Source organism: Colossoma macropomum, unplaced genomic scaffold (assembly GCF_904425465.1).
Source record: "Colossoma macropomum unplaced genomic scaffold, Colossoma_macropomum, whole genome shotgun sequence".
NCBI lineage: Eukaryota > Metazoa > Chordata > Actinopteri > Characiformes > Serrasalmidae > Colossoma > Colossoma macropomum.
Window position 1 is genome coordinate 1,454,499 of NW_023494807.1, and position 143,993 is coordinate 1,598,491.

General features: G+C 39.8%; 3 protein-coding genes across 4 annotated transcripts; 2 read left to right on the forward strand and 1 right to left on the reverse strand.

The window, feature by feature from the left end:
• Window positions 1-1,832: 1,832 nt before the first annotated feature.
• On the forward strand, window positions 1,833-36,243 carry trpa1a (transient receptor potential cation channel, subfamily A, member 1a). The gene is made up of 28 exons (XM_036556829.1): window positions 1,833-1,946; window positions 2,750-2,831; window positions 3,907-4,057; window positions 5,257-5,432; window positions 7,942-8,049; window positions 9,469-9,577; window positions 10,169-10,314; window positions 10,520-10,656; window positions 10,765-10,813; window positions 11,718-11,817; window positions 14,678-14,778; window positions 15,411-15,580; window positions 17,894-18,058; window positions 19,576-19,690; window positions 20,923-21,089; window positions 23,132-23,222; window positions 23,308-23,367; window positions 23,611-23,712; window positions 24,335-24,405; window positions 25,153-25,306; window positions 25,975-26,064; window positions 28,682-28,851; window positions 30,284-30,413; window positions 30,525-30,707; window positions 32,373-32,441; window positions 32,545-32,649; window positions 34,803-34,909; window positions 36,054-36,243. The coding sequence occupies exons 2-28, from the start codon at window positions 2,769-2,771 to the stop codon at window positions 36,241-36,243; spliced, it is 3,279 nt and encodes a 1,092-aa protein (XP_036412722.1). The 5' UTR covers window positions 1,833-1,946; window positions 2,750-2,768.
• A 1,547-nt stretch (window positions 36,244-37,790) lies between these two features.
• On the reverse strand, window positions 37,791-64,823 carry dnajb6a (DnaJ heat shock protein family (Hsp40) member B6a). Of its 2 annotated transcripts, XM_036556373.1 has the most exons (10): window positions 64,685-64,823; window positions 49,491-49,592; window positions 48,631-48,740; window positions 47,180-47,239; window positions 46,794-46,901; window positions 46,343-46,489; window positions 45,039-45,267; window positions 42,345-42,415; window positions 39,936-40,061; window positions 37,791-38,067 (listed from the first exon to the last, which is right to left on the reverse strand). In XM_036556373.1, exons 2-10 carry the CDS (start codon window positions 49,553-49,555, stop codon window positions 38,000-38,002), a joined length of 984 nt encoding a protein of 327 aa, XP_036412266.1. In that variant the 5' UTR covers window positions 49,556-49,592; window positions 64,685-64,823; the 3' UTR covers window positions 37,791-37,999. The 2 variants fall into 2 exon arrangements, with proteins under 2 accessions (XP_036412266.1, XP_036412267.1); XM_036556374.1 differs by lacking the exons at window positions 37,791-38,067; window positions 39,936-40,061 and having other exon boundaries at window positions 41,610-42,415.
• A 60,579-nt stretch (window positions 64,824-125,402) lies between these two features.
• Window positions 125,403-136,525, forward strand: shhb (sonic hedgehog signaling molecule b). The gene is given in 4 exon segments (XM_036556293.1): window positions 125,403-125,702; window positions 128,822-129,083; window positions 135,776-135,903; window positions 135,905-136,525. Coding segments are annotated over 4 exon segments (1,311 nt in total).
• Window positions 136,526-143,993: the final 7,468 nt, after the last annotated feature.

Here is a 143,993-nt window from a genome sequence, read left to right on the forward strand (position 1 = left end):
GTGTGCCATGTACGCTACATGGCCAAAAATATGTGGACACCCCTACTAATTATTGTGTTCAGGTGTTTCAGCCGCACACGTTGCTAACAGGTGTAAATCAAGCACATGCTCATGCATAGATTTCCATAGATGATATTGGCAGTAGAGTGGTTCACCTTGAAGAGTGACTTCAGTGACTTTAAATGAGGCATTGACATTTCTGACCTGCTAGATCTGCCCCTGTCAACTGTAAGTGCTATTATTGTGAAATGGAAGCATCCAGGAGCAACAACAGCTCAGCCACGAAGCAGTGGACTTGCTGGAGCATGTATCACATAAAAATTGCCTGTCTTCACTGGAGTTTTAAACTGCCTCACATCAGCACAAGAACTGTGTGTTGGAACCTTCATGAAATGGGTTTTCATGGCCGAGCAGCTTCACACAAGGCTAAGATCACTATGCGCAACGCCAAGTGTCAGCTAGAGTGGCGTAACCACCACTGGACTCTGGAATAGTGGAAACAGTGGAAATCTGGCAGTCTGATGGATGAATATCGGTTTGGCGGACGGCGGGAGAAATATTTACCAGAATGGCAACAGTAAAGTTGGAGTAAAGCTGGAGGAGGGATAATAGGCTGGGGCTGTTTTTCAGGGTTTGGGCCCAACTTTGTGTCAGCAGTTTGGGGAAGAGCCTTTCCTGTTCCAGCATAACTGAGCCCCTGTGCACAAAGCCAGCTCCACAAAGACATTGAGTTTTTTGTGGAGGAAGTCCAGTGGTCTGCACAGAGCCCTGACCTCAACCCCACTGAACGCCTTTGGGATGAACTGGAATGCTGATTGTGAGCCAGGCTCTCTCGTCCAACATCAGTGTCCAGCCTCACAAATTTGTGGCTGAATAAGTAAAGATTCCCACAGACACACTCCAAAATCTTGTACAAAGCCTGTTCAGAAGAGTGGACGCTGTTATAGCCGTAAAAAGGGGCCAAATCCACATTAATGCCAATGGTTTTGGAATGGGATTTTGTACAAACTGATATAGGTGTGAAGGCCAGATGTCCAGATACTTTTGGCCATGTAGTGTATCAACTACACGTCGTACCACATGACATAATTAATCAATTCAGATCTACCATCTACAGTGATATTATGCAATGAATATTTATCTGCTATGCAATGGGAGCAATGACTAAAGGCACATCGGTCACTGAATAGACTGATGAATATGAAAGTAAATCATATTTTAAGGCCTTCACGGTCAACACTTCTCAATCTAACTGAACACCTGTGGGAGATTTCGGACCGACGAGTTGGACAGCGCTCTCCTAAACCATCGCCAAGAGACCAGCTGAGGGAGTCTTGTAGAATCAATGCTAATGTTGAAGCAGTTCTGTTATGTTGGCCTCAAAGACACTACAGAGTGACCAGACTTTCTGAAACCAGGGCAACAGGATCAACCCAGATCCAAAAAACCATAAATCAGGAAAATAGAGGATCACACACGGAAAATGATTTCCTCTAGTTTGCTACAGGAAGCCATCCCACCACCCTAATGAATTGCAGTGATGATAGAAAGCAGCTTAGATGAGAATAAAATCCCATGACTGATTTCACACTTCTCAGCAGTGATGTTTCGCTTATTCAATTAGCCACGAGAAAAATATGGCTAAAGCAAATACAATACAATTAAAGCAAATCACGAGTTTCCACAATTGTATTACTTCGTACATAAAATCTCATAAAACGACAGCTCATGATTCTCGACTTTCAATCCCGCCTGTTTCTTTTCAATTTTTCAGTCTTTTTTGTTTTCCCTGCTGGACTGTAAGTCCCATTAAGACTCAGACAGCGCACCCGGCCTTTTTCACTGACACACACAGTAATCTGATATTCAGGGCACTCTATATAAACCCTGTTCGCCGATAATGAGCCGCTCACAGGCTAACCGTACAGAATAGCACAGCTAACCAGGTAAGAGCTGAGTTTCACCTGCTTTTCTCCTTTTCTGTGTTTTAATATTTCACACTAATGTTAAAACCTGTTTATATTTCTCTTTTGTTATTATTGTTTGCTATCCGGTGTTGACCAGAGGAGGATGGGTTCCTCATTTGAGTCTTTGAATTTACAAAATTTGTGCAAAATTGTGAAATATTTGTTTACTGCTATTTCAAAATTCATGCCTTTGAGATTGTTTGTGGTCATTACAGTGTGAAATTCAAAATACTGAACTCTTCTTACTGATTATTAGTTATTGACTCCTTTCGTAGTAGAATCAGGTGTCAGTTTACCACGGTTTAAACTTGAGTTCATCTTTTTTATTGCAAAAAAATATATTTTGGCAGCTTAAAGCATTTTTAAAGTTGGCAATTTGTCTAATATTTCTGATTATGACATGGTTTTAAGGATATTATAAGAGTCAACCTTCTTCTCCTTCTAAATAAAGATCTTGTTACACTGGCAGAAAATTTGATTTGGTTGTATTTAATGTTTCTTGTTTACATATTACATACGTATTTAATTGGTTTCAAGAAATAACATAAAACAAAAAGTAACATTATCTACAAGTACAGTAAGATCATATCTAGATAAGATCAAAATCTTGTATCTCCAACATGGTAACAAAAATAGAAAAAAATATGGAAAAATATTCTTAACTTTCAATGGAAATACATGGTTTTTTCGGATCAGCACAGTGTAAGTAGCTGCTGGCATGAAATTGAAAAAAAAATGACTCTCTGCTGGTACGTGTGTGTTTGTGTGTTGAACGTTTGCAGTAGGTGAAAAGCACATGAGATGCCGTGGCACAGCTCGATGGACGTGGACAGAAGCAGCCAGATGCTGACAGAAGTGTTTGAGGTTCATATTTTATTCATTAAACCAAGTTAATACATTTTGTTTATTTTTGTACAGATATTGTATATTCGACGGTTATTTTATATTGATTTCACACTTTTATCTGTACAATATCTGTTCAAAAACAAACAAAATGTATTAACTCAGTTTTTAAACACTGTGTCCACTCACTGTCCACTCTATTAGACACTCCTACCTTGTCAATCCACCTCATCTGCTGCTGCACAGTTTGTGTTGGTCATCCTCTAGTCCTTCACCAGTGGTCACAGGACGCTGCTGGCTGGATATTTTTGGTTGGTGGACTATTCTCAGTCCAGCAGTGACACTGAGCTGCTTAAAAACTGCAGCAGCACTGCTGTGTCTGATCCACTCAGACCAGCACAACACACACTAACACACCACCACCACGTCAGTGTTACTGCAGCGCTGAGAATGCTCCACCACCCAAATAGTACCTGCTCTGTGAGGGTCCATGGGGGTCCTGACCACTGAAGAACAGGGTAAAAGGGGGCTAACAAAGTATGCAGAGAAACAGATGGACTACAGTCTGTAACTGTAGAACTACAAAGTGCACCTATATAGTAAGTGGAGCTGATAAAATGGACAATGAGCGTAGAAAGAAGGAGGTGGTCATGATGTTATGCCTGATCGGTGTATATGGCCATATACCAGATTTCCATATGGAGCTTCTGCTACTGTTTAGGTCTGCAGTGTACTTTTATTTTATCATAACTAATTATTAAAACTAAAGAAGCAAACCTTGGACACCAAACATGTCTTTAGTGATTCATTACATTAGGCATAAAGAGAAAACTGACCACATTTCACTTCTGACTGTCGTTTTAAGTAAATGGAGCTGAGTAAATGTGAGCTTCCACCCACCTGGTCTATTCCTCAGCTTAATCTGGTCCTGCTACTCTGTGCACTTCACTCTACTATTAAAACACTTAAACTTCTTTTCAAACATAGATATTGTCACTGTCCAAAGAAAAACATGTACTTCTCTATTTAGTGAGATATAAAAGCTCCAGCTCTCCTGTTCTGTGTGCTCCGTGTTTGCTGTTGTGCTGTTCTGCAGTGGGCTCTGGACGGGAACACTGTAGCTCTGGAGAAACACCCAAAGCAGCTGGCCGTGCGAGATGATTCAGGTGCCAGTCCTCTGCACTACGCTGCGTCCAGGGGCCACCTCCGCGCCATCAAACTCATCGTGCAGGTCGCTGGACTGCAGGGTGAGAGATGATGAGGTTTGGCTGACAAATTGTGCATGAAAACAGATGAGCTACAGTCTGTAACTCTACAGCTATAGTGGATATTTTCACTGAGGTGCCAGTTTATTAGGTACTCTTACCCTTATTGGCCATTTTATTGGAATCTACAATAAAGGTGTACTTTGTAGATTTACAGTTAATGACTGTAGCTCCTCTGTTGCTGGATAGTTTATGAGCCCCACTCGACTCTGTCCATCGATGGAAAGGGACCACAATCAGACATTGTGTTGTACAGCAGTGGTAGTGCTTGTGTTGTTATGGTGTAGCTGGAGTTTTAACCCACGTCAGCTATCATTTAAAAGTATTCAGCCAAGAGCGTCTCTGACACTCACCACTGATGAAGGGCTGGGGGCTCTAAACTGTACAGTATATAGAGTATATCGCTGTTGTTGGAACAAACCTTCTCCTGTGAAGTTAAGATTTTGGAGTTAAAAGGTTTCGTTCCAACAGCAGTGATATTCCAAATATATTGTCTTTGTTGGAACAAAACCTTGCATCTCCTCTTTTTACATAATTTGAACACCAGCTGTGTTTTACTTTATGTCACACGTTCATGACAAATGGAAAACTTCTTGTTACATTAACTCAAGAAAGTTTTTCTTTTACCTGTAAAGTGGCTTTTGGGGATACAAGGTTTTGTTCTGACATTGACAATTTAGCGGATAATCTACATGTCCAAAAGTATTCAGACATCCCTTCTGAATGTATTAATGTTAATCTCCAAAGAAAAGCATTGAAAGTAGAATAGGACACTCTGAAACAGCAGCACTAAGCATAAGGCTACCATGCCCCATGCCAGACATCAGCTAAGAGGGGTAGAAAGCACCCCAGCATTGGGCTGCAGAGCAGAGGCTCTGTGTTTTCTAGACACATAGAGTACATTGGATATATTGTGTGTTATAAAAATTGGTGGTGTGATTTTCTGATGTCATTTTATCTTATTGGTTTTTAACTGTCTCATTTAATGTCTTATATATTGTAAATGGATGTGATGGATATAGGCAAGTCTGGATTATTAAGCTCTGAATGAGTTTAAGAATGAACAGAATTAGCACACTTTTCTGAGAATATCTGTTGCTCTAGATTTACCTTTTAACACATTAAGGATAAAATGAGCAAAAACCCCATTATATCAATCACACCTGTATGTTTGTGTGTAGAGCTGAATGCAGTGGATGAAGAAGGAAACACTCCGCTGCACTGGGCAGTACAGAAGGACCAGCGAGGAAGCTGTTCGACCCTCCTCGGTCTGGGCGCTGACCCCAACATCCTCAACAAAAGCCTCCTGTCACCTCTGCATCTGGCTGTTAGCCTCAGACACAATGGCCTGGTGGAGGTAAGTCACTTTCTTACAAAAAAAAACAAAGAAACAAGATCATGTTAGCATTCTGTTGAAGCATTTTCCAACCCTGGGCCTGGAGTTTCTCCCAGGAACTAGTATTGTGTAAGAGCCCGATGAAGTGCAGCAACTTGCCGTGGCATCGATTTCACAAGCGGACGGAAGACGTCTGGAGGGATAGCCACCCACAGCTCTGTGGTATTTGTATGTAGTTCCAGGATCCCGGGTGTGTCTCCACCACATCCCATCAGTGCTCGATTGGGCTCATGTTGGGCGAACGTGCAGGCCACATCATTCGTCGGAATTCTCCAGAATGCTCCTCGGAACAATTCTGGACAATTCCTGGGCCCGATGGCACAGTGCATTATCCTGCTGGAATATCCCATCATTGTGGGGGTACATGAAGTCCATGAAGGGCTGCAAATGGTCACCAAGCGGTAAAACGTAGCAGTTACCTGTCAATGACGTGTTCAGGCGGACCAGTGGACCTAGCCTACGCCATGAGAACACACCCCACATCAGTATGGAACCACCCCCAGTCTGCACAGTGCCTTGTTGACAAATGGGGTCCATGGTTTAATAGGGTCTGCGCCACACATGAACCCTACCACAAGGAACCAAGGAACATTTGGTACCATGACTCATCAGACCACGCCTCATGTTGCCAGTCCTCTAGGGTCCAGTTAGCAACCTCATGAGCCCAGGTGAGGCGCTGTATCTGGTGTCGTGGTGATATGCATGTGGGGCGTCCTACATTGAATGTTGATGTGATTTGATGTGAGTCGCTTGTCTGTTCACACAGACAATTCTAACCAGACACCACCGGTCATGATCATTAAGCACCTGTGGGTGGCCACTGCGCTGTCCACTGTGGGGAGTAATGTCTTCTATGATGTGTTCCTGGTACCCAAGTGACACTGTGGATCGAGGAACGTTAAATGCCCGCACAACTTCAGAAATGGAATGTCCCATCCGTCTGGTTCACGTCGCCTTGCCATGACATTGCTGGCCAGTGCAACCTCAATCGTAAGATAACACCTCACAACCTATACAGGTGTGGGCGTTCCCAAGCCATCCCCTGAGGTAATGCCATAATCAATTTACATACTGCTGTCCCATTACTTTTGGCACGTACCTTTGCAAAAACAACTTGAGCAGAAGTAAAAAATTAATTAGGTCAAAAGTTCTACTGACTACCAATAAAAGTGCAGTAGAACTTCCTAGTACATCCAGCATCTATCTGCCAAGAAAGTGAATTTTGTTAGGTACTATTCTTCTCTTTGGGTCTACAGCATGCAGGTATGAGCAGCGGCAAAGCCGTCCAAGAGCTAAACCAACAGAACAGAAAAAAAATTAACCCCCTCATAATGAATTAGGAACCTAAGGTTAAAACTGCAAATTCATCATTTTAAACGTATCTACATGGAACCTGCAACTGAGTGAAGTTTCCACTGTGTACCAGTCCATTTCAGATGAGCTCTAGCCCAGAGAAGTTGGCAGCGTTTCTGAATGTTGTAGACATATGACCTCCGCTGTGCATAGTACAGTATGTACTTGCATTTGTGGATGCTGCGAAACAAAGCATGCCGGATTGTAATGCAGTCTGATGAATCAAAGGTCCCAGGCATTCATTTGTGGTTTTTGGCCTTGCTCTTAATGCGCAGAGATCTTTCTGGACTCCCTGAATACTTTGATAATACAGGGTGATTCAAAAAGATTTCAAAATGTTTTATTTCACTTGTAAGTGAGCATAAAGTTTATTATGTAATTGTATAAGTGCTCAATATGACCTCCTCCTCCAGCTGTACGGACAACATCAACACCATAGTCAAATTCATCCCATACTTGATTGAGTATGTCGGGTGTCGCTGCACTCACGACTCTTTCAGTGCAATTTCCGACGAAAAATCACGCTGCACAGTTTTGACTGATTCACTCTCATTGAAGAACACGAAACGCTTTCTGCTCAGGGGTCTCCATCTCCTCTCAGACTGAAGGGAGCCATCTTCCAGTGACAGTCAGAAACTCTATGACCCCCTCTTTCAATTGGATTGTGATTGGTTCCTAGGAGCCTTACGGTTTTAAAAATATGGCACTTTGAAATTGGATGAATCTTTTTGAATCACTGTAGATAATACAGGTATATTTAGTTATTTCATATAAAAGCCTTGCAGTCACATATTGAGGGATGTTATTTGCAAACTGTTGGATTTTTGCTGATGCATTTTTTGGCAAACATTTCTAATCCTATATTGCTCCTGTCTCAACTTTTTTGAAATGTCATGCAGGCATCAATTTTACAATGAGTGTATATTTACAAAAACAATGCAGCTGATAAGAGCATTAAATATCTTGTCTTTGTACTGTTTTGTGTAACTGCAGGTCAAGGTGGATTTAAAAAAAACACTACTTTCTGTTGTTTATTTGCATTTAATTTTTGTTGCAACATTTTGGGCTTGTTTACCAATAAAGTGAAAACTTGTACTGTCCATTTTGTTTTGCACAGGAGCTGCTCTTTCACAGCCTGACCGATGCTAACCTGGAGGGGGATCTGGGGAACACGCCTTTAATCCTGGCTGCTTCCCTGGACAACCATGAGGCGCTGTGTGCACTGGTAAACAAGCTTACAGATTCAGTTCCTATAATCCACTTACTGGCCACTTTATTAGAAACCCTTTACCTTATACTCCCAGTTTTTTGGAAATATGTATCTTTTAGGTCCCCTAGATAGATGTACAATTACAGACTATGGCACATCTGTTGCAACATATTTTGTCAGTTTCTACTTGTTTAACAATGCGCTGCCATACAGTTCCCAGCATGCATTGCAACATAAAGTGCACTCTGACTCTCCTACCCCAACAACAGTCTTTGGGACAGCAGTTACACCTCAATTCCACACAGTTCCACACCAGTCATATCACCACCACACGCTGCATTTCAGCTGCAGTTCAACCAATATAAACACTCAACGTTCGCTCGGAAACTGAGCCCAAGAATTATTGAACTTGCAGCAAAGAAAAGATGCCAGGTGTCCAGTTCAAACAAATAAGTAGGTTTAAAAGGCTGAGATCCTGTTTCTGACCACAGGACTACTGTTGACCAGGTATTATTTGGATGGTGGACCACAGATGTGTTGCTGTGGTTTTTACCCTCATCAGTGTCACTGCTAGGTTGTGAGTGATCCACCACTCAAAAATATCCAGGCAGGGGTGGCTCTGTGTTCGGAAACTGACCACTGCTGAAGGGCCAGGTGATGGTTAAGACAAATTACGCATTAACAAATGGGCTACAGTCTCTAACTGCACACCAGCAACAAGTGACCAAGTGGGTGGTCTTTGAATAGCACTGATGTCTTGAATAAGAGGAACCTTGAACTTCAGAAGCCGTATATATTCTATAGATGATTCCACTGAATAACATGCATCATATTATCCACTACCAGTCTAGAACAGCATTCTTCACTTCCTGTCCTGTCCAGGAGGTCACTGCACTGCTTTTAGCTGCAGTGCACCAGCGAGCTGGAACTCAACTTAAACTTTTAGTGTCTGACCACTCCACTCAGTCTGCACCTGTTTTGCTTGGTTTTTCTTCACTTTTAATTTTATTTTATTATTATTCTTTTTTTTTCATTTATTTTTTTTTATTGCCAATTTGTCTTACTCTGTCTATTTTTTATTTCATTAATGGTGTGTTCTGTCTTTATTTGATCTGTCATTTATTAAGCTACTATACTATTGTAATTGTAATAGTTTATTGATTTTTATTACTTTTTAGCACTTGTAAGGTTTTTTTTACTATCCAACTTCTCAGTCCCTGATTTCTGTATTGGCTCTAAAGGTTGGTTGATTTATCTCAGTAGTTTTCCTTTTCCGTCACACCTGGTTCCACTCATGAAGGCTGGATAAAGATCTGATGAGCTGAATCAGGTGCACTGAAGCTCCAAGATAACGTGGCCCTCGAGCAGAGGAAGTGAAGGACACTTGGGTTTGGTGAAATCAGCAGGGTATTGAATCTCTCATCTGCTCTCCAGTACAGGAATGGAGCAAAATTGTGCCGGCAAAACAAGCTGGGTCACTTTGCTCTTCACGCAGCTGCCTTCGCTGGAGCTAAGAAATCCATGGAAGCCATTCTTCAAAAAGGTCAGGTTGCATTACATATTTGCTCATTTTTTTCTAACTAAAGGTTTAAAAGTATTTAGATTCACTCTGGAACAGCTGCACATGAGCTTTAGGTTACCATACATAATGCCAAATGACGGGTGGAGCTGTTGTTCCCCAGAATTGGAAATACTGTTGTGATGAAGCTTCATTGATTAAGTGGAATCATGAAGTTCCATTTAACACTTTGGGAATAGTAGTAGTGATAAAGATCCACTAAACACCTTTGGGATGTGGTAGAGTGATAAAGCACTGCTTAACATCTTTGGGATGAACTAAAGTTACCATTAAATACCTTCAGGATGTGTTGGAGTTTGTGATCAGTTGAGGTAATGTAGATATATAGACAGAGTTGGAGTGATGACAGTTGAAAACCTTTGGGATTAGTTGCAGTGATGAAGCTCCACTGAACACCTATGGGATATATAGGTGTGATGAAACACTATTAAACATATATGGAGTGGAGAAGCACCCCTGAACACCTTTAGGATGAGCAGGTGTCTGGATGCTTTTGGACATATTGTGTATCATCACATTATATCTTCTCCACTGTGGCTTCTGTCCTGCATATAGGAGAGGAGGCTGGCATGTCCATTGAAGCCCACATAAACTTTTTGGACAGGTCCATCAGCAGCCCTCTTCACCTGGCTGTACGTGGGGGAAACCTTGAAGTCATTGAACTCTGCATTGCTTATGGAGCCAAAATTGACCAGCAGCAGGTATTCAATTCATAAACGATTTACATTTCTACAGCCCATTCTACGCTGGAGCCTTCAGGTATGTCTGACATGTTTTCCAGAGTTAAATTACTAGGATTAACCATAACTGTGAAAACGTGGTGGATATAATAACATAATTGTTGTAATAAAATGTGATGTTTTATTATGGAACCATAGTAATTATTTCCTTTCCCCGAATCCACAGTGTGATAAATCCACTGCGCTCCATTTTGCCTGCACTCAGGGAGCTATTGAGGCGGTTAAGGTCATGCTCAATGCCTACGACAGAGTGTGTGACATCATCAACATCACTGATGGAGCCTGCCAAACACCACTTCACAAGTATTTATGAAGAGTCACAAATTCTGTACTCATTAGTTTTATCTCCTGCTTAAGAGATACAAACAATTGCTAAATGTATTTCATCTTACTCCAATTTTCCTTTGGCAGGGCAGCTATTTTTGACCACTATGAGCTGGCGGAGTATCTTATCTCACAGGTAATAGCTCCTGATTGATGGTCGAGGCATGCAGTGGATAATTTTTTGCAAGTGAAATTAGAAATATTTCAAACTATACTTACATTAAGTACAGTGTGCAAATAATTTTACAATTAAAGCTCAAGGAACCTTTCTAAATAGGTTCATTTTGCCGTTATATACAATAAACAACTGAAAAAGTGTTTTAAGAATAACTTTCCACTGTCCACCAAATGGCCAAAGTATTTAACCCCAAAAAGGCAGTCCTAATCTTTGGTAACGCTTACATAAGCACTGCCCTAACCATTCGCAAAAGTGGTGTGGCCAGTCTTCCTCTGTTTGTGTTGGAGAAAATCAGTGAGTGAAAGCAAACCACCAAGCGATAGCTCATCTACAACGCATAACTGAGTTATCGAGCTAGATCTTCTGTCCATCCGTTATCTGTTCATTTGGTCGTCCATCAGTTTGTTTAGTCAGGCATTTTAATAATTGTTTATTCCTGAGACTTTAAAGTGTAGGTTAAAAACAAGGTTATTTACTTAGATTTGGCAAAAGAACTAATTTACAAATTTTCCGCCTATCCCAAATAAGTCTGCCAAAATTTTTACTAGGTTACGTTTCCTTCTTTAGTTTTACACTGGAGCTGAATGCCACACTAGTTAGCATCATGCACACAAATGCCTTTAATTATTAGTCACTTTAGCCTTGTAGCTCCAGTGAGAACTTGTAGAAGCAAACTTTTGAACACCAAACATGTCTTGGCTGATCAGCTTTTGGGGTGAGTGGAAAATTGGGTACATTTGATTTTTGGCTGCCTCAGTCTTTCAAGAGTCATTTGTTTTCCTAGCAAATCAACAGCAACTGGCTAATATATCTACCTGATATATCTCTACTTGCTAGGCTATGTTCATTTGGCTTGTTTCAGGGTGCAGACATTGACTTCATTGACTGTAAAGGCCATTCACCTCTGCTGCTGGCTACCAGCTGTGGAGCCTGGAGAACAGTTAACCTGCTTCTGTCGCACGGTAATCCTGAAGAAACCTTGTTTCAGTTTCATAAGCAGAAATAAATTTCTGGGTGGAGTGAAAAAGTGGGCTTATAAAGTGAAAAAGTTTGTAGATGCAATTTCCAAGCACTTCATGTCCTGCAGTGTCAAAGGGCCTGTTTATTACCGAATTACGCTATATGATACCGTGCCACCAGTGTGCTAGTTACAGTGAATTTTCTTATGCTCACTGTAAAGATAACAGTTAATGTTCTAGTAACACAATACAAAAACTTTTAATTATAATTTCTCATTTGATCGCTAATATAGCCAACTAAACTCACGTCAGCCTAAACCGAGCAGCTACTCAAGCTAGACTAAAACATGCTGATTCTGATTTATCTAGCAATGATGCGAGTGGTCCAAAAAAAAAAGTACAAGCATAATTTGTTAATCACTCTCAATAAGTCAAAGTCACACACAAAGTCACTGGATAACTGTAGCACTGCATCAGGGTTGGGGCAGCTGCTGAAAAATTAATAGTTAGCCACTTTGTAGCTACTTTTCCAAAAGTTGTAGCTGCTACAATTTAGCTACTTTTCTAGAAAGAGTAGTGGCTACTTTTTAGCTACTTTTTGAAAAGCAGTGCGCTACATTTTAGCTACTTTCAGAATGTTTTCAGAATTGATTGTCAGATTGTTTGTGAATCTCCACCTGACACACCAAACAAGCCCAACTGATAGTCTGAACAAGACACTGCATTTAATCATGTGCCAGAAAGAAAAGCTGCAAATATACAAAAAGATCAGCAGAACTAGATGTTAAGGTAAAATAACATAATCCTGCTTCACTGTACAATCGTTATAACACAGTTCTAACACAGTTTTCACAATAAATGGTCTTAAACGCTGGAGTTAACGCATAACTGCTAATTCACCAACCTTTAACGTTGAAGACGGACGCGCAGACTGCTGGTCACCATAGCAACACAGATAACGAAAAGGCAAAGAGAGAGATTTAAGACGAACATCGATAATTTGGAGACGAATGGACTTATTTGCATTTATAATCACGCCAGCTGGTTCTCTCATACATTTAATCTGCAACAACTCGCAAAGCTGAAGTTGCTTCTCGTTCAGATTGTCCTGTTCCACCTTAAATGATGCAGCAGAACAATCTGGCGCCTCCGGCACCATTTAAGGTGGAACGGGACGATTCGAACGAGAAGCTGGTGAATGAGAAGCGACTTCAGCCTCGCGAGTTGTTGCAGATTAAACGTATGAGGAAACCAGCTGAAAAAGCAGAGCAAAGTAAAAATTTGCATTGTTTTAATTTCATTTTTAGTCTATACTAGAACATCAGCACATACTGAAACATACTTACAGCCATGATAACATAAAATGTTGTGGCGCCCAAGGTGGTTTCATTTTTGTTGAAAGGACAAAATGGCTCTTCTTAACATTTCGGTTGCGACCCCTGAGCTAAGCCTACTAGTAAGGGGTGATCAACGTGTGACCGTTTGCTCCAGCTGTCCACGTCGCCACCAGCCTAGTTAATGACCGTGTTCTATGGATAGGATTTTGCACGGATCTCCTGAAGGCTGTAGCGAAATTGTAGTGAAAATTATCACTATAGCTACACAGAAATTTGTAGGCACTACATCTACTGGCTACATTTCATAAAACTGTAGTGGCTACAGCTATTAGCTACAAAAGTTTGTAGTTAACTACAAAAAGTATCGCTGCACAGCATCTCATGCAGAGCGGGTAGTTCAGCCTATGGCGAAACCACAGCTGTTCTTTGTGTAGTCTCATTGCTGTTTCCACAACTGAATCTCAAAAAGAAAACTACAGAGGATCTCAGTGTCCTCATGCTGGTTATAGACAGCTGATAATAAACTGAAGGCTTAGTGAATAGCAGCAGTTGCTAAGTAGTGATGGTAAAACTTTCTATGAATGTCACCTTTGTAAGCATCTATAAACACATTTATAACATGTTATAGTGTATTCATTAGGCATTATAAACATGGTTATAAATATTTATAAAAAAGAATTACACTGAATTACACTTTATAGCCATGTTTATTATACATTATGAATTGTTAATATAATGCATTATAAATAGTGTTATTAACATGTTATAATGTCAGTGCCAAAGAAGTCAGTCCCAGCTTGGAGAGCGTAAAGACAAATACCAAGCTAACGGTGGTGAACATTACCTTTCCCACATTGGGTAAAACACTGATGGCAGCTCTAGTTTAAACTCTGACATTTGAAGCCTGTAATGTGCTTTACTGTGAATGTTTTAGTGTTTCAGTAAATCCTTCAGTAAATACTTCAACTTGAAGCCTCACTCTGAACACTGGAGGAGGCTTTAGTACAGTACGCTTCACTTTACTTAGAGCGGACAAATACGACTTATGAGCTCTCATAATTTGTTATGATCAGTACTTATAATGTATTATGTTAACAATTCATAATGCATAATAAACATGGCTATAACATATAATGCATTTTTATAAATATTTATAGCTATGTTTATAATGTCTTATGAATGCATTATAACATGTTATGAATGTGTTTATAGAAGCTTTCAAAGGTGACATTCATAGAAAGTGTTACCGTAGTGATTAGAGCGCTGAAAACACAGGGCAGAGAGCGTAATGATTCTGATTGGCCATATTACAGTGCTCATAGAAAACAAATCAGATTTCATTCTCTTAAAAAAATGTGGCATAATAAATATTCTCCGTATTTGATCCGGTAGGCCTGTGTTCGGCGTGGCCTACCTGCGGCTACGCCCCTGTCCTGTTTTAACACAAAGTTCTTTGCAGATTCACTGAAAATGGTGGAATCCAGTAAAAAAAAATGTTTGCTCATGTTTTCATTGTTTTGTTTCAGGTGCTGACCTGAAAGTAAAAGACAAAGTTGGCTGTAACTTCTTGCATCTGGCCATCTTGCAGCCTAGAGGTTTGAAGAACCTGCCCTCAGAAGTGCTGCAGGTGACATACACACCTTTTCTCTGACCTCCTTCATACACTGTATAACAGATACATTCAGTTTATATTTATGGTAAATTATGAGTGCAATTTCTTCTGTTTTTTACAGCAAAATCTCATTTTCAAAAAATAATGATATTTTACTGCCATCTAGTGGTCACTTATGGCACTATCACTATCACTGCACAGTATATAGTTTGTTGATCACTATTGCTGTATTGGCCTTTGCAGTATTATGTTGCAAATATACGGTGGATGTTTTGATGAACAGACTTTCATTCAATCCAACAAGAATGAAATAATGTTAGTCAAAATAATGCAGGCCAGTCTAACCATGCTACATTACAGATTCTCCAATGGTGCAAGGCACATGGCAATTGCAATATATGGCAGTATAATCTTAATATTAAAGTTTTTTCCAAATTGTCCAGCCCTACTTCATATTATCCTGTAACCCCTTACATCCCAGGCTTAATACATACTAAGGCTTATTATGCAGTAACTACAGGGACTTTAATGCAAACTGGTATGTAATAAAACTGTGTTCCTGTTGGCGGGTTCATGGCATTTTAAGGGGTTAACTGAAAACCACACGGAGGGACAGTACATTTCTCTTTCGTGTGATTTCTCCACAGCATGAGAGTGTAAGAGAGCTACTGAATGATGAAGACTCGGAGGGCTGCACTCCTCTACACTACGCCTGCAGGCTTGGAATACCTGACTCAGTGAAGAACATGCTCGGACTGGAGGTTTCGCTGGACCAGAAGTCCAAGCAGAAGAAATCTGCCCTACACTTTGCAGCTGAGTGAGTATAATGAGAAATAAGCTCCAAAATAAAGCTCGAAAATTCGATTAGAACCTTCAAACCTATTAAAATCAGAACTAGTCTTAACAGTTTGGCCCAAATTCTTTGTAATGAGAGTATTTACCTCTATATATAATCTCAGATAACCAGTAGCAGTGGCTCATGTTTAAACAGCTGGCTTAAAGCAAGGGGACAGCCAGTGATAAATTACATATTATATTCCAAATACAGTTGATGAGGCAAGACATGCAGAAATTGGTGTCCGAAGTTTTGCACTGGAGCTATCAGACTAATGTAACTAACAAGTAATGGAAGCTTCTTAGTGGGTCATCCTTATGTTTTCCAGGTCATTTTGGGAATAGCCCTATATTTACAGGGCCCTATAGTCTCATACATACATCATCTAAACCGCTTATCCTTCTGGGTCGTGGTGGGGTGCTGGAGCCTATCCCAGCTGTCATTGGGCAGAAGGCAGGATACACCCTGGACAGGTCGCCAGTCTATCGCAGGGCAGACATACACAGTCACACTCACACCTAGGGGCAATTCAGCATACCAATCAGCCTGACTGCATGTCTTTGGACTGTGGAAGGAAACCGGAGTACCCGGAGGAAACCCACGCAGACACGGGGAGAACATGCAAACTCCACACAGAAAGGACCCTGGCCGGGAATCGAACCCAGGCCATTCTTGCTGTAAGGCGACAGCGCTACCCACTGCGCCACCGTATAGTATAATAGTATTATGTTTACATATTGCCTTGATCATAATTCCTCAACCATTCCTCTAATGTATTTACAAACATACATATTTTGATGTTAGATGTTCAGTAAATAGAATCTGAATTTGTGTTAATGTACATGCTGCTTCCAAATAGGTTGCCCTACACTCTGATGGAACATTTCAGTGAACAAAACTGAGAATCAACTCATTGATGGGCAGCATTTAAATGTTTTTAGTCATTATTTTATTTGAACACCGCAATATTAACCCCCTAAAATCCCAAGCTTGTTCCATACTAAGGCTTATTATTCAGTAACTACAGGGACTTCAATGTGAAATCGTTGAGCTATTCTTTGGTTTTAGAAGTGTGTAATAAAACCCTGAATTTAAGGGGTTAACAACATCGCAAAACATTACTAAAGTGGGCATTTGCTCTAACAATGGACTCTGTGAGCATATCCTCAGTGACTACATCTCCCCTCCACTTCAGTGCTATTTTTAACATGCAAACTTGCCCCTCACCATTTCTTCTTATGCCACCTCAAGTTTGTTACCTGATTCCGCTAATTTGCTAGTTGGGCTACACATCTGTAAAAAAGAAGGGCAGTTAGGTTTTACGTATTCTACACTCTCATTCTTAAAAAATGGTTTGAATTAGTTTGCTTTGCTAGCTAATTAGCTCCCTGGCGCTAGCCTAACTGAAGCAAGGTGTGTTCCTATTCCAACATCGGTTTGTCGTTGTTCCCTCTATGATCTTTGATGAAGCCTTTATGTTAACCAGTACCAACCCTTTCATAGGTTCCTTTCATATATCATATTGAGGTACGGTGCATCATCCCTGCTGAAAAAAAACAGCACAGACCAGCATGAATTCCCTGCCAGTCTGAGCTGGTCTGATGCTGGTTTAGCTGGTCACTCAGCATGGTCATACCTGTTAACCAGCATGCCAGCATCCAAAACACAACATATGCAGGTTTTGCTGGTGGTCTATGCTGGGATATAAAGAGCTGAACAAAGAACCCTGAGAACACAGATAACTGCATCACACAGTTACCTCACACCATGTCAAGTAATGGGCGGCACTGTGGTGCAGTGGGTAGCGCTGTCGCCTCACAGCAAGAATGGCCTGGGTTCGATTCACGGCCGGGTGACCAGGGTCATTTCTGTGTGGAGTTTGCCTGTTCTCCCCGTGTCTGCGTGGGTTTCCTCCGGGTACTCCGGTTTCCTCCCACAGCCCAAAAACATGCAGTCAGGCCAATTGGACGTGCTAAATTGCCCCTAGGTGTGATTGTGTGTGTGTGATTGTGTATGTCTGTCTGTCTGGAGACCTGTCCAGGGTGTATCCTGCCTTCTGCCCAATGACAGCTGGGATAGGCTCCAGCACCCCACCGTGACCCAGAAGGGTAAGTGGTTTAGATGATGGATGTCAAGTAATGTTGTAGAATTGCTTGTGTGGTTTTTGACAGTGTATGCTGTGCTGTAGCAGCAGCCATCTTAAAGCCTGAAAATTCTACTTAAAATTCAACATTTGAATTAAAGGTGAATTTTTGCCCTTGTTATTGCTCTAATGCACCTCTGTTGGCGCTGTAGGTACGGCAGGATCAACACGTGCCATCGGCTGCTGGAGACTATGACCGACACGAGGCTGCTGAACGAGGGAGATGAGAAGGGAATGACTCCGTTACACTTGGCCTCTCGCTGCGGACACGTCAAGGTGGTGGAGCTGCTCCTCCGCAAAGGGGCTCTGTTTCACAGGTGGGCTATTCTCACAAGACGGGGCAAATACTGAGACCCAACCTAAAAAACTGAACTAACTAAAATTTAATGCGTATTATTATTATTTTTTTTTTACCTAGATACACCTAAAACAATGCCTGGTTGAATAATAAATCTTTTTTGCAAACTTTTCTGTTTGAATTGTGTATGTTGTCAAAGTATTCTCAGCTAAATATTAAAATAACTATATATATATATATATTACTAAATGTAGTGTTTTGCAATTTTATCTCATTACTGCAACACATTGTATTTATGACGAATAGTTTACACAAAAAAGAGAAAGATTTCAGTAATGAAAAATGAATAATTTAACCCTTTGCTGTACCATATAGAGCTCCCTCTGATCTGGTAAATTAGATGAATATTGTTTATCTATATGATGATTGGGACACTCAAAAATGTATGGATATGGTTTGTGGAAGTTTTCCTGAGAATGTCTTCATCAAAACCAATCCATGTTGTGTTCTGGATGCCGTTATGCTGGTCAACCAGCATGACCATGCTGGGTGACCAACTAAACCAGCACCAGAGCAGCATAAACCAGTTTCGACCAGCATGGAATGTTTTTTTTTTTCAGCAGGATTGTAGCTCCATTTTTTGCTGGTGTTGAATCTCGAGTTATAGCCCATCTCTTAATGCATAGTTCATGTTAGCCATTCAGTAGTTACCATTCAGGGTTACAAAGGGTAGTGGTTGAAATCTTCCCTCTGAAATTGGACCCTCAAATAAAAAGAGCATCACTTCATTAACAGCTACCAGCGCTGCTCTGTAGGCGACCCTGCCAGTCTGCAGTGACAGCAGAGGAGGGTAAAGTTCAGCTCCTCACTGCTGGGCTTTAGTTACATTTAGGGAATCATATGCCTTCAAAGAGGGGGGCAATTATTTATTACCACCCACCCCTAATTCTTCAGTGATATGAAGCTGAAGTCAGATATTCTCCAGCTTCTCATTCGAATTTTCCCGTTTCATTTAAGGTGGAACAGGGAATTTAGCTAGCTAGCTACCGAGACATCAGCTACAACTAGTGATTTGTTAAGCTTGTATAAAGAAAAGGACCATAATACACTGAAACGACATTGAGCTAAGATAATACGATGGTTATCGTAATTTTTTAACAGAGGAAATTCTCACATTTGTGGGTTTCTTTGGTCACTCGCAGAGCCATCAGGCCGGTTTCTCTTTTTTTTCTCATATCTCTCTGTTTGGAGTCTCTAAAAACCTTAAAAATACTTCGCCCTACCCCTCCATCTCAACAAAAATCAGGACACCCTACCCCTAGACGTGAACCCGCAAAATGGAGGGATAGGGCTAAGTGGTAGGGGCGAGGGGTGAAATGGGATTGGGCCTAAGAGTCTGAATTAACTCCTTTAACCATCTGCATATGGGGCCACACTTCAGTTCCTCACACTCTTAACTACAAAACGTGCACAAGTTTCAGAATAATTACCGAATATTGCGCTTTAAATGTCGTATGTTTTAAATCTCATCTGCAGTGACTATAAAGGATGGTCGTGTTTGCACCATGCTGCAGCTGAGGGGTACACCCAGACCATGGAGACTTTACTCATATCCAACATCAAACTGCTGGACAAAACTGATGGAGATGGGGTACGCTTCGGCTTCACTTCCATTCCAGTGATGTGAAATGAAGTACAGGTTAAACGTTTGGACCCACCTGCATGTTTGTTTTTCATAGTCTAAAAGACATTTTGACTTATTTTGGCTCATTCTTGTTTCTGTCACATAACTTCAATGCTACAAATGTCAGACTCTCTTCATTTATCAAATTTACAGTCAAAATAGCCATTAAATACAAGTTATTCATTTCTCAGCATCAGTAAAAAGAGCAGAAATATATTGGAAATTACCCAGAGGCATAAAAAAAAATAAAATTTAACCTTTTCTTTTTTTTATTACCTCTATTACAGCTTCCATTTTTTAAAAGAGTGTTGCTTTCCACAGTTTTCAAAGAAATCTCCAGGGATATTTTTCCACACCTTCGAAGTTCAGTCTTAGAAGTTGGTTGTATTTTCTGCTTCTCACAATCCAGTTAAACCCAATTACACATTTAGAAACATCAGTCCATATATTCATACTCATATGTGCTGTTTCATGTATTTTAGTGAAAATGATCTTCTATAGGTCAACTTTCTTTTTTAGTAATAGCTTCTAGACAGCTACACATCCTTTCAGATCCACAGCGCTGAGTCGTCTTCTCACAGTGGAAGGATGGACAGAAACACCTGTGGATGTTTTCAGATCTGATCAGCTTGATTTTCTCCTCTCTCTCAAAGATGAAAGCTTTAGGTGCTGTTTATCTGATGGGGCAGTTGTGGTGTCTACCAGGTCTTGCATGGTTGCTAGGAGCCACATTTCCTCTGTCGCTTTTAAACATTTTTGATCTCCGGATTTAGAAACTCCTGTTTTTGACTTTTGCAAGTGGAGTATTTCATATCTCCTCAGAAATATCTCCTAAAAAATTAATTAGTTGTTCTTATTGGCCATTTTCCCGGAAATTAAATAAACAGAGGTCTCTGGCCTGCACAGTAGTACATTTAATTAAAGAAAGTCTGTGAGCATACATGCATGTATAACAATGTTATATGGCAATTGAATGTCAAGATAATTCCCAATTATTTTAATCCTAAGCCTAAAGCCTTTGCCTGCCCACATGCCCACACACACACACACACACATATATACACACATATATACATATATATATATATATATATATATGTGTGTGTGTGTGTGTGTGTGTGTGTGTGTGTGTACATGCACCAGTATATTATATGTATATTATATGTTCCTGAATCTGATGGTGGGATGTTTCCCTGCAGAACACGGCGCTGCACCTCGCCGCACGGGCGGGTCACGTGGCGGCCGTACGCCTGCTGCTGTGCAGGGGGGCTCAGATCATCCTGAACAAGGGAGACGCCTCCTTCATGCATGAGGCCGTCCAGAACGGGAGGAAAGAGGTCACCATTGCTGTGATCGACAGCGACAGGTCAGTGTTGATGGAGCTGCTTGTGTATTTGGATTATGGCTGCAAATGATACTTTCTATAATCGATTACTGTGTTCACTAATATTTGATAAGTAATTGAATAATTGAACCAGTATGCCTTCTGAAGTTTCCTCTCATTTAGCCGCTGCCATCAAAGCCCCAACTGTGAAAGGAATGAAGCTGTATCGCCCGCTATGCTTACTGTAGCGCATTTCTGTGTGCTGGAATGACTAATTATATTGTAATTGATTTTTGATGTGAATATTATAGACCATTTTAGAGCTTTTGTGTTTACGTAAGCAACTCATTCATTGACTTAAAGTCTTACATAATAGATGATGCAGAGGTGGCCAAGCTGTGTCAAAGAGGATCGCAGCAGGGCATATGCAGGTCTACGTTTGTGGTGTCAAATGGTGTCCTACAATTTTAAAGCCATGAAAAAGAGCCCGAAATTAGTATGTCTGAATATTTTTGTTAAATTAAATAAACTAACATTAAATTAACCATCAAACAACTTCAATACTTTCCTTTTTAGAATTTATATTTTAGTGATTTTTGTCACCATACCAGTGACTTCTGATGCCCGTTTTTCAATTCATTTTGTAAAAATTTATTCCAATTATTGTCTAAAATAATATCAGATTATTTTAAACGTAGAATTTTATTTTAATGACAAATATTTTAATACATTTTTACAGAAACATAAAATGCCAAGTATTTTTGAATTACATTTTGTATGGATATCTCCAAGGAAGAAAGCCTATCTCTGAAAAATCCATGGTTAGTGAAATTTATTCAGATAATTTTGGCTAAAATGTTTGCGCCTTAGATTGCCTTAGTAGTATCACTGATAATTAAATAATTTTAAACCTGAAATAGCAAAATGAAGGCAATATTGGGCCATGCCCCCCCCTCTTCCCTATCCCTCAGCACAATGCTAACCAATGCATGTATCTGTTAACTGACATAACAGAATTAGCTAACTATGCTCAATCTGGGTGCAGCAGAGCATCACCTGGAGCAGTGGGAGGTTAAGTTCCTTGCCCATCTATATATACCAGGTATACTCAGCCAGTTATGGGATTTAAACCAGCAACTTTCCGATTGATAGCTTACTTCTCCTACCACTAGGCTACCAGCCACATGTTGGATTAGCGGCAATTATAAAAGATGCTATAAAAGAAAAAAAGGAAATAAAAAAGTGAAAAAAAAACTGCAATACTTGTGATTTTCTACATACGATGTCAGTGAAAGTAAAGTGGGAGTGGACTTCATTTTAGAGGAGCTCAGACTGCAGTAATTTCGACAGTGGTGTTGCAGCTTTACTGATGTTGCTACATGTTTGCCACTGTGACAGTAGATTGAACCATGCCACATTTTCCTAAAAGTATCCCGAGAAAGAGTGACTCATGCTTTAAAAGCTTACAAAGAATAGATACATTTGTGAACCTCGTTCTGTTTAGTGTTTTCTGAGCTCTAATTCACCTGAGCCTTTGAACGTCTGAGAGTTCACTGTTGATGTGAAGCAATGATGTCACTGAACTGCGCAGTGCAGCATTATTCTTCACTCACTGGCTAGTTAAGCCTTATAGTAGAACAGTCTGCCAGTAAGCTGTAGCTGTAAACTGTAGTGAAAACCACCAGGGCTGTTGAATCCAGTTTTAAAAGCAAGGCACTCAAAATATGTGTATATGACCCAGATACGAAGTCTGGGTGGGTGTAGGGGAAATCAGCAAGTCAAGGAAAAGGAAATGGAGGCAGGACTAGAAATTACCGGTATAAAGGGTTAATGAGGTTTAGGACAGGAACTCATGACACAATAAAGTGGTTGTTTAACTACACCAGACACCAAGACATGACAATGCAACAGAAAATGATAGAAGAACCAAAAGAAAAACAAAAGAAGAATAGTGTTCCATCCCTCCAGTACAGTTCCTGAGATTTGTAGAATCTATGCCAAGTCACGTTGAAGCTTTTCCAGTTTATTAAGGCACAATAAGTTGATTTTTCCTTCAATTTTCACATCTGTATTCATTCTTGCAGGTGTGAGGAGGCCATTACAACATTCAAACTGAACTCAGCCAAACGCTGTATTGTCATGGACATGATAGAATTTCTTCCAGAATCTTTCAAGGTGAGTCATAACCCTAGTGTATGGTGCTGTAACTGGTCATAACCGACCACTGACTGACCGGTAAAGTTATGTGATCTTCTTACAGCATCTTCTGGACACCTGCATCAAAGAGTCTGAGGAAGATGTGAACTCTTGCAACTACTATGTATGTTTTGTTTCACATTATGAAATGGATGGTTCTTGTTCTAAAATCTTGGATGAGCCAAGTTCTAAGCTTTTGTGAAATACTCACGTAATTGTTATTGCACTTCACACTGTGCCTAACAGCATCTGTAAATCACTGTAACGTACGGCCTACAGTGGCTTTCTGCTGGACTACATGTTTGTGTCGTAAAACAAACGTCACCTAAATTACCTAAAACTGTCCCTTGCTCTGTTTAATGGACAGGTGGAGTATAATTTCCAGTGGCTTCAACAGCCGGAGCACTACGCCAAGAAGACAGAGAACTCAGAGAAGGATGACAACTACAAACCTCTGGCTGCTCTCAATGTTAGTATGTTAAGTGGAAAGTCCAGCCTAAAACTAGCACTGAATGGTATTTGTCTTATTATGTAGTACTTTGTAGCACAACATTGCATCTCTCAGCTTCGTCTGATATTTATTTATTTGTTAGTATTTATGATACTAAATCATTTTGTGCTCATAGTCATCAATATACTCTCACTACAATGCCCAGCATGTACTTCACACTGCTAGCATAGCTAATGATGCAGTGCCTAATAAATACTAGGGTAGTACCTCCTGTAAAAAAGGGTTCATCTCAGCATCTTTAGCCAGGGAACATAACAGTACCATAATCATACATACATACATACATCATCTAAACCGCTTATCCTTCTGGGTTGCGGTGGGGTGCTGGAGCCTATCCCAGCTGTCATTGGGCAGAAGGCAGGATAACTGTACCCTAATCCACTGAAATTTTATTTTCTAAGTTGTTTTGACTCCACACACCCCGTCTCGTCTCCAGGCCTTTTATTTTATTGCGTTCTAAAACATTAGGTTATAAAAAGGTACATATTTTTAATTTTCAAAACTTATTTAAGGTACATTTCAAACCATTTCTACAGTAGGAGGCTCAGCTAAATTCTTTCATGTTCGTCCCCTTTCATAGGCTATGGTGCAATTCAATCGCGTCGAGTTGCTGACCCATCCGGTATGCAAGAAATTCTTGGAAATGAAGTGGTGAGTGTAAAAATCATTAAATGTATAGTTTGTAAAACTGAATTCAGTTTTACCCCAACCAAGACCATGTTTGGTGTCTGGTGTTGTAGCTCCAGCTCTGCCTTTTAGTCTTTTTCGGGCTCTTTTCAACATGACAATGGCTGCGTCATCAGAGAGTGCAGGTGCTAGACTGGCCTTCCTGCCGTCCAGAACTATCTGTTATTGAAATGTGTGTCTTATTATAAATATAAATGTAAACATGTGCACAGCTGAAGACCTAAATAACAGAAGAATGGCAAAAAAAGAATGCTTTCAAAACCCGATCGGTTTGTCATCAGACCCAAAATGATTAATAAGTCCCGTAAAGAGGAAAGGTGATGTAACACAGTGGTAACGTGCTCCCGTCCCAACGTCTTCGGAAGCATCTAATTTGGAATGAGTGTATATTTACAAAAACAATGAAATTTATAAGGTAAAACATAAAATATTGTGTTTTTGTGTCAATTTATACAGGTCAATACAGAATTTACTAATCACTGTTTTTTGTTTTTATCATCTCACACAGACCCTACTCTTTTGGAGTTGGGGTCGTAGGTAACATTCATACTTACTGAATCATTAAGTAATTTTGCAAAATTGGTTGAGCACCCCTTTAAACATGGAAGCTACCACTGTTTTAGATATACAGTGTACTTTTTTTCCATTCTTAGCTTGTTTTTAAACTAGAACCACTTACTAAAACGTCATCGCTCCTCTGCTGTCATACAGGAATGCGTATGGTGTGAAAGCTCACCTGCTCAATATGACAGTGTATGCACTGGGGGTTTTCCCCCTCACCTACCTGATCGTGAACCTGCGGCCCAAACTGAGAGTGGAGAGGAACGTGACAACTGTCAGCATGGTCACCAAATCTCTCGACAAGGTACTGCACATACTGTCGTTTGTTCATTTACAGTGGAATATATATAAATAAATTAAATTATTAATATGCTAGTCTCAAATCATTCGAATGAATCTGAAAATAACTGAGAAAGCTATGAATTCTGAATTCAGATCCATTAGCCTACTGTGTTTGCACACAGAGGAATTAGACCTTCGCATTTGAACCCATCCGTGCAGTGACACCCACATACATGCACACTAGTGAACACACACACACTAGGGGGCAGTGAGCACACTTGCACGGAGTGGTGGGCAGCCCTATCCACAGCACCCGGGGAGCAACTGGGGGTTAGATGCCTTGCTCAAGGGCACTTCAGTCACATACTGTCAGCTCAGGGGATCGAACCGGCGACCTTCCGGTCACCAGGCTGGTTATCTAGAATGTTCATATTTTAAAAGAGATGATCAAATCAAAGGCAGATAACTTTATTATTTATCATTTAGGACACATATTTGTTGTTCCCACACTACTTTTTGTTGACTAAAAAATATTTAACCTATACTATAAAGTTAATATTGTATACAAAACATTATTTTGACAAGTGATTTCGTCTTGCAGTGTCCTTTCTGACACCAAAGCAGGGTCTGATATCATTATCAAAATCACTCTAATGCAGAATTTGCCATTTTCTGCCTTCTTTTTCACAGCAATGCTATTTCATCACCACCTGTATGTTTCTGGTCCTTGCGATGAATATGTATGCAGTTGGCAAAGAGGTTGTGCAAATGTTCCAGCAGGTATGTTTAAGTTTCGTGTTCTTTTCTCCATATAAGCTGGTGATGGGCATTTCAGTCAAACCTGATATCTGAATTTGTAAAGTTATATTTAAATAATATATGGATAAAAAAGAGTAGGATTTTTAAGGCCAGAGCATCCAGCTATGTCTGTACTACATTACATTTAAATGCAGTTGCTAACGAGCATTTTTCAGCACCAAGTTCAGTTTTTCAAAACTCTTCACACCCCTTTTAGTCCAATAGTTCCTAACATGAGCCGATGCTTTACAACAGGGGTGTCAAACCCACTGAAAGGGCCATATTAAAAAATCTTAAGAAATCAGTGGGCCAGACAATGTTTTTATTTCCTGTTTAAATAACATTTTGCTATTAGCTGAACTGGCTATTGTTTATTCAAAATACAGGAAAATGTCAACAGCAACACATCAAACCTTGAAATATCACGTAGCAGTACAGTCCTTTTACAAAGTATTACATACATACATACATACATCATCTAAACCGCTTATCCTTCTGGGTCGCGGTGGGGTGCTGGAGCCTATCCCAGCTGTCATTGGGCGGAAGGCAGGATACACCCTGGACAGGTCGCCAGTCCATCGCAGGGCATACAAAGTATTAATGCTTGAAATAGTAAAAATGTCCCCAGGAGCTCGGCCTTTTAAACTTACCTATTTGCTTGATTTAACTTTGATTTAGACACCTGGCATCTTTTCTTTACCGCAAGTTCATTAATTCTTGTGATTCGTTTCTGAGCTGCTGAACTAAATGTTTATGTTGGATGAACTGCAGCTGAAACGCTTCTAGTGTGTTAAATGATATGACTGGTGTGGTAGAATTGAGGTATAACCGGTTTCCCAGAGGCTGTTGTGTTTGGGCGAGTGCACATTACATTGCAGTGCATGCTGGGGGTTGTAGTGCAGGGCACTGTGAAACAGGATATTAATAAAAGACTATTAAAACAAACAATTTGGTGGGCCTGATAGGCCTTGTGTTTGACATATGGGCTCCAGAGCTACAAAAACATCTCAAAATACATTCATTCCATCAAAACATGAACACTAACAGGAATGCTTTATCAGTCAGAGCACTGTCACCTTAGAAACACTAACAACTGTTGGCATTTTTGTTTTCTAGATACAACACAGCTTTAAAAAAATACCTCACATAATGTTAAGAAGTTGTCATAGAATAAAAATATGTGAATTTTGATGAAAATGTTTATAAATCCAGGGGGACGAATTAGAGAACTTTGGAAATAGTGGTCACTGAATGAATTTTGTGTTCAAGCAAGGTAAAAACTGTTCATGGTTTGTTCCAAACAGAGTGGTGTTGCACTAAGTGTGTGAAGAGTTTTAAAAAAGAGGCCTCAGTAGTGAGAAATCGTTACTAGCAGTCATAAAAAACTCCAACTCCAAAAAAAAGTCCAAATACAAATCCATACAAGGTGACATGACTTAGACTGTAGATTGGCTGCCTTTCTCAGAGTAAAAGTCAAGCCAAAGTCTAAGACAAACATACAAATCGCTGCTGTTGGAACAAAACCTCGTATCTCCAAAATGGTAACTTTACAGGAGAAGGAAAAAACAGCTTTACTTTTAATGTAAGTCAATGGAACCAGACGTCTTTCCAAGTCATTTTGGGCCGTTTCTTTTGGCCCATTCATCATGAAATTTACACACAACATAAAGGACAACGGACATTTTCACATTATGTCAAAAACTGAAAAATGAATAAAAAGGAGATACGAGGTTTTCTTCCGACAGCAGCGAAATGTTTAGATGTTTTAAAATCATGTTGTTCAAAAGTATCACCAGAGATGTTTGTTAACAATATAAGTATCTGTAGATCAGTTATAGGGGACCATCCAAATAAAGTGTAAAACGAAGTTTGTTATTGGTGCTTTTCTGCGATGCTTCTCTTCTTGTGTGTGAGGTTGTCTTTAGCCGCTGCAGCAGTCGATTTCTTTATAAATCAAAACAAAAACTCGTAGGGTGTAAAGTTCAGACATCTCACACGGGTCTTCAATGTGAGAACATATAAAGTTGAAGAGAAGCTAATTAGTGCATCAAAAATCCTAATTGGTGATTTTTTTTTAAAACTTTCACCATTGTTTGAATGTTCTGACTCATCCCTGATACAAGCAGAACAAAACATGATCTCTCATACTTCACCTGCGGTCAGGCAATGTTAGTTAGGCTGAAATGTGTAAATCCAATCAAACAGTGGTGGATCAATCATATAGATGTGTCTTCAAAGGCCTTAAAGTTCAGCCAAAAATCAAACACGTTTTTTCCCTTATCACACGTACAGTCAGTCAGCCAAGACATTGGAGGCTTGTAGCCTCCAGTTTGTCACTGCATACTGAATCATCACGCTGTTATCTATAAAAATGGAGAAAAGTGCGGCACAGAACTGGATTGAAATGAATCCTCCGTTTTTTCCTTGCTTTTATCAGCATGTCGTTCAGGTTGTATTACTTGTGAACTACATTAGCCTCGTAGCCCCAGTACACAGCTAAAAAACCAAACGTCAGACACCAAACATGTCTGATTACATTTTAATGGAGAATTTATGTTACGTTCTTGGGCTGATCTGTCTTTAATGCTTTCTCTGGCAGCGTCTGAAGTATCTGCAGGACGTGTCCAATCTGATGGACTGGGCAGCTGCGATTTGCTCTCTGCTGTTCGTCCTCCCTCTGCTGCTGGACGTGAAGAGCTCGTGGCACTGGCAGGCTGGAGCTCTGGCTGCTCTCGTCTCCTGGTTCAACCTCCTGCTCTACCTGCAGCGGTTACAGCTTTAGTTACATGCAGATTAGCATTACATACAGATTAAAGTGAGAGTGTGTGAAATACCCCTTGGCATAAGGGGGGTCCCATGCAGGCTGGCCACTCCGGCGCTGGTTGGCTGCTAACTCACTCGCCATAGTGGCGCTTGCGTTGATGCTGACTTCAATGGCAAAAACATGTTTGGTGTAGCAGTTCTTCTTCTGGAAATGCTCTTGTCTAGTTCGGTAATGCGCTCGTCCTCACATTAACGAAGACTTTACACAGCTTTTTCGTCTCTGGTTTAAGAAATGAGTAGCAATTCACTGTTTTCATCAGTCTCTTGGGAAACTGAGCATGTTTTCAGACTTACAGATCTGCTGCAGCACACTGTGAAGTTTTTCAGAGGCGATCCAGTGCATAGTTACAGTTGCTTGGCTATGAGGAACCAACTGGGTGAACCAGTCTGCTACAGCGCCACCCTGAGGCAGAGCAGTGCTGCAGCTCTAGTTAGTTAAGAACACCAAAGACAGAAGCTGATTGTGGGACGAATCAGCTAAACACTGAGCTTTCAGTGATTTGTATTGGAGCGTCTGTTTTTCCTCCTGAAAGACAGCATAACATCATAATAAATGTTTGGAGACCCCCTAGAATTTTGATTAGATTAGATTAGATTAGATTAGATAATCCTTTATTAATCCCACAACGGGGAAATTTGCGGTGTTACAGCAGCACAGAAGACAGAGCAGCAGGAAATAGGAGATCCAAGAGGTTTATTAGGAGGTCCCGGACCCCCCAGCACCCCTTGCATTTCACACCTCGGATATAACAGAATGAGAGAAATGACAGAAGATAATCATTCAAGATATCTTTCTGAAGTTCTTTCGTTTTTTTTTTAGTTTTGCACGCCAAAGTGATCACACACTTACCTCAAACCATTTGGAGTTGTTAAGTAAGCTTAAGTGATGTATTTAGTGGAAAGTTGTGTACATTCGAACTTTCACTGAATTATCGCATCAAATCAAAAAACCTTTAAAATTTCAGCAAATTTCACAATTTCTGCACGGTTTATTGGTTGAGATGTAAAGTCGTTCAGAGCGGATTGATAAGAAATGCACTGAAGTGAAACCAGAGGTCGCAGTGTCTACAGTGTCTGCAGTGTCTGCAGTGTTTACACTGTAAATGTAGCCATTTTATGTCTCAGGCATCAGGCAGCGCATTTATTATAACCGTTCAATATCATAACTTCAGGTTTTGGAAGCATTAAACACTTTAAACATGTATTTCTTATCACCGCTGATGTGAAATATTCTGACTCAGTAAGTTTCTCGAGAATACAGCATTTCACATCAAACCACTCTGCATGACTTTGTTTACATCTCAACCATCTACTTATGCAAAAATATTGTAAAAAATCATCAGAATCCCCCTTTTTCAGATTGTCTTTGTTCCTCCAGGTTTGAAAGGTTTGGAATATACGTGGTGATGTTCCGGGAGATTTGCAGGACGTTGCTGAGCATCATTGTGTTGTTTATCTATCTGATCCTGGCGTTCGCCTTGGCTTTCTACGCCCTCATGATTGAACAGGTGTGTTTGTGCATGACAAAGGAATTACATCCTCTCAACACAGAGCCCAGATGATTCTGCTGGATCGTTTACTAGTGACGTATAGTTTGTGATGTCATTGTTCTTCTCCAGAGGCATTTTGGTAGGTTGTTCCTGTCGCTGATGCAGACCTTTGTCATGATGGTGGGAGAGATCAACTACCAGGATAACTTCCTGAAGCCCTACATGAACGCTAACCTTCCTTTTCCTGTGCTGACGTACGGAATCTTTGTGTTTTTTGTCCTGCTTGTGCCAATTCTGCTGATGAACCTGCTGGTAAGCCACAGGCCTTCACAACTACTTTGCTATTCCAGGCTTATTATTCTGTTTTGGCTTATTAACATGCGCAAAACGAAATAGATCAGATCGCAATTTCGATCCCTGGTGATGCCACAGCCATCCGTGGCCGGGAGTCCAAGACAGCATAACTGGCCTCGCTCTCTCTGGGTTCCTCCTATCACTGTGAGCAATGCTGGCCAGTGCTAGCTGGCTAGTGTTAACTGATATTTGGCGTGTCACAGAGAAAGCATGCGCTAGCCTTCACCCGCTAAGCTTTGCAGCATTGCATGATGATGGGAGAAGGAGCTAGCGGGTGGAACTGGACATGACTAAACTGGGGAGAAGTTTGGGTAAAAGAAATAAAGTGATTTTAAAGAGCATTTTGAAGTAACTGATAGTCAAAAGAACAGATTTTCCTGTTAGTCTGGAATATCTTACCTACATCTGACAGGTTTTTACCAACGTCGACGATTAACGTGAACTGGAAATTCTAACACAGGAGTTCTTATCTTGGGGCCAAGACCCCTTTGGGGGTCATAACACCGTTCGAGGGAGTTCGAAAGAGAGGTGCTATGAGCCTTCTCAAAAACAGAGAAAATAATTTTGATGAGCGCATGCAAGCCCCGCTGAATAGCTCCACCTACAGGCCATGAAAGACAGGCAAATGACATTTCTGATGGAGAGTCTTGACTGACCGCTAAACTTGAAGCCTTTTTCCAAGCGCTAGTCTTTGAGGTTTGTGGTGAAGTGCTGTGGAAAGCAGGCCGAGTGAGTGAACTTACTATTTGACTATTGGGCTTCTGTAATGTGCATAATAGTGCTTTGGGGGGCCCTTTAAAGCTTTGGCTTTAAAGGGGGGGGCACCAAAAAGGTTAAGAACCCGTCATAACGACAAACTGTCACATTTCTTAGAGAAACATGATGCTTAACATCAAAGAACTTACATCAAAGAATAATTTTGTCTTTTAAATGATATATGACGATCATACAAAATATGATCAGGGACTGAGCTTGGATCATCTGCAGAATTATCGTGATAAACAATATTATCGTGATCCAAATTCAGCTACAAAGTAGCATGTGAGTCTTATTTTATAGTTTGCATATAATATTACTATAATATTAATATTACTTCTAATATTACCTAATAATTAGATTGAAAACTATATTCTGCATGCAGCACTGTAAACATCCAGTGGTTTGTTTGGTTGGATACCAGCATTTTTACCAGACTGAAAATCTGTTATTATAGTCTTTCCATATGGTGTTATTGCAAATTTTGCAACCCTGTAGTTAATTAGTTAATGTTCTGTTTGTATAGCCTATAATGAAGTGCAGTCTATTTTATTCATATTTTACACTATTATTCACTTTTGAAGTCACTGTAGATAAAATTGATTGGAATAGTAAAATCGAGGCAAACGCCTTAAAATCATAGCACATGAAAGATATTAAATCTCAGCAATATTAAGACTCAGATTGGATCAGATGGCTGAGAAAATTGATTTTTGAGATCCAAAGTAACCACTATGAATTATTTGATAACTACTACAAAACTAACGAGTTTTGAAGAGAACTGAAGTGTGGGTCACATATGGGCCCTATCAGTGTAAATGCTTACACAGCCTTAATAACTGAACTTCTTGGAATGGTTTATTACAGATCGGTCTGGCTGTTGGTGATATTGCAGAAGTGCAGACCAATGCTTGCTTAAAGCAGATTGGAATGCAGGCAAGTATCTTCCTGTTCTGTAGATGTGATGTTGGAGCACTAACACTCCATACGTACTTACATTCTGGAAGTGAAATAGCTATAAACTTGTTTGATTCTGCAGATTGAGCTTCACACAAATCTGGAGGAGCGGTTGCCACACTGGTTTATGAAAAGGGTGGACCAAGTCTCGGTCAAAGAGTTTCCTAACAAATGCTACAAGGGCAAGGTAACCATTCTTAAAGCTTCAGGGAACCTAAGGCCCAGTCCCATTTCTTATTTTTACCCCTACCCCTTGTTTCCAAGTGTCACCTTGCCAATTACATGGGGTAGTGGTTGAAATCTTCCCTCTGAAATGGGACCCTCAAATAAAAAGAGCATCACTTCATTAACAGCTACCAGCGCTGCTCTGTAGGCGACCCTGCCAGTTCAGCTCCTCACTGCTGGGCTTTAGTTACATTTAGGGCATCATATGCCTTCAAAGAGGGGGGCAATTATTTATTATCACCCACCCCTAATTCTTCAGTGATATGAAGCTAAAGTCAGAATTCTTGTTCGAATTTTCCCGTTCCACCTTAAATGCAGCAGTTCTGTGCTGGAATGTAACTGCTGCACCATTTAAGGTGGAACGGGAAATTTAGCTAGCTGGCTACCAAGACATCAGCTACTAGTAGCAATTTTTAATGCTTGTTGTGAAGAAAACAACCATAATACACTGAAACGACATTAAACTAAGATAATACAAAGGTTATGGTCATTTTTTAACTGAGAAAATTCTCACATTCGTGGGTTTCTTTGATCTCTTGTTCAGCCATCTTGCTGTTTTTTTTTTCCCTAACACTCAGTTTGGAGTGTCTCTGAAAATCCTCCGTTTGGAGGGCCATGTTGCTCTAACCCTTCACCCTCCCCCTCTATCTCAACAAGAATCGGGACACCCTACCCCTAGCGTGAGAATGCGCAAAAGGAGGGGTAGGGCTAAGTGGTAGGCGCGAGGGGTGAAATGGGTTTGGGCCGTAGAAGTTCATTGTATTTGACAGTTTATTGCTCTTGCAGGTAAACAAAATAAATGTGCAATATGCTCTCCAAAGCTCAATAAACACTGATGTACATTGACATAACTCTCTCAGTGTAAACTGGGCAGTCCTGATCTCTGGGTTGTGCTTATGTAAGCAGTATTCTCACCAATCACAAGGCTGATATTTGTTATCCCACTCACAGCTTTAACAATACTGTGTTTCCTCTATGGTGTGAGTCAGAGTGAAAGCTAACCTAGCAAGCATAATTAAGCTATCAAGCTAGCTCATCTGTCTGGTGACCGTTCGTTTGTCCATCAGTCCGTCTGACCAGCCACGACAGTATTCCCTGGGTGCTCATCCAGCAGTAAAGTGAATTGGAACCTTACCTTCTTCAAGACATCGGTGGATAAAAGCTGGACAGTGGTTGTAGAGGGTCATGAACACAGTGGTATTCATTTCACATAGTTCTGCTGTAGTGGCATAGCAGGCTGGGTGCAGGTGCGCTCATTTGAATATTAGGCCACGCCCAGGCAGTTCTCAGATAGGTCACTTTAAGCCAGACATGTCAAACAGGGAACCTTCTGGGCAAAAGTGCTGCAGAGATTAGCATTTACCCTCATCTAACGCTCTGAATTCAGTTCATGAAGGCCTTGCTGATTACCTGATGAGCTGAATCAGGTGTGTTTAATGAGGCAGTGCGCTGAAGTCTGCAGTGTTTTGCCCCGCAAGGACTGGAGCCTGACACGTGCTTTTAACTGTGCTTCATTAGAATCATATCTTGTTTTTTCTTTCAAACTTTGCTGGATGTTTAATATAGCACTCACTTTTAGTATCAAACAAACGTTTCACTTTAAAGCAATCATGTTAATTAACAGGTTAACAACCAAATAATCCTACAGTGGTGCTTGAAAGTTTGTGAACACTGCGGAATTTTCTATATTTTTACATAAATTTGACCCTAAAACTTTATCAGACTTTCACACAAGTCCTAATAGTAGATAAAGAGAACCAAATGTTACATATCTGTATATTAGTCTAATATTTTTGTCTCAGTTGTCAGTTTTAGGCCAAATTTATGCAGAAATATAGAAAATCTAGAGGGTTCACAAACTTTCACCACCACTGTATTTGCTATTCTTGTATGCATCTGGAAAACATAGTTTTTGTGTATGATGTTTATTTTACCCACCTGATTGTTACATGTCTGTGTGCACCTACACTGTGAAAGTTCCAACATGCGCCTGAACATCTTAATATTGGCAAGTGTTTTCTGATATGTCCATTCATAAATTCAGAGTGGAATTGGAAAACCAGTGAATATTTCCAGAGCATTTTGAGGAAACACTTTGTATGTGCTGTTAAACAGAGATGGGTCTTCTGCGGGCGTGAGGTTAGAAAGGTGACACCCCGACTGAGCCCGACCCCCCGTCAGTCAACACCAATGGAGCGCGAGCTCGCCAAACAGAAATACAGGTACATTCCAAGTCCTACACATTCCAACTGACACTTAACCAGTGAAGACAAAACACACCTATAGCTTCTCTTACTACACCTTTGGGTGTCTCAACAGTAACCCAGCTTCTCCTAACGGAAATAGACCTCTGACGTTGTGCGTCATACCCATATTACACACTAGAGGCCTAAGCAGGTTTTCTCAATGAGAAATATTAAAGTCGTTTTTGAAAACTATTACAAATATTTATGAATAATTCATAATTATTTTAAAATAATACATTCTTCATATTACTATTGTTAACCATTGGCTCACAGCAAGAAGGGCCTGGGTTCGATTCCCCGGCCGGGCACCCAGAGTCCTTTTATTGTGGAGTTTGCATGTTTCCCCCGTGTCTGCATAGGTTAAGTCAGGCCTATTGGATATGCTAAATTACCCCTAGGTGTGGATGTGTATGTATGTGTGTGTGTGCTGTTTTTAGTTCTGCTATAGTGGCATAGCAGGCTGAGTGCAGGTGCGCTCATTTGAATATTAGGCCACGCCCAGGCAGTTCTCAGAAAGGTCACTTTAAGCCTGTCAAACATGTCAACCCATTCCACCCGATTTTTTTCACTAGATAACATGGAGGCCCAAGGGGGGGTTGCTTCAAAAATTCATTTTTGGGAATTTTTCACAATTTTCAGGTGGCACAACTTGTCATGTACATCACTGAACATATATCAAAAGATTAGTTTTATACCTGAAATCAGGTGGAAATGATACATTTTTCAGGCCCAAGTGGAGAACTGAAAATTTGGGGCAGTGCATTTTATTTCTAGAGACAAAAAACAGATGATTTGTGCACCACTGTTGCGTGACTTTTGTCAATATTGTTTACCGTTTGGGAACATTTTATATTTCAAATTTTTCACTGACTTATGACAAAGTACCATCACTGGCCCACTACGGACCACTGGCTCCTTCAGTACCACCAGAGGGTGCTTCATGGCCCACTTGTGTTCCACAGTCCAGTGGGTGAGAAACCCTGGCTTAGATAATATGTGTGTGTGTGTTAACCATTTATTGATCTTATTGCCTGGAACAAGATAAATAAAAATGCATGCTGAAAGCCCTTCACACCCTTCACACACTGTCACAGGCTGAGAGAATCTGTTGTGGTTTCAGGCTGAAGGAGATTTCAGAGTCCATGGAGAAACAGCACAACCTGCTGAAGCTCATTGTGCAGAAGATGGAGATCAGCTCGGAGGCTGAGGACCACGACGGCCCGCCCGTCTTCCAGGAGTTCAAACAGAAACTCCTCGCCAGGAGCAGGTGGGGGCCGCTGCTCAGGGCAGTCACGGCCAGGAAGAAATGAACTCCACAATTCTGAAAGAGCTGCTGCCCTTCGAAGCCCTGAGGATACCGACCCAACAAACTCTCCAACAAACACCAACAGACCCCAACAGTGGGTTGGTGGGCCGTATCTGTATTTGATTGTCAGCAGTTTCAAGAATGTATCCTCCATTTACAGTGTTCTAGAACCTTCTCCCCATTCACTGTTCTTGAATGTCCTCCACAATCTAGAATGTTTCCCTTGCTTCATGCTATTCTACAATGTTCTCCCTACTCACTCTGTTCTAGAATGCAATCCACCATGTAGTATGTTCTCAGTTCACGCTGTTCTAGAATATCTTTCTCCTTTCACCCCCCACCATCTAAAATGTTCTCCTCCATATATGTTCTAGAATGCTTGCCCTTTGCTATGAACATTGTTCTATATTCTATAATCTTCCCCCTGCATTCATCTTGTTGGCTCATATTCTGTAACATTATAAAGTCATTGTGTTTACATGCACTTGAGTAATCAGATAATGGGGAAACTCCAGGTCTACACGAGTCAGATTTCTGCTTTGCAACCAGCCAATAAACTCACAGAAGAAGACGTGACATAAATGTAACGTAAAACTCAAACTTCATGCCACAGCTTTTTCAAAAAACATCGCGCCACTTTAGCTGAAAACATGAACATACATCATCTAGATGATGTTGCGTCTCGTGGGTGCTGTGCTATACGCTGCTCGCTTATTTCCAGTACCGCAGTCTGTTTTCACACATGCTCAGACTGAGAAATACGAAAGAAATCAGAGTAAGAGTTTACATGCACTGACAAATCTGATTACTGAGCTAAAATCCAGCCTCTTCGTCAGATTTTTTCTACTCCAATCTAAGAGTGTGCTGTTTACATGACCAATTGACTCATCAGATAACTGCAGAAATCTGATTATGATCAGATTATTGAGTGCATGTAAACACATTCAGTATTAGGTCAATGTGCCATGGTCTTTAAAAGGTTCAGCTGTACTGTACTAGTACTGACGAGCTTTTACATAATGACACTAGACTGTAATGCAGACTGGAACTTTCTGCAAACGGTGTCTGAGCAGATTTGCTACTTGTGTTTTGCCTTCCTGGTTTTTGGTTGCACTTAAATGTGAAATGTATGTGAATATAAAGGCCAGTTAACCCCAGACTGTCAACACCTGCACCACAGGATATTCAACACGAGTGTCTAGGACTGGTCAGTGTACTCGCAGCACAAGTAATAAATAAAAGTCTGTAATCGACTTTTTGTTTTGGTTGAAAAGCACTTTTTTTAGGAACTGTATCAGCTCATTTCACATTTACATGGAATTCAGTTCGACTTACAGTTCAGGTTTTATTCCAGTACTCTCTGAGGTTTTTCCCATGCCGGGTTTTCATAAGTAACCCAAGATCCATGTCATTTAATAGAAAACAATAGTGCCAAAGATCATTGCAACAGTCAAGTAAACAACAAATACGCAAGACAACAAAAGTGTTTCAAGATGCAAGGCCTTTGGCCAGGTATAATTTACATCTTTTTAGTAACTGCTTATGAAAAGAAAAGATTTTTACAGTTTTGTTAGTTGCTCAAAGTCGTGGTCAAAAAATTAGTTACACACTTTTAGTTAAGACGCGAAACAAGTTGACAAAAGCTACGTGACCTCTACAAAACAAGCTCGAAAAAAAAACTCCATTCAGCCATCATTCAGGTTATTCCACACTTACACTCCTGACTGCTGCAGATGTGCTGAGATAACGGCAGAAACATTTCAAGATTCTTTGTGCTTTTTTGTCTCTCCGTTCGGTGTGGCCTTCTTCCGCTTGACTCCACTTTGCTCTGTTGAGAAATATACTTTTCAGCATCCAATGACCCCCAACTTTTAAGAATTTTACGGTGTGCAGGAGTAGTTCACCCAAAAAGCCCAACACTGCAAATAATAAATGAAATCTGACAGTAATAATTAATAACAAACACTACTGAGTATGAGTTAACATTAAAAACAACCCGAAATAAAAACCCTTTTCACCTTATTAGCTCACTTGCCTGATTCATCATATCACGTAAAAAGACAAAATTCTTGCAATAGTATTAAACCCCCTTAACAGTCACTAAATTTGTCTGGATTACAAATGACACTGATATTTTGTGCCGTCAAAAGACTGACCTCACCTGATTTTGGTTTGATAAAGAACATATGCCATGGCTAAAAACACTAACCAAAAAATGCTGTTTGCAAAAGTATTCAACCCCTCCAATTTCCTCAGATAAAACATCTTGCCCTAAGGAGGATGCAGTTGGCTCACAACTGGCCTCTACCTGTGAATCATTACAGAAATCTGCCTTTTTAATAATAAAAGTCCCCTCAATTCAAGTACCTTTGTTCATACTGTGAATCTGAAGAAAAGGCAAAGAGGCTACAAAATAAGATCCAAGTGTTTGGATATCCTAGTGAGCACTGTTGAATCAATTGTGAGAAGATGGAAGCTGAATAAAACCACCAGGCACTGCCCAGACAAGGCCGTCCTTCAGAACTCAGCATTAGAATAAAAAGGGGCTTGTAGGGAAGTCTCAGAGAGGAAAACCATCACTGAAAGAGCTACAAAGTTCAGTGGCTAAAACTGAAGTGAAGGTTCACCAGTGAACAATATCTAGAGCCCTGCATACAACTGGCCTGTATGAGACGGTGGCTAGAAAGAAGCCATCAGTGAAGAAAAATCACATCAAAGCACGTCTGGAGTTTGTAAGGAAGCATCAGACCCAGCAAAAATGTGGGAGGTTTTGTGGTCAAATGAAACAAAATCGAGCTTTTTGGCCAAAATTTTGTGGCTCAAACCTAACACTACCTATTCCTCAACAAACACCATGCCAACAGTGAGGTATGGTGCTGGCAGTACCATACTGCGGGGATGCTTTTCCTCAGCGGGGGCTGGGCATTTTGTTAAAACTGAAGGACTGTGCAAAATACCTGGAGATACTGCAAGACAACCTCCTTCAGTCTGCTAAAAAGCTAAAGCTCGAGAGAAACCTCGCTATTCAGCGAGACAATGATCCCAAACACAAGGCCCAAGCAACACTGGAGTGGCTGAACAACAAAAAGGTGAATGTTTTACCAAGTCAAAGTCCATACGTCTATCCAATTATTATGCTGTGGCAGTATTTGAAAATTGCGGCCCACGAGTTGGCCAACCTGACTAAACCTCAAACAAATCTGCCCAGAAGAACGAGTGAACATTACCAAACATTGTGCAAAGCCGTCATTGCACAAGTACTAGTCTGAAGGGGTTGAATACTTAGACAAGCACCATTTTTGACTAAAGCTCTGCTGACAAAAAATTTGACTTTGAAAAATTACTTTTGGAGAGAATTGGTTTTCAATAAAAATGCTGTATAAGGGTCTTTTGTAATCCAGACAAGTTTAATACTTTAGAAGGTGCAATAATCCACCCCCAGTCAGATTTAACAAAACAAGCCTTTTCTGGGTGAACTCATCCTCGACATTGGAAACAAGAGAAAAAACAGTGAGCAAGCTTGAAGGTTGGTTAACTGGAAGCTGTCTAGAGGGCGAGATAGGCAGCTAGAAGGATTGAGGAAGAGTTAGATATAAAATTAAGACAGATAGATAAAAATTACATAGATAGACAAAAAGAAAGAGAGACAGACAGACACAGAGAGTGAGACAGACAGAATGATAGGTAGAGTCTGACCTTTAACTTGTGTTCTACTTTCTTGTTCCCGCTGGCTGGAGTGAGAATGGGAGGGGTTGGAAGAGGAGTGAGGGAGTGCTTTGCTCACTTTTTTGTTCTCCTCTTGCCCTAACTCAAGGGCCCTTCCTAGAGAGAGGGGTGGGGCATTTCATGAGGGGGGGAGGGGCAAACTCAAAAGACTCAACAAACTGCACAGGATTTGTTTTAACCTGCTAACTCAGTTTCAGCATATAATGCCTTGCAGACGCCACAATCATGCAAAACAGTTTACAAACACAGAACTGCATACTGTACCTTCCAGATCCACACATTAGCACTGAAAGCAGATGAGCACTGAGTCACAGTTAGTTCTGAGCCATGCATGCTTTAAAACTCATTTTATTTACACCTAAATACAAACTGCAGATTCTTAACAATTTAGAGGTTTAGCTATTAAAGCAAAAGCAGACAGCAAGTTATGTAATTCCATAAAACGCTTCAGACGTCTGGTTCCACTCACCGCTGTGAACGATTCTGACTTGGTAAGTTTCTCTAGAACGGCACATTTCACTTCAAACCACTCCGACTGAATTTTATACATACTAATGATAGATTTATGCAGAATATTTAATATCTGAAACATGATGAGTCTATATTTGTAATTAGGATTAATTGGATTGTGCGAAGGAGAAAATGCAACCAACTTCTAGAGGCCTCAGCATACTTCTTGCGAAACGAAATTCTCGAGGGTTGCGCGAAGCCGAAAGCATCCAAAAGCACGCTCGCGGTTTCATGTTGCCTATGAGAGTCCAGAATGCTGCCACCATTTAAAGTGGAATGGGAAAATTTGAGCAAGAAGCTGGAAAATACAAACCCAAAGTCAACCTACATGTTTTGGTGCTTAGTACTAGTTAGTATTACCGAATAATAGACGTAACACCTTACATTTAGGACGTATTCACTGTTTAAATCAATAAATACGTGAAAAACTGGTGTCTCTGCCAAGGCGCTCAGCGTACTTCTTGCCAAAACAGAGCACCTCAAAAAGTCATCCATCTCCGTTTCATGGCACGCCTCTTTTTACCGACCAATCACAGACTTTGTCGCGTAGTGTTTGTGAGTTCGCCCAGCTGCCATGGGCGCGACATGCCGAACGAAGCCTCCGAGTGACGTCTCGTTCTTGTTCGTTTTCTCCGCAATTATGTCATATTCGCTGAAGCCAGGCGAAAGTCGTATCCGCAAGAAGTACGCTGAGGCCTTGAGACTGAACATTTGAGGTGTGGAAAAAAATCCTTTTTCTTTGAAAAAACAGAAAGCGGGTTAGTTGTGGACAGTAAATACTGAAAATTTTGAAAGCATATTTAAAGTTTGTGCCCTTTTTAGTTTAATGTGTCCCCTGAAAAGTAAATAACGGATATTTTTACTGGAAAATAACTAACTAACTAACTAAACAATAAAAATAAGTATCAAAAATCGACAAGGCTAGAAGATGCATCTTCCTTTTCTTTTATTTTTTGCAAGTCAGTTTGTCTTGTGAAAACACTTGGTACGCACTATTAACTGCAAACATTTTCTCCTGTAGAAGGAACGAGGTTAGTTGCAAGCAAACATGCAGCAACGAGGACGGTGCGATGATCGGGTTAAAATCAATTCAGATCACTCTCCCAGAAAGCAAGACTACACACAGAGCCCAAAGCTGCCGCATCCTCAAAAAAGGATGAAACTCATATTTATTGGTTTGAAATTTGCTTACAAAGTACACAAAATTCATTTATATTCATATATCACTTACAGAATTAACCTCAAATCCTATCAGGTTATCTGATAACATTAAGACCGAACAAATTTGGCTGGCATACATGTATCCATGAAAAAAAACACTAGTCTTAAAAAAAAGAAAATTGCATATCAGTACACGTGATCTATCATCCTACTAACATTTACAAAGATATAACGTCAGACGGTCGGACAAGGTTATTGACAGGTTTTAAAAGAAAGCAAGGGTTACTTATTCAAATTCAACACTCCGTACTCAGATGGAAAAGCAAAGTCATGCTTTTGTTAAATGCACAATGCGCTTTATTCTTCTGTAGCACAAAAGCACTATTCAAAAGGCAATGTGCATTCATTAGGAAACTGAGATGCGGCAAAGTGCATACGTAACGGGAAAAAGAAATAAAAAACGAAACATCCCACACTATGGTCCCCAACAGAAGTAAACATAAAATGCACCCTGCACCAAATACTGACGGTCTGGATCATAAATATATTAACAAAAAGTTCAGAGACTACAATAACTTTAATCTAAAAATGCTAAGAGGGAAAAAAATTACATCTGAGCAAAAGTCCTAACTTTGCTTTGAGCTCAAGTTTGGGCTGAGCAGGCTTCAACAGTTTACTTGTGTTCCAGTCGGAGGAGCTGTTCCTTACCATTTATGGTTAACGACTTTAACTGTCCGTCTTCTTCAACCTCTACCCGCTCCTGCCCGTTCTCTACAATTCTGCATTGGGTTTTAAAAGTTAGTAATAAGCAACAGCACTGAAATGAGCAAAACAGCACTTCAGTCTCAGCCAGTATAAACACCAATTCCAAATTATATGGCTGATCATCATTAAATTGTTCTGATTCAGTGGACTGATATGAAATCTACAGGAACTATGCTAGAAAGACAGATTTCTTTATGATGGTGTTGATGGGAACAGTGGTTTGCAATATAAGTATGGCCATTTTATGTACTTTCACCCAAAATGACCAGTACACCTATATGCATCTTCTGAGTTTTTATGTGCTGATCATGGTACAAGTCGTAAAACTAAAAAAAAAAAATTCTTCCCAAAACTATGGCAAAAACAATACCTCAAACATCAGACAACATACGTGTAAACATTTCATGCAATAACTTTCTGCAATGTAGCTTTTGAAGGTATTAAACACTTCAGATAAAATCAACATTGCGAATAATTCTGAGTCGGCAAGTTTCTTATCTATTTGACTATAAATAGTGCCCCCTTGTGGAGAATATTCAGTCTGCTAAACGTGAGAGAGTAAGTGAGTGACTTGAGTATGCAAAACGGTTCCATGAGGTGTTTTGCATTTCAAAACATCAACATTCTATTGTGCCTAAAATAATCTCCTTTAAGGCAAAACGCTACAGATGAATAGGGACTCAGATATTCTAGAAGCTGGGCCTTTTGGTTCTCAATGTAGAAAAAAAGCTGATTTTGAGATTACTTTTATTTTAAGAATGGGCTTCGAAACTGCATCACCCACCCAGTGCGATCTCAGAAAACATGCAGCACTGTTGAAAGCTAAAAGGATAGACATTTACGGATAGTCTAGCCTATTTCTACAGGACACAAGCTTTTCAGTAATACATGACGTGACACGGTTGTGTCCAGCGTGGATGGAGCTAAACCTTTATTAATGTTGCTAAATTTTGGAAAAGATAGTTGGATGCAACTGGACATGAAGTGATGAAAAATGCTAAAATACACATTTTTATTCAGTTTTGTCATTTTTGATTACTGTTAAAGACCTGTTATAGATACAAATTATTAGGGGTGCGGGAAAAAAATCGATTCTTAGATGCATCGTGATGCGGGTGTGAACGATTCTGAATCGATTCACAAATGTCAAAAATCGATTTTCTGAATATTTAATTTATAACGTAATGTTGACGTAACGCATAAGGCGGAACTTGAAAGTGGGTAAGTGCAGCGCCCGGACAGCCCGGCACATAACAAAAACACAACTGGATGAGCGAGAAATCTGACCGGCTCCCTCTGCATTAAAGCCAGGTCAGGTCAGGAGTCACAACACAAATTAAGAAGAGCCATTTTGACTTTTCAGCAAAGATCAAACCAGCTTGGGAGCTGCAACATTTAATGTCCAGTATGTCTCAGTATGTGATAATGTCCCAGTATAGGCTAAACAATATAAACGAAAACGCAGATTTACTTCGCTCTGCTTTAAGCTTTAGTTCAGCTACAGCCGCTTTCCTCCCGTCTCCGCCAGAAAACCTCAGAAGTAGATCAGTTTCTTGTAAAATGTTTGACTGTTTTTCGAGGCTGAAGTCGCTTCTTATTCTCCAGCTTCTTGTTCGAATTTACCCGTTCACCCTTAAATTCTTACTGAGGTGGAACGGGACAATTCGCCACTTTTCAGTGTTTGACGGTCTCTCATTGCACATTTAACGTACCAGGAAACCAACTGCGCTGCTTATAAATGCGAATAATGCATCGCTGCTATGTGACCTGCAGTCTGCACGCCGGTTCTCAGTCGTTGCAAAACAGGGCTTTCGCGCTATGTTTCACACGACCCGTCTCAGGGATATTTTACTGACACTGCGATCCCCCCCCCCGTCTCTACAATGGGACCAAAACTGAGGTTATAAAATCACTAAAGAAAACGGGTAGAATAGCTGTAACGTGCTGCGTGGACGTCCATCACCACTGGATCTTATTTCACCGTAACTGCGCATTTTATCGCAGATGAGTAGCAGCAGCTTCTCGTGCTCCAAACAAGAGCAGTGAATGAGAGACTTCTAGTTCACTTACCACATCACTTCCATTTGATTTATTAATAAAGATATTGGAAGTAAATTCATTATGAATCATTACAAATACTTTGCTTTAAAAGCACCAAGTCACTTAAATAACAATAACACCGAGTCACTTAGTCACTTTAAAATGTATATTGTCTTTATATTCTGTATATATATTGTATATATTTGATATATTTCAGTTGTTTTTCTTATATTTTTATTTTTACTTATTTACTTTCTGTAGAGTGATTATCTGAGCCTCACCACAAACATTTCAATGCATAAATGTCCTGACATGTTGTATAAGTGACAAATAAACTTGAAACTTGAACTCGAAACTGGAGCTCACACAGTGAGAGAATATAAATGCTATATAGAAAAAAAGATGCATCGATAATCGTTTTATAATCGCATCGCAGCCTCTGAATCGTAATCGAATCGAATCGTGAGGTGTCTAGAGATTCCCGCCCCTACAAATTATTCAGACCAAAACTGTCATTTCTGTCTGTAGTGTCTTGCCTTAAAATAATAATAATACAGACCATTAGTTGGCCAAGCCTAGCATATCCAGCATTCATACCTTTTTGTAGTGATTTTCCTGCCATTTACGTATTTGGTTGAAGTGGACACGGAGCGGAAATTTCCCATTCCGCTGCCTCCTCCCCCAAAGGAGGTGGAAGAGAAGGAGGTGAAGCCCCCTCCGCCCAAGTGCCCCATATGCCCCATATGCCCCACGTGTCCCACGTGTCCTACGTGTCCTACGTGTCCTACGTGTCCCATGTGTCCCATGTGACTAAAGGTGCCAAAACCTGAAACACAAACATTCACAACATAGTGTCAGGCCAGAAACACACTCAACACAAGCACAGCAGCCCAAATGGCCACGCCTTGCCAGCATATTGCAAACCCCAGCTGCTCAGGCTTGAGAGGACCACTTGAGAGCACGCAGATAAACAGGCAGACTACAGTCTGTAATTGTAGAACTACAAACTTATGGTCAGTAGAGCTGATAAAATGCATAAAGAGTGTAGATACAAGGATGTGCTTTTACTGACATGGCTGGTCGGTGTATATAACGCATGCACTCACTGGATGGAACTTGCAGTCACTGCTGCTCTCACCAGAGACAGTGAGGAAAATGGGAAACTGCATTCTAACTATGGAAATCACATGATTTTCATGTTCGGGATCAAGATACTTTCCATGTGCATTTGCAAAATTCACAGAATGACCATTAGTTGCTTTGCCATGTCCAGTACTAAGAGACGAGATGACTTCAGCTTAGGGCAGGAAAACATTACTTAAGATTCAGCCTAAAATTTTAACTAGTAACTGAATCTCAGTTGCTGTATTATTAGTACAAAGTGGCAATCATTTACATTTATTATTACAGTTCATATTTGATAGAGAAGGCATATCTGTATCCGGCCAATATCAGCAGAAAATGCTGTATTGGTTATCAGAGGGGAAAAAGAATGAATGAATAAAATTTATGATATTGATTTTATCTCTGCATGTGTGTTCTGATAGTGAAACACTGAATATAGGACTTTTTCTGCCCTTTGCCCCTGGTCATTTCTGACACTGTATCAGCCAGGTCAGCATTTCATTCCATTGAAGTCAGTGGTCTCCAGTCGTGGTCCAGGAGAACTTCCTTAATGCAGAGTTTAGTAACTCCAACCCATATCCAATAAGCTGCCTCACAACATTACTTAACTCTACTACATCTGATCCAGCCAATCAGGGACTTGGGAAGAGGTTGATTAGCTGGAGCAGGTGTGGCAAATTGTGGTTGGAACTAGGCTCTGCAGGAAGGTAGATCTCCCAGGACCAGCTTCCAAAACCCATGATTTAAGTGAACAGCAAACATGGGTAATTTCTGACCTGGGTCAAAAGCCGGAAATCCCCCTCCGAAAGAAGGGAACCCTCCGAACCCCCCGAAAAACGAACCGCCCGTTCTGCTCCTGCTCATGCCACGCTGGTGCCGCCGCCCACCACCGAAGAACAAATCGTCACCAAACAGATCGCCCCCTGCAGGTAGATTGCAGACCAACAGCTCAACTAACAAATACAGCAACATCCAAATGTTTTACCACCACAAACGAGTAAACCAGTGACTTCTGAAAGCGTCACTAAAATTACGTATGCAAGCAACTTTTAACATGGCTTTCGTAAAAACATATGAAACAAAATTTTATATACATAATTAATAATTTATATATGTTATGCACATTATGCATTGTTGTATTACTAGATATTACTGACTCACACTGACACTGGATCAGCATTGGTATCAGTATCCGCTGATGTGAGAAAATACATACAAACAGCTCACCAAAGAAATCAGCAAACGGATCCTGACCACCAAAGAACTCTCTGAAGACGTCTTCTGGATTGCGGAACGTAAATCCTTCGAAGGGATCGCCGTTATGATAATGTCCCCCTTTGAATCAGAGCGTAACAGAAAATGAAACACAAGCCTGAATTACAGTTCTACTCCAGGCTCCTTTAACACTGTGGAGAATCTACAAGACAGCCAACAGAATCAGTGCAGTCGTGTTAATCAACTGTCACAGATCAATATGGTACAGCAGTCAAATAACAAAAACAACTCTCAATTTTAAGTCATTTACACCACCTTAACACATCATCATATAAGCTATTTCACTACTTACTAATAAACTTATGATACTAATACAGATATTAACGTAAGACAGTCACCTCCTCCGCTTCCTGCTAAGCCTTCTTTACCGTACCGATCATAAATACTCCGCTTGTTTGCTGAAAAGCAGAAGAGGGTTAGTGTAAAAGGCAATTTGACTTTTGTTAAAAATCAATCTTTAATCACAGAGGAAAACGAGTCACAATTAGTATAAACTGTAAAATACAGTGAGCTTCTAACATTTCATTGCTCTCCAGTCTCTTAAATACTGTTCAGTTGGAAACTAGACCTATATACTATACCTCATGTGACTAACTTGAACAACATGCAATTTCTTGGGACATCATACATGGTAAGTATCCAAAATATGCCACTAATTGTCGCAGAATAATACATTTCTACAATTATCTTTAGGAACAATACCTGTACAAAAGCTATGGCATGTTTTATATTTCATGTTTTATTACTGTTAAACTCAGCAAACACACAGAAAATGAGCACTAAAATGTATTAAAGTGTGTTTTCTGTGGAGGGTGTGTTCACTAATTTTCACTTAGAAAAACAACGTCATTTGACTTTTGCGTATGACTGAATTCCTTTAAAGCTTTGCTGCTAACAATAAAAAAAAAAACATTATGAAAATGTCACGATGCTACATTATATGTGCAAAAGTTTGTGGACACCTCAAATGTTTGTTTTTTTCTGAAATAAAGGGTATTAATAGGGAGTTTATCCCCCTTTGCTGAAGTAACAGTCTCTACTCTTCTGGGAAGGCTTTACATGCTGCGAGGATCTGACTGCATCCAGCCATTAGGGCATTAGTGAGGTTGACTGATGCTGGATTAGTTTTGGATCACAAACACCACGCCAACTCATCCCGAAGACACTGGATGGAGCTCCACCACTCCAGATGATGCAGTTCCACTGCTCCACAGCCCAGTGCTGGGAGGGGGGTGTTTTTTTTGTTTTAATTACTGTCCAAGGATCTGCCCAGTCACCAGAAAATGACCTAATTAATGGTGCGGTATTGCTGTTTTTTCACTGACAATGACTGAAAACTCAGTGGGCCAACATTATCGTGATAATTTATCACTTGGGCCCCCCAATTTCTTCCACACTTGACTACTTACATTAATATTTACACTCATTCCAGCAGTTTTCATTGTCTGTTTACATCCCTGTCTAAATATTCCTTCAGGTCAAATCAGTATATTCAGTGTATCTTTAATAGTCATTCTTATAAAATAATATAAAACAAATCAAATCAAATCAGCGCAAAATTTGACACTTCATGATGCACTCAATATTTTCCTACAGAATCATAACTGAATTTAGTTCTAAGGCCACAATTTAGAAGAAATGGCAAGACCAATAAAATTAGCTACTTAATTAATTTAAATAATCAATTCGGTCCCACCTACTAAAATGATGCAGCTGAGAGGTACAGCTGGGGTCTTTTTCAATTCATTAAGTTCAAAAACTAGAGATTTAAAATGACGTCACATCTTACCATCTGAAAGGACTTCATAAGCCTCAGATATTTCTTTAAACTTCTTCTCCGCCTCCTCCTTGTTGTCTGGGTTCTTATCAGGATGCCATTTTAAGGCTAGTTTTCTGTACCTGTAGCAGGAAGCAAAAGTGAAACATACAGAGATGTGAACAGGACAAAAGGAACAAGTTATACCGGCCAGAGTTCAGCACTTTGTCTCTGTTCAGGGATTAGAAACAGTTAACTTAAAACGAAATAAAAAGCTAAAATTTAGTCATTTAAGGCAAAATATAACATCATGATACCTCAAGAAATTTTCTTTATAGATTTCACAACATTTATTTTATTTCCTGAAATCTGATAAGTGACAAAAAGAGCCAGCAGTATAAATATTTTTATTAAACACTTCACATAGTGGGCGGCACTGAATCCAATTAAACAGGACTAATTATGCTCTGTTTGTAATGAAACAGGCAGTTATTCGTTGTTCTAAAAGTACTGATATCCACAATATATTAAAAAAAAAGCATATTGTGATGTCATTTATCACAATAACAATAATACACTAATTGCTCAGCACTAATTTCAATTAAGCTTTTACTGAATAAATGCAACACTTGGTGTTATTTTAATGGGTCAAATTCACACAATTCACAAAATATGCCATATTAGGAAAAAATAAATAAATAAAAAACACAGAAATAGAAATATTCGAATCCTAATTCTGTGAAAATAAACTAAAATCATAATGCTACTGACCAGCCAACCACATTTAAAACAGCAAAATATTTTCACCTATTTTCTCCCTGTTTTTGATTACATTTCTCAAACATCCCTGATGAAAATGTTCCATTAAATGTGTTTATTAACAAATCACTTACGCTTTCTTAATGTCATCCGGAGATGCACTCTTCTGCACTCCTAATATCTGGTAATACTCCAACATGGCTTTACGCAAAACCCTCAGTTCAACCGGCGACAACCTAAAACATTAACAACCATAAACTCAGAAAGTGTCACATAAGAACATCACATACAAATAAACAGAGGAACAAGAAGTCTGACAAAAATCATCCAGACACAGGCACAATGCTGTATATATATAAGGGGACAAAATAGTGACCGATATCAATACAAGAAGAAAAAGAAAAAACTAATTACTATTGGTTTAGTAATAAATCAGGCAATAAAAAAGATAAAGGTAATTATTAATTATATGTGTAGCCAGACCTGTTAAGTTTATTTTGCTAATAAATTTCATAAGTGTAAATAAACTAATTATGTAGTTTATTATGCATGTATAATGTAATTAATTACTATTACTATACTATGTAATCAATCATGTAAGTACACATCGTTACTGTCGGAACAAAACCTTGTATCTCAATTTTTGACATTTTATTTCTTTTTTTTAAATAACTGAAAATAACAACAAAATAATAAAATGATGTTATATTAACTTAAAGTTAAGAATGTTTTGGCTTTCTCCTATATATATATATATATATATATATATATATATATATATATATATATATATATATATATATATATTAGATACAAAGGTTTTGTTCTGACAGTGATATAAAATGATATAAATACATCAGGCTTAAGTTGGCAAGTGTTAAACATCCACCAGAAACCTTAAGGAGGATATAAAATGGAACCGTTTCGTATTTAGTTTGGTGTCAGAAACAGCGTTTAATGCGGTGAAGACCTCTAGGCCGCTATGACCCTAAAACGCTGGTTAGAAACGGCCAACAGCCAGGAAGGACAGAATAACGCCTTTATTCAAACTGCAAAATGTGAACATCATCTGACACTCAACAGATCATTCTCTGAGTCACTTTAATTTGAAGGGGTGTCTAAACCAACTCAGCATCACATAAAAATAACAGTACATAAATAAAAAACAAACAAACACAAAAAAAATAATAATAACCTTCAACAAATATCCCAAACCTCCTCACTTTTTAATCAGGTATAAAAAAAATTGTCATCAATATCAATACATCATACATCAACCACTGATACAGCTAATAATTCTGTTATAAAGCAGATTATTATGATTCTAATCCTAATCAGCTGAGCCACATTCCATGCTGCTGTAAAATACTCGACCGCCTCACAACTGCTGAAAAATCTGTGGCAGGTTCAGTTTTACCCTAAAGCCAAACAGTGATCTCCCACTGAAGCATTTCATATTCCACTTTTATCTATGCACTATTTTTGCAGCACACTGTTACCCAGACAACCCAAAGACCCCTGAGCTCAACTCTGTCTCAGACATACACAGAATCGCTCAATCTGGGTGACAAATCAGTACAAACCACCAAGATGACACTGAACTTATTAGTAAGTTGACAACATTATCAGCGTACAGTTCTACATCTCTAGCCACGTTTACATGCAGCCTAGTAATCCGTTAATAATCCGACTAATAGCTCAATCGGAATAGAATACGTCCACGTAAACACCTCAGTCTGAACAGACGAGTCCGATTGAGGCGACTGATCGAGGTGGCTAATCCTGTAAATAATCCGTTAAATAGAAGAATAATATCCGTGTAAACGCCTGTATCTGATTACATTCCCTATCGGAAGGTTTAAGTCCGTTCTGATCATGTTCGTCGCGTCATAGTGAAAGTTTATACCGTTCAACACGGTGGAGCAGAAACTGGTCTGAGGAGACGAAGTTTATGCTCTGGTCTTTAAAAGACGGCGGTGGGACGGACGTCCAGCTTATGTGTCTCAGAACACGACGTCTTCCTCTCGGCCTTCTTTAATACGGACATGTGAAGGACGTTTTCCGGAGTCTGACATCATTTTAAAGGAATTAAAAACACAAGCACTGCTCACTGCTGCTCGTCTCACGTGGACTGAACCTCACGTGATGTTCGCTGGCATGGTAACGTTTACTCTAAGTGCGCATGCGCGTCGTTTTGCATCGGATTACTTGTAGTGAGCATGTAAATGAAGATTTTCCATCAAATTGTTGAAGAGTGCGCATATAAACACCTCGGTCTGAATCTGTAATCGGATTGTATTCAATCGCACTGGCAAAAATCTGTGTATGTAAAAACAGCCACTGTGAGACCTTAAAGAGCCACAACATGGAGAAAATATATATATATATATATATATATATATACACACACACACACATACACACAAAGAGTTTGTTGCAGTACGTAGATACCGATACAGTTTCTAAACATGTCATTCATTCTCCAATCCACACTATATATAAATGGTTAATAACCTGTAATAACACCCCTTTTTGAACTCACTGGTTTTGTAACATCACAAAAAAGGGAACACAGCTGTGGCTGTTTATGAGAAGGAATAACGTTCGCGGACCAGTTAAAACTTTGGGAAATGGAAACTGCTGTCATAATAATCTCACAGTTTGACTTTTTTTACTTCAGTTCCAGTAGCTGTCAAACTAACTGACTCATTTAAAGTCATTTCGATTACGTGTTTGTGTTCCAGCTGTGCGCAAACTGTCATTGGCTCAGACAACATTTATCAGCCTCGATTGCGAAGTTAAAGCTTTCCTTGTGAGAACCTGAGATAAGATTCTAAAAGATGAAATTGCTAAATAAAAGACGTGATTTGCTTCTGTAATATGAATTTGTGAAAACTATCTTGATGTAAGATCTTAAGACCGAAGATAAAAGGTTTCTGGAATGAGGCCCCTGGTTATTAAGTTGAAACCCTCTTTTAATGGAACCCATTGGGCAGCTGCTGAATTTCACCGATAAACGTTTGTTTATGTAACATCACAATATTTCAAGACGTTTTCAGAATACAAGTCATGATATGTATTTAAGGCCTGCCTAAGCGTTAATCCTATCATTAGATTGCGAGTTCGATCCCCAGTGATGCTTTTTTTGGCCAAAAAAACTATGAATACTCCACGCTACACTAAATCAGACAAAACAGGGCTAATTATACTCTTTTATAATCAAACATATTTAAAAAATGGACGATATTCACAATGTGCTCAGAAAAAATATTTTGATTTATCATGATAACGATAAATATCGTCAGACTGCCCATCACCACATGAGTGTATGAAGAAAATACTAAACTACAGGCATTACAGCCTCACAGTACAGTTAAAATGAATCACAGACGAGAAAATGTCTTACCACAGTTTATGAAACTGCACCCAACCTTCAAACACCGGAGCGACGCGGCAAAAATAACTTTCGCTTTGCCTAAGCTTTTGTGGTATTTCTGTGAGATGAGGTAGAGCCTGTGAAGACTCTGCCCACAGCACCTCTGGTAATGAATCACCTCTGGAAAACTAGACTCATCTCTGAAAGAGTAGAAACCTTCTGACTGAAGAGTTCATAAAAAAAATATATATATATACCGTTCACAATCTAGTCAAGTCAAATTTATTTGTATGGCGCTTTTTACAACTGATGTCACAAAGCAGCTTCACAGAAATCCATTAAGGACAAAGTTTTAACATGAGATGTAAATCCTCCAGGTGAGCAAGCCAGGGGCGACAGTGGCCAGGAAAAACTCCCTCAGAGCTGCGGAAGAAACCTTGGGAGGAACCAAGGCTCACAAGGGGGGACCCATCCTTCTCTGGTCAAACTACCTACAAGATTATTATACTACTAATATTAATAGTAGTAGTAGTAATAGTTAGGAGTCCACTTCAGTGTAGGGTGGGCAGCTAGTCCAAGGCAGGTGGCGGTAGCTGGGCAAGTGGCGGTGACTGGGGCGTGGGCAACTGGTCTGAAGCGGGTAGCAGGAGAGCTCGACAGACAATCATCCATCAGTGTCCGGCCGGACAGGTGGGCAGTCGTTTACTCGGAAAAAAGGTAAATCTACAAGTTTTAAGTCCATTAGTTTTCTGTTTAAGTTCAGAGAAGCATGCTGAAATTTCTGTCTGCAGACTTTGACTATAAGCTACAAAATGCTGTGAATGAATTTTCCACGTTAGAGATATTTACACACATTCCACAGCTGCGAGCCACAGAAACGAAACTACAAAGCCCATTCATTTCTTTTAAAACAAGCACTGTGTACAAAATAAGGTACCTGAAAAACGTGTTTCTAAACAGCTCATCCATCGCTTTGCCCTTTATGGTATGCTTTCTGCTCAACAAGCTGATTCGGCTGAGGGACTATATGGCAGTCCTGTCATCACCACTGGCAGGACATGGAACCGAAACGAGATGTCGTGTACTTTATCTTTAGTAATTCAGATTCAAAGTGCCTTATGTTGCACTTCCATTTGCAGCAGTGGTCTAATTCACAATATTCCAGTCGCCAAAAGCTTAGCCTTGATCAACAAGGGCTACGACAAATGACCAGGTTTAAAATTAGTTAGTTGGTCCATTATTACTTTGATTAACTGATTAGTTAGTAGAGGGAAGAACTGCAGGTATCAGTCTGATAATGATGTGTAATTCAGCCAATTAATAGACAAGGATTAGTCTTCCTTTATTAAAAAGCTCCATAAAATATCTACTCTCTCTCTTCTTATTCAGAGTTTCTAAAAAAAGCTTTTATGTGTAGCACAGCAACAGATTTTCTGCATGAAAATTGCAAAAACAATAAAGAAACACACACATCCATATTTCTCCTCTAATGATAAATCAAAAATAAATGTGACGGCTCATCATAATGCGCGGACGCCAAGACTGAGATTGGGAACCCATGGCTTAGGGTGACGTTTCCTGATAAACTGGCCCGACTCACTGGAAATCAAAACATTGTTTGAATTCCTCTGTCACTTCCTAATGATCTACAACAATCTAACATTTTAGGCCTTCAGCTCAGCTTCTAAAGTCCTACAGCTCACTTGGCTGTATCGATTTATATGATCAGTTAATCCTTTATTAGTCCCACAACAGGGGAAATTCACAGTGCTGCAGCAGCCAAAGGAGAGAAAGGCACTGAAGAAAAGAAGTATTAAGAAGAGAATTAAAAACAAGGTATTAAACCTGTTAATTTACTTAATAAGGCTACAGTTTGTTACTTATCACCATATAGACTCTATATATATATAGAGGGAAAAAATAGATTCTTAGAAGCATCGCGATGCGGACGTGAACGATTCTGAACCGATTCACAAATGTCAAAAATCGATTTTCTAAATATTTAATTTATAGCGTAATGTTGACGGAAACGCAAAAGGCGGAACTTGGAAGTGGGTAAGTGCAGCGCCTGGACAGTCTGAGGCGGCACATAACAAAAACACCACTGGATGAGTGAGAAATCCGACCGGCTCCCTCTGCATTAAAGCCAGGTTAGATCAGGAGTCACAACACAAATGATAAGAAGAGCCATTTTGACCTTTCAACAAACATCAAACCAGCTTGGGAGCCACAACATTTAATGTCCAGTATGTGTCAGTGTGTGATAATGTCCCAGTATAGGTTAAACAATATAAACGAAAACGCAGATTTACTTCGCTCTGCTTTAAGCTTCGCCTACAGCCGCTTTCCTCCCGTCTCCGCCAGAAAACTTTTCCTCAGAAGTAGATCAGTTAAAAGTCTCTCAACGTTCGACTGTTTTACGAGGCTGAAGTCGCTTCTTATTCTCCAGCTTCTTGCTGAACTTTCCCGTTCCACCTTAAATTCTGACTGAGACGCCGAATGTAAATGCGGCACCATTTAAGGTGGAACGGGAGAATTCGAAAGAGAAGCGACTTCATCTTCGCCACTTTTTAGTGTGTGACGGTCTCTCACTGCAGATTTAATGTACCAGGAAACCAACTGCGCTGCTTATAATTGCGAATAAGTCCGTTCGTCTCCAAATGTTCGTCTGTCTTTCTCTTTTCCTTTTTCGTTCGCTACTAGCTCGGCGAAACCTCGCTGCTATGTGACCTGCACTCTGCACGCAAGTTCTCAGTTGTTACGAAACAGGGCTTTCGCGCACCCCCCTCCATATCATGAGACCATGCTGCGTGGACGTCCATCACCACTGGATCTTATTTCACCGTAACTGCGCATTTTATCACAGATGAGTAGCAGCAGCTTCTCGTGCTCCAAACAAGAGCAGTGAATGAGAGCCTTCCAGTTCACCTGCCACATCACTTCCATTTGATTTATTAATAAACGATATTGGACATAAATACATTATGGATCATTACAACTACTTTGCTTTAACATTACCAAGTCCTCACACAGTGAGAAAACAGAAATCATGTATAGAAAAAAAAGATGCATCGATAATCGTTTTATAATCGCATCGCAGCCTCTGAATCGTAATCGAATCGAATCGCGAGGTTCCTGGAGATATAAAATACTGAAGATTAAAAAAATAATAACAAAAGTAACAATATAATCATAATAATTAAAAAAAGCAAAAAATCTTTACACTATAAGGACATTTTACACATTTCACACAGAATATTGCTTAAGAAGTGTGTGTGTGTGTGTGTGTGTGTGTGTGTGTGTGTGTGTGTGTGTATAAAACATATATATTTATTTATGTGCAGACACCAGGAGAAAACCGCTGGACAATTTACCGCTCGGCTTTTCAAGAATTTGTCCTTTTTATTCTCCTATTCATTCTTTTCTCCGTCCAGCCAAAACCTAACAAATAAGACTAATATCACAACTCCAGTTTAAATACAGCAAGCATGATAGCGACTGAATAAAAACTGACAAAGAAAACTTTCATTTCATATAAATCATTAGCATTCACTGCATTTATATAGGCAAGATAAAAAAATCTCTGACAGCGCGGAACAAAGTTCTGGTGCTAAATAAAACCTAACGTTACTTGTTCAGCACTACTGAATATCGCAGTCGATAACTAACTAGGCTAACTTAGCGACTGCCTTGTAGCTAATGTTAAAGCTTCAGTCTTAAAGCTGTTACAGATTACCTTGTCATGGCAAAGCTTCTGAATCCACTGTTGTCTTTACTTAAAATACTAACTAAAAATCTTTTCATTTTTTATAAAATTGTACAACATTATTTCTTGACAAATTCCACACCAAAGGGCCAGCAAACATATTCTTGCAGACCACTCAGATCACCAAAGGGCCGGTGTGGCCGCAGGTTTTCACTCCAACAAAGCAGGAGCACCTGATAAACTGACTTAAGACCTGTGGTGGAGCCTGAAATTTTGGTCTAAACCCAAACGCAGCCTGAGAATAGTCAACCTGAACCACACCAGTCCAAACCTGACCCGAACCACATCGGGTTTTTAGCCCAAAAGTGACTCGGTTTCCACAAAGCTCGGTCAGAAAGTGATTCTACCAGCCTATGACCACCTAAAGTCCAGAATAAAAGCTGACAGGAGAGCACTGGCTACACTGGATGGACAGTAACAGCCACTGGATCACAGACAAATCAAATATTAAAATTTTAAAACACAATAAAATGATCAGCTGTTCAAAATGAAGTTTACATTCCTCTTAAGTAGATTTTTGCATAAGGCAATGCTTTGGAAAAACCTTTTTTTTTAATCTGGATAGATTTTCCACACGGCACTGTTCTCACACTGTGCGCTGCTGATAGAGACCCATCTATAAAACTCCATGCATCTTACGGAACATGTTTCATATTACATATGGACCATACAACATAAACATACTTTTGGCCAAACAAATTAAATTTCCTTTTGGCTGCACTGATCTGTAGTGAGCTTCCTGGACTCCTATTCGTGACAGCGCGCCAGATTACAAATTGTTTTAAGGTTGTGGAAACACAGGAAGAATAGAGTCCTCATATTTTTGCTCTATTTCAGCTCTAAACACACTGAATCCCCGGTACAGGAGCGCTGAAAGCTGAGACAGAGCAAATATGCGGACTGTCTGGCATGAGAGGCCTGAGAATGTGATTTAGAATCACTGTCCAAGCCAAATATCTATCTTCAGCTACAAAACTGAAACTGCAAAGCGGTGAAACCTTTTCTTTTAAGACATGGTCATTTAGTCCTGTCTGAAATATTTGAATAATGTGTTCTCAGAGAGCTCACGCATTACTTCAGTCCTTCATGGTATGCTTTCTGCTAAGCAATCCTATTTCTGCTCAGAAGCCGTGTGATGGCCCAGAAGACCCACATTCCAGCCTCAAATCACATTAGGATCTATATTCGTTAAGTTGGGCGCTATCTGGTTGCTTCATTCCTTGAAACTGTCTCCTAATATAATGTACAAAATACAGTAAAAGGGCTGAAGCGTCAAAAACGCGTATGTGCTGTAAAACCGTTTATGCCGCTTTCCCGCCGTCTCGTTCTGCATTATTTCAAAATTAAAAAAAAAAAAGCAAAAGTTTGGTCATCTAATAGGTGAACAAAGCACACAATTTCCAAGCCATCATTCAATAAATGTCGAACCATCTAACACTTGCTAAATGTTAAACAGTGCTGCTAACTGTGAGAGAGGAGCTGGTTAGCAGTAGGGGTGCAGGAAAAAATCGATTCTTAGATGCATCGCGATGCGGACGTGAACGATTCTGAATCGATTCACAAATGTCAAAAATTGATTTTCTAAATATTTGATTTATAACGTAACGTTGACGGAACGTAAAAGGCGGAACTTGGAAGTGGGTAAGTGCAGCGCCCGGACAGTCTGAGGCGGCACATAACAAAAACACAGCTGGGTGAGTGAGAAATCCGACCGGCTCCCTCTGCATTAAAGCCAGGTTAGGTCAGGAGTCACAACACAAATGATAAGAAGAGCCATTTTGTCCCAAAAATCAAACCAGCTTGGGAGCCACAACATTTAATGTCCAGTATGTGTCAGTGTGTGATGATGTCCTAGTATAGACTAAACAATATAAACGAGAGCGCAGATTTACTTCGCTCTGCTTTAAGCTTCAGCTACAGCTGCTTTCCTCTCGTCTCCGCCAGAAAACTTTTCCTCAGAAGTTGATCAGTTAAAAGTCTCTCAACGTTCGACTGTTTTACGAGGCTGAAGTCGCTTCTTATTCTCCAGCTTCTTGTTCGAATTTTCCCGTTCCACCTTAAATTCTGACTGAGGCGCCGAATGTAAATGCGGCACCATTTAAGGTGGAACGGGAGAATTAGAAAGAGAAGCGACTTTAACTTCACCACTTTTAAGTGTGTGACAGTCTCTCGTTGCAGATTTAATGTACCAGGAAACCAACTGCGCTGCTTATAAATGTGAATAACACATCGCTGCTATGTGACCTGCAGTCTGCACGCCGGTTCTCAGGGCTTTCGCTCTATGGTGCACACATCCCGTCTCAAAGCTCCTTTACTGACACAGCGACACCCCGCCTCCGTCTCTACAACGAGACCAAAACTGAAGTGATAAAATCACTAAAGAAAACGGGTAGAATAGCTGTAACGTGCTGCGTGGTCGTCCATCACCACTGGATCTTATTTCACTGTAACTGCGCATTTTATCACAGATGAGTAGCAGCAGCTTCTCGTTCTCCAAACAAGAGCAGAGAATGAGAGACTTCTAGTTCACCTGCCACATCACTTCCATTTGATTTATTAATAAAAGATATTGGAAGTAAATTCATTATGGATCATTACAAATACTTTGCTTTAAAAGTACCAAGTCACTTTAAATAACAATAACACAGAGTCACTTAGTCACTTTAAAATGTATACTGTCTCTACATTCTGTGTATATTCTGTGTATATTTAATATATTTCAGTTGTTTTTCTTGTATTTTTATTTTTACTTATTTACTTTCTGTAGAGTGATTAGCTGAGCCTCACCACAAGCATTTCAATGCATAAATGTCCTGACATGTTGTATAAGCGACAAATAAACTTGAAACTTGAACTTGAAACTGGAGCTCACACAGTGAGAGAATATAAATGCTATATAGAAAAAAAGATGCATCGTTAATCGTTTTATAATCGCATCGCAATCAAATCGAATCGTGAGGTGCCTAGAGATTCCCACCCCAGTTAGCAGTAGCTTAGCTAGCATGATAACAGCTCTGCTCGAATCTGAGGGGGTGAAGTCAAACAACTGTAATTGAAGAGACAGAAAGGCGAAATTAAGCCTGTTTGGATCTGTAGCCTGATCAGCTACCTTAACGTTAGCTTAGCAATCAGCCTACAGACCCAAACCCCTCTGAATCTCACCAACTGGTGCTCTGCTGAAACGAGTGTAGATGATAAAACTAATGTGTGAGAGAGTAAAAGTGAGCGAGTGGTGTTGGGACTGAAAGAAAGCCGAAATCAAACCTGTTCTGTGGTGTTCGGCATTCCTGCGTTTTGGCTAAGCTAAGGATAGCTTAGTTAGCAAGTCAGACCAGCTAACTGGTGCTGAAAAGACACCTGTTTAGAGTACATGCATCACTGCATTGTCACCTGCATAACATTTATGCGATCGTTGTATGGCTGTTTTAGTATAACACTGCTGTCGGAAGAAAACCTCGCATCTCCAAAATGGTAACTTTACAGGAGAAGGAAAAAACATACTTTATTTTTTATGTAAGTCAATGGAACCAGAATTTTTTACAAGTCATTTTGGGGCATTTCTTGTGGTCCGTTCTTCATGAAATGTACACACGATGTAACAGGCAACAGGCAGTTTTAAATTATGTCAAAAACTGAAAAATGACAAAAATGGAGATACGAGGTCTTTTTCTGCATCTGTATAAAAGCGTACGGCAATACTTTTACTCTCTACTGAAACAAGGGACTGTACATATAACATTGCTTCACGATGCCCATCCTAAAATAGGATTAATGTATAATTTCTGGGATGACGCTGTTCCCTGCTACACCTCTGTGCGTATGAAACTTCCTTCCTGTGTTATTACCGCCCTTCTCCACCCTGGACATGTAGAAACCTGGATGTGACTCCACACAAGAAGCACAATACGCTGGATTATGAGCAGGGGAAATTGGCAATATGTGATCACTGTAATTAATTAAGACACAAAACTCTTTTCTGAGTGTATGATGGGCTTCATCAGTACTTCCAGAACCCTGAACAACTGCATGAATCACGAAAAGACCCACTGTACAACAACCGCTGTATAGCAACTTAATAAACTGTGTAGTAACAAGTATGTGTAGTCCACTCAAACGCATGCGTCAAACACAAGGCCCGCAGGCCAGATCAGGCCCGCCACACAATCCCATCCGGCCTGCGGAAGTATTTTAATTTTCTATTATCATTTGCCCGTTTCATCATGTGCTGGACTACAGTTCCCAGCATGCACTGCAACATAATGTGCTCAGACTCTCCTACACCAACAACAATCTATGGGACAGAAGTTCTACACAATTCTACACAGTTCCACACCAGTCATTTCTCCAAAATGCATTTCAGCTGCAGTTCAACCAATATAAACACTGAACATCAGCTCAGCAGCTCGGAAACTGAGCCCAGGTCTTAATGAACTTGCAGCAAAGAAAGGATGTCAGGTGTTTAGTTCAAGCAGATAGGTACGTTTAAAAGACTGAGCACATGGAGACATTTAAATTTGGAATATTTCAAGTGTCCATGTAATATTTCAAGGTCTACTACAAATGTCTGTATTTTACTGTTGAAGTTTTTGCATATTTTGAACGAACGATGGCCAGTTTGGCTTAAAGCACTACATTAATTATAAATTAAATAAAACATTTTTTTTCTCTGGCCCACAGATTTGATGAGATTTCTAATGTGGCCCTTTCAGTGCTCTAGAAAGTGATGTGTCAAGTTACACACTTGTGTTAGCCATTTTTAACATTTTTCGCGTCACTGTTTTCTGATTTAACACATTGTGTTAAAAGTCTCAGCGGCTCTAATTGTCTAGGTAGAGACAGAATGTGTTGTTTCTAACACATCTGTTTTTAGAGTGTAGTAACAATTAGTAGAATATTAGCCTTTTTTATATTTAATACTCTTTTATTCATTTATTTCTGCCATTTATTTGACTTTTTCCCTCCTCTTTCCTCTTAATCGCTTATTTTTGCAAACGTTTAAATAAAAACGGTGGTCGATATTCATCACTGTTCTGATAAACTACGTCACTTTATGCTTTTCTGAGCACATGTCGCATTTTTTGATATCACTCGCAGCTGGTGGCCGTCCTTTACATCGTGTGAAACTTCCATGATGAACGGACCAACAGAAATGCACCAAAATCACTTCCTTTACAATAACATCGCATTTTTTCACATTCGTCTGAAAGGGTACTATTTCGGAAACACGTTTTTCTTTGGACAGCAAACGCAGACATATATACTACATGTCTAAAGTGAGGATTCAGCCACAGAAGCATGAGTGAGGCCAGGTATGATGCTGGATGATTAGTTCTGGATTATAAACTCCACTCAAACCCATCGCAAAGGGACTGGATGAAGGTCCATCTCTCCGGAGAACGCAGCACCACTGCTCCACACTGCTACTCCAAAGCATTCCATGCTATAGTTGATGCTTGTTTATGGAGATTATACAGTCTGTTTCTGCACAATTGAATGCCAGTGTCAGCAAGCGGTTCGCCTGAATTTACTAAAAGGGGTGTCTGGATACTTTTGGGCACAGGTCGTTCTCCTCAACTCAAACCACAGTACCTTAGAACCTAATTTAAAAAAACCCCATCAGCGAGTTATGTTATCGTTCCTGAACATGGTCCTTTGACGCGTGGGCCACAGCTACTGACTCATGGATGTCTGACCACATTCTTTACTTCACACATCCCACAACCGGAACTGTCTGGAGTTTTCGGTGTCTAGTGTGTGCAGTAAAGCGATGAGTGTTTCCATTTCATGCTTATGAATATGAGAAATCTTGACATAAAATAACAGCCTTAAAAACACAAACTGAAAATCAAAAACAAATTTTAAGTTAGATAAAACATTTACATGAGAACTGTAACAATGCAACACAACCACTGGCTGTTCATATTACCTAAAGGTGAAGTTTGAAAGGGGAATTTGCCGACACTTTCGCCTGCTTAGGAGGAGGTGTGAATTAGGGATGAAAGGATCAATCGGCTATTTCTCTACTTTAGCCAATCCTGAGATCAGTGACGAAACTCCGCCTGAGGCGCCAGGATGTAACTGCAGCACAATTTAAGGTGAACTGGAAAAATGTTAATGAGAAGCTGATGAATACGAAGCCAATGGATTCTATATCGCTGTAACTCGCTGTGCGAGCTTCTCAAAGAGCACTGAAGGGAAGGGTGTGTTTGTTTTGCGCACCCGTCTAAGCGTTGACCCCATCATCAGGAGACTGCGAGTTCAGGAGTGGTGTCTCCTGGAGTCCAAGAGAGCACAACTGGCCTCACTCGCTTTGGGTGGGTAGGATGCCCCCCCCACCGTCTCCCCCATCACTCACTGCGACGCAAGTCAGCTCAGGCGTCTGTTAGCTGTTGTAACAGAACTGGCGCTTAGCCTTCTCCTCCAAGCATGTTCAGCTGTCTAATGACGCTGCATCCAAATTGGGGAGAAAATTAGGAAAAATCCAAAAAATCACTTGTGGGCCCTAAAATGTAGCATCCAGCCCCGCCCTCGACTGGTTTTGGCCATCAGCTGATCATGCTGAAAGGTGATCAGCAATCAGTATCGGCCTAAAAAACACTGATCGGGCCAGGTCTAGTGAAATATTTAGCTGCTTCTAAGCTCAACTAATTTGTGCAGTACAAAATTAATAAAACTGAAGTTAGTAAACACTAAATTTAAGTACAGCTGGTCCAACCAACCCCAGTTCTCCAAATCATTTTAGACCAGCGGTCACCAACTCTGGTCCTGGAAGTCCACCTTCCCGCAGAGTGTAGTACCAACCACAATCTGCCACACCTGCTCCAGCTAATTAACATCTTCAGAAGTTCGTGATTGGCTGGATCAGATGCTTTAGTGTTAGCTAAGGAGGCAGCATTTTAGATGCAGATTGGAAACTCTGCAGGCAAGTGGGCCTCCAGGAGGAGAGCTGGTGACCACTGATCTGGACCTTCCTAACCACACATCCCTGTTTATTTAGATTCACATCACTTCTTTGCCTGTTGTCACTGTAAATAACACAAACAAAAATGAACAGCTAAGAAGAGAATAAAATGTCTTATTACATATAACAGTGAGTTAAGGTCATCAAGTTCTTGTGTGCCAGATTACAAATGCTGGGTCACAGAACCAAAACAACCCCTCTAACTTTATTTTTTATCAAATATTTGACACTGTAAGCCACAAATTTAGTTTTCTGTTGACTTCTCCATGGCACTTTCATGCTTTAGTATAGAAAACATATTTATAGTTCTCTATATTCAGAAGTGCTGCCGCTCAACAGGAGCTGAAGGGGAATTCCACTGATTTATCTAAAATTTCTGCATAATTCAGCGGTTGAGATGTTCAGCGTGAAACAGTTCGTTCGTAGAGAAACCTACGGCCTCAACCCACTCTGAATGGCTGTGTTTACCTCTCAACCATTTAATTATGCAGAGTTTTTGAAAAGTTTGGTGGACTTCCCTTTAGAGTGCTGTGGAGAAATGCCTCTAATTTAGCATGGACGAGTTTTAGCTGGCGAGCGATGACATGTAGAACTGGATATTGTTATTATTCTAATCATTATTATGATTATTATTGATATTTAGTGTGGATAGTAACCTAAATGACCCAGATACTAACACACATCGTGGAAAACGACCCCGCTTTTCTGTCAACACAGGAACCAAACCCATCGTCCTGAAATTAACCCAGCTTCTCCACTGAAGGGATCCATTTTAGAAAAAGGATTATCTGCTACGTAAAACAATGACCACTTTTAAAAAGATATGGCTTTAAAAATGTCTTACAGCAACAGGAATTTGATCGCAAACCTCCTGTTTAATGCTACGTTTACAGTGAATGGCTAAAGGTCTAATTATTCGGCTCTTCTATGGATGTTTATGTTCAAAGCAACTGCGCCATGCCGTTAGCTGGACGAATTAGCCTGGTCTGCATTAACAATCTGTGTAACATCCAAAACATCTCTCGGTCGTCTCGGCCTGTCTCATTATTTCACGAATACGGAAAAACGGTGAAGGAAAAACGGTTCTAGCTTTGCTCATCGTTGGCTATATTGTTCCTATCCTGCGTTAGCCAGTTAGCTCTCCTCCTCAGCAGCACAGCGGAGTTTCCGTCTAAACAGCGTTAAATACGGAGTATCTCTTTATCTCTTCCTCAAGGTGACATACCTTTTTCTCCGCCGGCGGCAGGTGTAACTCTCTCCCGGTGGCGATTCACTGGATTTATCCTTAAAAATGGCTTTGTTTTTCCGATGTACTTGCTAACAGAGCGAAAGCCCCACTACAGTGGCTTTGCGCATGCGTGATGCGGCGCAATAGCCTGTAAAGGCCCCGGCTGCGTCCCAAATCTCACCCTTCTTTTACAAATGGTACGCAAAAATAGGACGACAGCTGAAGTGTTGCAACTAACAAACCACTGGGAGACGAAAACATATACATTAGGTAGTCTTAGTATGAACTGGCTCATGTACACACACACACACACACACACACATATATATATATATATATACTAGTATAATGGAACGTCGCCGATTGGAACACAGTCCACAGTGGGGGACTTAAAGGTTTTTCACCACTTTTTCCAAATTTCTGGATAATTCATAAATCCTTGAGATGTAAACAGTCATTGAGAGTGGTTTGACGTGAAGCGGTTCGTTGTAGAGAAACCTACAGACTCTGATTTCTTTACAGTGGTGGTGATAGGAACCAGGGGTCGCCATGACTACAGCATAAATATAGACATTTTATTTGCTATCCAAAACCACAAGTGAACCTATATGTGTCTTCTGGGCTTTTATATTTAATGTTGATAATAGTAAAATAGTCATGAATCTGAAAAAAATAAGTTTTCTTTGGGGACTATTTTGCCTCACAACACGCTGCACCTACGCCTCCGAATTGACTGGATTAAAATGAATGGATTAAAATACAAAATTTTATCACAAAACAATCGTAAAACAATGTGTCAGACATCAAGCAGCGGTATATCTAACCATTTAATGTAATAACTTTTTGTGAGAAAGCTTTCAGAGCATTTCATTGAAGTCTTTAGACGTCTGGTTCCTATCACCTCCACTGTGAACGAGTAGTATTTCACACCAAACCACTCTGAATGACTTTGTTTACCTTTTAATCATTAAATCATGTACATTTTTGACAAAGACAGTGATGAACCTTCCCAGGTTTGAGGGGGCAATTACTTTTTCACATGGGTGATATACGTTTTGAATACTGAAAATGTATATTTCATCTTCAATAAATGGAATGATCATTTAAAAGGTGCATTTGTGCTTATTTCTGTTGTTTTTATCTTACATTAAAAAGAGTTGGATGATCTGAAACATTGAAATGCGACAAATTAGCACAAATAGAAGGAATCAGGTGAGTATACATATATATATATATATATATATATATATATATATATATATATATATATCACTTACATACTACGTACTACATCAAACTCTTTTATTAAAAAATTTGAAAGAATTTAGTTTTCCATGATATGTGCTCTTTAAAATATATCAGTTGCATCAAAGTCTTTTTTTTATGTGAAGGGAAATGGCTCCATCTGTTGGTCCTGCATGTCCCCACACATCTAACCCCCAGCTAGGCCTTAATATGAGGTTTTAATAAGCTGACCTGTGAGACAGCATCTGTAAAAATGTGGAATAATGTGTAATTACCTTCAAGTGTTGTTAACATTTCATTCAGAAATATGTTACTGTAACCTTACACTTGTTTAACTTTCTAAATCATTATAACTTACAATGCTTTGGCCATATGTCTTCCAATTTTCCAGAAGGGAAATAAACTGTCTGTTAAAAGTCAGGGGGCACCTAGAAATGTTTCTAATACAAATAAGTATGTTTTACTGAATGGGTCAATAAATTAAACAAAAAGCTGTGTAGATGGACGATGTTGAGCTCTTTTCACAAAAGCCATGAAATGCGATTTTTGCCTGTTATGGATTTTAGTTTTGGTCGGTTGGCAAGCAAGTTAACATTTGTGAACGTGTCATTGTGTTTAAATGCTATTTGTTATTATAGCACCCTCATTGCTCGCTAGCAGCTCAACACAGAGTCATGACGTGACACACAGCAAGCCGACAGTGTCCTGGGTAATCTCATATTAAAGAAAATAGTTAACTTGATTACATTATTTAAAAATACCTGAATCGATTTCTATTCCACAGACAGAATGGCCACTATGTCTCCTGCAGAAACAGGCGACGCTGAAGCAAATACTGACAAAAGGCTACAGTGGGAATAATCAGAATCAAACGCCACACATTTTATCCCCTTGTTGTGACATCAGCACCCAAATCTTTCCCGTGCTTGGAGGGGGATTCTATCAGTTTTGCAAAAATTAAAAGATGTAAACAAAGTCATTCAGAGTGGTTTGATGAGAAATTTGTCTTTCGAGGGAGTCAGAATTGGTCACTGGATTAATGATAAGAACCAGACTTGTCATTTGCCACAGACAGAGTTTCCCCTGTACTAGAAAATAACAGAACTCAGAATGCACATAGGATCCAGTGGGCAGGTGCTGAAGTCTGTTTTAACTTAACAGGTTTTCTTTTCTATTACTTAGCACAGACAAATGCATTAAGCTTCCTATTATGTTTGACCCCATTCAAAGTTTAATGGCTCTAAAGATAAAATGAACATGATGATATGTTTTCAATGTCTTTTACACATTCTGTATGCATTATCAGGGTTCTTTGGGGTCAGTTTGACCCCAGGGTGCTTCAGCTGTATAAAACAGAAGGGATTTGTAGGTAGTTTGACCAGAGGAGGATGGGTCCCCCGCTTGTGAGCCTTGGTTCCTCCCAAGGTTTCTTCCGCAGCTCTGAGGGAGTTTTTCCTGGCCCACTGTCGCCACTGGCTTGCTCACCTGGAGGATTTACATTTCATGTTAAAACTTTGTCCTTAATGGATTTCTGTGAAGCTGCTTTGTGACAACATCAGTTGTAAAAAGCGCTATACAAATAAATTTGACTTGACTTGACTTGAATATTAACATTTTACATAATTGTTTTGGTTGTTTTGGATGATATTGAGGTCGTTATGACAATTTTATAGTCTTCAAAAAATCTCTCCTCTACTTTAGGGCATAACCTAACATAACCACACCTGTAGTAGCGCAAGAACCACTGATAGTTCACACCACATGAGGGAGGGAGAAGAGAATTCCCACCAGAACTTTGACTTTGGAGGTTTAAATTGCTGGGGTCAAACTGACCCCAAGAATAAACGATTGTATTGTCTGTTAAATGCGATCTATCTGCTGGTATCTAGATAGATACCGGAGTATTCCTTCAATAATAATTTGGAAATTTGACATTGTTTATGTAAAACCTTCTCTTTGTACCACGGAAGACACCTTGATGAACATGCAGCAGAGTGTTGAAGCAAAATGAACCTAAAGAGTTGACTCTATAATATTACAAGACATGATAAAGTGGAAGTAAATAAAGCTAAAGTTGATCTGAGACCCTGTCTATGATTAGCTTTTGCTTGAAGTCACAGTGGTAAGTCCCTTTAAACGTAATCTCCTAGAAATCTGGGTCAGTAGAGGAGCAGTGGAGGAAACAGGTGCTACTTCTTTGCTCTCATGTCATCTGTGTCTTGTTACGCTGGGCTGTAAAACAGCTCAGCAGCAAGTGCTTTGTCCCTGACCATGTTGACGGTTTACGCAGTCCAGATGCACCTAGAACTTCAGCAACAGGCCGGTTTCACATGCTAATCACTGTGAGAAGCTGTTTCTCCTGAGCTATATTGTCTACTGTGCATAACTCATTCAATTAGCTTCATTTAAATATAGGGGTGGAGCAAAAGGGGGGACGGGCGGGTCATTTAACCTACACCAAAAATAAAAAATAAAATGTTCTTTTTATTTAAACCATGCTAGACCTTTAGCCTAAATGCATAGTCACTGCCGTATCATTTAGGTGTCAAACAAGCCTCATGTTATAACTCAATTTAATAATTATTAATGTCATAAAAACCTTATGAATATTGTAAACATAGCATAAGTAAACACAATTACAAATCACTGCATTCAGCCTCTTTAGCAGCTAAAAGTTACCTATTTATGGATGAGCAGAACAGGTGTTGTTGTTTAGGTTATATGTTAAATGCAGGTGGCACAGGTTTAACAGAACAGCACAAATGAGAAGTTGCACCTGCTCTCAGAGTTAAGAAGAGAACGTGGGTCTATTTCTGATTATTTTGCTAGTACAGTTCGTTTTATTAGCCGTTGTGTTGCTATGTCACCCCAGGTGGTTGCTAAGATGCGCCTATATTTATGTGCTAATATTTACTGTATGTCAGTCTGTATGTAATGCATATTAGGGTCAGTGTAAATAATTGAAGTCACTGATTTGCGGCAGTCAGATTTGAGCTGTGTCCGAAACTGTGCCCTATTCACTATGTAGTGCACTATTTTGGGGTTCTGCCATTTTGTAGTGTAGAAGATCAAGGGCGTGTCCCAATTGTGCACTTAACACTAATACTAACTAGCGTTTGAGTATGTAGTAGTTGCAGTGTGTAGTAGTAAGTGTCAAGGTTGAGTTTTAGCAAAAATGCACAGTGCACATTTAGAACCTGTCGATTTTTGAGTATGGTAACCATAGACACTATTGTCCCACATTCCGACGGGACATGGAAAAGGAGGAGCTTCTCATGGTTGGAAAATTCTGAAAAAAAATGCCGGACGGCGATGCGCCAGCAGCGGCGGTGGTGGCGGGACTAGAAATGATGTATAAACGTGAGTGCATCTCAAATGAAGGTTCTTCTGTTGTTACAAGCTTGTTATTGCTACAATAGAAGAACCCTTTTTGGTGCTATATAGAACCGTTTTCAAAAAGTTTCTGTGTAGAACCATAAAGCACATTGTCCATCAATCTGAAGAACCCTTTCACGATGCAAAGAACCGTTCAATCATGCAAGAGGGTACTTTTGAGTGTTCATGGTTCTATATAGAACCATTTTCTTTACTGAAGAACCCAAAAGCACAAGCACACTATTCCTGTACAGGCTTTGCGATCCTGAAAGGTTTTGTGGTTCTAGCTTTAGTTCTGCACTGAAGCTAATGCTAACAAATAATGGATGTTTTTACTCCAGTTAGCACTGTGCAAACTGCACAGCACCACACAGTTCATCACAAACTACGTCATGTTCTCAAATAGACTAATGGATAATGGTTTTGCTTTCTAACAGGAATTGGCTTAATGGTTTCCAATAGAGACCACTAGTTTTTGTGTAGAACACTTTTAGATCCCATTAGGAAACCATCAAATGCATTTAGAATTAGCCATTGGTCACCTGATAAACCATTAGGGTCCTTTACAGTGTGATATCAACCCATTAAAAAAAGCCAAAACAAAGTTTTATGAAACTATTAGGAACCAACATAAACACTTAATGGTTTCTATGGGTTTTTTCAGCAGGGATTGCGTAGCTAAGACAGTGCTAGCAGCCACAGTGAAGCTTGATTGTGTCTATTTTGTCCATTTTTATAGATAACAGTATGTCAGACATGTTTAGACACCAAACATGTCTTGGCTGATTGACTACATTTGGCCTAAATAGAAAAGTGTGTAAATTGTGCTGTAATGTATTGCAGCTTTGCAGTCTAAGGCAGCCTTTGGTTATCAGCATGTAGGCCTATATTGGTAAAAAGCACGACAACAGAGGCTGGAGAAACGCCCTCACAGCCATCTGTACTCTTTTTATTTTGTGGTGTGCTTCGCTGTGTTTTTATTTAGTGGAAGCTGTTTCTGCAACTGACCATTCGTCCATAAAAACCACAAAAAGGAAGGAAGCGAAGGGCATGGACTGCTGCTTCATGTTAGCTACACATTCAGGTAGCACGGACATGTAAAAGATGAAAGCAAGGCTACAGCCGACAATTAGGTTTTACAAAACAGACCCGAAGTGTATAAAATTAACAAAGGTCTAAAATCAGTGGAATCATTAAATAAGACTGCAATACGGTGCCATAACTCCAACTACAGCTCAAAGTCTGTTGTAAAATGCTAAGCACATATCTGATGTGCACCACGTTTAATACTCTTATTTTTATATTGTTATAGTCGAATATTAAAGCGGAATATGTACGTATACGTTGCCAATATATTCCATTTTTCTATGGAATGGTATTTGAGAGGATGCCAGCGGTATACTGCTTGCTGCTTTCTTCATGATTGTGGTACCTCGGACATATTATTGTACTCAGGTCTGTAAATAATAAACACACAGATGTGCCACAGAGAACAAAGCAAGCCAGATGTTCCCGAGGGAGAAAAAAAGGCAGGAAGAGAACATCAGAAGGCTTTTCGTGCTTTACTCACATTGGCATTGCAGCAGGACACACTCTGAGTTGTAGTTTATAACACCTGGCTGTTGGAGATTGTAAGCAGTGGCCTGTTCCTCATCGCTTTCTTCGCTTTTGCAAGGTCGTCTTGGTCCACTGTAATTTCAGAGTGAATTCTGGAGGAGAGAATCTGGAGCAGTTTAATCATCAATGGAAATTTACCTTCTGGATAAGTCGTCAGTGGTTAGTCGGTAATTTGCATGATGACATTTCATCTTTTATAGTGTAAAATGCCTAAAAGACATGCATGCATTTTTACCATGTAATGCTTGTTTATTTGTTTGTTTGTTGTTTTTTTTTTTTGATAAAGTCTGTTTCACTAAAGTATTTTGGAATCTTTGAATGGCTGTACTTGCCTTGTGAACGTTTTAATAAGTCAATACTTGATCAGTCTTGAAAAGAATGAATAGATTACTAATAAAGTCGAGTGGAGTACAGAAGATTATAAGTCTTTCAAATTTGCACTTGAATTTCATATTTTAAGTCAAACAACACAAATACAGCCATTTTATTTGCTATCCAAATGGCCAGAGAACCTACATGTGTCTTCTAAGGTTTTATACATCCATACATCTAAACCGCTTATCCTTCTGGGTCGTGGTGGGGTGCTGGAGCCTATCCCAGCTGTCATTGGGCAGAAGGCAGGATACACCCTGGACAGGTCACCAGTCCATCGCAGGGCAGACAGACAGACATACACAGTCACACCTAGGGGCAATTTAGCATGTCCAATTAGCTTAATTGCATGTCTTTGGACCGTGGGAGGAAACCCACACAGACACGGGGAGAACAGGCAAACTCCACATAGAAAGGACCCCGGTCACCTGGGCTGGGAATCGAACCCAGGCCATTCTCGCTGTGAGGCAACAGCGCTACCCACTGCACTCTAATAAGAGTAAAATAGTTGTATGTTTCTTTGGGGACTACTTTGCCTTAGAACACCCTCAATGTACCTTTTCACCAGCAATAGATTGTGAAATAAACAGTTTAGGCCAAAACCTTCTCTCCAAACAACTCACCATTTTGGTAAAAACGTTCTGTGAAGTTGCTTATAGCTTCATTAAAATTCAGTGGAATTTCCTTTTAGCCTTTAATGTCTTTTACACACCCAGCTAGCTTTGAGACTGGCTATTAAATTGCATTTGCTGACATTGCTCACTGCAACCGCACTTTTATACTGTAATGTTGTCAGATAGCTAGCTAGTTAACTGCTAATAAGCTGGCTTTCATTTGTCATAGGTTGACATAAGTAGGGTTTTTCCCAACTCACATGCTTTCCTAACTGCTAGATTGCTAACTACACTGTTCAAACATCGTAAACATCAGCTAGGTTAGCGCAGCCACAGTCCACGCACATCGTTTCTCAAGGCGGGCAGGAAGGCTTAGCCAGCATAAATCTACCAAGTTTGATTCAGTCCCTCAAAAGTCACATCTTCTCTTTCTCTTCAGTCCCCTCAGGACGCTAAAGTCCATTTTTATCCCAGGTTATTAAATAACAGCTCATGAGAAGGCAAAATCAAAGTCAGGCTGAATAATCGATCCAGACGCTTCAGACTCTATAATTAGAAGTAGGCTAAGTGCCTTAATCAGTGTGTGTGCTGGGGAGTAGTGGGTGAAGGGGGCTGAGGGAACCTTCCTCTGCCTTCATGAAAGTCTTTAAAGTTGTCACTAGAGTCTTCAGAGTCATATATGGAGGCTGCGATGTATTAGACGTGTTGGAGAATTTCTCCATTTAATCCCAAAAGACCAGCTGCTATATGATAACACTTAACTTTCGCTCAAGTTTAATATTCTCACTGACAGATGCAGATTAAAATGTGTTAGAGTGAACCCAGATTTACACATAGAACAGACCTGAAGTCTACAGTCCAGGTAGTGGAGATTTATAGCATTGCATGGCTTCGTATTGTCCATGATCATGTGGTTGAGTTCTTCAAGTGAAATGAAATTTACACTATTTTACTGTTACCCAAAACGTAGTCGATCAGCCAAGATGTGTCTGTTCTGGACAAGGCTAATGTAGCTACCAGTTACTAATGGAAACTTATGGTCACCAGTTAGCATCATGGAAATACAACACACTGTTCTCTATAAAATTAGTGAGGTTTGAAAACGTTTTGACCAATCCTGGCAATAGAGCCATAGAAGCCACAGTGTACTGTACTATGTTTTAAGTTTGATTAAAAAATGTGTTAGTTTCAAATTTAGGGTCTTTTAAGGTATGACCTTCTGTGACCCACATGATGTTAGGAACTCTTTCATAGATTACTGTAATATAGATGCATTGAGCTCCGGAAACGGAGGGCCTTGGAAGAATTGGGCCATCAGAACATAGGCCCTTGGAAGCTTTGGGCCCTCAGAACATAGGGTCTTGGAAGAATTGGGCCATCAGAACATAGGGCCTTGGAAGAATTGGGCCCTCAGGACATAGGGCCTTGGAAGCTTTGGGCCCTCAGAACATAGGGCCTGAGAAGCTTTGGGCCCTCAGAACATAGGGTCTTGGAAGCTTTGGGCCCTCGGAACATAGGGCCTTGGAAGCTTTGGGCCCTCAGAACATAGGGTCTTGGAAGAATTGGGCCATCAGAACATAGGGTCTTGGAAGCTTAGGGCCCTCAGGACATAGGGCCTTGGAAGCTTTGGGCCCTCAGAACATAGGGCCTTGGAAGCTTAGGGCCCTCAGAACATAGGGCCTTGGAAGATTTGGGCCCTCAGAACATAGGGCCTTGGAAGCTTTGGGCCCTGGGAATATAGAATACTGCAAATATAGGATTGGGCTATGGTGCAGGTTCCCAACCCTGGTCCAGGAGTACCGTCTGCCCTGCATATATTTTGTCTTCCTGCTCTAAAACACCCAGCTCAACTCAGGAATGGCTTGCTAATTTAACTGCTTAGTTAGGTCAGGTGTGTTGGGAGCAGGGAAAGCACTAAAATGTGCAGGGCAGTGGGTATTCCAGGACCAGACTTGGGAACCACTGGGCTATGGGAATGTAGGTCCCTGGAATCAAAGGGCCCTGGGAGTATTGGGTCGTGGGAGCTCCCCACATGTGTTAGCATGTGTGCACAGGGGGAATACTAACGTTTGAGTACTAAAACATTTACTGTAGCATTGGAAAGGCATTGGACTCATCACATTTACACTGTGGTGCACGCACTACCTCTGCCCACCAGCAGAGGGCTTCACAAGACCTTATTCATCAGCAGTTTGAAACCATCATAAATCACAGCACACCTGAGACAGGCTGGCTTTTCCTCATTTTGAGGAGACTTGCTAATGAAGTCAATGTGCTCGTGGTTAACACTCGTGGTTTCTGAGGCCTGGTGGTCAGTGAGATAGGAAGTGTGTATAGAAAAAAGTGAAATATTACTGGTCAACACACAGCTAAGCGTACTTCCAACCACAATTAGAACCATCAGAGGCTACACATGTTTTTAACAATAGTAATAATAAGAATAACATTGGAAAATCAACTCATTTAAAAAGGAACAAACTTGTAGAATTAATACCCAACAATTATTAGTTTAGTCTTCTGACCAAATGATTAAGAATGAACTTCATCTTTCTTTATGAATGGTTTTCTAGTGAGGTCTTAATGGTCAGTTCATTCAGAGGGGACAAAAAAGAAAGGATGAAAGGAAGAGCTAGAAGATGAGTGTAAGCCATGCTGTTTTTAGCCATAGCCTGGGCTACACAGCATGAAATGAGCTGAAAAGTCACACTCACTAAGCAAGCCAGCTATGAAGTGTGGCCATGCTGTGGAGGAGACTAATCAGGTTTAATAATGCTCTCCATCCACTTCAGAGTAGCCAGGCTTAATCAGAGCCTATATTTGGGGCAATGGCAATAATTATATACAGCACTTGTAACAGCGGATTCAGATATATAAGGCTATATAAGAATATAGCCACCAGTCTGCATAGCTAAAACATAAGCAGTCATCTTGAAGCTATTTTATCAAATTTTCTATAATGGTATGTCATACAGTATCCACAAACACATAGGCCTATTTAGCAACTTGATGCAATTTAATGCGTGTGTGTTGATTTAATCACACAGTTTACGTGCAAAAGATGGCTATAAGCTCCCTGTTAGAAAGAGCAGCACAGTCCAGCATGCCTGATTACCAGCTTATGTTGTGTTTTCAATGCTAGTAAGCTGGTCAACCAGCATGACCATGCTGGGTGACCAACTAAACCAGCATCAGACCAACACAGGATCAGCATGAATTAGCCTAGACCAGCTTACACCAGCATGGGCTTTGTGCTGCTCTGTGCTGGTCTTTTTCAGTAGGGCTAATGTTATTTATAAGCTATTAACCTCTTCGCTCCAATCAAAATAAGTAAATTTCAAACACCAAACATGTCCTGGTCAATCACCTATATCTGGGGTAAGAGGACAAACTAAAATATGCAGTTATTGCTACATCTGTTGTAAACACTCTCATCCTCAGTGTTGCTGGAGTAGTTCTAGAGCAGGGGTGCCCAGTCTTGGTCCTACCACCGTGGAGACTTCAGATCCAACACACTTGGCTCTTCAGATCCCCTTGAAGGCCTTCAAGACCTGGATCAGGTGTGCTAGATTAGGGTTGGAGCTAAACTCTGCAAGTAGATCTCCAGGACCGGGATTAGGCACCTTTGCTCTAGAGTGAGGAGACATCAGAAGCCCCCTTAAAATTACAAACCATCTGCTGTGGGGTGCATTTTTAGGGGTAGGCTGTTGTCCCCTGTTACCCTTAAGCGGAAGGAAGACAGGTAGCTAACATGACTGCTAGGAGGCCAATCATCTTATTGTAGCCGCATACTTGTGTCTTCAAATCCTCATTAAGCAATGATTACTCAAATGACAGAAATGTCCTGTCAGATAAGGTGGACAACAAGCTAACAGCTAGCTAGACACCTTCCCTCAGTCTGGCTTCTTTTCTCTAACTGAAAGGGTAGAAAGCTTATCGCTGGAGTCCGTTTTGTGCTGAAACAAAGACAGAATTGCTCCTTTCGTTACAATTTTGTTTGGCATCTGCAGTGAGAGTTACAGTAATGTTAGCTTGGCTGTATTTGTGAGCCTACAGAACAGTGGCTGGGCTAGCAGTCAGGATTGGTTGACAACACAAAGATTCCCAGTGGTTGTATAATGTATTTGTCATGCATGCTGGTAAGAAATCTTGAAAATGATACAAAATCATGAATTCTGAGGCTGAGGGATATGATGCTGTGCTAAATTAATTATTTTTAAACTCTAGTTTTAGGCTGGAGTGCCCTTTTAAACGCACCTGACGCCGTAAAGATAAGCTGAGAATCTGTTTCTCTTCTTGTTTTTAATTAATTAATTATGGTAATTTTTTTCTAAGGCTTAAACAGGTGATGATGGGTGAGGACAAACATGTGCAGAAGAATAATTAGCAGATATAGATCTTTTTTTGTTACATAAGCCAGCCTTCAAACGGTTGTACTACTAATATAGGTCTAACATTTCAGCACACTCTATCATCCTACAGATCTGTACAATACAATTATGGTATGTGCTGTACAAACTTCATCTACTCATTTCTGTCAATCATGTGAAGAACACACACCCCGACACTTTGCTCCATGACAACCGTCCTGACCACGAGAGCACGCTGCTTCACTCAGGTTGGGGTGATGGATTCGTCAGACAAAAACAAGATTCTGTGGTGTCCCGCAAGAATTTACCTTTTACATGTCACGGCACGTCAAATCCACCCGAGAGTTTACTCACTGCTAAGCTTCAGAGGGCCTGCTGTTACCTTCCACTCAGGTGAGCTAACCCAGCTATGTTCTTAAAGTAGATTAAATGTCACTATCTACTTTTCTCTGCCCAGTAGATACGCTGTAGCCTGACTGCTTCCAATATAGTAAATACTGTATTAGCCAACCGTGGCTAATTTTTGAAGTAGTTTCTTCAAAACTATTAATCTCTATTACTTACACTGTTAGAAATAAAGGTTCTGTGCATTTCTCGTTCATCAAGGTACAAACAATGTAAATGTTCCCTCAAAGGTACAACAGTGGTGTTAAGGTCAAGTTGTGTACCTTACATAGTACAACCAAAAAAGTTGGGACGCTGTGCAGAATGTAAATAAAAATAGAATGCAATGATATGCAAATCATGCAAATACTTTTAAAGGAAAATAGTATAAAGACAACACATCAAATGTTGAAACTGAGAAATTTTGTTGTTTTTTGAAAAATATTTGCCCATTTTGAATTTGATGCCAACAACACGTTCCAAAAAAGTTGGGACGGGGGCCTGTTTACCACTGTGTTTCGTCACCTCTTCTTTTAACAACACTGTAAGTGTTTGGGAACTGAGGAGACACTGCTGTAGTTAGAACCATCTAAAATATTTTCCCATTGTTGTTTGATATAGGATTTCTGCTGCTCAACAGTTCAGGGTCTCCTTTGTCGTATTTTTGATTTCATAACGTGCCAAATGTTATCAGTGGGTGGCAGGTCTGGACTGCAGGCAGGTCAGTTTAGCACCCAGACTCTTTTAATACAGAGCAATGCTGTTGTAATATATGCAGAATGTGGTTCACATTGCCTTCCCTGAAAAAGACGTTGTCTGGATGGCAGCATATGTTGCTAAAACATGTATATATCGTATGTATAGCATTAATGGTGCCTTCACAGATGTGCATGTCACCCATGCCATGTGCACTAATGCCCCCTATACCAACATGAATAAAGCTGAGTGGTCTTTAGCCTGTTGATGTTGATTTGTCAGACCGCAAGACACTATTAAACATCCCCTCAGTCCACTTCAAATGAGCTCAAGGTGGCAGCATTCCTATGTCCTGTTTATGTACAGCTCCTTGTTTGCGTTTTTGAATTTTAACTTGCATTATTTTTCACAGACAGTGTTTTTCAGAAGTGTTTCTGAGCCCATGCAGTGATTTCCACTACAGAATCGTGTCTGTTTTTAATGCAGTGCTGCCTGAGGGCCCAAAGATCACGGCCAGCATATACTGGTTTTCGGCCTCGTCCCTTACATACAGAGATTTCTCCAGATTCTCTGAATCTTTTAATGATATTATGTACCGTAGATGATGAAAAAGTTATTTGTTATTTTATGTTGAGAAATGTTATTCATGAATTGTTGCACTATTTGCTCATGCAGTCTTTCACAGAGTCATGAACCCCTCCTCATCTTTACTTCTGAAAGACTCTCTGAGATGCTCTTTCTATACCCAGTCATGTTACTGACCTGTTGTCAATCAACCACCAAGTGTTTTTTGCATTACACAGCTTTACCAGTCTTTTGTTGCCCCCGTCCCAACTTTTTGGAACGTGTTGTTAGCATCAAATTCAAAATTGGCATATATTTTTCAAAAAACAATAAAATTTCTCAGTTTCAAAATTTGATATGTTGTCTTTGTACTATTTTCAAAGAAATGTAGGGTTTAAATGATTTGCACATTGCAACATTGTGTTTTTTGTTTTTATTTACGTTTTGCACAGCGTCCCAACTTTTTTGAAAATGGGGTTCTAAATAAGTAAATGATTTTTGGACCATTTCTGTCAGTCCATTCATCGTGAAATTTTGACAATCATAAAGGGCAACTGGCATTTTTAACTTATGTCAAAAATGAAAGCTGACAAAAATAGAGATATGAGGTTTTGTTCCGACAGCAGTGATGTGTTTTGGGTGCTGGTATGCTGGTCCACCAGTATGACCATGCTGGGTGATCAGATAAACCAGCACCAGACCAGCTTATACCAACATGGAATTTGTGTGGGTCTGTGTTTTTTCACCAGTGTCCCTAAACAAACTTTAATTTTGATTTCCAATACAAGTTATTCATTTTTTCAGCATCAGAAAAAAACATATTTACTTTCTATATGCATCCTTATATCTGATCACCTCAGAAATATCTCCTGAAAAATGAATAACTGAAATACTTAATGACTTTTACACATTACTGCCCACCAGTGGTCACCAACCCTCCTCCTGGAGGTCTACTTTCTCGCAGAGTTTTGTTCCAACCTGCATCTAAGCTGCTGTTCCACCTTACCTAACAGTAAATCATCTGAATCAGCCTATCCAGAACTTCTGAAGAAGTTAATTAGCTGGAGCAAGTGTGGCAGATCGTCGTTGGAACGAGTCTCTGCAGGAAGGTAGATCTCAAGGACCACGATTGGCGACCACTGTTGTACACAGTGCATGATACAGGGAGTAGAGCTCTGTCTATAAGCTTTATTTTTCACCCATAAAATTAAGGCTCTTAAATGTTTTTGGCTTCTCTGAATGGCTGTAGGGAAAATCTGTATGTGGAGGTTCTTTAAACTTTAATAAAGTCCTTTACACTCCCACAGGTTATTTGGGGAGGTCAAGGGGGTTCTTTGACGTTACAGCTCCAAAGAACCCATTTTGGTTGCATTTGGCACCTTTATTTTTAAGATCCTTGTGTGGTTGTTGGGAATTTTTCCAAAACAAATTGTAGAAGTCGAGAGAGCTGGAGAAATGTGGATATTTGAGGATTTTAGCCCAGTACTGCCGTGACCTTCCTGCCTCCGTTTGAAAGTTCAGACGTGGCTCGTTGATTTTTCTCTTCTAGGGGAAGTGTTTTATTGATTGATCCGTCTCTCTCTCTCTCTCTCTCTCTCTCTCTCTCTCTCTGTACTGCTGCTGCTTTGAGAGAGCCATAGAGGTACAGGAGCACTTAGGATATTGAACTAGATGCAAACTTCATTGCAGCAGGCCTTTTAGTGATGTCATTAATTAAACTGCATTGTGAAGAGGGAGAGCGTTTGGCAGGGGAGCCTGACAGACGTCCACTGCCGCACTGACTGCTGCCCCAAACACGGATGACGTAATCCCAGGAATATATTACTGACAGAACTTTTCCCAAAAGTGCCGGCTTTTTCGGCCAGCGATGCAGCGGCGGGGATCCTTGTGTCTGTATGTGAGTCCTCACTCTCATAATTACAACTTGCACACTCATTTCATAGAAGTTACTGAGTCATTTATGGTTACTGAGTAATACATCTTAAAGGGGCATATATATATATTTTTTTTTGCAATTTATTTTGTTCCCTAAGGTCGCTCACCACAATTGTGTGTAATTTGTTTCGTGCCAAAACAGTCATTATTTCTTTTAAGACCATTTTCCAACCTCTTTTTATCCTTTAGATTTAAACAGGCTATTTTTACTGTGCCTTTAAGACTCATGCAGTACTGGTCAGAGACCACCCTTTGCCTTCATCTCCAGTCAAAATGACAATGAAGTACAAGTTATTCATTTTTCATCTTAAAGAATAAGCGGAAAACATATTTAGCAGAAAAATACACATAAGCCTATACACATAAACCAAACATGTTTTTACCTTTATTACAGTTTATATATTTTGTTTTCAGCTGCCAAAATATCTGCTGGGATATTTTTACACACCTCTAAAGTTCAGTCTTGGAAGTTGGTTGCATTTTCTACTTCTCATGATTCAAATAGTGCCAAACACATTCAGTGATGTTGAGGTCTGGACTCTGGGGTGGTCAGTCCATTGTTCTAAGAACACCAGCAGCTTCTTTGGTTGATTTTCCTTAATTTTTTTTGTCTATTTCCTTTTCTCAGTAAGGGTTTCTTATCAGCTACACATCCTTTCAGACTCTGAGTTGCTGAGTTGTCTTCTCACAGTGGAAGGATGAACAGAAACACCTGTGGATGTTTTTATTCAGATCTGAAGAAGGAGTGGAGCCCATTATGTCTAAATCTTTAAATTGTTTTTTGAACTCTAGTTTTGGAAACTCAAACTCAATCATTCGATGTTCCTCTTCCTTATGTTGTACTTAATTTGTACTTAATGGGTTTTAAAAATGAAAATTAAATGGATGCTTTGTATTGTTCCTCATTCACAACACAGTCCAGGCTGAAACACTCTTTACAACTTCAACATAATTATGTCCAACCGTTTGTAGACATCTGCTCATCTAACGTTTCTTCTGAATTATTTGGGAGTTTGTCCCACCTTTGCCTCTACTCTTCTGAGACGTCTCTACACTAGATATTGGAACATTGTTGTGAGGATTTGAGTGCGTTCAGCAACAAGAGCATTACTGAGGTCAGGTACTGATGTTGGATGTTTAGTTCTGGATTACAAACGTCACTCCAACTCATCCCAAAGATACTGGCTGGAGCTTCATCACCAGAGTACCACTGCTCCACAGCCCAATGTTGGGGGGCTTTATAGCCATCTGGCTGATGCTTGGCTTTGGTCATAGTGATCTGCCCCAGAGTGTCCCATTCTATTAACAATGCTTTTCTATGAAATAATGCAATCTGTTTGTGCACAGACACCCATGTCAGCAATGGGTGCACTTTAAAGTAATTAATTAAAGTAATTAAAAAGTATTCATGAATTAAAAAGGGTTAGGATATATAGTGTCTGTAAATGTGCTGGGTTTTGTCAAATGAATTCAAAACAGCCTGTTTTTGCAGTTTTTATTTTCAATATATAGACTGCAAAGACTGGAAAGTGAATGGAAAGTTTAAAAAAATGTTTACACACAACATCAAACTACAAAAAGTTTCAAAAAGTGAGGAGGGTTTTCCATAATATGGGCCAATAACTCTAAATATTAAACCTAGGGTTCAAGAGTGTAAGTTTATTTGGAAGCATCAGGAATGCTCCATAAATAGTGTATTTTGACACCTAATGATCAAAATTACAGGGTGCGTTAGTCAGCATTTTTATTTTTGCTTCCTTCAAGGGCTGTGTTTTCGTTCCTACACAACACACCAAAGCACATAATTATAATCTTTTATGAATGTTAGTCATTGTTGAACCCTTACTGTCAGTATCTCTCCGGCCTGGGAAAAGCAGGTCTCTTACTCTCTCAGCCGCGACTAGAAGGTGTGTTTGTGTGTGTGTTTTGTTGGGGGGCCTATGGAAGGTGGCTATTCTCAGTCATCACCGCACAAGCACCCTATAACAAAACTTTATAACACTTTATTTGAAACCCCTTCCTTGTAGCTTCACTGTGCTGAAGTAGATTTACAGACTGTAGCCCATCTGTTGATACAAAATCTGTATTAGCCATTCTCTAGTCCCTCATCAATGGTCAGTTTTGACCACAAAGCTGCTCTTGGCTAGACACTTTTGGTGTTGGGCCAACATAAAATGGTGTTTGAAACACTCGTAGCAGCACCACATACACTACAATGTCATTACCATATTATCACGGTGCTAAAAATGGTCCGCCATCCAAATATCTTGGGGAGGCGTGCCAAACCCCACTCTCTTCAAAATCCAGTTTTTGTACCCTCTTTTAGAGATAGCTAGAGGTCATGGGGGAAGTCTTTAAATAGTGTGAGGGCTACTCTTAGTAATCCAGATGATAGGAATAGAATTCTGAAGTAGAATAGTATGTGGATCAGTACAGTATATGGATCGATGGGTTCCACTCATTTCCGTGGTTGAGTACAGCAATTTCCATAGTAACACTTCACCCATTTCCATGGTTATGCTCCACAGATTTCCATGGTTGCACTACACCCATTTCAGCTTACGTTACAACTATGTACTGTTTTCATGGTTTCCCTATAGCCATTTCCATGGCTACACTCAATTCCGTAGCTACGGTACAGCCATTTCCATGATTATGCTACACCCATTTCCATGGTTACCCTACAGCCATTTCCATGGTTATCCGCACCTGCTTTCATGTTTGTATTGTTTCCATTGTTACCCTACAGCCATTTCCATGGTTACCCACACCTGCTTTCATGTTTGTATTGTTTCCATTGTTACCCTACAGCCATTTCCATGGTTACCCACACCTGCTTTCATGTTTGTATTGTTTCCATTGTTACCCTACAGCCATTTCCATGGTTACCCACACCTGCTTTCATGTTTGTATTGTTTCCATTGTTACCCTACAGCCATTTCCATGGTTACCCACACCTGCTTTCATGTTTGTATTGTTTCCATTGTTACCCTACAGCCATTTCCATGGTTACCCACACCTGCTTTCATGTTTGTATTGTTTCCATTGTTACCCTACAGCCATTTCCAAGGTTATACTTCTCCAAATTCTGTGGTTATACTACAGCCATTACCATGTTTACCCTACCAGCTTCCATGGTTGTGATGTTTCAATGGTTACAGCCATTTCCAAGGTTACGCTACACCCAATTCTGTGGTTGTGCTACAGCCTTTTCCATGGTTATACTACACCCTTTCTGTGGCTATGCTACCCCTACTTAAATGGCTACACTATACTTATTACGCTACATCCATTTCCATGGTTATCCCACACCTGTTCGATGTTTAAGTCAGTATTGTTACACCACACCCATTAAGTTAGTTACACCATACCCATTTTCATGGTTTCATTGTGACACTACAGCCATTTCCATGGATACGCTACATGGTCATGCTATAATAAATTTGGTTTTAAAAAATTGTCAGAAGAAACGCATCATTACTGGCTGAATATGATTATGGTGAAGACGAAAAAGCAAATAAATTTGTTTGAAGTTTAAAACTCCCCTTCCACCTACACACACACACACACACACACACACACACACACACACACACACACACACATCCTAAAGCCAAAAACACACTCTTGACGGTCACTTTGGGAAAGGGTCACTCTGTCCATCCACAGAACTCCCCTTTCATTTGCCTGCAGTCTTTCTGTAGGAATTGAATGCTCTAGTTGATGTGCCCCGTGTTTGTTTATGCGCCACACAAACACCAATTGAGCTTTTTTTCTCACCATAGATGTGAAAGGGCAGGAAAAGGATGTGTTCTGTTTGTTGCAAGGTGCTCCATTCATTTGTAAATGGCTGTGGACTGGAGAGGCTCCTTCAGAAGATGTGACAGAGCAGTGAAAAGAGTTGTCAACAAAGGACACATCCAACTAATAAGCAACTTCAGTGCTGCTAACTGCATGAGGAATCTCTTTGGCTAGATCAAGCGAGTGTGCTTGAATTAAACCACGTCTTTCAGAAGTCAGTCAAGAATTCTCTTTACTCTGTGGCCCAAACAACCATGAACCTTTTAAATGAATTTTTCAAAAAGACACATGTTCCCAGTGTGTGGGTAACAGTGAAGGAATCTGTTCGGTTAGTAACAGCCACAACACAGTGGTCAATCTAGAGTGGACAGCAGGTCCTAATGTACGAATTCATGACACTCTTTAAAATAAAGGTACCAAAACAGGTTTTTGGTGTGATGCCATAGAACAGGGGTGCACAGATCTGGTCCTGGAAGGCCAGTGTCCAGCACAGTTTGGTTCTCATCTGTTAGTTTTCAGGTTCAGGGGGTATTTTGAGTAGGCAAAGTAACAAACTGTGCTGGACACTGAATTATTTTCACTTTGCATACAACTGTAAAACCAGTGTGAAAAACCAGTGAAGTAAAGATTCCACCTGGAACCATACAGCCAAGCCAACTATTTATAACCTTCACATTTTAAAAGTTTACCAAGAGCATTTTTTCTATCACATATCACACGTGATTACAAATTTTAGTTAATATATCGCTGTTGCCGGAAAAAAAGCCATTTTGGGCCGTTTCTTTTGGTCCATTATTCATGAAATTTACACATGAAGGTCAACAGGCATTTTCAAATCACGTCAAAAACTGAAGAATATCAAAAATGGAGATTCGAGGTTTTCTTCCCACAGCGGCGACATATGTATATGAAATAGTGTATCTTATTTTAAAATTGGCTGCGATGGACTGGCGACCTGTCCAGGGTGTATCCTGCCTTCCGCCCAATGACAGCTGGGATAGGCTCCAGTTCCCCCCATGACCCAGAAGGATAAGCAGCTTAGAAAATGTGTGTGTGTTTGTGTATTTGTAAATTGGGAACATAAACATAAATATGGCATTTTTCTGCAAATGTTAGTGTACAATGTCTATTTATTTGATTTATTAGTTTAACCTATTTATCCTACTTTAGGTCTGTATGCGACAGCTTGTTGTTTTGGAGTCCTTCAACAGAAACACTCTAAATGTTGCGGCTCCTGAAATACAGAAAACAACCTCCAAGGTCTAATAGATGGTCGTTATCGCAAACAGATCTTATGTTCAAGCCCCGACACCAGAATAGGACAGAATAAACTTAAATTACATATGACTAAAACATGATTTGGTGTGCCTAAATTGATTATTGAGATGATTCAAATAAATGAATTTACATAAAAGATAAAGGACATGTGAGCGGGGGAATCTCCAGTCACTCCCTTCGATATAAAATGTTCCATGACTTGCACAGGTCACATTTTATGTTTTATTTTTTCTTCAATATGTCAAATTCAGTCTGCTTAATTTTGTTTCTAATATTGGTAATTGGTAAGATATTTTGTTTTATTGACATATACTTTCGTATTAACAGAAAGTACTTAAATTCTCACTTATCCTGCAGGTCCTAATTCTGCATGTCCACTTCTATGGCAATTGCGGACAGAGTTTAAATGGAAACTTATTGTCTATAAGCAACACAGGATATTTTGACCTCTTATCACGTGCATGGACACAGCATGGGTCAGCTTGGGGTTGTTGAAAACATTTTTATTAGACTTTATAAGCATGGTCACATGCAATTTGCAGGCACATGAATATGCATTTTCAGTAAAGGTGGAAAAATGCTAAACGGGATTTGCTAGCTACATGGCCTAAAATTCATATTTTCACAAATATCTAGAGATTTGTAGAAATAAACAGTAAGCTAACACAAAAATAATACAAAATGAATAAAAAATAGATGTGATTGGTAGACTGACATTGTCAGCTTGTGGATTTAGAGTGGAAAGTCTTAGCTGGAATATATAAAATGTTGTTAAAGTCACGTGTAAAAAGTGATTATATAAAATACAGTGTGTGCAGTGCTGCAAGTTTCTATGTAAAGCCTGAAATAATCATCTAAAAGTCAGAGACATCTGTCTCAAATGCAGGTTTCAGATATAGTTCTTTCATTGTATTGATGAAGATCATTTCATTGTATGATGACAACAGTAGATAATTCACTCACATCCTCAAAAGACGCAACCTTCACCAAGTTTTGAGTTCTCTTCGTATACTCTTACAATGCTCTCACAGTCATCAGATTCATCCACTTGGGGAAGTTGCTCTTATCCACAACCAACGTTACACAAATGTTGCTTGCAGTTACACATTTCCACCAGAGAGGGCTCCAAATCCCCAGACCTTACATAGTGAAGTAAGTAAAAGGTCCTGTGCAGTTGCAATTTTCATTCATGTTAATGTTCCCTCAAAGGTACAACAGTGGTTTTAAGGTCTGATTGTGCACCTTAAATAGGTTTTTCCAGGTGAAAAGTTCGTATTTGTACCTTTTCATAACCGAATGTTTTAAAATAAAACAGTAAAATAAAAGCCTGGAGACGAGACGGGGTGTGTGGAGTCAGTACAGCTTAGAACATATAATATCAGTGGATTATGATACAGTTATGTTCCCTGACTAAAGGTGCTGATATGTACCCTTGTGTACCACCCCAGTGTCAAGAGGGGCACTGCCCCAGTGACAGTTTAGTACCTTTATTTCTGAGAGTGTGTTTGAATGTTTGTTATTATTCTTTCTGTGGTTCTATTGTTCATAAGCTTATCAACAATATTTTTTTTTCCTGAACCAAAACATTGACTGGGCTTATTGGGAACACTGGGCTTAAAGTGTACAACAGGCTCCTTTTAAAGGGGAATTCCACCAACTTTCTGCATAATTAAATTATTAAAATGTAAACAGTCATTCAGTCAACGTACTGAGGCAGAATTGTTCACAGTGGTGGTGACAGAAACAAGATGTCTAAAGAGCTTAATGCCTCTAAAAGCTCAGAGAAAAATATTATATGAAGTGATTATGAATACACTGCCTGAAGCCTGAGACATTGTTTTATGAGCTTTGAGAAGGTTTTGGCCTAAAATGCATTTCTAAGTCAGTTCATGGTGGAGAGGTACATGCAGGGTGTAGTTAGTACCCCATTTTTTTAATTCTTCACCACTGTAACATTACATATAGAAGCTCATAAGACACCTTTAGGTTCACTGGTCATTTTGGATGGTAAATAAAATGTTGTGTTGTAGAAATCAGTCAGTAAGCTTTACTTGGTTATGTTAAAAGAGAGATTCATCCACCACTTAATCATGAAACATATTATAAAACTTTAAAGATCCATATAAAAAACATGTTTATTCGGCTTTAGATGTACTTCTTGTGGATTTTGCCCCCTATGTAGTCCTTGGCAGGTATTAGGAACAATACGTCTACAAAATGAACAAAAGCTGAAGATTTAAACTCTTTACTCTAAGCGTCCGTTTAAAAGAAAAAAAGAAAAGAAAAGAAAGTTGAAAGTGAGATCTGAGCGCCTTCTTTCAGTTTTTCTGATGTAATGGCAAAGAAAACTGGATGGTAGTGGATGGCAGCGCGACAATGGCCGTGCTAACGAAGTGTAGAGTGGAAATGCAGCTGTTCAAATAACAACATGCTGCATCTGGGCTGTGATGACTCATGTAAGCGTCTTTCTGAGATATCAACAAGCGCTGCCTCGCAGGATTTGCCTGCTGCAGTTGAATAGATAGAAAGGGGAGGGGGAGGGAGAGCAAATACCTTAAAGAGCTCACTAAAGCCTGTGTGAAAAGGCTGCCGGAGAGAGGAGACGGTGGCCTGGCCGTTTGAAACATGATGGGAAAGATCCACAAGGCTTCACTTTTTGCTCTCATGCATGTGAATTAACTTGTCAGAGGGCAAACAGAGAGGTATTAAAGATGAAAGACGAGCCACCGGAGACGAAATTCCATTTCAAACCAACTGAGTGATTGTTTAACAGGTTTTTTTTTTTTTTAATTTTGTGACAAAGTGCAAATCTTGTAAAAATGCTAAATTTATAGGTTCTGAAACTCAAACATGCCACAGATTTCGGATTTGAAAGCGTGGGAGCCCACACAACTCACTGAAAAGAGGAAAAAGATTAGTAGGTTTTATGTGGAGGCTTTTTTGATGAAAAAAAAAAATCTTTTCGACCATTCGGTCATCACTTAGTTCAAAAGCAGACTGTGGTCAGTGGTCACTCGAATGCAAAATGACAAAACTAGAGTCAGTATTAAAGAAAATGGACAGAAATGGACAGAAATGGACTTTACTGAGGCAGTGCACTGAAAAAAGTAACACATTACATTTAGGTAATTCAAACGTTTCCATATGAATAAAATGTCAATACAATTATTCTCAAAAATAAGTGAACTGAAAGACATATTACATTTTGTTAAAGAGGAAATGATGTAAATATTGAAGTAAATTCTTTGAAGACTTTGTGCATTTTGATGCATTAAGCTTAAACTCTCAAGCACAGACGTTGCACATGTTTGTGTAGCAGTATGGCCTAACGTGAGGCTGGAGAGGAAGACCCCACTGAAAGGATTTGGCTTATATTTATCCAAAAAATGATCATACAAATTATATGTACATCCTGAGGGGCGACTGCTAACAATGACTTTTAATTGGAGAACTGCTGTAATATTATTTGTCATCAGTCTAAATAACGGACCAACAAGGCAACAGTTCAGTAGAATGACTAGCACAGACCTGCACGGCCGATCACCACCAAAACCAGCATATGTGGTGTTTTGAATGCTTGTATGCTGGTAAGCAAAATCAGTGGGTATTAATCCTAATGGTTTATCATGGTCATTTTTCGGCGGGGTAACAGTTTAACATGAGGGGTAGTTCTTCTACATGAGATGGAAACATGTTGGCTTGCCTGGGTAACATCAAGAACAGAGCAACATCTTTTCTAACTTCAGCTGTCATGGTTAGTCTTGCTGCACTACTTCAGACTTGGCAGTCATACCTTGGGAAGGTTAAGGCACTCATGCTTCGTAGTTGCACAGTAAAACTATACAGTGGAAACTACAGTGAGTCCATCTAAAGTTTGCAGACAGATTTGATTTTGGCACTGAGGTGCAGGTTATTAGATACACCCTGCAAGAATGCCTGGTCACCAGCATATGTTGTGTTTTGAGTGCTGGTATGCTGGTCAACCAGTATGACCATGCTGGGTGACAAGCTAAACCAGCATATCGCTGCTGTTGGAAGAAAACCTCGAATCTCCATTTTTGTTGTTTTTCAGTTTTTGACATAATTTGAAAATGCCTTTATATTCTGTGTAAATTTCATGAATAATGGACCAAAAGAAACGGCCCAAAATGACTTGGAAAAAAGTCTGGTTCCATTGACTTACATTAAAAAGTAAAGTAGGTTTATCATTTTATCATTTTGGAGATACAGGGTTTTCTTCCGACAACAGCGATATACACTATATTGCCAAAAGTATTGGCTCATCTGCCTTCACACACATATGAACTTGAGTGACATCCCATTCTTAATCCATAGGGTTTAATATGATGTCGGCCCACCCTTTGCAGCTATAACGGCTTTAACTCTTCTGGGAAGGCTTTCCACAAGGGTTAGGAGTGTTTATGGGAATTTTTGACCGTTCTTCCAGAAGCACATTTGTGAGGTCAGACACTGATGTTGGGCGAGAAGGCCTGGCTCACAGTCTCTGCTCTAATTCATCCCAAAGGTGTTCTATCGGGTTGAGGTGTGCTTTACACCACTGCATTCGACGCTTTGCATTGCACTTAGTGATGTAAGGCTTGGATGCAGCTGCTCGGCCATGGAAACCCATTCCATGAAGCTCTATATGCTGTTCTTGAGCTGATCTGAAGGCCACATGAAGTTTGGAGGTCTATAGAGATTGACTCTGCAGAAAGTTGGTGACCTCTGCGCACTATGTGCCTCAGCATCCGCTGACCCCGCGCTGTCAATTTACGTGGCTGACCACTCCGTGGCTGAGTTGCTGTCATTCCCAGTCGCTTCCACTTTGTTATAATACCGCTGACAGTTGACTGTGGAATATTTAGTAGCGAGGAAATTTCACAACTGGACTTGTTGCACAGGTGGCAGCCAATCACGGTACCACGCTGGAATTCACTGAGCTCCTGAGAGCGACCCATTCTTTCACTAATGTCTGTAGAAGCAGTCTGCAGGCCTGGGTGCTTGGTTTTATTCACCTGTGGCCATGGAGGTGATTGGAACACCTGAATTCAATGATTTGGATGGGTGAGTGAACACTTTTGGCAATATAGTGTATCAGCTTAGACCAGCATGGACTTCCAGTCTTTTTCCAGTACAGCACCTATTACTTTGAACCAACACTATTTTATCTGGTACACTTACTAATCACTCACCAAAATACCCAGTAGGTTGCTGCTAGGCTAAACACTGACACGTATCCACCCCGTCTAAAACCTGCTGCTAGTTCCTCTAGTCTGTGCGCCGGGAGTACAATCAATAACACAGGCAACAAGAAGCTAGTGAGCCAAAAGTTGTTGTTAGCTAAAGTGATTGATGATTTTTTCTTTTTTTTTGCAAAAAATGTTTATTTTCACTAAATGTAACGTGTTCAGGCGGCACAGTGGCGCAGTGGGTAGCGCTGTCGCCTCACAGCAAGAAGGGCCTGGGTTCGATTCCCGGCCGGGCGACCAGGGTCATTTCTGTGTGGAGTTTGCCTGTTCTCCCCGTGTCTGCGTCGGTTTCCTCCCACGGTCCAAAGACATGCAGTCAGGCCAAATGGACATGCTTACCTGCCCCTAGGTGTGAATGTGTGTGTATGTCTGCCCTGTGATGGACTGGCGACCTGTCCAGGGTGTTTCCTGCCCAATGACAGCTGGGATAGGCTCCAGCACCCCACCACGACCCAGAAGGATAAGTGGTTTAGATGATGTATGTATGCATGTAATGTGTTCACAGGTGACATCTACCTGGTGGGACTTATGTTACATCCTTGGGCTAACAACAAGCTGACGAGCACACCATCGCCCCCTACTGTGAGTTCCACTCTTACAAGGCACTGGATTGGTTTAGAAATTTCACACTTGGTTTGTGAAAACCACACATATATTTAGCATATAGCCTAAAATTTCTCATGGTTGCCCCCAGATGTTCACGTTACAAAACCATGTCTAGCACTAGGTGTGAGTAGGCCTTAATGGAGGAGAGTAAATATAGCTCAGTAGTTTTTAAAAACTTGAGATGCTACCGGACAGAGACAAATATGTGTACATGAATGTATAAATATAAATACTGAATCCATGTTCTTTAGTGTATACACAGCAATAAATGTATGCAAAAAAAAATGTACAGGAAATTTGTTGGCATTGCTGTAGAAGTGGAGGTTTGTGCATCATGATTTAGGGACTAACATGTAATCACTGTCAAAGGACAATTACCATCATATGATTGAGATGTTTAATACGGATCAATTAAGAATAAATTTTAAAAAATAATTTAAATTAAATAATTCAAATATGTTTTTCAAATACAGACCTAAAATCAGATCTAAAGTCCTGTCCCAGTAGTGAACTAGGTCACGTTTGATAAAGGCAGAAGTAGTTTTGTCTGAATAAATTCATAATGTGTTGAATGTCAGCCCTATTTTAGTTTATCAGCAGTTAAGCATTGAGCTTCACACTTTATCTGTTGTTATGAAGCATATATTGAAGCCCATTTATAGCAGAATTAATAGAAATTGAAAAAAAATGAAAACTGAAATAAGAAGCAATGCATAAAATGGAAGTGAAACCAATATTCTGCCATCAACCAGGCAGGAAATGCACATAATGGCCACACAGTTGATGCAAAAGTTTGAACACTTTCAGTCAAATTTCATGTTATGTAATTTCTCTAGGGGAGCAAACTGAAACACACTTAAATATGACATTTTTCTGCACATTTCACAGCACAATTTGCATCACTAAACAGTAGGAAAATAATTATAATGATTAAAAACAGTCATTATAATCTGCATTATAGATAGAAGCATGGCAACAGTTATTTCATTATCATTTTATATGAACCCAATAGCATATAAACAGGTTATAAATAAATACTGAATTACACACACTTTGAACCTCCCCATGTGATGTATGTGTGTGTGTGTGTGTGTGTGTGTGTGTGTGTGTGCGTGTGTGTGTGTGTGTAAAGCTCCCAGACTTCAACAGGAAGGCATGTGAGCAGAAAAGTATACCATTACACACATCAAGCCTTTATGAGCTTTTATGAACCTTTTTAATTGATTTGATCAAAAGAAAACACGTCTTTACTGCCATGTAGATCTAAAATCGGACCTGAAGTCACGGTTTAACAGTGAATTAGGACTTTAAAAAGATACTGAATGAGGTTTCAGTTTGTCAAGAAATTAAAATGTGATATTGTGCCATCTGTAGCTATAATTTTACCCCAGATCCATCAGAGCTGGTTTCGATGGGGGCTTATCGAGTATTTGACTGAATAGCTGGTGTTGGGGGAGTGTATTTGTGTCCCTGACCGTTCAGAGTGAGCCTTCACATTCTCACACACCTCATCCATTGCTCCGATACAGCGCCATAGCAACCGAGCCGGCCGGCATCCCAACGACAGGGCAGTACTAAAGGTTAACACCAGCTGTAAGCATGTGTGATGGTACTATGGCTGCTCATTCTCTCCCTCCCTCTCTCTCTCTCTCTCTCTCATTCTCCCACACTGTCTCTCTGCCTCTCTCACTTTTTCTCATATTACACCCTCCGCTTATATAAAAGGAAGCTGACAGCGCATTAGGGCGAATAAGTTGGACTGTTTTGTGAAAAAGTGACCTGTCTGCCTTATTAAATGGCCCAAACATAGTTAACGGTCGTATAAAAGAGAAATCGATAACACTCAGCAAAATCCAGCGCATGCATTCCACCTCATTGCCTGCCACGAGCGCTCGCATAATCTGACCTTCTATCACTTCTATTGATTTCTCTCCCTGCACGTAAAGCACCCCGATCATAAATGTTTTATACGCTATTAATGGTTGTTTCAAAATCTATTAACACTCATTCTTGAGAGGTTACTTTATAATAAAAACTGGATCAATACGCAGAAGTCTGATGGAAACACGCTCAAACACAGCAGGGCGTTACTGTATTTATGCATTTTACCAACGTCTGGAGATTTTCGTCTTTGTAGATCTGTGTTTCTCTCTCTATTTCCCTTTGTACTCTTTCCTTGATCTCTCTCTTTCACTCTTTCACTCCCTCTCTCCTTTTTCTTTCTTTTTCTCCCTATTTCTGTATTCTTCTCTCTGCCTTCTCTCTCTTCAACTGTCTTTCTCTTTTCTAGTCTCCCACCTCTTCTATGTTTTCTCTCTCTCCCTCTCACTTTATTTTCTTTCAGTTTCTTTCCCTCTCTCTCTTCTCTGCTTCCCCCTCTCTCTCTGCTGTCTTTCTCTCCCTTCTCTGCTTCCCTCTCTCTCTCTCTGTTGTCTTTCTCTTCCTCTGTCTCTCATTCTCTCTCTCCCTTTTCTCTCCTTCTTCTTCTCCCTCCCTTTTTGTCTTTCCTTCTGTCTGTTGCCTTTCTGTCATTTTCTCTTCTTTTACTCTTTTTCCTCTTGTTCTTCCTCTCCCTCTTTCTGTTGTCTCTTTCCCTCTCTTGTCTTTCCCTCTCTCCTCTCTGCTTCTCTTTCTCACTGTATCTGTTGCCTTTCTGTCCCTCCTTTTTCTCTCTTCTCTTCTTTCTCCTCATCCCCATCTGTCTTCTCTTTCTCTTCCGCCCTGTTCCGTTTCTCTTTTTTACTCTCCATTTACTGTTTTCCTCTCGTTCACTCTCTCTCTCCCTCTCTTTCACTCTCTGTTCTCTTTCACTCTCTTTCTCTCTTCGCTCTTTCTCTCTGTTTGTTTCTTCCTCATTTCATTTTCTCTCTTCTATTCTTTTTCCTCTCTCCCCTCCGCTCTGCTGTCTCTCTCTCCTCTATGCCTTTTCCTCTCTTTCACTCTATCCCTCTGTTGTTTTTCTCTTTCTGTATTTTTCCTTTCCTCTCTTTTTCCCCTCTCTCTCTCTCTCTCCCTCTCTTTCTCTCTCTGAACTTCAACAATGTCGATGTGGAGTTGTTAACTTACAAAAAGTGCTCTATAGTGTTCGTACAGTCCTTACAGTCATTCAGACAAATTGCAATACAGTTCAGGAAGTGTAGGGGGCGATGTGGCTTCTATTGCAACATAAAGGAAGAAATCACTTCCCAGGTGGACAGACCTTGAATGGAGGCAGAAGCAAAGAAAGCAGAACTGAAAAAGACGTGATAGTTAGATTAGTTGATTAATTTAGTAATTTATAGATTAACAGAAATAATCAAATTGTAAAACATATATCAAAATATAGAAATAATCATTAATTACAGCCACAGTGATGCATAACAAAATTTTCTTAACTACGAGGTCAAATAGGCATCATCAAAGTTCTGTCTATCAGACTGTTGATCTAGGATCAGTTGACTTTAACAGGCCTACTAATGAAGAGAAAAGGAGCTGGTCCGGGATTAGAACTCAGACGCTTGGCAAATATGAGGCCAGGACGTGGTGAAAGTGAGAAGTACCGGCTCATGATATCTTAGCCTGAGGCAGGAAGCTTAATTGGCTCTTCTCTTGGTTTGTAAAAACCCACAGCAAACCCTCAACCCTCAGCAAACAGTGCTGGCGCAACATCTGTGGAAGCACAAAGCACTGAATGCTTCAGGAACAGCGAGGCACACCTTAAAATCAGACATACATCCTACGTACAAGTCCAAATGGTGGGTCCACCCCTCTCTGTGGGGAGACAAAGGCAAACTTAGTGATGACAGATGACACATCTAGAGAGATAACCACCTAATCCCCAACTTCTTTCCATCACTTTCCTTTTATCCTCACTGTGTAGAGCTGCAGGCCTTTTTCCCACAAACTGGACAAGTCTTCGTCTGCCCTTTCTGCAAGAAAACGCAGCGATACTGTATGGATTATGCACATCAGTAGATTTCTGTTGATGCTAATCGTTGATTTATGTCTTATGGTTTGCACGTCAATGTATTATGACCTGGAATAGCATGAAACATCCTCTTTCCAAACAAATAATCAGCGGTCTGTGTGGATAGACGCCTTGTATTTAACTAATTGCCTTAAGTTTTCAAGTAGCTTTTCCTTAACCCTAACCTTAACCTCAAGCCTAAACCTAAACTTAACCCCAAACCTTACGCTTGCTCTAACACTAATCCTAACCCTGCTAGAAAAATAGCATAAACCAGCGTATCGTCACTGTCAATCATCTCCATATTTGATGTTTTTCAGGTTTTGACATAATTTGAAAACACCTGTTACCCTTTACATTGTCTGTAAATTTCATGATGAATGGACTTAAAAAAATGACCCAAAATGACAAAGGTCTGGTTCCACTGACTGTTTTTTTTCCCTCTTCCTGTAAAGTTATCATTTTGGGATAACAAGCTTTTCTTCCAACAACAGCGATATGTTGTGTTTTAGATGCTGCTATGCTGGTCAGCAGCAATGGAAGTTGATATTGTCACTGTCCAAACAAACAAACTAAATTATTTTTCATTTTTGTTTGTATTTTTCCTTTTTGACATACTTTGAGAAACTCAGACTCTTCTCTTCACATTGTAAAGAACATTTTTGCCCTCTCTTGTAAAGTTGCCATTTTGGAGATACTAGTTTTTCCTTAAACATGATGATACCATGAAGGCCAGCATGTGTGAGCTGCATAACTATAAGCTGCATAAATGGCCCAATTTGAAATCTATGGCCTCTATTCCACTGTAGGACCAAATGGTTACCAGCACCATAGTGTGCTGGTCCATGCTAGTGCGGACTTGTGAGACTTGTGAGTTTCTTTTTCCATCTACTCTGCTGCTAAATCAGAACCAGAAAGTCCTGGAGCAAAGTGATACACAAGACCTAGCAATGGCTGACAGGCTAACAGGATACACACACTACAGTTTACATTTGATTCTGGCTCCAACACAAGTCACTTGATTTTGAGTGCTCAGATATGAGTCTTTGGCCCAATCCCATTTCACCCCTCGTCCCTACCACTTAGCCCTATCCCTGTGTTTTGCGCACTCATGTCTAGAGGTAGGGTGTCCTGATTTTTGTCGAGATACAGTGGTAGGGTGAAGTGTTAGGGCTACATGGTCCTCCAAACGGAGTGTTAGGAGACAAAAGAAAAACCAGCAAAAATATTTTCTCCATTGAAAAATATGATAACCATTGTATTATCTGAGTTTAATGTCGTTTCAATGTATTATGGTACTTTTCTTTATAACAAGCATTAAAAAATCACTAGTAGAATGCTAATGTCTCGGTAGCTGGCTAGCTAAATTGTTCCCCTTCCACCTTAAACGGTCCAGCAGCTCTGATGCCTGATGCAAAGAAAAATGCATGATGTGGGCCATTTAACCTCAATCCAAAACGTCAACCTAACCCTAAGTAAGATGCTGAATCATCTGTTAATATTCTGATTATCTGTAGATAATCTGTGGTGGGTTATCCAAATACAAGCCTTTGTAACATCAAACTAATTCATAGTGACTCAAATATACTTTATTTATAAGTGTGCTTTAGTAAATACATCAAATTAAAGAACAGCACATCATATAATTCAAAATTTTCAGTAGGAACACATTTGGCCTCTGCTTGACTGGCCTCAGTGAGATAATTAGGAAGCTGAGAAAACTTTGTACTGTAAAGATGCAAAGTCTGAGCATAAAGTATGTAAATACTGTGAAGAACTGCTTCATTTGGTTAAAGCTTTGGGTTGAGTAAGAAAGCTGTGGTGCCCATTTTTGTTGTTGCTAGCTGTGATCGTAGGCTGCTAGTTAGCTAGCTAGCAAAGTAGATTAGGGGAGTTACATATATACAGATGAACCTCTTGCACATACAACACAGTCTAAATGTAGTACATTGAATGTTATGTAATAAGAAGTATTTTAAAGTATATTTCCCTGGGAAACACTTACAAACAGTTTATCCGAAATTTTGTTGATGTTTGAAAATGAGTTGCGTCAGATTGTTGGCGCAATAGATCCCTCTGCTGCTGAAGTCTACACTGATTGATCCCATGGTGTTCTCTTCAGTTTTCCAAGTTTGAAAATTTTGAGCCAATGTTAATGGAACTGCCCTTAAGATGGAACTGGGGATTACCCCCCAAAGGGCAATTGTGATGGCAAATTGGTTAAAAACAATATTAGAACTGAGGCTGCTGTTCATTGGTGGCTATAGAGTTGGCTTGCACATCTTCCAAGGTGACCTGCAGAAGTCAGACCCTGAATGGTCGGCTGGTAACGGCAAATCTGAGCCATGGGCATGTATTACGAGACACTTTAAATGAGTGATGGAACGAGTCAAATGACTGAGGGACGAGGAGAGAGCGGGTTATTGTCGGTAATTATCCAAAGCCATAAAAAGTTAAATATAATATCTGTCTCACAGACATGAAATGAATCAGGAGAACGTCTCCGTCTCTTGTTCTCCTTGAGAACAGAGGTGCATATAAATCTAAAGTAATACACTGTATATCAAAAATACCCAGACATCCCTTCTGAATAAGAACATTTGGTGCCTTTAAGGTGCACCAATAGCCGAAACACATGTTTAAATGGACAAACAGATTATAGCCATAATCTCCAAGCATTATCAAAAGAATGGGATGCTCTGGAGCAGCTGGACATGAGCCTAAAGTCACCATGCCCAATGCCAAGAGTCAGCTAGAGGAGTAACCTCCCCCCCACCCCCCCACCCCCCCACCACCACTGGGCTGTGAAGCAACTGCATTCCCTGGAATGACTGAGCTCCATCCAGTACCTTTGGGATGATTTGAAAGGACTAATCATCCAACACCAGAACCTGACCTCACTAATGTTCAATCAAATCCTCACAGCAATGTTCCAACGTCTAGTGCAGGGGTGTCCAATCTTACCCGCAAAGGGTCACTGTGGCTGCAGGTTTTCGCTCCACCTGATGAAATATTTAAATGTAAAGACCAACGGATTAAACAAGTAGAATCAGGTGCTTCAGCTTGTTTGGAGTGAAAACCTGCAGCCACACCGGCCTTTTGTGAATAAGACTGGACAACCCTGGTCTAGTGTAGAGTCTTCTCAGAAGAGTAGAGGCTGTTACCCCAGCAAAGGGGAACAAACACCCTTTACTTTAGACAGTACTGTGCTAAAGTCAGAGACCACCCTGCGTTTATTTAGGAAGAAAAGGAGACAGCGTAAATGTCCACTCTTTACCTTTAGTACAGCTCCCATTCTTTTCTGGAGACTTGCTTTCAGGTTTCCAAAGAAAACTGCAGGAATATTGTTCCACACCTCCAAAGTTCAGTCTTAGAAGTTGGTTGCACCTTCTGCTTTTCACAGTAGAAACAATCCCAAACACATGCAGTGATGTTGAAGTCTGGAACCTAGGGTGGTCAGTCCATTGTTCAGAGAACATCAGAAGCTTCCTCGTTTGATTAGCAAATTTGCTCCTTGACAGCTACACATCCTTTCAGACCCACGGCGCTGAGTCGTCTTCTCACAGTGGAAGGATGGACAGAAACACCTGTGGATGTTTTCAGATCTGAAGCAGCTTGATTTTCTCCTCCTGATTTTCTCAAAGATGAAAGCTGTAAGAACCGTTTATCTGGATATTTTTCCACACCTTTAAAGTTTAGTCTTTGAAGTTGGTTGCATTTCTTGCCTCTCAGGGTCCAAATAATCCTGGTTATTAATTTAGTTCAGTCCATAAAACTTTACTCCACATCTCAGATGTCCAGTTTTAGTGTTCTAGTGCAAATGTTTTTCTTGTCTGTTTCCTTTTCTCAGTGAGGTTCTTCTTGATCAGCTACACATCCTTTCAGACCCACAGTGCTGAGTCGTCTTCTCACAGTGGAAGGATGGACAGAAACACCTGTGGATGTTTTCAGATCTGAAGCAGCTTGATTTTCTCCTCTCTCTCAAAGATGAAAGATCCAAGTGGGAAAGATTTAACTTCAGAGAAGTTTTGCCTGGAACTTCAGTAATGCAGGGTGGTCTCTGATATTTGCACAGTGCATCTGCATATCCACTGAATAAACAACTAATAGAAAGGAAAACCCATTGTAATGACCCAGGACCCTCAAGCCATGTATTTTCAATTGCATAGAAATGACTGTCATATCCAAGTCATGCCAACAGCTCAGCATCATTCATCAGCAGCCTAATGATTAGCAACAAGGGCAATGTTAAGTCAGCAATTCTGTGCCATTTGATGGGACATATGACACTAATGGATAGGAAATAACATTGTTGCAGTCACTGTTAGCCTCCTGATGACCACAGAAGTGACCGGACCACAGAGCGCACTAGAGAAAAGTGAAAAAAAGCCGCATTCAGATTCATGAATTCGGATTGAATGGTTTTGTTTGTGCGTTTCTTTGTGTGTGTGTGGATGTGATTAGGTAGAAGCAGTTCAAACGAACAGACGTGATGTGACTTTTGTGAATTAAATTCAAATCATAAATTTTAATAGTAGACTTTGGTTTTACTTCATTTACTAAGTGCTGCATTACCTCATGCGCTCGTCCTCACAATGGATTTTCAATAAATCTTGGCACGCTCTGAATGATGGAGCGCTCCACATATCACAGAAATATGACAGCGCTTATTAGCACTTGAGAAGTTATTGATCAGTCAGGACTGATTAATATTTTATGGGGCCCCGTGGCACTGGTGCTGCCAAAACTGCCCGTCGCTTGGCACTGCTGGCCCAAATCACGTCCAGTGTGCGTCTAGAGAATGGCCTGTCCAAAATCAATCAGAACGGCTGAAGTGGGTGAAGGAACAGCACAGACTTGCTTCCTCATTCGTCACAGATCGGTTTCATCCTTACATAACCTCATTTATGCTATTATTAACGTAATATCAGGTAATGATATTGTTCACAAATAAACTAACTAAAAAAATTGTAATTTAACATCAGTCTAAATTTTAATGTAATTATTACTACTTTTATATGCTAAGATAAAAAATTTTGATAAAAAATAATAATACATAAAACAATAACAGTAATAAAACAATTCAGACATATTATTATTATTATTATTATTATTATTATTGGTGTTGTTGTTGTTGTTGTTGTTATTATAGCAAGAATGGAGCATGATTTTCTCCTGAAAAAAATAAAAAAAATAACTTTTACTTAATAGGTTGGTTTCCTAATTATATTATACATATGCATTACATTATATTATATTATATTATAGCAGATTCACTAAAATATGTTTTTCTATATTTTTATATTTTGATTTTGGTTGTTAAAAGCAGTTAAACAATACTGATTTATTCACCAAATTTATTTTAAATGTAACATTTTGTCAATGTCAAAAAAAAATAAAATAAAGATGAAAGAAAAAATATCTTTACAAAGAAAACTTCATAGGAGAAGGTAAAATTAACTTTTAATGTAAATTAATGCAAAGAGATTTTATTTCAAGCAACTTACTCCAAGCGTGTCTATTTGTGCAATGTTAATAATGTTAATTCTCAAAAAAATGTTCACACAGCTTCTTTGCTCGAATGATGTAGAAAAATAACCACTGGAAAAAATTGAAATAATTTTTTTACAGCAATATATGTAGATATTTACCTACATTTTAAAGTATGTATTTAAATTCTAAATGCCCATGTTTTACCTGCAGTGTTTCGGACACAATAAGCTCACAGTGTTATAAAGTGCTTGGGCCCCGTAATTGCTGTTTGTAGCTACAGTTCTAATTTTACCTGAGTTGCGTAATCTGTGGCCACAAAACCAACAGAGGCATGTCGGGGTGAAAGGTTACAGAGTTTTAGGGCATTTTTTGCCTGATCTCTGATCCATGGAAATGCGGCTGGGAAAAGATTATGAAATAGAAAAAAAATCTTATTAGCGATCAGTAAGCAAGCATTAACACTAATTCCTGTACACATTTCCCCTTAAATCCTTTCATATCCATCGTTCAGTTCATGGACCTCGCCTTGCTCCTCGCAGGTTGCTTTAATGATGCTAAATTCCTGCCGATGAGTGCGGCTCAGTGAGAATGGACAGATGTTTTAACTTAATGTCACAACATTGTTTTTTTCTGTCAGATACAGAGAATGAACTGACACCTTCAAATAAAAGTAAAGTAATTCTATTTCACAATGTTGCTTCAGGGTAACAATACCATTTTCCTCAGTTTACAATGATGTGAGATATATATATATATATATATATATATAAAAATATACAGCCAACATTGTCCTGTGGGCAGCGTCCTGTGACCACTGATGAAGGACTAGAGGATGACCAACACAAACTGTGCAGCAGCAGATGAGCTATCGTCTCTGACTTTACATCTACAAGGTGGACTGACAAGGTAGGAGTGTCTAATAGAGTGAACAGTGAGTGGACACCAGCAGCGCTGCTGTGTCTGATCCACTCGTGCCAGCACAACACACACTAACACACCACCACCACGTCAGTGTTACTGCAGTGCTGAGAATGATCCACCACCCAAATAGTACCTGCTCTGTGAGGGTCCATGAGGGTCTGTGACCACTGAAGAACAGGGTAAAAGGGGGCTAACAAAGTATCAGAGAAACAGATGGACTACAGTCTGTAACTGTAGAACTACAAAGTGCACCTATATAGTAAGTGGAGCTGATAAAATGGACAATGAGCGTAGAAACAAGGAGGAGGTCATAATGTTATGCCTGATCGGTGCATATGCAATATTAATGACTTGAAGCCCATAAGAGTCAAATATGTCAGGTAGCAGTCAGCATACAGTATGTTTTTCTATGAGTTTTGAAAGCAATTTCTTAGTACTTGAAAATTAGTTGATTGTTTTTTTGCGTTTTGCCGCATTGAATATGGAAACGTGAAAAGGGACAATTGTTGGTAGTGAGGTGAAAGACCGTTCTTTACTGTAATTAAAGTCAGTAGAATATAACTTCCTGGTGTAGACTCCAAATAAAAGTCTGAGTCATTTACATGAATTGACAACCTGCTTATAGTTGGCACTGCAAAGGATGCTAATACCTACTAATTGCTGGTCTTACACAGTATGATGAAATACTGCATTTACTGTACTTTACGCCAGTAGAATATAACTTCCTGGTGTAGGCATACACCTGCAGTTATGTAACATGTCCAAAAGTACCCAGACACCCACACATTAAAGAGGGATGTAGGGGGTGGGGTACATGCTCCCCACTCTTTGTAAAAATGTGTGATCATTTTTAGGGGGCTTTGAGGGGGGGGTTGAAAAAAATGCATAGTTATGACATATTTTTGGGAGCTGGGTTATTCTCACAAACATGTCAAATAAGCTCCCCAGAGAAAAAATACTCACCTTGCATGTTTAAGGTGGTAGTAACTTCAGGCTCCTGCAGATGGTGTTGCACAAGGATGATCGGGCTGTGGGGTGTGCGACGGGATTCATAGATTGAGAAGAGGTGGTACAGTGCAGTGAATGTCTCGTTTGATGTAGTGAATGAAGAGACACAAAAACTGGACTGTTCATGACTGGAAATGTGTTATCTAGTCAGATAAGTCTCATTTCTGCCTGTATGTGAATGATGCTCAGCCTCATGTTCATCGTAGACCTCAGGAAGCCTTCAGTGAGGACTGTGTGCAAGGAGTGGTTCAAGCTGGAGGAGCTCTGGGATGTTCTGGGGCTGTTTTCATTACGCAGAAATGGGTCCTTTGGTTGAGGTGACAGTAAATTCGAGCCACAGTGCCAACATTGAGCTGCTGGACAATCAGGTTTAGCCTTTTGCTCATCATCTTACCGACAAACATAACATTCCTATCCCTGTATTCCAAGATGGCAATTCTTGCGTCCACAGGGCATTCACACATCTCGACCGGCCTGTAGAATTCCCAAATTTGAATCCGCAAGGGAAGGCATCCACAAAATCTGACCGAAGTAAGAGTGGCTGAACATTAATGTCGCCTACATCCAGAAACTTGTCCAGTTTATGCCAAATTCCAGCTATTATTTGTGCTTGTGGAGGTATTACATGCTATTAAGTACATTTCAGTTACAGGTGACTACTACAGGTAAACAGGGGAATAGGTAACAGATGATGCTATAATGTGTTTGTAATAGAAACTCATTTTCTCAAAGGAAAATGTATCATACAGAGCTCCACCTGAGCCACTAAATTATATGTATATCATGTATGAACCAGCGCTTAGCCAAGCAGGTAGATTAACCGCTTGCTTCACTTCCTTTTATTTGTATCAATATTATATGATTATTGTCTGTCCACTAAAAAGCATCCACAATTGGAGAATTAGCTTGTCAGGAAAAGCCTGCACTCTGAAGTACAGTCATGTGAAGAAGTAAGTACACCCCATGAAAAGCTTACACTTTTACAACATATTTGGAAAAACAGATCAAATCTTCATGTAAACAGTGTTGATAGACAAAAGTGATATAATTTAATAAGTGACACTTAGAATTAACAATTTTGTCATCCTTTATATGATTGATTTAAACTGTAATGCAATTTCCTCATGTGGAAATAATAAGTACACTTAAAAATACTAAGTACACAATTGAAATCAGGCTGTCTAATTGAAACCCCAGATATCTGGTCTGCTTAGTTCTTTGTTACTGGAGTATGTGGTATTATGAAGCATAGATTAAAAAAAAACTATCTAAGGCCTTCGGAAAGAAAGTAGTAGATGCCTATGAGTCTGAGAAGGGGTTTAAGAAGATATCCAAAATATTGGAAATCAATCATTCCACTCTCCTACAAGTGGAGAAGATTGAAAACCACTGCCAATTTGTCCAGACCAGGCTGCCCAAGCTATTTTAACCCAAGAGCAGACCATAAGATGCTAAAAGAAGTCTCCAAGACCCCACAAATTTCATCACAGGATCTGCAGGTACCTCTGTTGATGTAAATAATAATACATAAAACAAGCTGAAAAAGTGCAAGCTGAAGACGTGCACATTCCAACAGGATAATGATCCCAAACATCTGAGTAAATCCACTAAGGAATGGCTCAAAAGGAAGAAATAGAGGGTTATAGAATGGCGTAGTCAAAGCCCAGATCTGAAAGCCATTGAAATGCTGTGGGGGCTTTTTGAAATAGGCCGTACTGGCAGGAAACCCCTCAAACATTGCACATTTGAAAGAATTCTGCATGGAGGAGTGGCCAAAAAATTCTCCTAGTAGAAGTCAGAACCTGATAGTTACAGGAAATGGCTACATGCAATTGTTTCTACCAAAGGGGGCAGTACTAGTTCCCGAAACCAGGACTGAACTTACTTTCTCAACAGACAAAAAATAGCAAAAATGTCAACTTTCCATTGTTTTCGTTCTTTGACATAGCGTTTATTTATGCATACTGTTTAACAGAAGATCAAATACTGATGTCCACCTGGCCCAAAAATAGAGAAACATTTGATGGGGTGATTCTTCAGTTAGCTTACACAAGAATGTCTATTAATTGCAGCAGACAAGTATGCATATTTACAACAGATGCAGCACTGGTCATCTTTTTCATTTTGGCTAAGCACCCCTTTAAAGTGAACTCATTGCTGACGCAGGTTTTCAGTTGCCCACGCACAGCTTGTTTAATCTCCATAGAAAAGCATTGCCAATAGAATGGGTCATTCTGGAACAGCTGCACATAAGCCTAAGGTCACCATGCCCAGTGCCAAGCATGCAGGTTGTGGTGCAGTGGAACTGCAGTCTGTGGAGTGATGGAGCTCCATCCAATACGTTTGGCATGAGTTGGAGCGATCACCTTATATCAGCACCTGATCTTATTATTGCTATTGTGGCTGAATGCAATCAAATCCTCACAGCAATGTTCCAGCATCTAGTGTAAAGCCTTCCCAAAAGAGCAGAAGCTGTTACTGCAGCAAAGGAAAAACAAACAAACAAATTAATTGAAAAGAAACATTGAAAAGCAGGTGTCCACAAACTTTTGGACATCCAGACTATTAGAGCCACTTGAAACGGACAGGGTAAATATCTGGCCGTTGACCAGAGCTGACGTCTGGTTCAGCCAAGTCATGGTGGCGCAATTACAGCTGAGCCAATGAATGAACCCTTTTAGTCTGATCATGTTTTAAGTAGCTTTGTGCAACAAAGTGTGATCCCGACTGCGGATTTGACTGCTACAATTCGCCATTGTAACATGTTTCAGTGCTGAGGTTCCGCCCGTTCCCTAACAAGCTGAGACACATCATATAAATATTACAATATATTAGTCAGGCTTCACTTTGAGCTTTTGTAAAGATATGATAATGTGTCATAGCCCTTTGTTTGCTGGGCTTCGGCTGTAATTACTGAATCAATCTGTAAGCTTTCCCTGTTTGACTAATGTGCACAAATACAGCTGAGCAGAGAAGGGATCAGGGTAACTCATCATCATCGGTTTAACCACAAACCGGGAAGTCCTGAAGTAATGCATTCTTCATCGTTTAGTAGGCCACTACTAAACGAAACCTTCAGTTTCTCACTCTTGTAACTACGTAACATGCATATTAGAGCCACAGTACTGAAAAATTGTAGTAGATTCTAAATAACGTGACCTTAAAAGGAAATTCCACTGATTTTTTTACAAGTTCTAGATAATTAAACCTTCGAAATCTAAACAAAGTCATTCAAAGTGGTTTTAATATGAAATGGTTCATTATAGGGAAACTTACTGACTCAGATTTCTTTACAGTGGTGGTGATAGGAACCAGGGGTCACAATGTCTCCAATGCAAATATAGCCATTTTATGTACTAAAAACCACCAGTGAATGTTGTAACGTTGATCATGGTAAGTTTTCTTTGGCACTATTTTGTCCTGCATGTATCACTACCATCAATGGAACCAAAAAAATTAGTTTTAGGCCAAAGTCTTATCTCAAAACCTTCATAAAAACAATGTCTTATGTATTACGCTTTATGTATTCATTTTCTGTAAGGTAGCTTTAAAGGCTGTGAATGTCTGGTTCCTATAATCCCCACTGATCATGACTTTCAACTCATTATAGATCATTAAAAAAACTAAACCAAAGCATTTTGCTCCAAGCTAAACAGGAATACAAGCCTCAGATTAAGATTTCATTTAGAGCTTGAATACATTTTAAGGAGTTTGGTAACTACATGCTTTCACAGCCATCAATAACCTGAAATGCCCACGTAAAAAAATAATAAAGAGCATTTCAAACAAATGCTAACACTGCTAATAGTGAAATGAATGGGCCAATTAACGTTGTGTATAATTTAAATCATGCTAACTGGTCCCCACTTGCCCTAATTCACCATTAGCCATGTTAGCAGAGTGAAATATGTATTTGAAGGCACATTCAGAAACATATTGCTCATAAGTCATCAACAGACAGAAACATCCTTTGGCAATTGACCACACTGTTATTTTTAGACATAAATTCACCCGTGTTGCACCATGACAGCGTCTAGAGTCTGGGTTCTAGACTCTAGGCACTCACTGTGGTTGTACCAGAACCACAACCCAGCCTTACCAAGGAAATGTTTCTACCATCCCAGGCAATGCATGATTACTGCATTCTAAATGCCAAGACCAAAGACGCTACTGCCTTAAATGTCATTAGACATGCACAATTCTCCGTACTTGCTGTGCGTCTGGTTTCGGTGTTCTTACTTTCAGTGGTGGGATATTCCGATACAGTAAGCAGCACAAAGTCTTACTTAACCACCCTGACCCAAGCTGACCCTACCTGGAATCCAGAAGTAAACACATAAACTTAAGCAGATTTTTTGTACACTTTAAGTATTTAAGTTTTAATTTATCATTATACTTAAAATCCTTTTAAAACACCAGCTCCCCTTCACACTCTGTATCACTGAGGGGGCCTTTCACTTGTGCCCTCAACGCTTGTACAATCACCACACAAAAGCACTGCTAATAGAACAGGACGATCTGGACCATCCGCATATGAACCTGAGGTCACTATACGGGCTAGAGGGGTATCAAGCCCCCCAACACTGGGCTGTGGAGCAGTGGAACTGTAATCATCCAGCATCAATACCTAAAGTTGTTGGGACTGAATGCAAATCCTCGCAGCAATGGTCCAACATGTAGTGTAATGGCTTCCCCAGAATGGTAGAAGTTGTTACTGCAGCAAAAGGGGACAAACGTACAGCTATGATAGCATTTTACAGCTGTAAACCTTCTAGGTTAGCTTTTGCTTGGTGGTTAGCTTTTGATCTGTAAGTGTCTATGACACAAAAATCATAGGTTTGTCAAAGCTGTGTGGACTGTGGTGAGGGTACTGCTAATGTAAGCTATACCCAAGATTATGACTGCCCAACCTGCACTAAAAGGGGAATATTTTGGTCAGATATGTTGGTCATTTAGTGGACACTGGAACGGTATTCATAGGACATATTTGTACATGTAAATTGTGTGCAAAAAGAGCAAGATTAATATAATTAGAAAGAAAAAAATGTATTTAGGTCACTTAGGGCTCTTTCGTAGTAAGGCACTGAAGTGACCCTCATATAGAATATAGACCCTTAACCTGATCATAACTTTCAACCTATTATAAAGCATTATAAACACTAAACCAAAGCACTCTGAGCTAAATACAGCAGATTTTACCAGGGTTATACATAGTCAGGGCATCCACATCATGGGAAACACTTCAAGATCTGAAATGAATTATGTTGTTATCTCAAAAAAAAAGTTTTGTTTTGTCATTATCTTGATAAAAGTATTTGGTTATCTTGGAAAAACAAATGTTAAATCATGTGTCAGGATATAAACAACTGTAAATCACAACAAAACAAATAATAATGAACTCATTATTAAAATGAGAAGTGATAATATTAAATTGTTACATTTATTTTTGGTAATAATCACAACGATCAATTGTTCAACCAGGCAAAATAGTTCTGAAACATTAGGCTGGGGTGGCCAAATGACATTATTAATAACTTTAATAACAAGTTGTTGTTATTTATGTACTTTAAATAACATTAATTATGTTAAATACAGCAGACAAACAACCGTCATGCAGAGGTTTGTTCCCTGGAGAGGATGTACTGACATATTTTCACTTCGCAAATCAACAAAACATGTATTTTGACCAGGGGTGCCCAAACTTTATATAAGACTGGAGTAATAATACGCATACAGCTTTCATTTCCATGCTGTTCTGCCACTCCAGTCAGGTGACCGTCATCATGCCTCTGGCTTTAAATACAAACACAGCATTTGCTTTCACACGCAGCTCATTAATTCTGCTATCTACAGGACTTAATCGTCCAAAACTATGCACAAATACTGGCATACAAGCTGTCAAGCATGTCAGAGTAATTCTTTTTCCATCTAGCCAACCACAGATTTAACAGCTTTAACTTACTCCATTGTTTCACTCTCTGTCGAAACTGGTTTGTTGGAGAGAAAAGATGGAGAATGTATTGTTTAAGTGCAACAGAAACCCTCACTGGGAGAACTGATGATTAAATTGATGTGCATTTCTTATTTCTAGATCTGGAAAATATACTGAACAATTTCTACAATTCAAACAATTAAGCAGTGTTAAACAGGACAAGCGTCAGGCCACAACAGCTTAACAGAACAGCTTTATCCTCAAACAGGAGAATTTCTAGCATTCCGACTGCAGCAGTAATCTGCTTTCCTTGTTTCTTGTAATTAGAGTGAAAACAATGTTTTAATCTGGAGAGGTCAGGAGATCTTTGGCCCATTTTCTTCACCAATAGTGCAAAGCTAACCACATGAAATGCTAGCCAAAGCCAAAAGCATGTAGGCCTTTCTACGTCCGAGTGAAATATACGAGTTCTTAGATATTCCACAGTCTACAATCAAATTACACTAAATGTTGGAACATTGCTGTGAGGATTTGATTGAGCATTAATGAGGTCAGGTACTGATGTTGGATAATCAGTTCTGGATCACAAACTCATCCCAAAGATATTGGAGGTCCATCACTCCAGATAATACAGTTCCACTGCTTTATACCCTTCTAGCTGACACTTGGTATTGGGCATGGTGACCTTAGACTTATGTGCTTCTGCTCCAGTGTGTCCTACTGTACTGGCAATGCTTTTCTGTGGATATTAGACTTATTTTTTGCACAACTGAACACCCGTATCAGCAATGAGCTCACTTAAAGGTGCACTCTGGCCAAAAAAAAAAACAAAAACAGTAATCAGTGTTGTATCTGTAGTAAATATACCTACTCAAATCCTGCAGTGGAGCCATAGGCCCAGCAGTGAGATTTTCTAGTTTAAAGACAAGAAAAGTCCTCTTCTGATGACGTATCTTGAAGGTGGGAGGAACTTTTGAAAACCTACACGCACTTTGGGGAGGATACACAAAAGCTAGCTGTCTAAAACAGAAGGAGGCCAGACAGCTGCCATCACTGCTGGGTGGTATTTAGTACTCTTTATAGGCATTTCTTTATCACTGTGTCAGGATTCCCAGTGGTTGTATAACGTATTTGTGCAGTGCATGCTGGGTATTGTAGTGAAGATTTATAAATGAAAACAAAACCAAAAAAAAGGATAGAAAATTGTGAATTCTGTCAAACTGACAAGGCTGAGGGATGCAATGCTGAGCAAAATAATAAATGAAGTGCTATCTTTAGGCCAGAATGTCCCTTTGAAGCAATTTAGAAGGCACATCTGGATACTTACAGTGCATTAATAGAAATATAAGGCCCTCCATGAACATCAATGACTTTTAAACACTTGGCTATGATTTCTTCCTATACTGGTAAAAAAAAACATGCCATTTTATCTTCTAGTTTTCAATAAGACCCTGAAGGCACTTCTTCGGTGCTTCAATTAGGAAAAAAAAAAGCAGAGACGTCTGGTTTCTCTGACTTCTGGCTCCGTTCAAGTTGCAGTAAAGGTAAGAGTCCTGGCTCCATTAGCCTCTTAAGGAAGGAATCTGCTGCTCCTGAACAAAAGGATTACCTACAGAAACATGTGAAGAAGCAGGAAGAACCTTCTCTAGACTGATAAAGAGCTTTCCCATCTTAACCCGGAAAACAATGGACCATTCGGGCACAAAACAAGCACATCTTTGACCTTCATGAAGTACAAGGCAGGTACTCCTACTTTGTCAGAAACCTGCACAGTTGCCCATCTGTTGCTGCACAGTTTACCAGCCCCCTCGCCCCATTAATCAATGGGAATAGACCACCATGGAACCACCAATAACCAGATATTAGTTGGATGGTAGACCATTTCCAGCACAGCAGTGACTGCAGTGTTGGGGAACTCCAAAAATTAATTAATTACAAAAACTACTTCTCTAAAACCAAAATGGGACTACTTTTTATTTGCTAAAGAAAGTAATCCAGTTACTTATTACTTTACCTCCAAGTTACTCTCTAAAACCCATACAGACCTGTACCCACTGAAAAAGTACAAGGAAAAATCCAGTAGTCCTTTCAGTACTTTATTTAGAGAGAAATCAGGCATGTTATCATCCCTGCCTTTGAACAGGACAGTTATGCAGATTAAAATTATGAATAGCTGATGCTGCTTGAAAATCAAGAAAAGCAGACCGGGTCCAAAAACAGCTGCCTTGAAATTCAATCTTTGATTACAGAGCTATTTCTGAATGAAAATTGAGCACAGGGATCTTTATTCAGTTTCATGTTAGCATGAATATTCCACAAACAGTTCACCGAGTTTACAGCGCGTCCTGCAGTCGCCCTGTGTTGCTCACATTCACAATCAAAGTCAGGGCAAATTATGTACGAGGACAGGCATGGACAATCTATATAGAGGAAATATATGCTTCAAATGCATCAAGTGTAATTAACCTCTTTCTGCAGGCCCCCTAGTGGCCTAGTGGTCTCACCCAGCAAAACTGTTATGAGATCAACGAGGACACTGTTGTCTCTCTGTGTGTGCGATGTAACTCTGTGTTGAGCTGCTAGCGAGCAATGCTAGCGAGCGGTGAAATGGGAGGGGTGAAAACCTCCAGCTCTCCACAAAGATGCGTTACGCTTATTCACAGAAAAACGTTTACATTACTGTAACAAGTCTGTAACATCCTGTCTTGTCCTGTCCTTGTCTTTCTCTGTTTCAGCCTTTGTTTTCTTGTCTCATGTGCTTTTGTTGTTGTTCTGGTCTTTGTCTCCTCCCATTCCTGCCTACTTGTCATCTGTCTCACCTGTCTGTTGTCTGTAGCCCTGACCACTCATTAGTCCCAGATGTTTATGGGTATTCCATGTGTATTTATACTCCTGGTTGTGTGCTTTGTGTTTTGTGTTCTCAGGCCCTGTTTTCATTATCTCCTTCGTGTTCTTTAGTCTTGTTTCCTTTCTGTTGTAGTATTTTGTTAGTGAGTGTTCTTATTGTTTTATTACTTTGTGGATTCTGTCATCATGGCATTCAATAAAAACAAGAACTTGTGCTTGCATCCTGCCTCTTCGTCTCTCCCAACGTAATATCCCCAACACTGAGTGACACTGACATGGTTGTTGTGCTGGTATGAGTGTATCAGGGGGTGTTTTACACATCTGTATCACTGCTAGGTTGAGAGCAATTCACCATCCAAAAATATCCAGAAACTGACCACTGATGAGAGGCTAACACTGTGCATCAACAGATGGGCTGCCTTCTCTAACTGTACACCAACAAGGTGGAGCTACAAGAGATGGGTTTCTAATAAAGGGGTTAATTGGTGACATAAACATAGAATTTTATCTATAAGCGCTTGTCAATATACACAAAGTCAGTGCACATAAAGATTTAGAAAAAAAAAACACATACAGATCTGAATATTAAACAGTTTTAAAAGTGTTAAAGAAGATAAACAGTACAAATGGTAGTACAAGATAAAGAAAATCTAAAATGTAAATATTAGCACAGTGCGATATTAGTGAAATATTAGTACCCAATTAGCTAAAATATGGAAATGCTTTATTTAATATGGAGATATGAGTTACTAAGTAGAGCGCTAATAAGCTGGAAAAGATAAACGAGACACAATCACCTGTTTAGTTCTTTTTACTAGTTTTGCAATAAAGAAATTGTGGAGGGAACATCAGTAAATCTAATCTCAGCCATAATTCACCAATTACGAAATGGCTTTGTGAGATCAATACCAATCTAATAAAATCCATGAAACTTTCCAATCCACCACTGTGTATTTATGTCCTCTCTGCTTTCTTCCATGTGTTGCTTTCCAGTCGTGGAATTATGAGCCAACTGTAATGATCCAGGCCAAAGTTCTCAGCATGTTAGCTGAGCGGAGCTAAGAAGCGAGAGCAGTCAGAAAGGCCTCATTACCCCCGGCCTTATCGATCCTGTCTGCCTCCGCCACCTCGCAAACTCCTTCACCTCACCTTGCGCAATTACCCACCGCTCGCCCACAACAGTTACCATAGCGACAGACCATTCGATCCAAGCCGCAGCCTGACATTGTGAACCAATGAAAGGCGCCGCTGATGGAAAGGCTCCTGTTCACATCAGAAATGGACTGAAGAACCTACTCCCACACCAACGTTCTCCTCTCTGCTTTTTGTGTATTCTTGGGATAGCGTGGACGTCAAGGCTAACGTATTGAAACTGGCGTCAATGCTAAGCAAAGCTATGCAGTGACTTATTTATATCAAAAGCCATGCACAACTAGCATACAAGCTATCAGGTCTACCCAAGTATCTCCTTTTCAATTTAGGCAAATGAAGATTTAGATTTAGATTGGACTCCATTGTTTCACTCTTTATCAAAACTTTTTACAGGAGAGAAATGGTGATGCTGGTGCATCTGCCAAAAATGTTGATCAAAATTATGCATTTATTATTGTACATTATCTGTTCTATAAATAGAAATAATAACAAAGTGTTCCATAATTATGATTTACTATCTCATAATTATGACTTAATAAGTCGTTATTATGAGATATTGAGAAACTATTATGAGATAATGAGAAACTTTCTCATTATTATGAGATAATAAGCCATAATTATTAGATGTATGTCATAATTATGAGATACTAAATCATAATTATGGAACACTTTGTCATTATTATGACTTACTAAATAGTTATATACTTTTCTCCAGTGGCAGAAATGGACTTTCATGCTGTTCATATCAGTAATGGAATAAAAAACCTACTTCTACCTCAGCGTTTGGGATACCATGGAATCCAAAGCTAGCATGCAATAGTGTCCTTGCTAAATAAGACTACCGAGCAAAGGCTCTACTCTATACCCGCAGTTTGAAACTCAGAACAGAGAAGATGGAGCTTTGCTAACTTGTGCCACTTCGCAAAGCCAATGCTGTAGAGTAATAATGAATCAAACCCTTTCTAAAGGGACTGCTCCACACCATCAGCACTGAGGTGTACTTTTGCTTTCTTCTAGCGTTCATAGTCGACCCCAAAACGAATCTATTCCTCGACTCAGGAATCAAGAGTCGAGTCCGAAGCTTTGGACTTGATACATTGACGTTTAAGTTACTGTGTGCACACGGAGTGTGAGATATTCTGTTGTTACTTAGACAGACTGTCCAACAAATACATCCTTCCACAACTCACATGTTGACAATCCGGCTGTATTTTACTCTGGACAACAAAGTAAAATGTAAAATTTGTGATGAGAAATTGGCTCACAATCTTACACTGCCACTGCCAAACCTTCTACCCACCTGACGTTAACAGAGAACCAGGTAAAACAAGTTAATTTAGCTGGTGTTAGCGCTCAGTGTCTTAGTTTTTGGAATTGAGATAATTGTGTAGAATCAACTCTTGGAATCGACTCCAACTTGAAACCAGAGTGGAATTAGCATCCTTGCTAACTAGCACCAGCATAGGAGAACTAGCGAAAAACTAGAAAAAACTGGTCACCAGCAAAACCAGCATATCGCTGCGGTCAGAAGAAAACCTTGTATAGAAAATTACAACCATTTTCATGCATAGCCCCTAGTTTCAAATCAAACAAACTCTATATATATATATATATATATATATATATATATATTGCTTGTGTCTCCATTTTGGACATTTTTCAGTTTTTGACATAATTTGAAAATGCCTGTTGCCCTTTACATTGTGTGTAAATTTCACAATGAATGGACCAAAAGAAACGACCCAAAATTACTTGGAAAAAAGTCTGGTTCCATTGACTTACATCAAAAGTAAAGTAGGTATTTTCCTTTTCCTGTAAAATTATCATTTTTGGAGATACGAGGTTTTCTTCCGACAACAGTGATATGCTGTGTTTTGGATGCTGATATGCTGGTCAGCTAAGCCAGCACCAAACCAGCATAAAGCGGTTTACAACAGCATGGAATTCATACTGGCCTGTGCTGTTCTTTCAGCAGGGTTAGCTGGGTCTTTGGGTCTTTGAATGCTGCTATACAGTGAAGTACTATTATTAGTACTTAGCAAAGTTGATAATGGTGCAACCCATTTCTGAAAGGGACTCCTCTTTACCCTTAGCAGAGAAGGGAACCTTTCCTTTCTCTTCTACAAACACAAAATAGAAAAAGATTCAACTAGCACCTTTGCTAACTAGCACTGCTTAGCAAAGCTGATGCTGTGCGGTAATAATGAAGCAAACCCTTTCTGATATCAGTTCCCCCACAGCCCCGGCATGGAAGCGCACCTCTGCTTTTCTCTTTTACACGCAGGAAAGAGAAGAAGGTGTGAAAGCGAGTGCTGTGCTGGATTTGGAGGACACGTTGGCCAAGTTTATTTTCTTAAAGGTCATGACAATTACTGCAGGAAAGGAGAAATGGTATGTCAGACGGCAGCGAAGTCTCTGTTCATTGTTGAGCAGAAAAATGGTAACATTCATGGTGTAGAGGCTTCGCGTTTCTTGAGGTTTTATCACATCAACATTCAAAGCATCGGTTGAGGACTCGCTGTCTGACTAATTAGAAGCCGATTTACACAATTTGTCTAGGAAAGCCACTAATGGCTGCCAAGCGGAGTTCTAAGTTACACGGGCATGTGAATATAGTCAGTCTTCTCCTGGGTGGAATCTGACCGCTACTGCTAAACCCTGACAGTAGGAGAGAGTCCTTCAGATAACCCCTCAGGCCCATCACTACTACTGTTACAGCAAGGCCCTGAAACTGCATGCCTGCCCAGCATGTGTGTTTGGGTGGAAACACAAATTGCATAGCTGTACTTCTGTTAGACTAACAGTGTAAGTACAATAGCCTTTTCCAGACACTTTACACCCAGAAGAAAACGGAAAATATAATGAATAATAACATAAATCAGGACAAAGTGAGCTTCAGTGTCAAAATATCCCAAATCCAATAATCACTGGAAACAAAAATAAGAAGTTTTTTTCATTAATACCTTCATATTAACTCAGTAAGGATGCAGTGGAAGATTTTTGGAGTGATTTTATAAACTCTTAAAAAGGATGGTTCTTCAAGAGACACTGATAAAAGGGTTCTTTGCATTATGAAAGGGTTCTTCAGATTGATGGAGATTGTGTTGATGGTTCTATATAGAACCAAAAAGTGTTCCTCTAATGTTGCGATGTCAAGCTTATCGAAGAACGCTTTATGGTGCTACAAAGAACCCTTTTCAAAAAGGTTCTATATAGAACCATCTGTGACACATTCTCCATTAATGTGAACAATCCTTACAAAGAACCTTTAAATCACGCAAAGGGTTCTTAGAGTGTTCATGGTTCTAAATAGAACCACTTTCTTTTCTGAACAACCTGTGAAGAATCATCTTAAAGTGTGTGGGAGGATGACTTTTGGTTCCATAAAGAACCTTTGTGTTAAATGAGATATTAATGTACTCACCGTACTAATGAACTAAATTCTCATTGTTTTTTTTCCATCTTGAGGATGCTCACAACTCACTTGGCCTTGATTACAGGATACCTGCATTGGTCACCAATCCATGTTGCCATGGTTACAGATTTAAGCCTACTTTCTTCAAAGGCTGCTGTCCTAGTTCTTTGAATATGGACATCATCTGTGATCTTGTATCTTTTATATGACATTTACAAAGAAAGTAATAACGCAACAAGTGACTCAACTCATTAGATGATTATCAAGCTTTTCAGGAGCTGATTTAGAAGTGTTGGACCAGGGAAGGTGCTACTGTAGAGTTAGCATAGAAGAATGCTCATCTATGCACTGCCACCATGCTGTGGGTCACATAAAGCAAAATATGCCAATTCTGACACTTATTATACATCTAAAGTCACTCACAGAGTTCTAAGACAAGGCTTTATGGTAGGAATCATTTTTGTGTAGTGATTCATAACTCCAGATTTCTTGGAGTCAACTCCGACTCTGGACTCTGCCGCTGGTAATGACTCCTGAACTTTATTTAGTTTTAACCAAGACAGCACCAGAGTCATTCATAAAAGAATATAATGGGAATTCAACCATTCTGTGTGTAGTTTGCCTAGTTTTCTGAGTTGCTATTGTCAGATGGATTCCATTTCTAATAGTTATGGATCAGAGATGGCTGTTAAAAGCAAGCTAGCTGAGATGCTGTTGCAGCCTTGTAAATAACCAAATTTATCTGACCCAAACTCCAACTCTGTCCTGCATTACACATGCATCTGATCAAAATGCCCCTCAAACCAATCATGCATTTGATTTTCAGAGTCACTGGCCAACAGTTGACTCTGATTCCAAGGTCCATCAGAGTATACCAATCGACTCTGTTAGAGTCGACTTCCGAATACTATTTCATGAACTTTGAGGAAGGCTATGCCTGGACCTTTGTCCATTTTTATAGTTTATAGTATGGCATATAATGTCACAGATAACAGAGACAAGGTTACTTGAGATTACTTAATAATTCGAAACAGTTTGACTCAAGTGAGTGATGATTTAGGCATGAAGTTGGCACAACTCTAACTGGTGCTAAATGCATTACTTGTAGGGCCAAATTAGCCTCACTTATCCAGTGCAAAACTAAAGAAGAAAACTTTGGACACCAAACGTGTCTCATCTTGGCTACATATGGGGTAACAGTAAAACGTAAAATATTTTTTTTGATTTTACTGTTTACCTGCTGAAAAAGATGCTGATACACCAACTTAGCTGGTTGAAAAGTTTGAGTTTGATGGTTTAGCTGGTTAACCAGAATGACCAGCTTGACCAAGTTGGTCGACCAGCATGACCAGTTTGACCAAGTTGGTCAACCAGCATGACCAAGCTGGTTGACCAGCTTGAACAGTATCACCAAGCTGATGGAGCAGCAGGAAAAATCATTGGTTGACCAGCCTTGTCAAGTTAGCTATGCTGGCAAACTGGCTAAACCATCAGACTCAAATGAAAACATACCCTTTACTAGTCAACCAGCTAAGCTGATCTACTAGCTTAACCAGCTGGTTGGCCAGTATGGGGTATGTTTTCTTGTAGTCCAGCTGGATGTCCAATTTGTCAACCACCTACACCATCAAAAACCAGCTCAGACCACCTGAAATCAGTTACCAGCAAAAGCTGGTCTGAGAGAAAAAGATTCATACGAGCTACAATCCTTCACCTCTGTCAGTCTTTACACACTAAAAGCCACTACTCTTTACTCAAAGAACGTTCTTCAGGAGGTACAAGTTGTTTATCAGCAGGAGCACCTAGTTGGCACGAAATGTCATACACATTAGTCAAATGGACATGCTAGGCAGGAGAAATGGTGCTGAGAGGAAATCGTTACAGAAATCCTTTAAAATACAAAGCTAACGGTCCAAAGCAGCCTTCTCTTTTTTGATATGAGCTGGGAATTCAATCTTCACTTTTAATAGGATCTTGACCTTCTTGTGTGCGCTCGCTAAAATTAGCATGCGTCTCACTCGGTGGATTGACGGAGCTGCGTCCCCGGAGAGCGAGGCACACGAGGTAAAGACTGTCTGCCAGAGCTGCCCAATCAAACACAGCACAGGTTTCATCTCACAAATTGGACTTTTTTCCTTTCACTGAGGCTTCATGTCTAAAAGTAAAGCTCATCTCATCATCTTAAAGGAACTGCGTCCACAAGTGCTAACAGTGCTAACAACAGATTAACACGCACTTCAATTACTCACTCTCCTAACTGTACAACTTATTATTATATATATTATATTAAATTCATAGTATTGATCGAATCATTCATGGTAGTTACTTCATGATAGGTCTTAATAAGCTATAGAGTTAACAGGTTATGGCTAATGGGGACTAGTTAGCACGATCCTAGGTGTATAATGCTAGTTAGCATTCATTCCCATGCAGAAATCTGATATATGGCAATATATGGGTTTCAAATATATGACATATATTATCCCTTGTATCCAACTTACTTACACCGATCAGGCACAACATTATGAGCGCCTCCTTGTTTCTACGCTCATTGTCCATTTTATCAGCTCCACTTACTATATAGGTGCCCTTTGTAGTTCTACAGTTACAGACTGTAGTCCATCTGTTTCTCTGATACTTTGTTAGCCCCCTTTTACCCTGTTCTTCAGTGGTCAGGACCCCCATGGACCCTCACAGAGCAGGTACTATTTGGGTGGTGGACCATTTTCAGCACTGCAGTGACACTGACGTGGTGGTGGTGTGTTAGTGTGTGTTGTGCTGGTACGAGTGGATCAGACACAGCAGTGCTGCTGGAGTTTTTAAACACTGTGTCCACTCACTGTCCACTCTATTAGACACTCCTACCTTGTCAGTCCACCTTGTAGATGTAAAGCCAGAGACGATAGCTCATCTGCTGCTGCACAGTTTGTGTTGGTCATCCTCTAGTCCTTCATCACTGGACTATTCTCAGTCCAGCAGTGACACTGAGGTGTTTAAAAACTCCAGCAGCACTGCTGTGTCTGATCCACTCAGACCAGCACAACACACACTAACACACCACCACCACGTCAGTGTTACTGCAGTGCTGAGAATGATCCACCACCCAAATAGTACCTGCTCTGTGAGGGTCCATGGGGGTCCTGACCACTGAAGAACAGGGTAAAAGGGGAGTGATACATTTCAGCAATGTATCACCATATATGTGTAACAGATAAATTTTATATACGCAAGAATATATTATTGTTATATGGAAGATATTTATTACTACTAGCTTCATGTTATATAATATAAAGCTTTTAGCGTTTGCTTTGTTTCTTCCAGAATATTTCCTAATGAACACACATGCACATTATAAGATTTGCAATAAAAGCATTAAAACATGACATTTATGAAAATGTAGTTCCCTGATGTATTTCAATAATTACATTTTTACACTTTACTTTTAATGTAGGTCAATGGAACCAGACTGGTTTGTAATATATGATGTACATATATTTTGAAACGTATGCCTGAGCCTATATGATATATGTGCATATATGCCCACATATCAGAATTCCTTATGGGTTCATAAGTAGCATTTTTGCAAGGAAGTATTGCCATTAGGAATTTGTTTATGATGAAGCAAGAAACCAAAACATTCTCTACAGCAACCTTCCATACCTCAACTGTCCAGAAATTGATACTGGGAATCAATGGGAATCAATTCCAACGCACTAATTTTCTCAATTCTTCATTTCAAAGAATCAAAACAGAGAAGGAGATCTGGCAACATGAAAAGTACAACACTAAGTACAAACCACACTATTATGATTGACAGTATGAACGACAAGGGGCCTAATTAAACTTGGCAAGAGCAATTTTCAAAAGCTAATGCTCGCCAAATTAACTTCTCTGACCATTTGGTGGGAGATAAACTGTACCTAATTTTCCTCCGTTAACTTCAGGTGAGCTGTCAAAGTTATCCACTTTCTGTTGTACATTTTACTGGCTAGTTTTCCACTTTGTCTAAACTAAAATACAGCTAATCTGGTTAAGTGTGTAGAGGAAGAACGCAGTTCTCGGATTGACTGTATAGAGAGTGATGGAAGATCATCTCACACTCCATATGTGTGCAGGTAACCCTGGCATCTCTGTATGGAATCAAACCCAAAGCTTTGGAGTCGACTTTTATTCCCAAATGACTATAATTGGAGATGAGAATATTTTTGGGACCGACCCTCAGCACGACTTCATACATTTATCTAACTACAAAGCATCCTGCAAAACCTTCTTCAAACTAGCTTCATGGCTAGGAATCCCTTAAGAATAAGTTGGTTCATGAGTTTGTGTGGAGATGTTCATTTAAATGTTGCCATGATGCAAAAGATCATGTCATTTTCAACATTTCTCCATCTCTTGTTTCTCATGAAATGAAGGCATTTCACACACTCCCAACAACTTCTCACTGCATTACAGCTGTGTTGGGGTTTCACTACTTACAGCACTTCAGACTTTGCTGCCACTAGCCTCAGCTTTCTGGCAGGCATGTGTGAGTTGAACCGAGCTCACACTGTTCTGACAGCTGTCAGTCAACTGACACTAATACAAAAGAGTTAAATCAGTTCAACCACAAATGTGTGCAACTCATAAATGATACAGCCTCCTATAGCCCTCATATTCAAAATACCATCTGACTGTCTGACCTTCACTTTTATACCAAATGATAGCAAAGATTAGTTTTGTAAACTTTTAGGCAGCTTTTAAAATCTTTCTCACAGAACGTTTTCACATGAAATGGTAATGAGTGATACCTGAGACTTTGTTTACGAAGGTTTTGGCCTAGAACTTTTTTTAATACATTCACGGCAAGAAGATACATGCAGGGCATTATAAGACAAAATAGTCCCCAAAGCAACCTTTTCAAAACTTTTTCAAACAAACTTTTTTCAGCAAAATTTATACTTTTTTTTACTCTTAAAAGGACTATTTTACTGTTGTGAACCTCCATGTGTCATTTTTTGTGTGTATGTTGATAGTAAAATATTTTGCATTGTTGACATTGCAACCCCTTTTTCCTATCACCACTGTAAAGAAACCAGAGGCTGTATGTTTCTCTACAATGAAGCCTTTCACTTCAAAACACTTTGAAGATTATTTAAATCTCAGTGACTGAATTATGCATTAAAAGACATTAAAAAAATCCTCTTTATGAGATATAAAATGTCGTATGTTATTTTTCTGCGTTCAGGGGAATTAAATCCAATCACCAATGGAATATCACCACATTACACTATTATTATTTAAGAGATACAGGTCAAAAATAATGTGGCTTCCTATGATTTTATATCTTTGTATATGTGACAGAGGTTGGTAACATAATCTAAACCCTTACTCGAGTAAAATTAGGTTAATACTTGGGTAAAATACTGGCTCAAAAGTAAAAGTACCATAAAACAACTTGAGTAGAAGTACAAAAGTACTGAATAACTTATGGCACTCAACTCAACTCGACTCTACCCACTTTTGCTACCAGCTACTTGGTTTTCCACTGCAGATATAGCGCCCCCTTAAGGTAGCTAGTCGTCAAAGTGACACCAAATGAATCTACGGTGACGTGAAGGAGACAAATTTCAGATGAGGCAGATGGCAGCAAGAAATAAGACTGCTGACAAAAAACAGTAGAATTTGGGAATCACAGTTCAGACGATGAGACGATTCTTGCTGCTCAAGGGTGACGCGAGAGTGTACACTTACCTGGTAGCTAATGCATTTGTGTTTAGGGTGATAGTGCCGATTCTCTCCAACCAATCAGCCTCTGCGATTTTACTACGTCACCTTTCACTCAGCTCAGCTCGCTTGGAACTTTGATCGAGGTGATACAAAAAAAGTACCAGATACAAGGTACAAGGTTTGTCTAATGGAAAACGAAAAAAGCCGAGTCAAGTCGAGTCGAGGAGCTGGGGCCATGCTGCGGAAAAGCAGCTTTTACAGAACTACGGTGGAACTTATTATTAAATCCAGCATTTATCAGCACAGGAACTGAAGTTTGTTATGCTCTATTTTTCTTTTTTGGGATCCTTTTGGCCTAAAATAAAATGCTAAAGCTCCATAGTCAGTGGTTTGGCCAATCACAAAGCATTGTAGATGCTGTAACCAACCAAACATAATAAAATTAAACACAAAAAAGAATTCGTAACTAAATAAGAATGGCTAAAATGTAAGTAAAATGTAGATTCTTTCACTCAATAATATACTTAAGTGGAAATAAATGTATCATGATTTAAAAATACTCAGGCAAGTACAATTACATCGATTTCTTAAGTACATGTACTTGGGTAAATGTAACCAGTTACTCCCCACCACTGATATCGTGACATATCTGTCAGTTCCTGGCCTGAGATTGGCAAGTGCAAGCCCCTCTGTAGGCCCCCCCCCCCAAAAAAAGTGGCACAAGGGTGATGCTTTGCTCACTTTCACGCCAAAGTTGCAGAACCACTGCAAGTCCAGGCGAGGAAAGTGTCACGAATTCAGAATTCATTCTTTCTGAGTGACGGGAATGAGGAGGGAAAATGATTGTAAGTAGCGTGAGAGAAAGACAAAGACGAGACCACACTGCGTCCATTAAACAGAGAGACTGTAAAAGAAAGTGACACAATTGACTTCACCTCCATAAAGGTGAGCTCATTAGTCACTCAGCTTCTTTGGAGGCATCCTGTCATCCTCAGTCTTGTAGTGATTCACTGTAAAACCATCTTCTAGAGAACGGAAAGTTCAAAGACTGACTCAGCTCGTGCTGATCCAGGATCAGTTTTATTTGTGTTGTATCCAAATAGATGCAGTTACGTGGATGGGGGGCGGGGGGAGGGGAGCTGATCTGAGATTGAATTGAATCAAACTGAATGATGCAGAATCGTAATCTAATTAAACTGAATCGTCGTGAGTTCAGAGATTTACAGTCCTGGACGGAACATACTGCTCTGGTTGAGTGGGGCCACTCAAACAGGATCACGTGGAGATGCTACAGAGCCCAAAGTGCCTGATTATCTCCGCTAAATCAGTAATTATCCCCAGAGTTGCAAATGTGGCTAACACTACACAGAAGATAATGGATATCTGTTAGAGTCATTCCTTGTGCAAAATGCTCACTGCTTCCAACTAGCTGTACTTTATTTTCAGCCAAATTAGTGTTTTAGGTGAACCAATCCCTTAAGCCACCTCTCTGCTGCTAAAAGGATTTGCTGACGTATGAGGGCTCCTGCATTATTTTGGAGCGACTCCAGGAAAACATACGATGTTACATGTCTTGATTAAAGCACAGTTCACTGTTTACTACTTACTTTATGACTTGGTGGCTCACTAATGCTATATATCTATCTGTCTGGCTGCCTGTCTGTCTGTCTGGCTGCCTGTCTGTCTGTCTATATCTCCATCTGTCTGTCTGTCTGTCTATCTATCTATCTATCTATCTATCTATCTGTCTGTCTGTCTATCAATCTATCTGTCTGTCTTTGTGTCTGTCTATCTATCTATCTATCTATCTATCTATCTATCTATCTATCGATCTATCTATCTGTCTGTCTGTCTGTCTGTCTGTTTATCTATCTATCTATCTATCTATCTATCTATCTATCTATCTATCTGTCTGTCTGTCTGTCTGTTTATCTATCTATCTATCTATCTATCTATCTATCTATCTATCTATCTATCTATCTATCTATCTATCTATCTGTCTGTCTGTCTGTCTGTCTGTATCTCCATCTGTCTGTTTGTCTATCAATCTATCTGTCTGCCTATTCTGTCTGTCTGTTTGTCTGTCTATTTATCTATCTATCTTTCTATCTATCTATCTATCTATCTATCTATCTATCTATCTATCTATCTATCTATCTATCTGTCTGTCTGTCTGTCTGTCTGTTTGTCTATATCTCCATCTGTCTGTCTTTGTGTCTGTCTATCTATCTATCTATCTATCTATCTATCTATCTGTCTGTCTGTCTGTCTATCAATCTATCTGTCTGTCTTTGTGTCTGTCTATCTATCTATCTATCTATCTATCGATCTATCTATCTGTCTGTCTGTCTGTCTATCTATCTATCTATCTATCTATCTATCTATCTATCTGTCTGTCTGTCTGTCTGTTTATCTATCTATCTATCTATCTATCTATCTATCTATCTATCTATCTATCTGTCTGTCTGTCTGTCTGTCTATATCTCCATCTGTCTGTTTGTCTATCAATCTATCTGTCTGCCTATTCTGTCTGTCTGTTTGTTTGTCTATTTATCTATCTATCTATCTATCTATCTATCTATCTATCTATCTATCTATCTATCTGTCTGTCTGTCTGTCTGTCTATATCTCCATCTGTCTGTCTTTGTGTCTGTCTATCTATCTATCTATCTATCTATCTATCTATCTATCTATCTATCTATCTATCTACCTATCTATCTATCTATCTATCCATCTATCTATCTGTCTGTCTTTGTGTCTGTCTGTCTGTTTATCTATCTATCTATCTATCTATCTATCTATCTATCTATCTATCTATCTATCTATCTATCTGTCTGTCTGTCTCTCTGTCTGTCTATTCATCCATCCATCCACCCACCTATCTATCTATCTATCTATCTATCTATCTATCTATCTATCTATCTATCTATCTATCTATCTGTCTGTCTGTCTGTCTGTCTGTCTGTCTGTCTGTTTGTCTGTCAATCTCAGAACAATGGACTGACCACTCCTCAACAGACCTCAACAACACTGAATGTGTTGGATCGTAAAAATACAACCAACTTCTAAGACGGAACTTCTGACCTTTGGAGATGTGGAAAAATATCCCTGCAGATTTCTCTGAAAAACTGAAAGTGAGTCTTTTGAAAAGAAGGGAAACTGTAATAAAGGCAAAGTGTGGACACAATAAACACTGAAAAAATAAGTATTATATTAAGTTGTTGATGATTCTGCATAACGTTCTGTTAAACATATGCTTTCTGCCTTTCTCCACGATGCTGAACATGAATAGCTACGACTGAATAACTGTAGAGACGAAGGAGGATGTTGAGTTTTATCGCTGTCGTCTTTTTTTAAGCTAATCATTGGTTAGTATTTAATTTAGTTGTTATCCTTTTGGAGACATCCATAATCTCTGATTCCTGCAATTTTTAGTGCACAAGTTCTATTTATTTGTGGAGTTTATCGTGTTCATCAAATCAAATCTAAAATGTTTTAGATAAACCACACTTTATAATATTCGCCCAATGTTTTTGGCTCAGCAAATAAAGAGTATCTGTGCTTTAAAATGTGCCGCTCTCTGTAGAATATGAGTAATTATTTTCACGTCAAGAACATCAATAAAAGCAAGTAATTAATTTAAACAAACCGCCATTAGAAAAGTTACAAATCACTTTTTCATTTTCACTTTTTTTCTTGTGGTTTTTATTGAGTTTTCAATCTGTGAATGTATTTATTTATTTATTTATTTATCTATCCTGGGTGATGCAGCCTATTTCAGCCTTTGCCATCACCATTAGGATGAGACATCACAGTAACAGAGCTGAGTGTCCAGGTAAGGCTCAGCAGGATGTAGTCTGAGGTGGAATAACATCACAGCAGCTTTTCTCCGCTGGGCCAATGAGCTGCCTCGCTTTGCCACAGCTCGCGGCTGTAATGTACAGGAGTTAAAGGCTGCCTCGCTCATACGGGTCTAAGCCTGCAGGTCTGAGCATCGAGAGCCGAACTCCACCGCTCTCTGCCAGTGGGCTGCACGAGAGGGTCGAGACTGCACCTGTTTCTTCTTGCAGCACTTTTACTGGATCGCAGCTAAAGAATAAAAAAAAAGGCGCAGAAGCGCGAGGAGGTACAAATATATTTGGTGCTTGGACCCCTAAGATTTCCACCGACTCCGGAGAACTGGAACGCAATGCTGCTGCTGAGGAGGATCGCACTCGCATCTCTGCTCTGCCTCTTTCTCACGTCCTGTGGATTGGCCTGTGGTCCAGGCAGGGGTTATGGGAAGCGCAGGCACCCCAAGAAGCTCACGCCGCTGGCTTACAAGCAGTTTATTCCCAACGTGGCTGAGAAGACTCTCGGCGCGAGCGGCAAATACGAGGGCAAAATCACGAGGGACTCCGAGAGGTTTAAGGAGCTCACGCCCAACTACAACCCTGATATCATCTTCAAGGATGAGGAGAACACGAACGCGGACAGGCTGATGACACAGGTACGGAGCGGCGAATGCGCAAATGCGCAAAAGCGCGGTCATTAGCGGGCGCACAGGGACCCCGAGCGCAGAGGAAGTTTGATATTTTGAAATAACGTCACTTCTTTTTTTTATCTGTTTATGCCCCTATATGCACGCACTAGTTGGGCTACACGGTTGCACTATACGTCCAAAAGTTTGTGGACAACCGAGTCGTATTAGTGAGCTCAGCTGCATTGAGGTGCTCTCCATAGACAAGCCTTGACCAGTAGAATGGGACGGTCTGAAGCAGCCACACATGAGCCTGAGGTCACCATGTCCAATGCCAAGCATGGCCTAGTGGGGGTATAAAGCCCCCCAAAACTGGAACAACTGTGTTTTCTGGAGTGATGGAGCTCCTATACCTTTGGGTTGAGTTGGAGTGATCCAGAACTGACCATCCATCATCAGACCTCACTAATGCTCAATCAAATCCTCACAGCAATGTTCCAACATCTAGAGCCTTCCCAGAAGAGTAGAGGCTGCTACTGCACCAAAGAGGGGAGAGACTCTTTTTAAACACTATTGATTTTGAAAGAAACATTGGATGAGCAGGTGTCCACAAACTTTTGGCCACATAGTGTATATAAATACATAAGCTATTATTTCACTTATTGTCAAATGACATACGTTCTCACTTTATGTGCTGTAAATTAGTTTCAGCTTTACATATTCATCTCTTTCTAGGCCAATACACACGTTAGTGAATCTGTGCCAGCTACTGACATGACCTTAAGCCCTGTACAATCCCGCCCTTTTGCGCTTCGCAACAGTGCATTGCGCAATATGCGTGGTATTGAACAACATATGTGTCGGCTTTAATTCCACACTCTGTTTGAATGAGTCCTGTCTGCTGAGCCTGCTTTCTTTGCCCAATCTGGGTCAGGAGTGATCAGTGCAGCTGATGTTGCGCATCTATTATTGGCCATTACGCCAATGATACTCCAATTATATCTCAGACGTTTTACTCGGCTTCTTTAATGGAAGTGGCGGGGTGGAGGTGGGGATTTGTGGCTAGACTCTTCCAGTAAACAGCAGCCTGATGATTTTTGCCCTGCTGCATCTCTCGTTCTGGACTAAACTGCAATGTCAGTGGTGCTTCTTTATTCCAAACCCTTCTTTAGTCGAGGCTTAGACTTACACAGTGTCTGGAAAACTGGCAACTAATGTTTCTAGGGCTGGTTTCCCAGACAGGGATTAAGCCTAGTCCTGGGCTACGTTCTCCTTGCAATGGAATATGTCTATTCAGAAAGCGTTGTAGTCCAGGGCTAAGCTTAATCGCTGTCCGGGAAACTGACCTCATATGTTTAGCCACACATAAACACCTCCTGTCTGAGCCGCTAAGTTTGTTGGATGTTGTTGTGTAAACAGATGTACAGCTAGGATAACTGGACATTTGATGACAGACTGAAGAAACGATAGATAGATAGACAGACAGACAGGCAGACAGACAGATAGATAGATAGATAGATAGATAGATAGATAGATAGATAGACACTTTATTAATCCCAAATGAATGTAAATACACTTTCAAACAAAAAAACAGTTCAAACTCTTTCTGGGATACATATATATATATACATACATATGTATATATATATATATATATATATATTATATATATATACATACATATGTATATATCCAGCAAATAAGCAGTAATTGTGCGTTAAAATATGCAGAACTGTGTTTTCTGTAGATGTGCACTTATTTCCACTGAAAAAATTACACATCGCTGTTGTCGGAAGAAAACCTCATATCTCCAAAATGATCATTTTACAGGAGAAGGAAAAAACCTACTTCACTTTTAATGTAAGTCAATGGAACCAGACTTTTTTCCAAGTCATTTTGGGTCATTTCCTTTAGTCCATTCATCATGAAATTTGCATACAATATGAAGGGTAACATGCATTTTCAAATGATGTCAAAAACTGAAAAACATCAAAAATGGAGATATGAGGTTTTCTGTATAACATGTATAACAGATAATAACGTGTGTTTGGAAAAAAAGACGTGCAGCAGGTTTTAGGAGCAGTGAAAGAGATGACAAACGTGTAGGAATGCAGGTGAATGTTTACCTGTCAAATAACTTGAGGTAGGACTTAATGGGATTTAAAGTGTGTGTGTGTGTGTGTGTGTGTGTGTGCGTGCGTGTGCGTGTGTGTGTGTGTGTGTGTGTGTGTGTGTGTGTGTTGTTCTAGATGAGAAAATGGCAGAATAACAACACTGGAGCCACAATAAATCTACTAAATCAGCTACTGTTTAAAACTGATGATGGCCACTGTGCACATTGAGGCTTCACTTAGACTTTCAGCTCTACTTAATTCCCCATTCAGGGTGTTTGAGTGTGGAGTTGTGTGCAGACGTATCCCAGTATACAGAGAACACGTGGAGCTACTGAGGAGCGTAGAGGAGTTTATACTGAAGCCAGACTGATGCTCCTGTATTTAACCACTGTATGTCTGCACATGTATAATGATGTTTCTGCTCCTACACACCTGATTCAACACATCAGCCGTGACAGTAATATTAGAGTGTCGGAGGAGATAAAATGGTAGAATGTGCAGTTCAGGGGTTTAAATCAGGAGCAGGACTGAGTGGACGCTGCTGTGAAAGTTGGGTGCATGATAATGTTTACATGGCAACATTCAATACAGCTACATGACTGCTGCTAATAGAGGAACACAGCTCTGTATTTTATTCATATGACAAACACTTTTTCTCCCTCTCTCTCTCTCTCTGCCTCCCTCTCTCCTCTTTCTCTCTTTCACTCCATTTCTCTTATATCTGTATCTTTTTCTTTCTCGCTTTCTTTTAATATATCTAACTATTCTCTTTCTCTGTCATTCTTTATCCTTCTATTTCTCCCCTTTTGACTTTCTTTCTTTATCTCTCTCTCTTTCTTTTCCTATCTCTTTTTCTTGTTCTCTTTCTCTTTCTATTTTCCTTTCTTCTCTTTCGCCCCCTTTTTCCTTCTCATTTCCCTTTTCTTTCTTATCTCCCTTCTTCTTATCCCTCTCTACCTATGTGGATCTCCCTCTCCCTTTCTCATATCTATCTATCTATCTATCTATCTATCTATCTATCTATCTATCTATCAGCGCTGCAAGGATAAGCTGAATTCGCTGGCGATCTCGGTGATGAATCAGTGGCCGGGGGTGAAGCTGCGTGTGACGGAGGGCTGGGATGAAGATGGAAATCACCTGGAGGAGTCACTGCATTACGAGGGCCGCGCGGTGGACATCACCACGTCTGACCGCGACAAGAGCAAATACGGCATGCTGTCCAGACTGGCCGTGGAGGCGGGGTTCGACTGGGTTTACTACGAGTCCAAAGCACATATACACTGCTCCGTTAAAGCAGGTGGGCCTCACACGCATCTTCATCTCAACCTGCAACAAAACACACTCAACACATTCACAGGCCGTAACCTGCATTAGTCTTCTTATTCTTACTTAGTATTAGAGTTATTATTGCATTTGTGTGTGTTTACATACTAAAAACAACCTTAGGATTCAAACAGGCTGTTTCTGTTACTGCACCTTTAAGACTGATATATGTAAATGCCATCTGTTTTAATTGGCTGCTCTGCATTGTGTCTTAAATTACAGTTAACACCCCTAGTCAGGTGACATGTTTTGTTGATTTTCTAAGTGAAAATAAGTTAACACATCCTGTACAGAGAATACCCTTAGAGTAACACTATGTAGGATTTAGGGATTTAGAGACCCCTCTGGTGGAAATGTGTAATTGCATGCATTAAAAGGGTATTCATAGAGAAATCAGTCAAAACTTGGTGACTTCTATCTTCTGAGGATGTGAGTGAGTTATCTACTACTGCCATCATATCTTTATCAGTACAATGAGTCGGACCTTCTTTTTGAGTCTGTGTGTGATGTTAATACGTAAAGGCGTATGACATGGGCCGAAAAACTCCCGTCCTGGCACCTCTGACTTTTGATGACTTTTTCAGGCTTTACAGTCTCACCATATTTGATAGTGTTCTTGTTTCTCCATACTCAACAATGCTACGTCTTTCAGTTTTAACAAAAATATTACATAGTGCTGCCTTAAATAAGACATTTTTCAGCTAAGTTTAGTGTAAATTTAGAGCAAATTTTAACATATTGGGGGGGGAAAGGCCAAATTTTACAAACATGACGTATTAGAAATATGTTCAATTCAGCAAATAAACAGTACCTGTGCATTAAAATGTGCAGACGTTACTTAGAAAGTCAACAAAACATGTAATTTGACCAGGAGTGCCCAAACTTTTGCATGCAGCCATACATTCATTTCAGTGGACGCTGCACTGCAAAATTTTACATCAAATTCAACTTTGGTTGACAATCGAATGTCCGTCTTCGACCAATAGTGCCACTGGTTTGGTTTTGTACAGCACATATTAGCATGAACCTCTACACATTCTTTCCCCACTGGCTATAAATAAACACACAAAGTAGAGACTGTATGACACACCGTCTGTTGGGAGACTGTATTAGACGATATAATTATCTGTACCACTGTTTCTCAACCGTGGTCTTGGAGGCAAACTGCCCTGCACCTTTTAGTATTTTCTCTGCTCCCAACACAGCTGATCCAACTTATCAGCCCATTAACAGGCTGTTATTGAGTTAAAGTGGGTGTGTTAAAGAGGAAAAGCTCTAAAAATGTGCACGGTAGTGGGCCTCTGGGGTCAGGGTTGAGAACCACTGATCTACACCTTTAGTTTTTCACTGTTTATGATAGGCAAGTTAACCAGCTTTCCAACTGCTATGTTAGCTGCTTGGCTAAATGCAGCAGCACACATGAATCACACCACTGCCTCTAACCACACCAGCTACCTACGTATTTACTACAACGACAGCCCTGTGCAACTATACAGTTATTGGCGTAACTATCTTTACTTTTCTGTATTCACTGTTTATGGTTTAGCAAGTTAGTTAGCTTTGCTAGCTGCAATAAAATGGAGGATTTTTTTTTTCCGCCATGTTCTAGTCCAGTCTTGGTCACATGAACAGCAAATGTGTAGTGTGACTGTGGCTTTAGAACTTTGACCTGAATGGACGGGGCTAAACTGCACCCCGGTCAAATGATTTTCTAGGTGAAAATCCATCTGAAACAGAGAAAAATAAGAAATTGTTTTTAAAAGTGCACAATTTCTATTTATTTGCTCTAAAATGTGCTAGAAATTTGGCACAGCCTACATGTTTCGTTTATTTTTTTACCCACTTCGGTAAATTCAGCTGATAAACAATAGAAAATAACATGTAATTTGACCAGGAATACATGAAGTAAATGTTTTGTGACATTACAAAAGCAGCCACCTCAAAACAGGCTGTTGTTTCAGTTTAGTTGTATATATATGTGGCCGGGGAAGTAGTTTTTTTAAATTTAATAGTACATCAAACTCTCATTTTTTTAAAAAAAGGGGAAAAAATTAATGGCATGTGCTCTTTAAGATTTCTGCACCTTTTATAATCCCACTATGGACTTTACACAGCAAAATCCCCAGTGTTGAATACATTCTTAGAATGTTTCATTTGTGTCCAGCTGGATTTAAACGAACCCTTAGAAGTCTAGATTTATTGTGTTGCTATAATCAACATTCTGTAAGGGCAGGTTTGAGTCTGCATTTCTCACAAAAATCTAAAGGATGGCTTTTCTTTCCTGCAAAGCAAGACTTTTAACACAACAATAACTTTCCATCAAACTCAGATCATAATAAAGATCTGCTCTTCTAATTACAAAGACATGGGTTGGAAGTTTAGAGTCTGCATTTCTCTGCTTGTTTCAATGAGCTACATGTGAGAACAACAGTAGTCAACACTATAGGTGTTGAGTTTAACACTGGGGGGGTTACTGAGCGGCGGCTGTATTAATCCAGCTGCATCCAGGATTAAGGGATTTTGGGTGTGAAAGGCTGCCTCTCAATCCACAAAACATCTGATACGCAACTCAGGTCTCCACCTACAATGCAAATGCGCAGAGTTTCGGCGGCGTGTAAGGTGCATTTGCACTGCGCTCAGTGTGTGTGTGTGTGTGTGTGTGTGTGTGAGTTTGCACGTAGGAGTTGCTGCACCTGAGCAAACACACACAAGCACCTGAATAAATGGGCTGAGTGTCTGAGCAGACTGAGAGCCAATTACAATGACAATACGCCTCCACTGTTCAATTAGCAACTCAACGTGCAACATTTACATTTCAACTATGCTTAACTGGTACATATATCGTCTGTACTGATATATGTTTATGCTGACATAATCTGATATTTCTATACAGTTTTAGTGATATACTGGATAGATAATGAGCATTATATTGTCATGATATAACACCCCCGGTCAAATGACATGATTGATTTGTTAACACGGCCTTTACAAGGAACAAATGAATTACAGCATTTTTATTTATTTGCTAAATTTATTATATTGGAAAAAAATAAAACATAAAATAAAAATTGTCCTATAACTTTTGCGCAGGTCTTATTTCCCCCCCCCCAACATGTGAAAATCAGCATATAAACAGTGTACATTACAATAGTGCATTCTCTGTCAGGGATGTATATTTATTTTAACTTAGAAAATCAACATAATGTCATTTGTGTACAACTCTAGCAATGTTCCTGTCGCCAAGTAGTTAAGGTTCTGTTATTCTAGTTGTCTGTTTTCAGGTTATTTTAGGCAGCTATAAATAAAAATGAGAAGATGTTGGGTGAATGATAATGACCTGCAAGACAATAATACTGATAATTAAGCTATAATAAAAATCTATCTAGAATTCATATTTCAAAAGTGGAGATTAAATCTCAGAAAGTATTATAAACAGGTAATTAGCATTTACAGTATATTCACTTCTTGTTCACAGAATTCGGTAACACTTCACAGACGACTGTAGATGCTTTGAAGATGCTAACCCTGCCTTTAACTTTCAAATGAATGTCTGTTTTCCCCAACCTTAACCCTGGTCTTAATCTTAATCCTAACCCTTAATTCAAAACTTAAACCTAACCCTAACCTTGGCCCTAACTTCAGCCTAAAACTTAAACCTAACCCTAACCTTGGCCCTAACTTCAGCCTAAAACTTAAACCTAACCCTAACCTTGGCCCTAAATTCAGCCTAAAACTTAAACCTAACCCTAACCTTGGCCCTAACTTCAGCCTAAAACTTAAACCTAACCCTAACCTTGGCTCTAACTTCAACCCAAAACCTTACCCTAAACTGGCGCTAATCCCATGCCTAACCTCAGCCGCAACCCAAAACATAAACTCAAAACCTAAACCTAACGCATCTTAATTCTAATCCTAACTCTAACCACAAACCAAAAGCCTAAACTTAACCCTAAACTTGCCCTAATTCCAGCTCAAAACCTTAACCTCAAGCTAAAACCTAAATCCAAACCCTAATTCTCAGTTTAATTCTAATCCTAACTCTAACCTTAACCCAAAACCTAAATGTAACCCTAACCCTGAACCTAACTTCAACCAAAAACCTAAACCTAACCCTAAACTGGCCCTTAACCCTAACTTCAACCAAAAACCTAAACCTAACCCTAAACCGGCCCTTAACCCTAACTTCAACCAAAAACCTAAACCTAACCCTAAACTGGCCCTTAACCCTAACTTCAACCAAAAACCTAAACCTAACCCTAAACCGGCCCTTAACCCTAACTTCAACCAAAAACCTAAACCTAACCCTAAACGGCCCTTAACCCTAACTTCAACCAAAAACCTAAACCTAACCCTAAACCGGCCCTTAACCCTAACTTCAACCAAAAACCTAAACCTAACCCTAAACTGGCCCTTAACCCTAACTTCAACCTCAACCCAAAACCTCAACCTAACTCTCAATCTTAATTTCTAACTATAACTGCAACCCAAAACCTAAACTTAATCCAACCCTGGTCCTAAATTTAGCCCTGGTCCTAACTCTGACTCTATCGCTGTTCAACGCCAGAGTTTTGCCAGATAATATAATAATCTGCCGGTAATCTAAATCTTTAAATTCACATTGTATAAGTTAGAAATCCAAACTTTTGAACAGTAGTTTATGTTGCTGACTGGTTGTTTTCATCTGGTTAACATTTATGACACTGTGAATACAAATAAAAACATTATATTACAAAACAGTCCAAACAATGTCAGGTCTACAAGGCTTTTGTTTAGCATAGAGTGGCAGTTATCAGGAAGCAAGGGGTCGTTAACTTTATTAATGCTAATTTAAATATGATTAACTTGGAAAACGAAATCGTGATATTGATTTTTTTTTTCAGTCCGGCTCAACACTACATTCAATAACGCAGCCAATGCCAACACATTATTGACTTAAGGCTTTGATTCAGGCTACTCCTTTATACATGTTGAGAGATTAATTATGGTTTACAGTAGTGTAGATTCACGTTAATCTGGATTAAATCAGATCATTTTATTCATGTTTCTATTTGCTAATTGTAAAGACTTGAATAATTTGGACATAAACCTTTCAGCTGCAGATTAGTGCTAGGATGGGCTGTGCCAATGTGGATTCACTTTCAGGCTGGATTAAATCAGATCCTAGTCATATCCTCTACTGACTGGTTTATTGGATTTGGATTAAGTTTAGTCTTTGAGTAAACTGGATTGCCAATAGTGGTTCAACATTAGAAATCCTTAATCGGTCTTGGTTTTGGCTTCATCTATAGCTGGGTGTTTGAATGTGTAGCTGCACAAAAAATGGATTAATTCTTATTCTGGATTAAATCGGGTCAATACAGTCACATCACCACAGACATTTCAGTTTATTCCAAAAATCTGTACCAACACACAGATGTTGGAACATTGCTGTGAGGATTTGTCAGCCACAAGAGCATCTAGCCAACACTTGGCACTGGGCATAATGACCTTCTGACCTCGTTCTATTGGCAATGCTTTTCTATGGAGATTATACAAGCATGTAAAAGTGACTCAAGTCTAAACATTTGTTCACTCCTAATCTAGATTATATGAAAGTCTGTTTCTACACTTGAAAAATACATAAATATTTAGTAAGTCACAATAATGAGAAAATTTCAAATACTTATGACTTATTATCTCATAATTGACATGCTGTCCTAATGATGACATTATCTTTTACTTATGACTATGTATCTCATAATTTTGACTTCCTATTTTATAAAAATTAGATACTATCAGAATTATGTCTTATGTCATATGAATGAGATTCTGTAATTATGACTTTTATCTCAAATGTATGACTTACTATCTCATAATAGATATTCTCTCATAATTATGACTCGGTATCACATTAAAAGTTATCATATCAATTATAATTCAGCATCTCGAAATTATGACTCAGGAACTCAATTATGACTCAGCATGTCAATAATGACTTAGTATCTCATAACTATTTCATTTCATAATATGACTTTCTAACAATAATAAGATCCTGTCTAGTAAGTATGACTTAGCATCTCAAAATTAGCATCTCATAATCATGACTTAGCATCTCATAATTATGTTCTAATATCTCATTATCATTAAGTATTTCGTAATAATGGCCTAGTATCTCATTATTATGACTTACTATCTCATAATAATGACTTAGCATCTCATAATTATGGCCTAATATCGCATTATCATGACTTAGTACCTCATAATTATGACTTAGTATCTCATAATTGTGGCCTAGAATCTCATTATTATGACTTAGTATCTCATAATTATGGCCTAATATCTCATTATTATGACTTACGATCTCATAATAATTACTTAGCATCTCATAATTATTGCCTAATATCTCACTATCATGACTTAGTATCTCATAATTATGACTTAGTATCTCATCTTTATAGCCTAGAATCTCATTATTGTGACTTAGTATCTCATAATAATGACTTACTATTTCATAATTATGACTTAGTAAGGAGACAGTTAATTATGAGATGCTATGAGATAGTAAGTCATAATTATGAGATAGTACGTCATTATTATGATGACTTTTTTCAACTGGACGACAGGATTAGATCTGTGGTGTTTCCTGATGGTCAGTCTAACACGTCTTGATGTTTTTCTCTCCGTTAGAAAACTCGGTGGCCGTTAAGTCCGGCGGCTGTTTCCCGGGCTCCTCGACGGTGCAGCTGGAGGACGGCGGGACGAAGCTCGTGCGTGATCTGCGCGAGGGTGACCGCGTGCTGGCGGCGGACGAGCAGGGGACGCGCGGCGTTCAGCGACTTCATCATGTTCATGGACAGAGAGCCGCGCGCGCGGAGACAGTTCATCGTCATCGAGACGGTGGCGCCCGCGAGGCGGCTCACGCTCACGGCCGCGCACCTCGTGCTCGTGCGCAACGGAAACTCTACCGGCTCCTCTCCGCTGATGTCCGCGAGGTTCGCGAGCAGCGTGCGTCCCGGGCACGAGGTGTTCGTGTCCGAGGAGAAAGAGCAAGGGGACGGGCGTCTGCGGAGCGCGCGCGTGACCCGCGTGCACACCGTGGAGCTGGAGGGCGCGTACGCGCCGGTGACTGCGCACGGCACGGTGGTGGTGGACCGCGTGCTGGCCTCGTGCTACGCGGCCGTGGAGCAGCACCGCTGGGCGCACTGGGCGCTCGCGCCCGCCAGACTGAGCCACGCGCTGGCGGCGTGGATGCGGCCGTACTGGCAGCGCGCGGCAAAAAACAACACCGTGACAACACCGGAGACAGAGGAGGAGGAGGAGGAGGAGGAGGGGATGCACTGGTACGCGCGCGCGCTGCTGCGGGTGGGCACGTGGCTCCTGCACCGAGACTCATTTCACCCACTTGGGCTCGCAGACACAGAGACCAGCGCGAGCTGAGAGAGACATGCGATCACGTGCAGCAACCCCCCCCCTCCCCCCTCCCCCGCGCGCTCTTAATGAGAAGCCTTAACGCGTTTCGTTCTGTAATTTATTTAGCAGTTGGAGGGTTTTTTTGTTTATTTGTTTGTATTTTTATTTATTTTTGTGATTTTTCTTTTTTTTTGTTCCTTTAGTCGTTTCTTTGTCCGTGGAAACGCGCACGTGGACTCTGTTTTCCTGAATAACACACTCACACTCTAAATTATATTTTTATACACAGATTTGTATATTAGAGTTTTCTGTGACGGATCTAAAGAGTCCCACTTGTTCGTGTGGGTCAGTGATACGGACCTGAATTCACTGGACTGAAGAAGGTGCGAACGAGCTGCTAATGTGTGTGTGTGTGTGTGTGTGTGTGTGTGTGTGTGTGTGTGTGTGCAGGGTTGGGATGTAATGGAACACATTAGTATTGGGAATACTATTCAGAACATAAAAATTAAGACCAATACAAAATAATCTGCATCCAGTACAATTTACATTTTGTAAAGGCAATATTCAGAACAGAGATTAGGAGAATATTTTTAGAATATTTACCCACTAAATAAAAACATACAATCCTAAACATCATCAATGCTTGTTTCTAAACTATTTAATTATTAGCGCACATGGAGCAAACAGGCATGTTGGACAAATTCTAAATTAGACCTCCATCAATGCCTTCTTTACGAACACAGAAGACTAAAGCCTGAGTAGACCGATAAATCAATATGATCGGTTATTAATCTCAGTGTTACTGAGCTCTGCTAAAGCCTGAGTAGACCGATAAATCAATATGATCAGTTATTAATCTCAGTGTTACTGAGCTCTGCTAAAGCCTGAGTAGACTGATAAATCAATATGATCAGTTATTAATCTCAGTGTTACTGAGCTCTGCTAAAGCCTGAGTAGACTGATAAATCAATGCGATCAGTTATTAATCTCAGTGTTACTGAACTCCGCTAAAGCCTGAGTAGACTGATAAATCAATATGATCAGTTATTAATCTCAGTGTTACTGAGCTCTGCTAAAGCCTGAGTAGACTGATAAATCAATGTGATCAGTTATTAATCTGTGTTACTGAGCTCCGCTAAAGCCTGAGTAGACTGATAAATCAATGTGATGATCAGTTATTGATCCCAGTGTTACTGAGCTCCGCTAAAGCCTGAGTAGACTGATAAATCTACTGGTCAGCTATTGAACTCCTAGTTTCAAAGGACTGCTTAAACTCTATTTTTTTAGTGGATGTGTTTGTGAGTGATAAGTTTAGCATCAGTGTTGTTCTGGACTTCTGCTTGGGAAATTGTGCACTGAAGTGGACTGAAACAGACATTGAGAAAAAAGAAATTCAGCAATTTCTTTAAAGGATTTTTTTAATGATAAGGATTTTTTCATGAAACCTAATAACAGAATAATTACATGGAGAAAACTGGCAACCAGTAACCATTTTGAATACCAAGAAGTATTGTAACAGAATACTTTACTGAATACATTTAGGACAGTGTATTTAGTATTCAGCCATTACTACTTTTTCAAAGTATTTTGCCCAACCTTGCATGTGTGTGTGTGTGTGTGTGTGTGTGTTTACAGCAGTAGTGTGTTATTTCGTTTCACCTGTACACTCACTGAGAACATACGAAAATAAAGTGGTGGTAATAAAGAGAGGTTTCTGATCTTTTAAAACCCAATAATAACCATCAATAGCAACCGCAATTACAATGTACTGTACATAAAACGCTTTGCAAAAATGAGAACTGCAGTAGATCTCTGAGGTCGTGCCTCATTTAGTAGTTGCAGATATGCCTATATAAGGAACTAAACAGGGAAAAGAATGGTGTTTTCAGAAATCACCGCTGCCCCCTGTGGGTAACAAAATTGTTCCAAAGCTGATCATATTTACAAACCTAATCCCGAATAAGCTGGGGCAATAGGAAACATGCACATAAAAACAGAAAGCAGTGATTTGTAAATCTACCTGCACCTGTATTTGAACAAAAAACAGGACAAAATCAAGACTGTGAATATTTAACCTTTTAAAATTCATTGTTTTTTTGTAAATATATGCTCATTCTGAAAATGATGTCTGAAACACGTTCCAAAAAAGTTATGATATGGACAATTTAAGACTAGGAACACTGTGAAATGTTCAACAAACACCTTATACATGTGATGCAATAAAAGGTTTATCCCCTACAGACCTAGACCTCTATGAGCAAGGATGGGTCAAGGCTCGCCACTTTGCCAAAATTTCACTTTCAAATCCAACAGTTCAAAAATAACATTTCTCAGCCAGTGATTTTGGGTATTTCACCCTCTACAGTGCATAATATCAAAAGATTTAGCCAATCCAGAGAAATATCTGTGCATAAAAAGAACAAGGCTGAAAACCACATAAGAATGCCTAAGAAATTCGATACCTCAGACGATACTGCATTAAAAAATGGCACGTTTGAGCTCATGAATCCTGAACTGAACTGCATCCACAAATGCAAGTTAAGACTGTACTATGCACAGTGGAAGTTATAAGTCAACAGCATCCTGAAACGCCGCCGACTTCTCTGGGCTTGAGCTTGTCTGAAATGGACTGATGCACAGTGGAATCCTGAATTGTGGTCTGATGAGTCAACCTTTCATATTGATTAAGGAAATAATATACCTCCTGTTCTCTGTGCCGAGGAAGAAAAGGACCGTTCAGATTGTTACCAGCGTAAAGTTTAAAGCCAGGGTCTGTAATGGTATTGTGGGGTGTAGTGGGTAGATCTGTGAAAGCACCATTAAGGGTGAACATATTTTGGAGAAACTTATGCTGCCTTTTAGATGCAGTCTTTTTCGGGACACCCACACTTATATCAACATGACAACACCTAGGCACATTCTGCACATTACAGAAGCGTGGTGGCGTAATCAGAGTGTGCAGGTGGTTTCAAAACTTGATCAATGGGTGCTTTCAGTCCCTGATTATTGAGTGATGTAACACATGGGTAAACATGCACCTGTCCCAACATTTTTCAAACATGTTGAGTGCAGATTTACAAAAACAATGAAGTTCATACGATAAAACGTTACATATTATGTTTTTGTACCGTTTTCAATGTAATACAGGTGAGATAGTTTTAATAATTTAACAGTTATTTATACTTTGTTTTTATTAGCATTTCAGAAACCATGTTTGTACATTATGTCACACATATTGTTACTGAATCTTCTGAATTACGAAGTTGTTTAGTGGACCACTAATTGTCGGTAATTTACAAACAAGCTTGTAAATATTTGTAGATACATGCAACAAGCCAGCTAACACTCTTGCACATTGAAATTTTGTTTGTAAGTATTGCTGTATTCAACTTCAACTTGTAAGGCTGTCTTTACACAGTGAAACCTTAATGCAACTTTAGTTGCTTGAAACCTACATGAAACTAAATTGCACTTGAGTTGCATAATGTAAAGTGTCCAGAAGCTAATTTAAAACACAGCCACATTTGCAACTGTTTCAACATGGTCAAACAAGTATCATGAAACAGCCAATCAATACGGCAATCACATCACCTCCTCAACCGACATACATTCAAACAACTGATTTCAATAGCTTTTCAAAGCTAATGTTTCTACAATCAGCTGCTTTAACTAGGTGAATAGATTGCTTAAATATGTAACTAGCACCTCACAAGAATAATACAGTGTATCAAAAAAGAGTCAAGGGAATGTTAATGTGTTGTGTGCAAGTTACTGTCAAGTTGCATGGACATTATGTTGCAGGCAACTTACAACATGCAACTAGCTGCATGAAAGTTTTACCATGTAAAGACAGCCTTACTCTGAATTTCTGACCTCCGACTAGGAAAAATCAAAGAAAATACCCCTCAAATGGGAATACCCACTCGGAAAGTCGGGATGGTGTCCTCAACTTGATAACGTGGCTGTTCATACAGTCAACTGTAATAAAGTAGGACTTTGTTAATTTCAAATGAGGCCTGCTTTAGTGAACATGAGGACACAGTAGCTGATTAAATCTACACCAGTTATCTGGCTACCCTGTTGCTGACAATACTCAATTTCATTGGAGCATCTAATGTTTTGCCCTTCTTTTGAAGCTTTGACACGTGACTGCATAGTCTGCTATTAAGCTTCAACACTGTTACATACCAGCAGCTACTCAAGACAACTAAAGCCAAAACAAGTTGACCACCACATTTAACAAAGCTTACTGGCTTGCGTGGGGTATTGAGGTGAGGGTGCCAGGCTTATAACGTCGGTGTTAGCTTGCATGTAGTATTATTAGCATTTCAGCTCCTTAATGATCTTGTAAGTCAGAGGAACCAATGAGATGTTGGAGAAAAATGCACACTGGACAAAATGCACCATGTCTGGAGCATCACTGGGCGAGATAGCAGCATTTGAAATGCCACCCCAATGTTTCCCCAGTATGTGATCATATTAGATTCATACTGTAGTCATATTTTGAAGGCTAGGTTATGATGTAAGCAGCTTCTACTTAAATTTAGTGATCAAATGCTATTAGTTTGTTATCTGTTCATATGATTTAGACTCAGTCTTATTCATACTCTTATATTTACATTGTTATTATAAGAGCAGACTGCAGACTAGCAAACTGCAGCTCAGAAATGAACTGTTGTCCTGTAATTATGTCTCAAATCAATTAACATCAATCATCAATTAATTACAAATACAATGCTATATGTAATACTGGTATATTGACGCCATCTGGTGGCCGGGTTTGCACAGGACAGCCGCCAAGACTTTCCACAAGATCAATATTGATTAAGATTACATCTTAATATTAATTTGCACATTATTAGATACTACATTTCTACATTAAATCAACAATGTAATGACTTTTAATGAACGTTTTTAAGTTTTCCACTGTGGAATTAGTTTGTACATTCGGTTACTATTTGATAAAAACACAACACTAAGAAATTAATAAGCTTGCAAGTGAAAGGTTAAGTCATCCCACTGTCAAAACGGAAAATAAAAGCAGTCTAATTAAAAAGGTTTTTAAGACTATAATGAAGCCGGAATTGGTAAACTGATAACAATAAGAAGTGATAAGCCAATCGATCTCGAACAGAAATTTTGACGAAAAATAAAAAAAGGACTACACTGTCCTTCCCCCTCCAAACGTATAAACTGTGAATCTGTTTCTCTTGGCAGTTGGACAGAGAGATGTTAGGGATCACTGCACCGATGCATCATTTGGTTGAACTATCACTTTAAGTAGGCCTACGCTGCCCAAAACACACCACTGGTTTAGCCATTAGAAAGTGTATTCGGTCCCACTTTACTTAGATAGTCCTCTATATAAGGGCCAGACGATATAGATACTAAATTTTATCATAATATTGTCCAAAAATATATTGATTTCAGGTGATGTTCAAGTTAGCATTAGTATAGTTAATGAATTTGTCTGGAGCACTGTTACTTCACGCCAAAAGCAAGTCGTCATGGTTTGTGTTGACTGGACTGTTTTGCTCAATTTGTTTGATTTTAAACTCTAAACAACAACTTACTGGTAATTTACAAACAACCTTGTTGTTTATTGGTTCATACATGCAACAAGCAAGCTAACACTCTTCCGCACTGCAATGACGATGTTTGAAAGTATTACTGTATAAAAGTACAACTTATAAGGCTGGCTTTACATGGTGAAACCTTAATGAACTTAAGTTGCTTGAAATCCACATGAAACTAAATTCCACTTGCATCCTGCAACTCATTCGAAATTCAATTTGTTTGGAAACTCGGCAAATTTTTAACTGTTCTTTCAAATCAGCCTGATGCACCTATCAAGCGTACAATGCTCTTTATAGTTAGTTAAAGTCAGATTCTGTTGGATTTAAATACTGAATAATTTAGATCTTCACTTTGTTCTTCATACATCGTATGTCCAAAAGTTAGTAGACACCAGCTCATCAAATGTTTCTTCTGAAATGAAGGGTGTTAATAGGGAGTTTCTCTCCCCTTTGCAGCAGTAACAGCCTCTAGTCTTCTGGCAAAGCTTTAACACCAGATGTTGGAACATTGCTGTGAGGATCTGAATGCATTCAGTCATACGAACAAGTACGAGAAGTACTGATGTTGGATGATTGGTGTTCGACCATGAACCCCACTCCAACTCATCCTGTAGATATTGGATGGAGCTCCAACACAACAGAGAACGCAGTTGGGAGGCTTTATAGCCCTCTAGCTGATGTTTGGCATTGGGCAAAATATGACCTTAGGCTCATGTGTGGCTGCTCCACGGCATTTAATACCACTGGCAATGCTTTTCTATGGAGATTATACAAGCTTGGTTAATAATGGGTACATAGAGTAGCAGAATGTACTGATCAGATGGGGTTTCATATGAAAAAAACGTTAAATGTAAGACGAGCATCTACAAAGCATCACAAGGTGTTACTAAATATTCAAGAGCATTTCAGTGCTGTGCAGCTCTTGAATGGTGTGCGTATGATGAATGATGGTGACCTGTGAGGCATCAGTGGGTCTAGTGTCAGTAAAGACACAAATACTCTGAGCATCGAGCAGCAGACATCAGTCAGACTGGTGTGACGATTGATGCAGACAGGCTGGAATAAACACTCCAGCCCAGCTTTCTCCCTCTCTCAACGGTTCTACTCAAACATGACCCCAAGTTGGAGGGGTCTGGGCTCAAATTGCTTAATGAGAAGAGCAAGTAACATGGCTTTAAAGCGCTGTTGCGACAGGGATTGAAATTCCACTCAGGCTGTTGCTTTTGAGGGCCGGTTTGGTGTTGACTCTGCGCGGTTCAGACTTGCTGGAGGAGGACAAAAGCAGACGGAGGGATGATGTTGAGCTAAAGGTTGCCGCGCAGGCACAAAGAAACATTCCAAAGAAGAAAATAAACCAGCCTCCCTAATCCCCTCGCCCAGTACACAGTCCACTCTGGGTAAATGTTGACATTCTGCAAACACGAAGCATCAGGGGGTCTCGGAAAATATTTCAGTATTACCCGTCTGCTGCCAGGACAGGAGCAAAGAAAACGCACAATAGATGAATCAGCCATGTTGTACGTAACAGCCAGTGAACCTTTCTCTGGTCTATATGATCCAAGGTGGAAGGTATTCGCTGTTGGTGAAGTTGCAATAACAGGGTGCTAGTTAAGGTAAAGTATAAATAAAAAACAAGAATAAGTTTATTTAAACCTGCTGGATAGATAGACAGATACAGAAATGGACAGAGAGAAAAATAAATAGACAGATATATAGCAATAAACCTTTGGATAGATAGATAGTAGATATATACAACACAGTAAGATATAGACACACAGATAGACAGATAGACAGATAGATAGATAGATAGATAGACAGACAGATAGGTAGATAGATAGACAGACGGAAAGACAGACAGACAGACAGACAGATAGATAGATAGATAGGTAGATAGACGGACGGACGGACGGACAGATAGA

What these genes read in the sequence shown, in the direction of transcription:
- trpa1a (XM_036556829.1), top strand. Translation starts at nt 2,769, where the DNA reads ATGCCGTGGCACAGCTCGATGGACGTGGACAGAAGCAGCCAGATGCTG. An exon ending in TTGTGCAAATGTTCCAGCAG is followed by an intron (nt 26,065 to 28,681) that starts GTATGTTTAAGT and finishes TTTCTCTGGCAG; the next exon opens with CGTCTGAAGTATCTGCAGGA. An exon ending in ACAAATGCTACAAGGGCAAG is followed by an intron (nt 32,650 to 34,802) that starts GTAACCATTCTT and finishes GCTGTTAAACAG; the next exon opens with AGATGGGTCTTCTGCGGGCG.
- dnajb6a (XM_036556373.1), bottom strand. Translation starts at nt 49,555, where the DNA reads ATGTTGGAGTATTACCAGATATTAGGAGTGCAGAAGAGTGCATCTCCG. An exon ending in CTTAGCAGGAAGCGGAGGAG is followed by an intron (nt 46,902 to 47,179) that starts GTGACTGTCTTA and finishes TCTGATTCAAAG; the next exon opens with GGGGACATTATCATAACGGC. An exon ending in ATTTCCGGCTTTTGACCCAG is followed by an intron (nt 45,268 to 46,342) that starts GTCAGAAATTAC and finishes TTTGTGTTTCAG; the next exon opens with GTTTTGGCACCTTTAGTCAC.